This window comes from Salvia miltiorrhiza, chromosome 7 (genome assembly GCF_028751815.1).
Source record: "Salvia miltiorrhiza cultivar Shanhuang (shh) chromosome 7, IMPLAD_Smil_shh, whole genome shotgun sequence".
Lineage (NCBI taxonomy): Eukaryota > Viridiplantae > Streptophyta > Magnoliopsida > Lamiales > Lamiaceae > Salvia > Salvia miltiorrhiza.
Window position 1 is genome coordinate 6,038,513 of NC_080393.1, and position 128,716 is coordinate 6,167,228.

The window sequence follows — 128,716 nt, forward strand, 5'->3', positions numbered from 1 at the left end:
AAAGAGATTAATATGTGTGTGTAAGTCATTATGTATTGCCCCTATAAAAAAACGAGTCATTATGTATTTTTAAGTACGTTTATAGTCTTGTTAAAATATCATATGTAAATTAAAAATAACCCCTAACTAAGTCGACGACAATTATATGTATTTGTATTTTTCTCTTGATGTTTCATTTTCTTTTTTGCATTGAAGTATTTCAACTTCACAATTTGAATTACTCAGAATCTGATTTATAAGAAAATGTTGCTACAATATCTAAGTATCTAACGGGTATATATAGTAGCGACTTCTGAAAATCGATGTAAAAATTAAAATGATGAGTTTTTTTAAAAAACTATTTATTAATATCGTTCAAGAATATGCTCGAAATATTTGACTTGAGAAAAAAAATAATCGATCAGTTTGAAGGAGATGGAGAGATAGTAGGAGAGATGATTAACGTGGCATAAAAATATATCGTCGCATGATGAAAATTCAACGAATGTGTTATAAGTACTTTGATTTGTGCGATATATATTAGTATAATATGGAGGATATAGTAAGGTTCTACTGAAATTGCTATTTTTCGTGAGAAGTTAGATTAATGAATAAGTCATTATATAATATTGAATAATGATATTACAAAAATTAGCAAAATTCCCTCCGATATTAAGATATACTTTATTTTGTATGATTGAGTATTTAATTTGAATTGAATAGTTAACAAAAGAATTTTAAATAAATAAAAATTTTAAATTATCCCGTACATATATTTTATTCAAACATATTTTGTCCAAATAGGATTATCCATAGTATAGTAAGAAAGAGTAATGCTATATGGACAATCCGAACAAAAAAGATCAAATTAATTTATTTAAAATTTTTTGTTGAAATTTGAAAGCTTAGTGAGTTTTATTGTTTTATTCACATTATATTTTTTTGTAGTTTATAATATATTTTAAATTTTTTATTATGTTTTTATAATTTTTGTATTTAAAAAAATATTAAAAAGATATAAGAAAAACTTCAATGTGGAGAAACAATAAAATTAACTAAATTATTTTTCATTTTGAATAAAAAAATTTAAATTAATTAATTTTTTAAAATACTCAACTATTTTTTGTTCGAACATATTTTATTTAAATAACATTACTGATTAAAAAAAAGTATGAAAATACCGATACGACAAATTAGTAGCGGTAGCGCATGGGCACCACCAGTTGTATATGTAACCAACTGTGACCAAAGGGGGTTGAAAAAAGAACGGAGGAGAATTTGCCGTTGGCACAGCCAATCATAATTTATAATACAACTTTCGAAAACGATGGTAAAATTGATTGTGACCGGACTACTACATTATAGTTTAAATACAAAATTTGTGACATTTTTATGGTATGTTTCTTTTTTGTCCAAAAAAGTTACTGAGATTATTACTTACAATAAAAATCTGGTTTTGTGCAACAGTTCGAAAATATTTAAATAGCGAATTCTCCATGTATAAAAGATGTTGAAATTATTATTATTATTGTTGTTGTTGCTGTTCTGGGATCCCGTATTTACTATTTACAGGGAGTTTTATTTTGAAAAATTAGCTTTGGGAGATAAAAATGATGAGATTAATCCCATATTTATTTACGGTGTGTTCTATTTAATTGATAAATTTATTATGAAAGAAATTAGAATAACAAAAAATTCATCCTTTTAAATGCCTCATTTCTTTTCACACAGTTCCTATAAAAAAGAATTTCACCATTTCCTATTCATCCTTTTTTTAAGGGTGTGTTCTCTTTGATTGTAAATTTATCATGGGAAGATGGGCGATAATCAAAATTTCACCCTTTAAATCATTCACTTCTTTTTCCTCATTTCCTACTTGACCCTTACTTATTACTCATTTTCACTACAAAAGATGGATAATATTATCACACCATTTTTGGAGGGATAGTATTATTCCTCCTTTATAGTGAAAATGAGGAATGAGTAAGAGTTAAGTAGAAAATGAGGGAAAATAAAGAAATGATTTAAAGGGTGAAATTTTGTTTATCCCTCATTTTCCCATGATAAATTTACAACCAAAGAGAACTCACCCTAAGAAGTGATAATATTATCACACCCAAAATGGAGGGATAATATTATCCATCTTTGAAGTGAATTGAATGAATGAGAAATATGAAATTATCTTTTGTAGGAAAGGAAAGAAAGAAAAGGAGGTATTTAAATGAATATTTTTTTTGTTATCCCTTATTTTTCATGATGAATTTATCCACCAAAGAGAACACACCCCTAGATAAATTGAAACTTGAGGATATCTCAAGGTCCTTGATTGTTTATATCATTTAAATTAATTTTATTTTATTCATAAATATCTCATTGAAAACATGAGATTGAAAAAAATCTTAATCTTAAATATAAAAATACTTAATCATAATAAATCTTATCAATCATGTAAAGTAAACGCTCCCTCAGTTTAAGTTGGATAACCACTCATCCAATGCAATACCTTGCAAATCGGAAAAAAATAAGAATGGTTCTATAACATTATAATTTACACATGTTAGTGTATATTTTTATGAAATGAGATTCAATGTACCACACTTAATGTTCTATTTTTAATTTTATTTATTTTAATATTTTTTCTTCAGTTTCAACTTCTTATATTTTAGTTTAATTCTGTGATTATTAACTAGAGTTTATTCCATCAAATTAGGATATATAATTTTTTTTTATCATTTATAACTAATAATAGGTTAGTAAATTCAAAGTTATGATATATAATTCATAGTATTATAATAAAATTATTTTTATAAAAAATATTTTTAAAATAATAAATATAATAATGAGAAATAGTGACACACATAAAATTATGAAACACCGAAGCTCATCCACTGTGATTTTGTTGATACCAATGTTCGTTGAATTTTTAGATCGAAATCAAAATATTGATGAAATTGGGGGGAAATGATCTATAGGTTTTAGCCTACAAATGCAAACGTATAAAAAGTATAAAGTCAAATACTTTTTTTCTGAGAATTGGTATATGTCAAATACTTAATTAGCATCTTGCGAAATACTAGCTAAATTTTGATATGCATGTTAATGAAAATGATTTATCATTTTTTTCGTCAAAAAAAAATGTATTGTTTTTTAATATAGAACTAGGCGGATGTTTCCAGTAAAACACGTTGCTTTTAGTAACCCCCCCCCCCCCCCCCAAAAAAAATCACGATTATTGTCTTTTCAAATTCTAAAATGGCCTAATTAAACAATTATTAAATTCTTAACAACCACGACACTCTATTTACTTGATAATAACTTGATAATTGATCTTTTCACTCCAAATATTGCATAGGATTATTTGGAACTTATATCGAATTATAGTCGTCCGGGGCAAAATTGATTAAACCAATAACCATTTCGAGAAATATAAATCATGATGTGAGTATTTGTAGGAAAATTATGCGCCCTTATTGCCATAATTGAAAATTTACGTCAACGGTGCAAAAAGTGTGGAAGAGTTCATGAATTTATTTTCTATCACTTCAGAACTGTTATCGTCTCAAATTGGACCTTGAGATATCCTCAAGTTTCAAAACTATGACTTCTGAACTGTTATCATCTCAAATTGTATATCATCATTTGTAGAAGAGTTCATGAATTTATTTTATATCACTTATGAACATTATATTTTTATAAAGCCTAAAAAAAATACTAAATGGAGTAGTTTATGAGGCATATTCATGTGTATTTGAATGTATGGCGAGTTCATTGAAATTTAATTTTAATAATTATTAATTTTTAATTGTGAAATAATGAATTTTAATTATTAACTAATACTCCCTCCGTCCACCAATTCAAGGCCTAGGGCAAGTGTAATTTACACTTGCCCTAGGCCTTGAATTGGTGGACGGAGGGAGTACATTTCAATGGAAGTTAAATAAAATATAATGAAAATTAATAAATACTAATAAAAACTTCAGTTAACTTCTAAATCACCATTAATTAACGTGTGGGTTGAACCAAACTTTTTTTCAAGAATATGGTGATAGAAAAACTACACATTTGAATTCTTGCATTAATTAAATTTTGTATTGAAGTTATTTAAGGGATATTTTTTTATTAGGTAAGATTATATGAATAAATAAACGGCTAGGAGAGTAAGAATATCCCGCGAGCCACAAGTCAATGAGGAGACCCACCCGATAATTTTTTATTTTTATGAGGCATACAATACTCATGTAGTCATGTGTATTTCGATGTATGACAAGTTCATTCAAATTAAATTTTAATAATTATTAATTTTTATTGTGTAGACTAAATTTTAATTATCAACTAATAAATTTCAATGGAAGTTTAATAAAATATAATGAAAATTAATAAATACTACTAATAAAAACATTAGTTAACTTTTTTAATTCACCATTAATTAGCGTGTGGGTCGAATCGAACTTTTTTTTCAAGAATATGGTTATAGAAAAACTACACATTTGAATTCTTGCATTAATTAAATTTTGTATTGAAGTTATTTAAGGGAGATTTTTGATTAAGTATGATTATATGAATAAATAAACGGCTACGAGACTAAGAATATCATGCGAGCTGCGAATCAATGAGGAGACACGATAAATTTTATTTTTTATGAGGCATACTCATGTGTATTTGGATATATGGCAAGCTCATTCTAATTTATAAATTTTAATTGTGAAATAAATTTTTTTAATTATGAACTAATAAGTTTCAATGGAAGTTTAATAAAATATAATGAACATTAATAAATACTAATTAAAACTTTAGTTAACTTTTAATTCACCATTGATTAGCGTGTGGGTTCAGCCAAACTTTTTTTCAAGAATATGGTTATATAAAAACTACACATTTGAATTCTTGCAATGATTAATTTTTGTATTGAAGTTATTTATGGAGATTTTTTTTATTAAGTATGATTACATGAATAAATAAATGGTTACGAGATTAAGAATATATCGCGAGCCGCAAGTCAATAATGAGACACGATAAATTTTTTTTTTTTTTTGTGAGGCATACTCATGTCTATTTGGATGTATGACGAGTTAATTCGAATTAAATTTTAATAATTGTTAATCTTTAAATGTGAAATAATACATTTTAATTGTGAACCAATAAATTTCAATGGAAGTTTAATAAATTCTAATGAAAATTAATAAATACTAATAAAAGCTTTAGTTAACTTCTAATTCACCATTAATTAGCTTAGGTCGAACCAACTTTTTTTTCAAGAATATGATTATTGAAAAACTACATATTTGAACTCTTGCACCTGTATTGAAATTATTTAAGGGAGATTTTTTATGATTATATGAATAAATAAATAAATGGCTAGGAGACTAAGAATATCCACGAGTCGCGAGTCAATGAGTAGACACAATATTTTTTTTATTTTTTATGAGACATACTCATATGTATTCAGATGTATAGCGAGTTCATTCGAATTAAATTTTAATAATTATTAGTAACTTTTAATTGTGAACTAATGAATTTCAATGGAAGTTTAATAAAATCTAATGAAAATTAATAAATACTAATAAAAACTTTAGTTAACTTATAATTCAACATTAATTAGCGTGAGGGTCAAACCGAACTTTTTTTCAAGAATATGGTTATAGAAAAACTACATATTTGAACTATTGTGTTAATTAAATTTTGTATTGAAGTTATTTAAGGGATATTTTTGATTAAGTATGATTATATGAATAAATAAACGGTTAGGAGACTAAGAATATCCACGAGCCACGAGTTAATGAGAAGATACAATATTTTTCTTATTGTGTATGAGACATACTCATGTATATTTGGATGTAGGGCGAGTTCATTCGAATTAAATTATTAATTTTTAATCGTAAAATAATAAATTTTGATTACGAAGTATAATAAATTTCAATGGAAGTTTAATAAAATCTAATGAAAATTAATAAAAACTATAGTTAACTTCTAATTCACCATTGGCAATGAAACTTAACTCACGTGGCATGAGTTGAGATACTCAAAGACTCTCATTTGTGAAAGGTCATGGGTTCAATCTCTCCTGCGTGCGAGTAATTTTCTCACTTTTATGTGGATATTGATTCCGCTTGCGTGTCGGTAATTTTCTCATCGTTATGTGGTATAGCGCTATCTGTATGCGAGTTGCTTATTTAATTATATTAATAGATATTTATTATAATTTTTTTAAAAAAACTTCTAATTCACTATTAATTAGCGCGTGATTTCAACCTAACTTTTTTTTTCCAGGAATATGGTTATAGAAAAAATATACATCTGAACTCTTGCATTAATTAATTTTATTATTGAAGTTATTTAAGTGAGTATTTTTTAGTATTAAGTATGATTTTATGAATGATCCAACGATTATGAGACTAAGAATATCTTGCGAGGTGTGCGTGTGTTGATCAAGCGGTAAATGGTTAATGTCTGAGCCCAAAGGTCTCGGGTTCGAGTCTCTTGTGGTGCGGTCTTTAAATTTATTTATTTAATACTGTTAATTTGTTAAAAAAAGAGAGAATATCTTGCTAAGTGTGCATGAGTTAGTTTAGTGGTAGAAGGTTAATACCCATGATCTGAGATTTTAGGTTCGAATCCTTTAATTAATTATGAAATTTATGGATATATATATATATATAAGTCAATAAAGAGAAATAATAATATTTTAATAAAAGGAGACCCGACAATTATTTTTTAATTACCAACAATAATTTACTCTTTCGACTCATTTAATCCAATTAAAGATTAAAAAATAATCATGTATGCTTACAAGTCATTTAATCCAATTAAAGATTAAAAATTATCATGTCAAATATTGATTGTTGATTCCTAAAAAGAAAATAGATAAATATTAAATTAACCATTTTGCTTATTGATTATGAACACAAAAATAAAAATATAATAATTTTAGCCATTATTATTATTTAAAATTCCCTTTCATAAATATATCTATATATGTATATATATTTAATATTAATAAAAAAATCTAAAAGTTTGAAAGATTTTAAAAATCTAAAATTAGTCTTTAACAAAAGTTTAAAATTTGTTAAACCAATGAAAACCCTAAAAAACCTCCCCGACCTTAAACTTTCGTCAATGTTATTGTACTGCTTCTCGCTCTCATCACCGCAGCCTCTTCAAGTTGAGTCACCGTCTTGGGCTATCACACCTGATCGCGATTCGCCGCTGCATAGCTCCTCACTCATGCCATAATCACCCTAGATTTGTTGTTTGCAATATGATTATTTTTGGGGTTCTTGGTGTTTGTGTTCATTTTCTTTTTTAGTTTTGGAGAAGAATAAAAATAAAAAGGAGCACGAAAAATTAAACAAACAAGAAGAAACTGATAGTAGAAGAAGAAGAAGAAGAAACGGATGGAATATTTTCACTGAACCAAGTATTACTTTTAGATTTATGCGATTCTCTCCAGATTCACATATCCAATAATTCGATAATTATATTGGATTACAAATAAACATATTTAACTTAAAAATCCAATCAACTTTTTAGCAATCAAATCGTCAAACTTCATGTAACACAAAGCTCTTCCGAATAAAGGGGAAAAAACTTTAGAATTTCTTCAGCCTTTTTATTTGGTAGAAACAGATGGGGGAAGAAGAAGAAGAAGAAACTGAACATGAAGAAAGAAAGAAGGGAAAAAATCGAACAAAAGCAAAAAAGAAATGAAAAAAAATTGAACATAAAAAAAATATGAATAGGATATAGTATTTTTTATATTTTAATTATGTTTTGCAATTTTATATATATAATTCGAAAATCAATAAAAATTGGAAAATTAATTGGAAGGGTAGAATTGTCTCTTTTCAATAAAATTAAGTATAATTGGTATATTTTTATTCTTATGGCTAAACTTAACTTTTTGCTAAGTAAAATGGTTATTTAGAGGTATTAACATAAAAAGAATGCGAGTTACTTAAAATTATGTATTAATCATATACTTCTATTAATTTTATTTCTTATTATATTATAGTTAATTTTATTTATTATAACTATGGTTTATTTCATAATAATAATAATAATAATAATATGAATTGCATACATTAAATTAAATTAAAAGGTTTTTTGTGTGCTAAGATGTAATTTAAAAAATATATAAAGATAATTGAAAAAATATGAAAGTTGTATAATAAGGAATATAGTGAGTATTTTTTAAAATGATGGATTATAATTGCAAATAAAATATACAAATTCCTTTATTAGTGAAGGTACAGATACCTATTAATAATATGTGGTTTGAGAAAGTAGTTTTGTTTTGTTTTTATTTTTATTTTTTATTTTTTTAGAGGGTTTTAAAAAAGTAGTAATGTAAATCAAAATTCATTTACTTAATCAATATATCAATTATTTTTGTACAAGATATCTGATGATTCATCTTCACTTACTTATAATAATATTAGTAAAATAAACAATTACAAAGATATAAACCATAGAAAAAAAAATGATTTGATTCAAAAAAGCAAACTATAAAATTTGAATTAAATAAAAAGGGTGCATGAATGATAATTTTTTTTATAGTTTTACAACTTAATTATTTATTAGTTAAAAAGGATTGGATTCCAATTTTAGAAATAAACAAACAATTCATGAGTTAACTAAATAATTTAATGAAAAAAATAATTCATGGTTTCAAATATTTAGAGAAACATGAGAGACGATTATAGAAAATTTAGGGTGTTTAATAATGTGGTGGGTGTCCTTTCAAAAAAAAATATGGTGGGTGTTGCTGCAGAAAAATATGATTTTCTTCTAAAAATAAAGAGTTTTGTATTTGTTGTGTATAACTATTAGGCTGCGTTCTCTATGATTGTAAATTTATCATGAGAAAATGAGGGATAAACAAAATTTTACCCTTTAAATTCTTCTTTTCTTTTCCCTCATTTCCTACAAAATAGAATTTGACTCTTACTTATTCCTCATTTTCACTTCAAATGAGGGATAATATTATCATATCAAAAATGGAAGAATAATATTATCCCTCATTTGTAGTGAAAAGAAGGATTAAGTAATGGTCAAATTCTATTTTGTAGAGATGAGGAAAAAGAAAGGAAGACTTTAAATAGTGAAATTTTGTTTATCCCTCATTTTACCATGATAAATTTACAACCAAAGAGAACGCAGCCTTAGAGCATAACTCCTATCAAGCCTCTATCACCATGCGAACCGTGGCTTGGGGCGTCACCTTGATTTGACCCACCTTTGCCTTGCCCCGCTCCGTCCATTGCCTTGCCCCGCTCCGTCCAATTCATTTATATAATATAAATCACACTTAAACTAACAAAAAATAATGTTTTCATCAACAACAAATTATATTTTTATCAATAAAAGATGGCACTATGGATGGCAATCGGGTACGACAGGTACGGATAGTGACTATCCATACCCATACCCACAAACTAAATGGATAGTGATTTTTAACCACGAAACTATCCATGGATATCAAATGGTATCCAAACCCGCTACCCGTAGATACCCGCTATCTGTCGGGTATCCGCGAACCCACTATCCGGCGGGTATCCATCACCCGCTATCCGCCGAATACCTACTATCCGCCGGATACCCACAAAACAAAATTTAAATATAAATTTACAACAAATTTAATAGAAAAAAATCAACACAAATAACATAGTTCAAATCCACAAAGAACAATGTTTAAATTCAAATTCATCAACTAAAATATAAAATTCAACAAAATTCTATAATTGCTCAACAAAATTCGAATTTAAATTAGACTATTAGAGTTTTGGCTTTAGTTCAGTTTCTGTCTGAGCCTATTTTAAGATATAAAATGCTAGCCCACAATCTCAAAATATATATTCAAAGCCTATATTTTATGAAATTTTTTGTGGATATTTGACGGGTAAGTCACGGGTAATTGATGGATAATTGGCGGGTATTTTTCGTGGGTAAATGGGTTTCGCGGGTATGGATATTAAGTATCCAAACTCATACCCACGAACTAAATGGATAGTGAATTACAAGTTACAACCACGAAACTATTCGTGGATATCAAATGGTATCCAAACCCACCCTAATAGGTTCGGATTTTCGCGGATATAGATTGCCATCCCTAGATGGCACCATATATTTAAAGCATAATGCAAAACGATACTTTTTTTTTCTTTTAGACAAAAATTACTACTTTTCTTAAATACAAACTATACTTTTTATAATAGCAAATGACACATTTTATAAAGTATAATTTGATGTTATTTATAAAAATATCGTTTGTTGTTAGTAAAAGTGTCATTTACGTAATAATATAACACTATATATGGAACATAGTGGGGCGGGACGACAGCGGATTGACGAGTGGAGCTCTGGTCTACACGGTGAGGGAGGTTCAACAAGAGAGTTTGTGTAACTATTTTTTAAATGTATTTTTGGTGGTTTATTGATTTATTTAATTTTCAAATGTTAAAAATTACATGTTTTATTTTTTTAGAAGTTGATGGTGTTTAATAAATTTTATTAGGTTGGGTCAGCTTTGATTTTGGCTTTGTATGATGTGTTATTAAAATACCAAGAGATTTTGCTCAATTGTTCTGGAGATTCGTTATTTGAAATAGTGTCTAACACTTATCCACTATATACTGATGATGGTTCATACTTACATGATAAAGCTATACTTGCTACTATGTTGGATGTAGCTGATATGATGAATCAATACTCTATCAATTTCAATAAATTAATATGATATTCAAAATTATTTAAGTTCATATAGTGCATGTAAATTTGATTAAAGTAACACATTGTTGGATGAAATTTATCTAGCTGAGTTTTTAAATGAAATTAGGTCTTCAGATACACCTAATCATCAATTATTTTACAAAATTGAAACTTCTGTTATGTTATTAAAAAACTTATATCGTTGTAATGGAATCAAATGGATTATTATTGGTCTACAAGTTCTCACTGAAATATTGTTGAGCAGACATAATGTTGGGTATAGAATTTTAATACATCAATTATCGTTAACGCCATCAGATCTAATATTACCATTCAAGTTCCAATGCTGATCCAATTTTCATTAGTTATGTCTTATGTAATGATGATTAATAAAAGTTTTGGTCAATATGTATCATGGGTTACTAATTGTCGAGGTTTGAAAATTCTAATATATAGAGACGAGGATTAAAATTGTACGTATACTAAGAATGTTTTTCATAGCGAAGTCTTCCAACATGTTAGATGTAAGTATTTTAGATAAATTACAAAAAAAAAAAAAAAAATCCAACCATTTAAAACAACAATTTTGATGGGTCCTTTTAGGACTGGTAAACCGGTTCCGATTATTTGGTTAAATTCGTAACCGAACCGAAAAAACCGGTTATCGGTTAACCGGTTTTTACCGGTTCGGTTATCGATTATCGGTTATAGTTTTTTCCGTTAACCGTTTAATCGGTTTAACCGGTTAAACCGAATTAACCGGTTTACTATTTAATTAATTGATTAATTAATATTTTGTTAGGTTAAAATTTAGAAAATAGCAGATATTATATTTTTCATTTTTCTACGCATCTCTCTCTCTGCATTCTCTCTCATTTTCTGCCCTCTACCGTCTCTCTCTCTCTCCCCATCCTTATCCGGCGGACGTCGCCGCTTCTTGCCGCCTCTGGCGCGGCGAGGCCGGCGCCTCTCCTTCCCCCTCCTTTCTATCTTCTATCTTTTCCCAATTCCTCAAATTAAAGCTACCTAGGGTTCTCTCTAAATTTCCCCCTTCAATGCCACTTCTCCGGTGAACTCTGCCGCCACCGCCGCCACTGCTACTGCAGCCGCCTGAACGTCTCCCTGTCATCCTCCCTGCCTCAGGTAAGGCCCTACCTCTATCTCTCTTTTTTCCATCTCTGTATGTCGATCTCTCTCTACCTCTCAACATTTCTCTGTCTATGTCTCTCTTTCTCTCTCTCTCATCTCCCTCTATTGGCAGCCACCGCGGACCACCGGCGGTCACTGCCGTCGAACGGGCTGACGGGAAAGGCAGCGGCTGCTGCTGCTAAATGAAACAGTTGGAATTTTACCTTCTGCTACTTGTATCTATAATCATTTTACCTTATTGTTGGATAAAAGTTTTGATTTTGAATGTGGTGTTGATATGTGAATTTAAATTAATAGTTACGTAATTTGATTTTGAATGTGGTTTATGCAAGAGTTTTTTGAAAGCTTGAGGCATGTACTGCTATTCGTGCCTTTGGCCCTTTGTCTTCAATTTCTTTAGTTGATGAAGTTTGATCTTTATTTTCGTGGATTAATTTGATGAATTTTTCTACTCCACCCGAATTCTTCTGCCATGTTAAACGAATTGAAAACCGGATCGGTGTTCGGTTAGTATTTTTGGTGTTAATCGGTTCCGGTTAATCGGCAAACCGGTTCGGTTATAACCGAACCGGACCGATTCCCACCCCTAGGTCCTTTATCCGCTAAAATTATTAATTATTAAAACACATGCTTTCAAATTGCACTGTAATTTTCATGAATACAAAGAGTATTTTATTATTATATATATAATATGTTTTTTTACATCATTATATATATATATACATATATTTATATATTGATTATTTGTGTATACAAGATTTTATATATTTACAGATTGTGCATCGCACGAGTACAATAAAATCTCGAGAGGTGTCGACAATCAAGAACGCACGTCCCACCAATTGGGGATGAACGAGACCACCAAGTCTCCCGCAAAACCAGTGAACCCAAACGAACTTAGAAGGCTCGAGGTGGAGAAACACAGCAAACGAATGCACGGGTGCTCAAGAACTCATCAGAAAGGCGAGCACCAAGAATAAGAAAATGGGTCGATATCCAACAAACATAGGCAGCATGAGAACAGGTCGGAAAAGGGGTCGATATCCAATAAAATGGATGTTTTATTCCATTCACTGTCAATATTCACAACAAAACACTACTATTTAACACATCAATTTTGTTTTGTCTCCTTTTCCATTCAATTTTAGAGGATCTCTCTCTCTCTCTCTCTCTCTCTCTCTCTCTCTTTTCCCCCTTTATATATATCTCGCAATAATTTATTAAAACTTATGTCTCAAACTACACTGTAATTTTTGTGAATGAAAAGATTATTTTATTATGTATGTATATATATATACATATATATTGTATTTATCTTTTCATATTATTTATATGTTTATGTATTAATTATTCATATATGCAAAGTTTTATATATTTACATACCGTGCGAAGCACGGGTATAACACTAGTGAGACATCAAAACTCAAAAGGCCGCAGTCATAATTAGTTTCTTTTTTAATTTGAAGATTTGAAGATATAACTCTAACGCACTTATCATTCAATGTACAAAATATTAATTTTATAGTTCGCATTTATTGCATATAATTTGTGTAGTAATATTTTTAATGATTTAGGGTGCATTTACTTTTGATTAATAAATTTATTTATTTTTTTTCATGATAAATTTATTAATCAAAATAAACGTAACTTGTAAACATTACGAGTTAGATTTAGTTAGAGCATGGTAAAAAAGACAAAAAAAACATAACTGCGAATTTTTCAATTATCAACCGAAAGTATCTATTAATGGTAAAATGTTTTTCAGTTCCATAATTATTAATTTAAATAAGCTATACCCAACCTAAACATTTAAAATTTTAAAGATAATTTTCCCCATATAAATGTCGAGGTTGTCTCAACGAACGCACTCGCTAAATTCGACATTTGTTGATGTACATAAAGATTGCGTTTACTTTGAAGGATAACAAAAATTTATGTCTTGAAATATCTTTTTTATTTTCCAACATTTAACACACAAAAGAGATGTTCATCATTTTTCCTTCCTTATTTTCACTTCAATGATGGATAATATTATCAATTCATTTTTATGAGTGGATAATATTATTCATCCTTAAAGTGAAATTAAGGAAGTAAAAATGGTAAACATCTCTTTTGTGTCAAATATTAAAAAATAAAGGAGACATTTTAAGGCATAAATTTTTGTTATCCATCATTTTCCATTGATAAATTTATCCATCAAAGTAAATGCAGCCAAAGAGTAATATATCATTGATGATACAATTGCATTATTCAATATCTATATACACATGATTGTGTATATAGATATTCTTGATTCTGCACTTAATTGTGTATCTATGTGACTAGAACCATGAAAGGATTCGTAAAGGAATACATACATCCTTCGTCCACGAAAAATTTATTACAAATTTCTTTTGGTTCGTTCACAAAAAAATGTACCACTTTCATTTATAATAATAGTACGATCCACATAACTCTATTCGTATTTAAAATGTGATTCATACTCATATAATAATTTCACTTATATTTTATTAAAATCCGTGTCTTTCATAAGATGACAAAATTTTTGTGGATAGAAAGAGAAAATATTAGCGTGCGTATTTCAAAATCTTATCGGAGTATATCCAATAGTATATTTGTAAATTTTAAGTATATTATTTGACGATAAAACACTAAAAAAATGACTCACGCATTTGGAAAACTCCAGCAACCAACCTACCCCAAACCTAATCGTTATAAAACAAACTATCAATGTCATATATACGATAAGAGTAACAAAAAACAAATAACGCATTAAACTAAATTTCACCAAATTATTAGTATTACTATTATTAAAAAATAAAAAATAAAAAAACACCAAATGTAATTGCTTCCAATATTCTGAGTGTAAAGGACACATGATGAAATAAACATGTTGTATAATTAATTACAGAATACTTATATACGTACTTGTCTCCTTTAATAGAGCAGTAGATGTAGAAAGGAAAGTTGGAATTTCACGTTTGGTATGTTGATAGATGAATTGACGGTCGAAAACGCAGCTCCATTAATGGCGGATGGTGGTGCCCATTAACACATGGCGTGTACCCATTTGGTGGTGGACTCCCGTGAACTCAGCCGCGTCGGACTCATCTTTCCGCCCTCAAATTCGCACGTGACTCCCACACCCACCCCTCTATCTCCACATAAATCAACCGAAATTCTTCTCACCACCAAAAACATCATCTTATATTCTAATTTTAATATTTTTTTTATAATATACATGTAATTATTGATGTGAATAATTACATCTTACTAATTAAAAGGACGAGTTTACTGTCAGTTTTCTTTTGTTGGTCAATTTTGGACACATGATCATGGTCACTAAAATTGAGATCTTGATCAAAATTCTCTAGACTTGAGCTATAAAAATTTTAAATTAATTTTTCCAACTAATATCAATTTTTGACATTGAAATTCCACCTCAAACCGTCAGGAAGTTCTAACATAGCAGCGTGGAAATCGGTGTTTAATTGAGAAGTTACTTGGTTTAAGAGGTTTGTAGTTAAAATTAGGGAAAAGATTTTTGGACACCAGGTGTCTTAGACACCTTCATAAAAAATCGATTTTTGCTTTATATTTAATTTAACCGATTTTTTTGCTATTTAGTGATTTGTCTAAAATATCATTTTCTAAAATATATTCAACCGATTTTGTTATTATTTTCGATTTTTATATTTTTTTCCAAGTTCACTAATTTTTTTATATAAAAACCAAAATAATAACAAAATCGGTTGAATATATTTTTAAAAATTATGTTTTAGACAAATCATTAAATAACAAAAAATCGGTCAAATTAAATATTAAATAAAAATCGATTTTTTATGAAGGTATCTAAAACACCGTGTCCAAAAATCACCCCCCTTAAAATTAAGGGGATTTGGTTGTGGTTTCAATTTTAGCGAGTAATGATTGGATCATTTGGAATTGAAATCGTAAAAAAAAAATGATTTTGTCTTTACTAATTTAGTAGAATTGTAAGCAACAATGTATTATAGATGTTTTAATTTATAATTTCATATACATTAATGAGGTGATATTTTAAAAAAATAAATTATTTTCTCATTGATGGAAAATAGTAGCAACTATATACATTTTTACCATTTTTAACTCTTTATTATGCCATGTGGGGTGATTTTTTTTCTGCATATAATGAAAAAAAAAAAGAAAAAGAATTCACTTACATTCATTATAATATATCATTGGGATCATTGTTTAATATTTTCTTATTTGAAATGTGTGGGAAAAAGAGAATATGAGATTAAAAAAAAAATGAAAACCACTCAATTGTGATAAACTTTTATTATTTCTTTTAAATGATAAATTGTCATCTAAAGTTTAAAGAGACTCATTCTAAAATACTGTATCCGTCCATAAAAAATTTGTCACAATTTTTTTTTTCAATCCAATCATGAAAAATTGTCATAATTTTCTTTCATCCATAAAAAATTTGACATAAGTTTCTTTTCGATCCATTTATGAAAAATTTGACACATTCATTTATAATAATAGTGTTAGAAGTAATTCATGTAATTACCACAGAATCTATGATGATAAACTGAAAAGAATTAAACCGGAATCACTAACCTGAAGCCATTATGAATTATGTATGAAGATTTGATCTTCCAGGAATACAATATATTCTTTTAGCGTATTTCTTTTGATGGGAAAAAAGAATACAGAACGGTACAGTTTCCCGGGGACCAGACCCCATATTTATAACTTCTCAAGTTATCCATATTTATTATTTGGTCCCTCAACAAATAATAAATACAATATTTAATATATACATAATATGATAGTATTTATTTACATTAATTATATATATATTTGTCCACTAATTGGATTAATTAAGAATTTAATCCAAAAAATAGCAGAGCACATACAACTCATTATATTTTTTATTTTTCTTGATAAACAACTCACCATATTATTAGTTTTCTATTTCCCCATTATTATATAACGGACCTTTAACTCTACCCACAAAATTATTAAATTTTCGTGTTATTTCTAATGTAGCATTTTTTTATTTATTTTTGGAGAGATTCTTAAAAAAAATATCGAGGAAGAAAATCAGAAGTACGGACCCACTGTGTAGCTGTAGTATTTTTACAAGTATACGGTTCGATTATTGTGAACGTACCTTCAGTCACCTCTATTTTTCTTGGACTGTTCCGAGATTTTTCTTAGCGTGTTTTTTGTGTTTGTTTTTTCATTTTCTAATATTTTTTCGGGTATATTTAAAGGCCTTCACTCCCCTTCTCTTCATTTTGATAATTACAGCAACGGTGCTTGCTCGTGCTTCGTTCAAAGGCTGGTGCGCCGCCTCCTCTCGTACCGGGTGCTTTTTCCGGTGATTTTTTCTGGATTCTGGTTTATGTGTGTCACTAAATCTTAGTAGTAGCAATAGCATCATGAAAATTGGTTTATGCGCCCGTCTAGATTCATCTCGGAATGTGTTGTCTTGATCCGATTTTAGTGGGTGTGTGCGTGAAATGATTAAAAGAAGTGGGTTGCTTTTGTTTCGTGTAGTGTATATTTATTTTCTTGTTTATTAGCATGTGCTTTAACTTCAATTGATCGTTTTTCATTCCCTTTTCTTTTGCAGGTATTCGTGTTTGAGTTGAGCGCAAGTAAAATTGGGGCTGTGCGTGCCCTTTTCCCTGATTCGAATCAATAAGAATTTGCAGAAAAATTGAAATGTTTTAAAAGGGTGGAAAAAGGATTGATTCTGCCTTTTCCCTCTCCATTTTTCATCCCACCTTTTTCTCGGTTCTTTGTTTATTTTCATTGAATTATGGTATTGAAAGTAGCTCCAGCGTCACTGCACTGGTCTCAGCCATCAGTTCCCCAATCGCCGCCGTCTTCCTCCCAGACATTGGCCTCCGCAATCTCCTCGCCGTCGTCGCGGCGACGGAGCTTCTCCAGCGGCGACGGATCCCTCTTCTGCCGCTTCGTGGAGAAGTCGGGCTTATTCCTGGGCGCAAATCCGCCCTCCAATCTCCACCGCTCTCGATCGTGCGGTAGCAACAAAAGATCTCGCGCTCGGACAATCCGAAAGGCCTTGTCCGCTAGCTTGGATTCATTCTCCGACGAAGAATTCTCGAAGCAGATTCAGGAATTGGCGCTCAGATTCCAGCTGAGTGAGGACGATGATGTTGATGCCAATACAAAAATGGATAAAACTTTCGAGACTAGATTGGATAATGCCGGTGCAGGTGAGGCGAAGTTCTCGGAGGGTTTAAGGCCGTTTGATTCCTTGGTTGTGCCCGATTTTCCCGACAGGGGCGAGATAATTCCGGCCAATATTGAGAGGAGAGCAAACAGCGTTGATATCCCATTGTCACTTAGGATGATCAAGAGGAAGAAGGAGCAGTGGCAGGGGGGGCTTGTGGGGGCAGGGGAATCAGCTTATTGCTCGATGAAGAAGGCGTTTTCGTCTATGGTGTTTATAATCCGAGAGCTCCATAGCTATACCTTGCAGATGAGGTCTTTTTTGTACTACGAGGATATGCAAGGGATTGTAGCCAATGTGCAGAGGGAAATGCACGCCTCGTTTGTATGGTTGTTTCAGAAAGTTTTCTCCGAAACCCCGACTTTGATGGTATATGTGATGATACTCCTAGCAAACTACAGCGTTTTCTCAATGTCGACTAATGCAGCCATAGCAGCTACACCACCGATGTATGGTGCTGCTGCAGCAGCCACCACGGAGGAGGTCTCCATGGTGGATGAGCAGGGCTTGTCCCGACAGAAGTTTGATGCATCCATTGTTAAGACACTGAAGTTGTCTTCCTCGACTGGGAAGGCATCTTCAGTTGGAGGGAGCAACGGTGGTGGTGGTGGGAAGTTCCGGTCTGTTGGTAGTGGTACTGATGGAGATGGGAGATTTGAGGAGTCGAATTATTATAGTAGCATTGCACCTGATAGCGTTTCCTCGTTTGTGAATCCGTCTAGGACTAGTGGGGAGGAGTCTGTCTCGAGGCAAGCTTCTGTGGAGGAGGAAGCAACCTTGTGGGATTCGATTGTGGAGGAGGCTGCCAAGATGCAGGCTGCACCGGGGGATGAGGTTTTGGATCAAGAAACGATGAAAGGATTTGTTTCTCCAGTTGATGCAAAGATTGAAGCGGATGATAGTTCGGATTATTTTAGAATGGAGTTGCTATACCAAACAGAATTGGCTCAAGAGCCCAACAATCCACTTTTGCTAGCAAATTATGCTCAGTTTCTCTACCTCGTGGTTAGGGATCTTGACAGGTATAAATCTCTTTTCAATCTTGTGTTTGGATTTTAGTTTCTTGTTTTCGACTATTTAGAATTGTTTGCAGCTGTGTGATGAATAATGTCTGATTAGATTTTGGTTTAGGATATTGTTGTTGGAGCCTTGCAATAATCTTGATCTTGTTCATGGCTGATTGAAGAATTTGGTTGTTGTGGCGTGTAAGTTGTGTGATCTTTGTTGGGGGAGTTGTTGTCCGAAATCGGGTTGAGATTCGTAGGGTGATAGCAAAATGTGTGGTACAGTTTGTGTGTTTCTTTTGAATGAAAAAGATTATATTAGTGAATGAACACAAAACATCTCATCTTAGAGTCAGAGCCCACCAAATGAAAATATCATCAAAACTTGGCATTTCATTTCTAGGCTGTACTTTGTTGTCTTGACTTAAGAGTTTGAAAAATCTAAGGGTAAGGCCATAGTCTTGATTCCGACAACCTAGACGCAGCCAAACGAGTGTGGTCACCCGTAGCCCATCCATAGCCGGCCCTCTGATAGGAACCTTACATTCTGCCAGTGATTCTGCAATAGTCCTAATCAATCATTGTGTAAACTATCAAGAATCTAGAAAATATGTTTGTAACATGTTTTTAACATTCTTCCATTGATTCTATGATTGCCCCTAATTCAATTCTTGTGTAAATGATAAAGAATCTTGAAACTATACCATTGATTCTATAATAGCTCTTATTCAATCATTTTGCAAATTAATAAGAATCTGGGAAGTATGTTGTGAAATGTTCTTACATAGCCAGTTTCGGGTTTGATCTAACTGAGTTTGGTTGAAATAGGGCGGAGGACTACTTCAAGAGAGCCACGAAGGTGGAGCCGAAGGATGCGGAGGCACTGAACAAATATGCCAACTTCCTGTGGGTGGTGAGGAACGATCTGTGGGCAGCCGAGGAGACCTACTTGGAAGCCATTGCTGCAGAGCCGAGCAACTCATACTACGCGGCTAACTACGCCCATTTCCTATGGAACACAGGCGGTGAGGACACTTGCTTCCCTCTGAGCTCGCCCGATGCAGAATCAGATGGTCTGTAAACTCTTCAATGGTGCCATCAAGAACAGGAGGCCGAGGCTCCCCATCGAATGGTCTTTGTTGATGATCAAACTCTTTGGAAAAGAAAAGGGAACATAAAAAAGAGGAAATAAATACTTCATCAGATGGTCTTTGTTGATGATCAAACTCTTTGGGGAAAAAAAATAGAACAAAAAAAAGAGAGGAAAGATATCAATCATTTATTATGATAAATATCCAGTGAGAGAGGTGAAGAGAGGTTTCCTTCTCCATGAGGTAGGTTGACTTTTCAATGGTTTCTATAAATAGTTAATAATATATATTGCTGTCATAGGTGGGCCTGGGGTAGGGTCCTTTTTTTTTTTTTTCTTTGTTTTGATTTTGGTGGGGTGCAAAGAGAGATGCTCTTTGTTTTTGATCTTGTACTCTACTTACACACATGCAATTGGCATAATTGTAATTAAACTCTTTTGTTAATAATTAAGTGCCATTTTTTCCTCTTTGAAAGTTAAATTTCTTTTCATGTGTTTAATAGTTGTGTTATGTTAGCTTGCATTTAATTTTACGTGTGATCCACATAAAAGGATGAATTTAAATAATCTAAATGTACAAAATAAATAAATATTATTATAATTATAATGAGTATACACAATAAAAATTTTATTTGATATAAAGATAAATAAAAACTGTATAATACACACTTAAATTACTAAACTGATCTTAAGAATGACAATAAGTGAAGCTATAATGTGATAGTAAATACTATTCCCTCCGTCCCGGTCCAATAGCCCCATTTTATTTGGACACAGAGATTAATAAACTTGTTTTTTGAGTGTAAAAGTGAGTAAAGATGTGTAAGACAACATTGTTTGTAGTGTAAAATCATTACCAAAAATAGAAATGTGACTATTAGAGTGGGATGTCCCGAAAATGAAAATGAGATTATTGGAGTGGAACGGAGGAAGTACTAGATAGATTTACATGTGATTGGCACTCTTAATGTAATGTAAGCTAGATTCAAATTAGGTCTTAGCCATGTTCTATTGGATTTATTGGGCAAACAACTTCTTATAATAGAATTCTAATCATACAATTGTGATAAGTTAGTTCTATCATTGGATCCAGAAAAGGTAATATTAAACACAAAAAATGATGTATCTTACTAACTTAGGCAGGGACATTAAATAAGATTGGACTTTCATGGTTATCATTAATAATTTCATTACTAAGACGATGGAGATTCAGACACATTAGCTCAAACAGCTGACCAATTTAAAAATGATAACTAATTAACTAGATCAAATATTGACTAGTTAAAGTTGTAACTAGAACATACTTTGAATAATTGGACATATTACAGTAGTTTCTCTATCATTTTATACCCGTGGCTCATTAAATATAATGCATATAATATATTATATTATACTATATATATTTAAAGTAGATGGTCGATAATGTTTTTTCGTTTTTCCTCGTGATGACTCGAACCCTTAACGTAATGGTTAAAAGAAAATCGTCTTACCAACTATTCTGCATTTCATCGTTGAAGTAGTTTGAAAGGCAAATTTTGTCAAGTTAGTTGCACGGAGCCAAAAATTAAAGAAACAATTAGAGAAAATAATGAGACAGTTTTAACCTAAGCGTTCATTATTTTGTATATGCATGTAGATCCATGTTAAATACTTACTATCAACCTATGATGGCATTGTTGTATATAAAGTTGAGTAGTTTTGAATGATAAAATACTAAATTCAAGTTGAGTTCCCAATTAATGAAAAAAAACAAGATCAACTAATTGACAAAGAGATGGTCCAACTTTTGACAGTCGTGCTCGTGCACATATTGACATTGCGAAATTGACAAATTTGCCACTAGTTTGTTATCTTTGTCAAAGAATTAAAAATGATGACTCTCACTTTGGGCCCAGATCTTGACATGAGATGAACGTTTACTGGACTTATTGGCCCATCAAGACGAAATTAAATTATATTTATGGACAGAAAATGTCGACAAAACAGCCCTAAAATTCTTTTGTTATAGTCTAAATTTAGACAAGTATAAGTCTTTCTCAATATTCTATACAATTTCAATTCCCCAAGTGCACACGCTAGTGCCACTGCCACAAACGAAAATCAAGGTTTTTCAAGAACGCTATTCACAATTTGAAAAATTTGTCATATTATATACCAACATTAATATTTTGAGGATTGTGCTCTATCGTATACCATATTTTAAAGGGTCATTAGCATTTAAATATATTAATTTTGAGAATAATTTGATTCAGCACATAAATTTTAATTGGAATAAAAAATACATAAATTTTAATGTTATACTCCCTCCGTCCCGCTCCAAACGTCTCATTTCTTTTGGGCACGGAGATGAAGAAATGTGTATAAAGTAGATAAAGTGAGTATAAAGTAGATAAAGTGGATTATTGGAAATTATTTAAATATTAAGTATAGAGAGAGAGTGTATTGCCAAAAAAGGAATGAGACATTTGAAGTGAGACAACCCAAAATAGAAAATGGGACATTTGGAGTGGGACGGAGGGAGTGCTATTAATTTTGCCACAAATACAATTTTCGCTCAAATTAAAGTTAATATGGTAAGTTGAAATATCGATGTGTACTCATCAGACGTTTTATCATATAAGATCTTTCTAAAAGATATCCTATAAGACATCTCTAAACCTGAAAATTCGTAGGATTTTTATAGAGTTCGAATTTTTAGAAATTGAATTTGTGGTAAAATTGCTACAATATTAAAATTCATGATTTTTTTTTTACTCATTTCAAAGTTTATGTGCAAAATCAAACTACTCCCAAAAGTTGTGTATTTAAATGCTAATAACTCAATTTTAAATTAATCAATAAGAACTAATTCAAGTGGTTAGTTGAAGCACCTAAAGACTTTTCTCTCCGAGAGGTCTTAGGTTACATCAATGTATTTGCAATTTAGTTTAATAGTGTGAACGTTAACTGATATTTAAAATAGGGGTAATTGCCCCTTAATGCATAAACTTTCACACAAATTTCTGGAATTGCACATCACTTTTAAATTCAGCCCCACAATACATAAACTTTGATATCTTTCTGTTTTTTCCCATGGCACCGGAAATCCCCAAATGTAGAGATGACATGGACGTCGGATTATCTACGTGGACTCGTCGGACGCCACGTGGAAATGAAAATTAAAAAACGACGTCGTTCCTAGTAATCTCCCAAAAATCAAGTCTGAAATTCCCTCTTCCCTTTAGAAGTTCAAGCCCTAATCTGAAGAAATTGAGAGTGTAGCGTCTGTCGTCTTCCCTGTCTTCTCTGAGTGCGAGCTTCTGAAATCGTCAACCATGGAGATTCAAGAACCAGATTCGCGAACTTGCGAGCCCTAATTGCTCCTCTGTGCTCCATCACCAAATTCGTCTTCCATGTCTCCATCACCAAATTCGCAAGCCCTAATTGCTCCTCTGTGCTCCATTCTATCTTGAAAAAGAAGACAAGGGGAATTGATTAACAACAGCTTCAGAAGACGATTTCAATGGACGAATTTCAGATTCCTGCTCCCTTCAAATCGAGCTACCTTCTACCTTCTACTTCGAAGATGAAGACCACGTTCGACGCTGAAAGACAGACGCTCAAATTCAGACGCTCTTTTGTATTCCCAATTTCGGCTCGCGACGCTCAAAGACTGACGCGATTCTAGAAGCTCGTGAATTTGGTGTCTTCTTCGAATTAGGGCTCTGCTCGAGTCCTTCAACTCTGGTTCGATTATGCCTGCGAGTTCGCGACAGGCGTGGCTCTTCACGGACGTAATTAGGGCGTCTTCACAGACGCGGCTCTCTCAAGCTCGCGACAGACGCAACGCTCTGGTTCGCAATGTGGTGAAGCTCGCGAATTTGGTTCTTGAATCTCCCTGGTCGAGGACTTCGAAAGGGAAAGGGAAGAGGGAATTTCAGACTTTTGTTTTTGGAGTCGAGGGAGAGAATTTCAGACTTCTAAAGGGAACGACGTCGTTTTTTAATTTTCATTTCCACGTGGCGTCCGGCGAGTCCACGTAGATAATCCGACGTCCACGTCATCTCTTCATTTGGGGATTTCCAGTGCCATGGAAAAAAACAGAAAGATATCAAAATTTATGTATTGTGGGGCTGAATTTAAAGGTGATGTGCAATTCCAAAAATTTATGAAAGTTTATGTATTTAGGGACAATTATCCCTTTAAAATATTTATCATTCATATTTTAAACGATCGTAAAACACACTCGGAGATAACAAACCCAAAAGGGTATTAATATGACAAAAAGTAAAGGTTTTTGTTTGCCTCTTTTTTATTTAGGTTCTGTAAACTATTCCTATAATATTTCTAACTTCGAAAAAAAAATGATTTTGGTTGTGGAGTGAAATCTCCAATAACTATTCAAGTTTTCAATCCAAATAAATTATTATTTATATGTAATAAAGAGCAAATCACTACTCTTTTTTAGTTATGGGCAAACCACATTAAAAATCTCGTGCACGACGAAACTATTTATAACATTCGAAAGATTTCCCTCATTAATGTTATGCACTGTAACAATATTGTCTGCATTTTATACTTTTAGATAATTGGAAATTTAATGTACCAAACTTTCCAACTTATTTTAAGGAAAACCTCTCTGCGTTGCGAAACTGCTTCTTTGTCTTCGTCTAGAAACTACATACTCTGTTCGAAGAAGGAAAAAATCAATTTTACATCTCAAATTCTTGATTGTTCTGTAAATGGAAACCCTAGGTTTTCGCTGTAACAATCCGCTTCTAGCTCCTCGTCGCACCACCACCGCCCCCGCCGCCGTTCCCTTAATAGCCACCTTCAGGACTCGTTGGGCCGTTAAATGCGGCATTTCACTTCCATCGTTGGGTCAGTTCAGTCTCTCTTCAATCATCTCAGTTCTGGCATTTTTTTTTCTAGAATGATTTGCTGCTCCTTATTCCATATTGTCTGCGTCGTGTGAATACAAGAGAGAAGGGACTCGAATTTCCGATTAATTGAGGTTATGTTTGTTGCTAATTGCTATTAAATTTAACAAAATAGATTGGAAAATGGAAGGAAGAACGTTTGGATTATTTTTATTCTTTCTTCAATATCATGAGTTTAATGAGCTTGTTGGCTGCAGTGGACCACTCTGTCAAGTTCAAGGAAGCTGCAAACGATGGGAATTTGATCCCTCTATACAGGCCCATATTTTCTGATCACTTGACTCCGGTGCTTGCATATAGGTGCTTGGTGAAGGAGGATGAGAGAGATGCCCCCAGTTTTCTTTTCGAATCCGTGGAGCCGGGTTTAAAAGCTTCCAATGTCGTAAGATATCATTTCATCGCATTTGCAGATTATTTTTCAAACGAAGCTCATTTGTATTGGTTAGAGAGTACAACATTCTGGAGATTTCATGGCTAGTGAACTTCAAATGGAATTGATTGCCTCTGTCATTGTTGTCATAGGTTTCATTAGGAACATAAATGAATTTGAGAACATTGATCTTTTAATTTAAAATAGGCCCCTTGCTTGCTCTAACTCATGGTGAATAAATTTTCCTAGGGGCGATATAGTGTTATTGGAGCTCAACCAACAATGGAAATTGTGGCGAAGGAGAACATGGTAACCATAGTCGATCATTTTAAGGGAGAGAGGATAGAGAAGTTTGTGGAGGATCCTATGAATGTTCCACGCACATATATGGAGAAGTGGAAACCCCAGCGAATTGATGAGCTACCCGAAGCATTTTGTGGTAATTTGTGAAAAAGTTGGGCACTGCAATTGTTAAGTTAAACCTAGTTGATAAAATTCATGATATTAACTCTAACTAAGACAAGATTATTACATTTAACCTAAGGTTCAGGGAAAGCAAATAGCTAGAATGTTAGATATTTAGCCAATGACTTCTTGATATCATATTTCCTGCATGTCACTATGACATTGGTGTTCTAGATTATTGACTGCAAGGAAAGATATTTATATTCTGTTCTGTTATAAACTATGATAAGTCTTTAACAATGTATTCTCTTCAAACAGGTGGTTGGGTTGGTTATTTCTCATACGACACAGTTCGTTATGTAGAAACCAAAAAGCTTCCTTTCACAAAAGCTCCTATGGATGACAGAAACCTTCCTGATGTTCACCTTGGCCTTTATGATGATGTAATTGTGTTTGATCATGTGGAAAAGGTTCATTCTTACTCCCTTGAAATGTTAATACACATGCAACCAAAAAAGAAGTCCAAAATTTAATAATTTTGAGTTTAGCTAGTTGTTTTACTGTGTCATGATGGACTGATCTGTTTTTTCATGTTATTGCATGTGTTTGATAGACTTTCTTGTTCAAACTCTCTGGCTTGGTTTAATGGTAAAACTACTAGCTCAGAGGCAACTTGTTTTTGCGTATAGTTCTCTCTGTGGTAAATCGTCCGTTTAGACAAATAATGTTCAAACTATTTGCATTAAATTTATATAAAAGTTTACTATCCCTATTATATTCAAAATAACTCATTTCATGTCCAGTTTTCTGTTGCAACTTGAAGTTTATTATCCTGTTTACTTAGTATTGGTACTTCTCTCCAGAAAGCATATGTGATACACTGGGTCAGGTTGGAACAGTATAAAAACGTTGAGGAGGCCTATGATGGTGGGATGAATAGATTAGAAGCTTTAGTTTCAAGAGTGCATGATATACAAACGTAAGCAATTCATTTTCCGATTTAAATTTTAAAGTTATATGACTAGTTTCTGTTGTTATAATTATCTTGTTCTGTTTGTTACTTGTAGTCCTAGGCTTGCTGCAGGTTCAATAAAGTTGCACACTAGCCTTTTTGGTCCCTCTTTGAGCAAGTCCACCATGACCGGTGAAGAATACCAGAATGCAGTAATAAAAGCTAAGGAGCATATCCTAGCAGGTGATATATTCCAAATTGTCCTCAGCCAGCGTTTTGAACGTCGAACTTTTGCAGATCCTTTTGAAGTGTATAGAGCATTAAGAATTGTCAATCCAAGTCCATATATGACATACTTACAAGTATGTCTACTGTTCTTTAAAACTTGCTCTTCTATGTCGATCTCTCTTTTTTTGTTTGTTTCTTACAATCTATAACCATGCCATGGTGATCAGGCAAGAGGCTGTATCCTGGTTGCTTCAAGTCCTGAAATTCTTACTCGAGTTAAGAAGGCAAGTAATATCTGCTGTTCGAATGTTACAGCTCTTTCTTAACTATCCTGCTAACACTTGATTTTTCACATATATTTCCCTCTCAGCCTCTAGTCCTTTTTTCAAAACTCTTGAGAGGCTTGTACTAAAAATGATATCAAAAAACTGTGTTCTTTTACATTCCAGTACTCTGTTTTTGTTCTCAAAAATTATTTTAGGTATCCACTAGGCCTTGAAATCTAATTTTGTATAAGTGTGCAAAGCTAGAATAAGTAAATGTTTTTCTTGGTGTAATAGTATTCTCTCTCATGCAGAATCATGCAGTTTCTGTTCTGGAAGACACTATTTCTACATTACTCTTTTTATATAGTGATTCTGTTTGGTTTTGCTGTTCTTTGAGAAGAAATACTAAATTTTTCTGAAATCAAATTGCTTCATATACATATATGTTTCTGTATGCGTGTACAGATATCAGTAATATGAAAAATTGATAAAATGCCATAAAAAATCAGCAAAATGAGCAAATATTTCATAAGCAGAATGTTGTCCATCCACATGTTGGATATCTTTTTGCACTGTTGTCTACTAAATTTTGTCAAGAGTTGATGAATGTTAATTGCCGATTAGCTTCACTTGTATAGAAACAACCAACAAGACTTTATATGCCTTTGGGAGGGGTCCCTTAGTAATATAATCCTTAAGGTGGGCTCATCAGTTACTCATGGACAGGAAACGATGTCAGGTGTAGTGTGTCTTTAAGATGAAAAGTTCAGTCTCTAATGTTTCACTAGAGTAACAAAGATTTAAAAGCCCAAAGGGCTATGATGCAGCACATTCTAAGTTGTAACCTGTCACATCTTATAGTCCATAGCTTCCCCAAGAACATTTTATACGCCTGAATTTTAATTGTTTGGTTATCGTCTTATGAGACTTTTTTTACATGATTCTGTTTCTTTTTCTGCTTATTTTTCTTCATAACAGGGTGTAGTCACTAACCGACCACTGGCTGGAACTATACGGAGAGGCAAGACAGTAAAGGAAGATTATATGCTACAAAATCAGCTTTTGCATGACGAAAAACAGTGTGCAGAACACATTATGCTTGTTGACTTGGGAAGGAATGATGTTGGAAAGGTTGATCTCATCTATGTCTACTATTATTGTTTGGTTTATTACTCTATACACGGATTGGGCATTGGGAAAATGCACTATTTGCAGTATATATTTGAAACTCTGTATACTATATTGCTTGAAAGGTTGTTCTCATAGGCGAGAGATATATTTTTAGAACATGTACCCACTTGTATGGTCTGATAAAAGATTTTCAATCAGATCATATTTCTTCTTGAGTAATGCATTTTCAAGGGTAGTTGGGAATGGACATTGAAAGAATACTAGTACAGCGGACTAATTATTTGATAAATCAAAGAATGGGAATGATTAATGAAGACACTCGTTTTCTGGTTCCAGATGTGCTTATTTTATTTCATTCTTGATTGTTTCTGGCATTGCAGGTGTCAAAACCTGGCTCCGTCAAGGTCAACAAACTGATGAACATTGAACGCTATTCCCATGTTATGCACATTAGTTCCACTGTATGTATTCTCTACTAGAGGTTATCCTTCCCATCGAATAGCTTCTTCATTAATTTATAAAAAGAAAAAGGAGAGTGCCTTGCAATATTCAACTTTACGTAAACAATAGCTTCTTCATTAATTTATGCTTGGAAGGTAGAAATAGTATTTAAAATGACCCAAACTGATGGTCTTGCATATTCATTTCTGAGATTCGGAGACATATTGTTGCTTTATATCCCAGTTTTCAGAAAATTAGCCACTTTTCCTCTGTGAAATAATATGTATTGCTACTGCTTTTTCGTCTTTTCTTCTATTGATTCATATTGATTTTGAAGGTTACTGGTGAGCTGCTACCTAATTTGACCAGCTGGGATGCTCTCCGTGCAGCATTGCCCGTTGGAACAGTCAGTGGAGCCCCTAAGGTTGTACATACGATTTTCTTCTACCAACACCTCTTCCCTCTCTCTCTCATGTGGCTACTGACGATTTTCCAGCTCTTTAATATCTGTGCGTCAATTGGATTAACTTATATTATACTGCTCATAGTTCATAACGGCTGTCTGTCTAGTAGATTCATTAGATTGGAGGCACTTTCAAATTTTCATCCAATAAAGAACCATATCATTTTCTCTACTTACACAGTTTAGTAACTTCTGATGTGTAGGTGAAAGCTATGGAATTGATTGATGAACTTGAAGTGACAAGACGGGGGCCTTACAGTGGTGGTTTCGGTGGCATTTCTTTCTCTGGAGATATGGATATCGCATTAGCTCTGAGAACCATCGTATTCCCGACCAACATGCGGTATGACACTATGTACTCGTACAAGGACAGTGCAAAGCGTCGGGATTGGGTCGCCTATCTCCAAGCCGGGGCTGGCATCGTTGCAGACAGTGATCCTGCCGATGAGCAGAGGGAGTGTGAAAACAAGGCCGCCGCTCTTGCTCGTGCCATCGATCTTGCCGAGTCATCATTCGTCGAAAAGTAACGATCTTCGCTTCCCCTGTCTATCCCCATAATCCCAGAGGAAATTTTGGCAAACCTAGTTGTAGAAAGAAATGTTCATTTCACTATAGGGCTTGGGATGGTTTCTGTTTTTGTATTTTATACTTCAAGTTTGTAGATGGAGAAGATAGCTTGGGATGGTTTCTTGCTCCAAATTTGTTGATTAATGATATAGGGAAATTGCTTTTAGCTGTTTCTTTGTCGTTGCATTTTGCAAATCTTGTGTTTATGTTGCTTATTTGCTTGCAGTATGCTTTTTATTTATTGAGTCAAAATATGATAAAGAGTGAGCAAAATTCACTCTACTCCGGATTTTGACGCGACTTACGTTAGCCCGTATCTTTTTCTTCTCCCAGATCAGGTCAAATAATGAGTTTCAATTCGCTTAAGTGTCACGTTTGATTAGTGTAAAGCTTCCATTTAATTTCTTAATCAGTGCCCACAATTACCCATCCTTGGCAGATAAAAAAACCACTAGTATCTTTTTATGTAATTCAAATGCTATTTGTTGAAATTATATAAAGATTATTCGAACTTATAATTTTCACATGATTTTTTTTAACCATTACACCTTGTTTAAATTTTTACATTTTGTTTGATACTACCAGTCTACCACTAAAACTGACATCTTTTTTTTTTTAATTATTATATAGAGGAAGGTTAGGTTACCAATATACATCTTTTTTTTTAATTATGAAGCTTGAATAATATATTAGTAAGATATCGGATTAAAGCTGTCACTGAACTAATTCATAAGATTAAACGATTGTAATTTATATTAATTTAATGAGAAGTCTACATATTAGCACATGGTGTAGACTGTAGTGTTCTACTATATATTAAGACAACAAAATACGAGGCAAATCTTATCTTAAAAAACAACTAAATTATCCACATCCACCCAACAGCGATATAGTGGCACCTGTCTTAAGAAAAATGAGGGAATATTTGAGCAGACAAAACAATAGCAGAATTTGGCACCTATGTACTTTCTCTATTTTGCCTTCTGATCAACTTTGTTGCGTTCCTCGTCTTCTTCCCGTGCAATAATATCAACATCATAAAATACTATGCAAACCACAGATATCAATATATTCGTTTCTTATTTCAAAAAGGGTATTCCAAAACCTTGTTTCTTGAATTAGTGCTATTTTATTCAGGTTTCCCTTTTTTTTTTATCACGTTCTGTTTCAGTAATAAGAATCATCAAGTCCCATCTCTCTCTCTCTCTCTAAATTTTGATTCTGGTGTGATCTCAGGTTTCCAGATTGGGTTTTCTTTGACTTCAAGAGGTAGATAATGCCAGTTACTAAGGTTTATATTGTGTAAGTACAAGACAAAATCATGTTTATCTTGATCTTGTTAAGGATGGTAAAAAATAAATGAATGTTTGATGTCGATCATTTAATTTCAATGATGGATAAAGAGTTTTAATTAACTCTTATATTTTAGGTATTACTCTCTGTATGGACATGTTGAGACCATGGCAAGAGAAATACAGAGGGGTGCTAATTCGGTTCCTGATGTTGAAGCTACGCTTTGGAGGGTTATTTTCTTGATTTCTCTTCTTTAATTTGGAGCTTAAATTGTTAGAAAATGATTCTAGAATTTGGTTCTGTTTGTGGGATTTCAATTGATGACGAATATTAAGTATATTTGATTCTTGATTCTAATTGCTTTTTCTCGAAATCCCAAAGTTCTTTGCACTGTTTGATCATGGATTGTGCAAATATGCAGCATATTTTTATGGTGGTTTGGTTAGTTGATTGCTGACTGTTATTAGCGATATCAATATTCTTGATGTAATCTTTTCATCATTCTAGAAGTTCCTAGTGAGTAGAGAGAGTGAATCCATCAGTTTTTGTAGGTTGAACAAAAAGCTCTGATCTTGGGAGTTTACTAAGCTTAATAGGATTGATTAGATTAATCTAATGTTAACTTAGAGGGAGTGATTGATTTTGAACTTGTTGGATCATCTAATCACCTCAAATACTCAATCATATGTGTTATCTTGGAGTTAATTAGGTGCCGGAAACGCTGCCTAGCAAGGTTTTAGAGAAGATGAAAGCTCCAGCACAAGCAGATGATGTGCCTGAGATTAGGCCTCAGCAGCTGGTGGAGGCTGATGGTTTCCTCTTCGGTTTCCCTTCTCGTTTCGGGGTAATGGCGGCGCAGTGCAAAGCCTTTTTCGATGCCACCAGCGACATATGGGCGTCCCAACTTCTGGCTGGGAAGCCGGCCGGGATCTTCTGGAGCACGGGTTTCCATGGAGGCGGCCAGGAACTTACCGCGTAAATTAAATTCTCTCTACTTATTTCATTTCACCATGTTTTGATGCTTGATGGCTGAATGTCACAAACTGTGGATTCTAATACACATTAACAAAATCATCTGAATTTTGTAGTTTGATGCTTCATTGATCTAGTAACATTACTAATTATTGATCACTGAGATAAACTAGTTATAAGTTAGATGTGAAAATCTTGCTGTTGGGAAACTGAAGCCTATAACATATTGGTAGAAGCTGCAGCCATTCCCTTGAAAAACTACCTTGTGTCATCTATCAATCTATAGAATCATGCAGCCTCTAAGTAGACTAAAGCTAGGATGAATGTTGATCATTTTGTTTTTGAGAAGCTATGATGATGAACAATCAAAATGCAGATTGACAGCCATAACACAACTGGCACATCACGGCATGTTGTTCGTACCCCCCGGCTACACATTCGGTGGTGGGATGTTCGAGATGGAGCAAGTGCGCGGTGGGTCTCCCTACGGTGCAGGGACTTATGCAGCGGACGGGTCACGCCAGCCTACGGAGCTCGAGCTTCAGCAAGCCTTTCATCAAGGTTGGTACGTTGCTCAAATCACCAGAAAGCTCAACACCTGAACAAGCTTGAAAACCTTGCTTGCCTCTCACAATCTTATAGTAATCTGTTTTTGGTGCCTCATCAATAAGGTATTTTTACGGATCCGAGTGGTCTACTTCATGTATTGAATTCTTACCAAGTAAGATCTTGTTTGGCTCATTATTAATAACCATTAATTAAGTTTAATTACGAAAGAGAAGTCAGACTGCAAAATGGTTGAACAAATGCTACCCACACAATCGTTTTCCACAATTAAATGTATATTAATGAATGATGTCAATTAGCCGTTGATCATAAATTAGAACTGGCGATTACAATTATTGCAACAATTAAGGAAAACTACATTTTTCGTTGAATGCAACAACTATAGTATAACTCTAACTTACGCCTTCTCGTATGAACCGATGCATGAGTTAAAATATACTTCTATGCTTCACTAGAATAAGTTTGTTTTTTTATTTTGGGAGATTAATAAGGTGGACCACACAATTTTTCTCCTCAAAAGTAAGTTTCTTAATTTAAGTGTTCAAAAGAATTGAATATATTCTAACGGGACGGAGGAAGTATTTTATAATTTTAAAAAAATTAGATATACATTAATTATTCATTTTCAAATTTATATTAAAATAATACATATTCTAATTCAAAAATATTTGTTCTTAAAATTAAAGAGTTCTAAAACAAACGAATATAATTGTATTTTTTTGAAGCAATAATTATATTCTTTTTAGTTGCATTAATAATTAATCATATAGTAGAAAAAGAATACGTAAATAAAAACATAAAAATTGATATCTAATAAAAATATAAAAATTTAAATAAAACTAATATTGTAAAGGAATGTAAACAAAAAATAATCGTAATTTTTTTTTTGAGGAATTAAAAAGAGAGGTGAGAGAAAAAAGTTTATTGTGAAAGTTTTCATATAAATTTTAAATCGACCGTAATACAATATTTTTAGCATCTTTTAAAGAAATTATTGTTTGAGTGTTTTTCATTCTACGTATCGATATTCTTCGCCCTTGCAGTAGTAATCGACATTCAATCCTCGAATCTCCTCGCCACCTAAAACATGTCACTTCATTAATGCAGTTTATAGTAATGCTGTTAATATTACGTTACTACAAACACTTTGTATAAATGAAACACACACCAATTATGATTACTAACGCCAAAATAAAAACTTAACTCAAACTACTAAGTTTTATGATTAATTAATCAAAAAATAAATCTCAAAAAGGCAATAAAATTCAATATCGAAAGCAACTACCAAACCAGAAAAATAAAATCGATTTAAGTCAAACAAGTTTCAAGCAACTGTAATAGATGTAAAAATCTTCCTCTTTAATTTCCCTATATATTCGCATATTCTTCACTAAAATCCTCCACCGCAAAAATGGGGTTTCTCCGGTTACTCCACCTCCGCGCCGCCGCCGTCTTCCTCACCTACCTCCTCCTCTCCGCCTCCGTCCCTCTCTCATCCCCCAAAAAAACCAAGCACAAAATCAACGGCCCCATCAAAACCTTCGTAGTAGTGGTGATGGAAAACCGCTCCTTCGACCACATGCTCGGCTGGCTCAGGAGAACCCGGCCCGACATCGACGGGCTCACCGGCTCCGAATCTAACCGGGTCAACGCATCCGACCCGAGCTCCCCGTCCGTCGCCGTGACCGATGGTGCCGTCTTCGTCGAATCGGATCCCGGCCACTCGATCCAGGCGATCCGGGAGCAGATATTCGGGCGCAACGACACGTCGGCGAAGCCGGCCCCCATGGATGGGTTCGTGCAGCAGGCCGAGAGCATGGGGGTGGCGGGGATGGCCGCCACCGTCATGAGCGGCTTCAAACCGGAGCTCGTCCCGGTCTACACCGAGCTCGCGAACCAGTTCGCGGTGATGGACCGGTGGTTCGCATCCGTCCCCGCCTCGACGCAGCCGAACCGGTTCTACGTCCACTCCGCTACCTCCCACGGCGCCTCCAGCAACGTCCGGAAGGATCTCATCCGTGGCTTCCCGCAGAAGACCATTTTCGACTCCTTGGACGAGAATGACCTCGATTTCGGGATATATTACCAGAATATCCCCGCCACTCTGTTTTTCAAGTCTCTGCGGAAATTGAAGAACATAGTGAAGTTCCATAGCTACGCTTTGAAATTCAAGCTCGATGCTCTGTTGGGGAAGCTGCCGAACTACGTGGTGATCGAGCAGCGCTACTTTGACTTGTCGCTCTTCCCGGCCAACGACGATCACCCCTCGCACGACGTGGCGGAGGGGCAGAGGTTTGTGAAGGAGGTGTACGAGACGCTGCGGAAGAGCCCGCAGTGGGAGGAGATGGCCATCTTGATCACCTATGATGAACATGGAGGATTCTATGATCACGTGCCCACGCCTGTTGATGGAGTCCCCAATCCGGATGGGATCATTGGACCCGACCCATATTACTTCCAGTTTAATAGGCTTGGTGTGCGCGTTCCTACCTTGTTGATTTCGCCGTGGATCGACAAAGGCTCCGGTATGGCGTTGTGAATTTGAATTTGATGGACTAACTGTCCTTTTTTGATGAATGTTCGTATGGATTATATGCTATAAACACGTCTGTATCAATTGTGAAGTCCATCTTGGTGAAATTGCTCTGTTTTGAACCTTGGTTGATTAGACAAAAACACTTTGAAAATACATGTTTGTCTTGTCCAGCAGTTGAACGAGAAATAGAATACTGTCAAAATTTATCACAGGTGGAAAGATGAAGAACCATTTTTAAAAAAAGATGCTTTTAATTTTGTCCAAGTTTGCTTATGATATGATTTTTTGGGTGTGTTAGATGAATGAACCTTCATGAAAAGAATGATAAGTTACCTTTTTTTGGGGGTAATTTTGAGTCTTGAGTGTGCATGTTCTTGATAATATGCAGAATTAATTCATATCTGAACTGAGCAAATTCTTATTTAAGTGGTGTTGTAGCCTCTATTTCTGTTTGAACATTGCCTGATGGCGTAGTCTCGATTATGTTGCAGTGATTCATGAGCCGAGTGGCCCGACCCCAACTTCACAATATGAGCACTCGTCGATACCTGCTACCGTGAAGAAACTTTTCAATCTTAAGAACTCGAACTTTTTGACTAAACGGGATGCGTGGGCTGGAACTTTTGAGAAGTACTTTTACATGCGTGATACTCCTCGCAACGACTGTCCAGGTGCACCCTTATCTCATCGTCTTCTTCGATTAGCCTATTATAATCAAGATAAGCCTCTATGTATTTCAACTATGCTTTGTGGTTTCTGAAAAGCTTCTAGGATTAGATTGGGTACGTACGATTGGTTATATGTGTTGTTTGCGGTTAATTTTAACACCGAATATAGTAGAGAATAGAGCAAGTTTCGATGATGACACCGTTTGAAGGCTTCAGCGATTAAGTTCCCTATTGAAAGCTATAACAAGAAAATAAACCAACTAAAATGATGATTCTTGCCTTGCCACTAGTATTATTGATTCATAAGTTTTAGTTTTCTGGTTATTGTCAATATGTGATATTGAGAAAAACCATTTTATTAAAGCACCTGGTTCCCATAGTAACGAAGCGTGTTATCTCGACTCAATCACTGCATCTGTGCTTCAACTTCGAACGACATGAAGTCAGAAATCCGATCACAAAAGAAAGAAGGAAATGTAGTATGGTAGTAGTTAGAGGCATTGCATTTTGGCTCTGATTTAGGTATAACCATGTTATAGAAACCGGCCTGCAGTATTTATACGACGGCATCTGCTTAAAATCGAACTTCTACTTGCCTACATCTGATCTACATTGTGTTGATCTTGTTCTGGTCCACCATTTTATCATGGTTGTGATTCAATCTTGAAATTTCTATCATTCTGTAGAGAAACTCCCAGAAGTGATGGTGGCACTGAGGCCAAGGGGGCCAAAGGAAGACGAGAAACTCTCGGAATTCCAAATCGAGCTGATTCAGCTTGCATCACAGCTCAATGGCGACTACATGCTCAATTCGTATCCCGACATAGGAAGAGAAATGAACGTGGAAACGGGTAACAGGTACGCTGAGGATGCAGTCAGGAGGTTCTTGGAAGCTGGGAGGGCTGCTCTAAGAGCTGGTGCGAACGATTCGGCTCTCGTCACCATGAGGCCCTCTCTAACCAGTAGAACTGCAGAAGCACAATCCAAAAGCCGCCATGAATCCTTGTGATTGTTTAGGTATTCCCCTTTTTCTGTGTTGTAGATTTAGAAATATATGAAGTGGAATGGAGATGTTCATGGATCCTTCTTGTATATATAAGTTTAGGATGAGGGATGAGAATGTGCTTGTAACAGATATATAGTGCTTCATTGTTATACCTATATATTTGATTTGAAGTATAAATCCCACTTGAATAAATTGTGTCGTCTGTTACATAAATTTCGTTGGCCTATGATTAATATGTTTATGGAATGCGTAATAGAATGAAATATTAATTTATATTTTTATCTTATTAATTGAATAATTATTTTATATGACTAAATTTTCATATAGTTGAATAAAGTGTACGTAAACATATGAAGTATACACAAATTCTTATGTTTAATCAATGCCACCTTTTTACGACAACATTTTATCTTGGGATATTTATCGTAAAATACACGAATTTTCAATAAATTCAGATTTTTCTCATAACTTTTAAAATTACGAAAAAAATACGCCATCTTTCTTTTCTTTTTTTTTTTCCTGATTTTTCCCATGGGTATGAAATACCCCAAATAGAAGTTGATTTTAGGACTTTTGACTTAGATTCGTTGATACCTACGCATCGGCTTTATTATGTCACCTTTATTATCCGTCAAACTTAAGTATCAAAAAATTTAAATCAAAAGTCCTAAAATCAGATTCTATTTAGGGGTATTTCATATTCTTGGGAAAAATCATAAAGAAATCAAAAGGTGATGTATTTTTTTTCTTCTAATTTTAAAGATTATCAGAAAAATCAGAATTTGCTGAAAGTTAAAGTATTTTACAACAAATATTCCTTTTCTCTTATGTTATATGTCACTCAATAAAATTTCAATATCGACATAGAATTAGATATATTTGAAATTTTAATTGAGCCGAATTTTAAAAAGTTCAAAGTTTATATATGAATTGATTAAAAATATTAGTATCAATTAAAAGTTAAAATAAAAATATAATTAATGTATTTATAGACAATTAATTTTAATAAAAATTACTCCCTCTGTCCCACTCCAATAGACTCACTTCTTTTGGGCATGGTGATTAAGAAAACTTACTTTTTAGTAGTAAAGTGATGTGGTTCTCTCTAATTAAGCATAATTTTTTTACCCAAAAAAAATAAGTCTATTAGAATGAGACATTTCAAAAAAAAAAAATGATCCTATTGAAGTGAGACGGAGAGAGTAAAATAATGGTGAAGCAAAATTAAAATATAGTAATCACTTCAAACATGAACCGCGAGGGACAACGACCAGCGATCGGTTAAGAAACTGCCACGTAAGTCCCGCCATGTCACATAACCAAAATACCAATAATACCCTCGGCTTTCACATGCTTCGGTAAAAAAACATTGAATAATTTATTATTCTACGTACTATACTTTTTTTTTTTCTCTCGATCAACGGAATAAGATTTATAATAAATTATCACTTTAATTATTTAATACTAAATGAAATCGCAAGGACATCCAAAGTTATCTAAGGATATATACGTAACTACAGCCTGAAAGTGCATTTTTTTGTGGTTCTAACAACAAAAAAAAAGTGCCTTTTTGTCTCCAAAGTCGGTCAATTAAAGAGTTATAAATTCATTAAAACTTCGCCCTTTGTTTGTTCTTTATTTTTCTTCCACATTCTGTAATTTCACTGAGAGTTTTGAAAATGGCGCCGCAGACGAGGGGCTCTTCGTTCCCGAAAATCGTGATTGAGAGAGACTCCGACACCGAAGAAAGTTCAGAAGAAGAGCTAGAACAAGACGAAGACGAAGAAGATGTTGACGATGAAGTCCAGAACCACGCCGGAGAGGGGTCGGATGAAGATCAAGTAGAGGAGAAGGATGAGGCGTCGACGTCGACGAAGAGGAAAAAAGACCTCATCACTCTCAAGAGAGTCTGCAAAGTAAATCGTTTTTTTTCCCTCCTGATGGAATGTGCGGTTTAGAATGTATACAACGTGTGTTTGTGCGTGATTGTGTTTATGGATAGTGGAACATGCGGTTATTGGATATGTGTGTATGTGTGTGCAGTATTTGGTTTTTCGCTGTGTGTGTCTGCGAAATGTATGAGAAATTGTTTGTTGTGTTATTGTTTAGGTGTGTAAGAAGCCGGGTCATGTAGCCGGGTTTCAGGGCGCCACTTACATTGACTGCCCTATGAAGCCATGTTTCCTTTGCAAAATGCCTGGTAATTGATGTTGGTGTGTTTGCTGTTTTGAAATTGTTTTCGTTTTCATACCATGGTGCCATGAGATAAAATAAGGGGCATTCTCCCCATTGGTTTTTGAATTGAAGGGCATACCACGATGACATGCCCGCACAGAGTGGCTACTGAGTTTGGGGTTTCGCCTGCACCCTTGAAGACCTCTCATAGTTCGTTGAAGTATCTTTTCGAGCGCCAACTTAGGTGTCGTGTGCCTGCGGTAATGTCTCTCAGCATGTTCTTTGAATATTTAGAATTGGCTTGTCTTTGTGACCATTATTTCTTCTTCTGATTTATCGCTAGGGCTACATTGTTATATAGATTCTTAACAATATCTTGAGGTTTGAACATCCATTACTTGTTGTTTTGTTATCAATGTCTGGAGGTTTGAAAGTTTCCGATTTGGTTGGACTTTTGAGTTTTGAATGTACAAGGGTGTTGTTGGTGATAGTTTACACCATGGTTCGATTGTACTCATCTTTGTATTGTGAAATAGTAGAATTGTTATTATGACCGGTCTAGCTGGATCTTATTGGCTGGTTTGTGGTAGACGCGTGGATGGTCCCAAGGCATTTTCTTATTGCATGCAAGAATTTATGAGAGAATTCTTGTGAAACATATAGAAATCTAAGATCACATATTTTTCATATGTTTTGTAGGTCTAGTAGAGCCTAGAAATTTGTGTGATATAGTACTATTTAGTTTTTCTCATAGTACTATTCATTTGAAGCACCTAATGTGTTTGGTTGCTCTCTTCTAATTATGAAGGTTGTTTCACATGACAATTTATGGCTTGCATGTTCTCAAATATTATTTATTACTTTGCTCTGAACAGATGAAGCCAGCATTTGTGATTCCAAATAAAGTGAACTGTGCAGTAATTAGATATCATAGCAGGCGTGTTACATGTTTGGAGTTCCACCCGTCAAAAAACAACGTTCTTATATCTGGTGACAAGGTTAGCCCTTCTTCTCTCAACTCTATGGCTCTCAATTTTAAGTACATTTATTTGAATAACTGAGTAATATAGTTATTCTTTCTGTGGTTGTGGTATAGAAAGGACAGCTTGGAGTTTGGGATTATGGGAAGGTGCACGAGAGGATAGTATATGGAAACATACATAGCTGCATATTGAATAACATGAAGTGAGTTATGCTGGTTTCATTTGATTTTCGTAATTGGCCAATGACATTTGTGCATGAACAATATCATGACTAGATGGTTGACTATCACATTGTACAGGTTTAATCCGTTAAATGATGGAACAGTTTATGGTGCCTCTTCAGATGGAACAGTCAGCAGCACTGATTTAGAAACTGGAATTTCGTTGTCATTGGTCAACCTCAATCCTAGTGGGTGGCAGGTATCTCCAGATCGTGTGTTAAAACAAATAAAATTGACATCTAGTGTCTGGTGTTAAAATGTTATCTTGTATATAACTCCCTTGTCATCTTTACTGATGGTCTTTCTAGTTCGCCTACATTCATCTCATCCTAATTATCCTCCTTGCTACCCCTATTGGTGTCAAGTTTCTCCTTCTTTGAGTTACAAAGGTTTGGTTGTATTTAAATGGTTAGTGATTTCAGTATGTTGTCCACATCTGTGCCATCTAGAATTGGTTTTAACTTCATATTCAACTTACCTCCTATCTCAGCTGAAGGCAATTTTGATTGCTCTGGGGCCTTTATATTTTAATATTTTATACAGAGAATGCTGTCCAACAGCTGGAAATGTTTTTAAAGAAGATAAACACCAATTTTACACCAGAAACCTATACAAGAAAAGAAACTAGCTAAAGTGATGATTCTTGTGTTGCTCTTTGCTTTATTGATTCGTGAGGTTTAGTTCTTTGGCTACTGTCATTATATACATGACATGCTTATGGGATCTAATTAAATTGGTTGTTGTGATTTTCCTTTAGGGACCTAGCAGTTGGAGGATGCTCTATGGTCTTGATATGAACTCTGACAAAGGAATTTTGCTTGCTGCAGATAATTTTGGGCTTCTCTATATGTGCGTATTTCCTGTACATTGAGCTCTTTGCGGATGTATTTTGTGAAATTTTTGGCTAAAAAAATGAGAAAAGAAAAAATATGCTAACTCACTCCCAATGTTACATTGTAACTAGCATCACTTCTATAGTTCTATTGCAACATTCTCACATATAGTTTCATTCTTGCTGGTGAATATTAAAGTTTCTTAATACGGTCATAAACATGCCATCTTTTTCTTATCTTTTTTAAGTTATCTGTTGTTTGATTTTAGCTTTATCTGCAAACTTTTCATTTTGATATATATGTAACATCATCCAGCTGTCCTACCCCAGCCATAAGCATGCCCAAAACCATGGACGATTTGATAATTCGCATGAATGTGTGTAATATTTCTTTGGCAAGTTGCGAATTACTGTGGATTTACTGTTTTAAATGCATATACAGGATCAATGGACAATTTGATAGAATGCATGAATGTGTGCAATATTTCTTTGGCAAGTTATGAATTACTGTGGATTTACTGTTTTAAATGCATATACAGGATTGATGCGCGCTCTAACAAAGTGACAGGAAAGCCTATATTGATTCACAAGAAAAAAAGCAAAGTTACTGGTTTACACTGTCATCCTCTCCAACCAGATCTCCTTTTAAGTTGTGGCAACGATCACTTCGTAAGCTTCTCTAGCAAAGTTTTTGTTTGTTTTATCCACTCTTTGTATTTCTATGACAAACAAATAGACCGATTTTCCTCCTTGACGAGTGATGACTACATTTGCTTGATTTGATGTTAATGTCATTTTTTTTGTACAAAATGTCCGTGCAATATCCTTTTTAAGTAGGGTGAAAATGGTATCTACCTATTTTGAAAGACAAAACATAATTAAAAAATACTCACTTTTTACAAAATATATAAACTATACATATTCAGACTTTTTTTCACTTATGTCGAGCATGAGCACATTTTCCATTAATGCTCGACTATTGATGCTCTATTGTTCGACTTGTAATGATTGAGGATTAGTGCTGTTACCATGAATACTCGTGCTTGACTTGCACTGATTGAGCATATCGAGTAAAGTTTGTGATTCAAGTAATATAGAACAACAGCGAGATGAGTCTTCGAATATATTAAGTAAGGGCAACTTTGTCATTTCACACTAAAATAGGTAGTTTTTATAATTGTCTTTTATAGTGGATATTTTTGTCTTCTGGTTTTGAAAGTGGGTGAAAACTACCATTAACCCTAATATTACTATATCTAATTTCTTCATGTGGACTCTTACATAGTCTATATTTACTTCAGGCTCGCATATGGGACATTCGACGACTTGAAGATGGTTCTTCTATTTATAATCTTCAACACAAGCGTGTTGTGAATTCAGCCTATTTTTCCCCGCAAAGTGGTAGCAAAATACTTACCACGTCACAGGACAACAGGATTCGTGTATGGGATTCCATCTTCGGAGATTTGGACTCTCCAAGCCGAGAGATTGTGCACAGTCAAGATTTCAACCGACACTTGACTCCGTTCCGAGCTGAATGGGATCCAAAGGTGACAAATACATTCCCTACAGCTTGATAGTCTAAATATTCCCTGACTATCGTGTAATCCAATTATATATGATCAAATGCGAAAACTGTTCTTTTACACAGGATTTCTCAGAGTCCCTCGTTGTTGTTGGGCGTTACATAAGTGAAAACTTCAATGGAGTAGCCTTACATCCCATAGATTTCATAGACATCACTAATGGTCAGTTAGTCGCTGAGGTGATGGATCCTAATATAACGACAATCACTCCTGTAAATAAGCTACATCCACGCGACGATGTCTTGGCATCTGGTAGTTCCAGGTTTGTATGTCTGTTCCATCTTTGCTACAGTACTTCTATGCCCAGTATCATTTGTTTCGTCTCTGCTCCTTGGCTGATCATGCTGCATTCTGATTTTGGTCGCGCCAGGTCCATCTTCATCTGGAAGCCACAAGAAAATGCTGAGCAAGAGCGTGGATGGGATGTTAATCGTCGGATCATTTTATGCGGAAAGGGTGAAAAATCACGGAAAGGGAAGCTCGATGATGACAGTGGAGATGACGATATGTTCGACTCCAAGAGCTCGAAGAGCAAGAAAATTCACGTAAAATATAAGTTACATGGTGGTAAGAGGAAATGTTGATTTTTGGGTAGGGTCTGGGGGAAGTGGCAATACAAATATTTTGTGTACAAAATAGGGTAACGTAGTGATTAGAGGAGTTAAATGGACAGGACCAGCCCGGTTAATGTGAGAAATTGGCAGGTCTGATGCATCGAGCTCATATTTTTGCGCCTATAAAAACATTGTCCAAGTCCCTCTAAAAACCCAGTTGCGCCATGTTTAACAGTTCTAGTAATATTTGTGTTTCTACTTATATCATGCATATAAAACTTTTTTATTTTCGTTTGTTCTGTAAGAAAATATCATGTCTATTTTAAAATATGATTACGTTATCTCACTTTATTAGAACTTATGTTGTTCTTTAAGTGATATATTTTTATGGGGCAGATAGAGTAATACTTTAGTTTTAGTCTTTCTTATGTGAAATGGTTGGAGTTGGAGTAATTTGATACTTTGTGCTCTACTTTTAAAATCACATTTTCAATTTGAAAGCGGGTGAAAGGAGAATACTGAAGGAGAAAATTAAATGAAGTTTAATTGGGTCGGTTCGTGTAGTGCCATGCTTGCTCAAAAAATTAACTTTTCGTGAACCCAACCCATCCAAAATTTGAGTTGGGTCGGGTCGGGATGGCCTGTTAGAGCGGGTCATACAAATATTAGTGGCGGTCTCAAGTTTATTAAAGGGTAAATATCACTTTAAACCTCAAACTATTTCCGCACTATCAATTATACCCTGAACTATTGAAAATAATTTTTTTAACCTTCAACTATTAAGTTTGTATCACTTATACCCCGTGTCCATTTTCCGGCGCCGAAAAACTGACGTGGCTCGCCGGATCGCCAGAGTGTATTTTAATAATTTAACTATTCTCAAAAAAAAAAAACATCAATAAATGTGTATATCACCAGGCGAAGAGGACAATTGAGTCTTCTCATCATTTCAAAATTCGCGGTCTGTTAGCCTTCTACACCTATGTCTACGTGTAACTTTTCTCCGTCCTTTCCTAGTAACGTTGTAAAAAATCAGTTGAGATTCAATGTACCACACTTTATATCTCACTTTGTATCCTATTTTTAATTTTATTTATTTTTTTATATATTTTTTCTTCAATTTCAACTTTGTATGCTTTAGTTTAATTTTGTGATTATTAATTAGGATTTATTCCATCAATTTAGAGTATATAATTATTTTTTATCATTAATTTCACTTTTATTAGCTAATAATAGGTTGATAAATTCAAAGTCATGGTATATACTTTTTTAAAAAATTAATTTTTTGCTATAAAAATTAAATATAATTCATAGTATTATAATAAATCTCATTTTTATAAAAAATGTTTTTAAAATAATGGATATAAACTCACACACCCACACATGCACTTTCACACTCACAAGATCTGCGTAATTCAGTCGTCGTGATGCAGAAGATTTTCCGGATCGACCGAACAACCAATTCACTTCTCGATCATCGCTAGCTTCATGCGTTCTGAACTCTTCTTCAACTCATGATATATACGCGTGTATACATCGTATTGTAATCTACAATAATTCTCAGCTTAATTACGAATGCTTTGATTCGAGAATGGCGGCGTCGAATGGAAGCGAGTATTTCGAGCTCGATATCGAGTTTGAGGCGGACAGCTCGTTTCCTCGGCCATCTAATGCTGAGTCGGTGGCCGGGGACGAGGCGGAGCTGCGACGGGCGGCGATCGAGCGGCTTCCGTCACAGAGACGTTCGAGTTTAGCTTCACTGACGCGGACACCGGAGGAGCCCGACGGCGTCGGAGAGAGCACCGACACCTTCGATGTTCGGAAGCTCGATCGGTCCAATCGCGAACTTCTTGTTAGGAGAGCGCTCGACACCACCGATCAGGACAATTTCAAACTACTTTATGGCATCAAAGAGCGCCTCGATAGGTGACGAATTATCTACAACATCGACATGCACAAAATTAATTACGTAGTGATTTGATTGGTTTTTAGTTTTTGATGAACTGCTGTGAGCTTGTGACTGAGAAAAGTAATCAACTTACTCTTTGTGATGGGTGCTTAATTTATTCTATTTGATTCATTTTTTTTTTAGATGCTATTTGATTCAACTTACTTTTTTAATTTAGAGTCGGTTTGGAAATTCCGAAAATTGAAGTCCGATTTGAGAACCTACAGATCTCTGCCAATGTACAAATAGGTTCCAGAGCCCTTCCTACTTTGGTGAATTATACTCGCGATAAGCTTGAGGTTAGAAATTTCAATCAATTCGGTCTTCTTCGTCTAATTGTTATATTTAGTGAAATATTTACGATTTGAATTTTTCATTGAACTCTCTCTGTGTGGAGTTGTTTGCATTTTGCTCGCAGAAGAACATCTATCCAACTTGTACATGTGTATGCTTGTGTTTGCATTGTTATGGATGGAATGTTTAAATAATAGTAAAACATTACACGAGAAGCTATGTTCCATTAGTGATATGTATGGAATAATGTCATCAATTTTTTTGTGGTATGTACTTAGTATTGGAATACAAGATGAAATATCTTCTACAATTCAGTGACATTTTTGTTTAGTGCAGCATCTACTCACTAAACTGCGAATATGCAAACCAGAGAGACATAAACTTACCATCCTGAAGAACATCAGCGGTGTTATACAACCAGGAAGGTGAGCATTACCAGTTCTCTTGCACAATTTGGCCATTTTAATCTATGAGAGAATAGATCTACTTCAAATTTTACTCTGAAAAATAATATCCGTGTATCTCATTTGTTATTTCATTATATTGTCTATTTATTGAAAAGGGATTTATGAGTTTCATTGTAAAAGATGTTTTAAATGTCTTTTTCTCCATCAGATGTATGAAAATTCAGCCTGCCCTATGTTTTTTCACCTCAGTGATGACTTGATGTAGGGTTCACTTGATTGGAGGAATGCAATGTGTATGCTTACATTTCAGGCTATATTTTATATGAGTTTTTATTAATTATAAACAAAAAACAAAAACATGACTATAATATATCGGCGCAACCTAGTAAAATAGGAAATTGGCAATGTATACTTTTTGGTATATAGCATTAACAGCTGCTTATGCTTCTTGTCTTTTTTTTAGGATGACACTGCTTTTGGGCCCTCCAGGTTCTGGAAAATCTACCTTACTTATGGCTCTAGCTGGGAAACTTCAGGGTGGCCTTAAGGTAAGTATAAGCCGGTGTATTTATCTTTTAACTAGTCTCATGAAAGCAGCCGGACTCAACAAAAGTGGCGGTTAGGCACAAATATACTCTACTTGTGTTGTTGCATGTGTAGTCGTTCATGTATTTGTCTTAGTAAAGCTTTCAATTAAGTTATTTTCAATTGTGGAATAATAGAACTCATGAGAGCCTAGATAAAACTGATGTGACAATGCCTCAAAGTATACACATCCTGCTTTTTTCCTCCTAGACACGACTATACGACTGCCTTGCCTAACTTAATATACTCTGTAATTGTATCTGAAAGCCATTGAAGGGATTCACCTATAACACTTTATTTAGATTCTTTTTGTATTTTCTTTTGAATAGAAAATTGAACTTGTATAAGAATTTTGAAGCAAGTCTTTTGGTTACAGAAAAGTGGCACTATCACATACAATGGTCATAAGTTCGATGATTTCTTTGTTCAAAGGGCTTCCGCTTATATAAGCCAGACAGATAGTCACATTGCGGAACTAACTGTAAGAGAAACACTAGACTTTGCTGCTAGTTGCCAAGGTTCAAGTGAAGGTTTTTCAGGTGTGATTCAGTTAGTTTTTTCAACTTTTTCTAGTGCAATTTTCTTTTTCCATGTCTACGCTGAACATCTAGACTTTTCATCAAGTGGGATTGAGTGGAATTGGTTAGAATGTTCCATTCGTACATTTCTAAATTCCATTGCTCGACAGGATATATGAAGGATCTCACGCTGCTCGAGGAGGAAAAAAATATTCGTCCCCGCCCAGAGATAGATGCTTATATGAAGGTGACTTTTCAAAATGCTCGATAGTAGAAACTGTTACTCTCTCCCATGTTATTTATTCTTTAAGATAGCTGATTAACAAATTACTCAGGCATCATCCCTTGGTGGTGAAAAACACAGTGTGTCAACTGATTACATCCTCAAAATTCTTGGCTTAGATGTATGTTCGGATATTCTTGTTGGTAATGACATGCTCAGGGGTGTTTCTGGTGGACAAAAAAAGAGAGTTACGACCGGTGAGATCTCTCTCATGTGCATGACAGTATGTTGAGAGATATTGTTATAGCCAAAACAAACCATATCTCAACAACAATGAATCAAGCTTGCATTTCCCATTCTCATCAATACATTAATCTCTGCCTGCTTTACACAGGAGAGATGGTGGTTGGGCCACGGAAAACACTTTTTATGGATGAAATATCAACAGGACTAGATAGCTCTACAACATTCCAAATTGTCAAATGTACAAGGAATTTTGTTCATTTTATGGAAGGAACAGTACTGATGGCTCTTCTTCAGCCAGCGCCAGAGACTTTCGAGCTTTTTGATGATCTCATACTACTCTCTGAAGGATACCTTGTATATCAGGGACCACGTGAAGAAGTTATAGACTTTTTTCAGTCACTTGGTTTTCTGTTACCTCCTCGTAAGAGTATTGCTGATTTTTTGCAAGAGGTAAACTCTTCCGATTGTCTCTGGTAACTGATTTTTATAGAGATTTCACGTTTACCATATTTATCCAGGTAACATCAACAAAGGATCAGGCCCAGTACTGGGGTGATCGTTCTAAACCATATGAGTTTATTCCGGTTTCAAAAATTGCTGAAGAGTTTAGGAATTCGAAATATGGCCAAAACGTGGCGTCTTTCCTCTCCCATCCATATGACATATCTAAAAATCACCCTTCAACTCTGCCCAAAGCAAAGTATGCCGTACCAAGAATGGAGCTCTTTAAAGCATGTTTTTTCAGAGAGTTACTTCTGATAAACAGACATCGTGCCCTATACATCTTCAGAACATGCCAGGTATTTCTTAATTAGTTTTCTTCAAGTTTTCTGATTTCTGGATTGGTAATTTATTTAACGAATCTTTACAGGTTGCTTTTGTAGGACTCGTGACATGTACAATGTTTCTTCGAACGAGACTACATCCTACTGACGTGAAAAATGGCGAGCTTTATCTTTCATGCCTATTCTTCGGCCTAGTGCATATAATGTTCAATGGATTTTCTGAGCTGCCACTTATGATTTTTAGACTTCCAGTGTTCTACAAGCAGAGAGATAATCTTTTCCATCCTGCATGGGCATGGTCTCTACCGAGCTTCATACTTCGCCTGCCTTACTCTGTGATTGAAGCTACAGTATGGTCTTGCATAGTATATTATGCTGTAGGATTTACTCCTGAAGCTGGAAGGTTTGTCATGTAGACTTTTTGTATTTCATATGACTATAAATTCAATTTCCAAAGCTCATCGTGTCATCTTATTTGTTTCAGGTTTTTGCGTTATATGTTTGTACTCTTTTCTGTGCACCAAATGGCATTGGGACTCTTCAGGACAATGGCTGTGCTGGCAAGAGATATCATCATTGCTAATACTTTTGGGTCAGCTGCATTATTGATATTCTTTTTGTTAGGTGGATTTATTCTACCAAAGGGTAAGCATTGTTTGTCATCATAAACATTTACCTGGTTGTTTTATACTTGGTAACGTCCTTCTATCTCAGGGATGATTAAACCATGGTGGTTGTGGGCATTCTGGGTGTCTCCACTGTCCTACGGGCAGCAAGCAATTTCAGTTAACGAGTTTATTGCTAAAAGATGGATGGAGGTAAGATCTTGCAATGATTTGATCAGTGGCAGAGTCCAAATAGATAATGATGTTAATTTTTCTTGCTTGATGATAATTCTTTTGTTTGTATTTATTGAACTTGATATCACAGAGGTCAGCTGGAAACACCACTCTTGGAAATATGATTCTGCAGATTCATAGTTTACCCAGTAATGGTTATTGGTATTGGCTTGGAGTAGCTGCTTTACTAGGATATACTTTGTTTTTCAACATTACAGTGACAGCAGCACTTTCCTTTCTCAATCGTAAGTTACCCGACACTTCTGATATCCATTGAGGTTCTAAACTAGGCAAGTGTAGGACAAGTAAACTAAGTTTGAGTTGTCAAAAAATATGCAGAGTTGCATCTATGATTTCCTCAAGGCACATCATTGGCTAACTTTCAGGAGAGTTGGTCCAATTGAAAGAGAGATCTAGACAGAGTCCATCTTTTTCTCATACATGTTTTTGAAACAAAAGTTCAGCCATTTGAATTTAACATCTCTTCTTGGTTCTTACAGCTATTCAAAAATCACAGACAATTATCCCCCCGGAAGAACATTCATCTACCCGTGGTACATTAGTAAAGCTCATTTGATCTACTAAGCTATGCATTAACCTTAAAAAGTGTGCTAACTTATCATTAAAACTGTCTTTTGGTATGTCAAGCTGAAAAGGGCAGACCTAATACGACATCAGGCATTGATGGAATAGAAAAGAAAGGAATGATTCTACCATTTAAACCATTAACCTTAACGTTCCATAATGTCAACTACTTTGTTGATATGCCCAAGGTACTTCTTTAAGAAACCTCATCCAATAGCCACTACACTTCTACTTGCAAATCATGATTAAACTAAATTTGCATCTGAGTTTCTAGGAGATGAGTTCACAAGGTGTAACGGAGACAAGATTGCAACTCTTGTCGAATGTCAGTGGAGTATTCTCACCTGGAGTTCTGGCAGCATTAATGGGATCAAGTGGAGCAGGGAAGACAACGTTAATGGATGTTCTTGCTGGTAGGAAGACTGGCGGGTATATAGAAGGAGATGTTAGAATCTCTGGTTACCTCAAGGAACAAAGCACTTTTGCCAGAATATCAGGATATGTTGAACAAAGCGATATACATTCACCTCAGGTCACAGTTATGGAGTCTCTATGGTTTTCTTCAGTTCTTCGGCTTCCAAAGGAAGTGAATAAAAGACAAAGAGAAGTGAGATGCTGCTTAAGATTCTTGTACATTTTTATCCCCTTTCTTTTTTTATATTGTAATGTAAGTCTTCTTTCAGGATTTTGTTGAAGAGGTAATGCAGTTAGTGGAGCTGGACTCCCTAAGGCATGCTTTGGTAGGATTGCCGGGGAGTACAGGTTTATCCACGGAACAAAGAAAACGTCTGACAATTGCAGTGGAGCTTGTTTCTAATCCGTCGATAATCTTTATGGACGAACCTACATCTGGCCTTGATGCAAGAGCAGCAGCTATTGTCATGCGGACAGTTCGAAATACTGTTGATACTGGGAGAACTGTGGTTTGCACGATACATCAACCGAGTATTGAGATATTTGAAGCATTCGATGAGGTTTCTAGTTCAAGTAATTAATAAATCTAAACTCACTTTATCACATGCTAAACTGACTGATGGTAATGAATACTGCAGCTGCTTCTTATGAAGCGAGGGGGGAGAATGATATACGGTGGCAAGCTTGGTGAGAAATCACAAACCATGATAAACTATTTTCAGGTAAAAAAAACTTTGTCTATTATCATGAGAACTTGATCTTGAGTATTTCTTTTTGTGTCTGCCAAGTATTTCTGAGAGCCAATTGTATCCTAAGGATTCTGTTTTCTGATAGTGGTGGCTCCATTTTTGGAAATTCATCCTAGCTAGTATTTCAGTTACAGCAGTCTTATCATTTGCACGGAACTTTTAAGACAGGATATGCGTTCCGTGTAACCGGGCAAGCCTAGCATCAAACTAATAAATCAACAGAAAAATCATAGATTTTAACAAATGGATAGATTGTATCCATCATGAACTGGAGTCTTATTATAGAAACTTCCTAATTCATTTTTCTGTTGGTATTGTGCATCGTTATAACTTCTTTCTTTTACTTCTCAGGGAATAAGTGGAGTTCCTTCGATACCTGATGGTTGCAACCCGGCAACTTGGATGCTTGAGATAAGCTCACCTACTGTTGAAGAGAGGATTCATCAAGACTTTGCTGTCATTTATCAAAACTCACAGCAGTATCGGTAGTGTTTTTCTCTGGATATATTGTCGTGCCACATTTATGCTTTCCATTAGCTTCAATTTTTGTTTCAACTCTCTGGATTTAACAAAAGTTCTCATGACTTTTGATATAGGGATGTTGAAGCTTCGATCCAGAGTCTCAGTCTTCCACCTGAAAACTCGGAACCTCTGAAATTTAATTCAACATATTCCAAAGACGTATTTTCTCAATTCAGAATATGCCTCTCGAAGCAAAACCTTGTCTACTGGAGGAGTCCTGCATATAATGCAGTGCGAATGTTCTTTACAACACTAAGTGCTATTATTATCGGCACTGTATTCTGGGATGTCGGTTCAAAAAGGTGAACATAGTGAAATGCAGTGCGGCAGACTGTTAATCAATGTGAAAAATGTTAAAGAATCGCATGCATGCTTATTTCCTAGGCATAAGAGCAAAGAGGGTGTCCATCTCTTTTACTATGTGCTAGGTCAGTCTAAGAATCATAGAAATCGTACAAGACTCCATTCTATTCTAATAGTTCTGTAAATGTTTTGCAGAGACTCAAGTCAAAACTTGATGGTTGTGATGGGCGCTCTTTATGCTTCTGTTATGTTTCTTGGGATTAACAATTCATCTTCCGTACAACCAGTAGTCTCTATTGAGAGGACAGTTTTTTACAGAGAGAGAGCTGCTGGAATGTACTCTCCATTTCCTTTCGCATTTGCCCAGGTTCAATTCTCTCATAAGTCATACCTAGTTTTACTCGGCAATAATGCGATTCAGCTTCTCAATAAATTATCATGTTTAGGAAATCTTTTATCAGTAGATAAAACTTTGAGGGACTACTTTTGGCCAAATTTCAGGTGTAGAATCACATTCAAAATGATAGAATTCGATCACCCTCGTAACTTTGTAGGGGGACATTGATTAGGAATATGTTAAACTAGCTTTCTTAGGTATACTGTGAGAATAATGTGAAAAAAAAAAACTTTTCCAATTATGTTAAGTTTATGGTAATTTGTACTTACAATCTATCTCAAATGCAGGGCATTGTGGAGATTCCATACATTCTAGCACAAACTATAGTCTATGGAATCATTACATACTTCATGATAAACTTCGAGAGGACAGCAGGTAAAAAACCTTTTCTATATACTTCTGTCTGTAATACTAGGAAAAAAAAAAGAAAAAAAACTGGTATTCTTCCAATACTTATATTCATGTGGCGCAGGCAAATTTTTCATGTACCTCCTTTTCATGTTCCTAACCTTCACATACTTCACCTTCTACGGTATGATGGTTGTTGGACTTACTCCCAACCAGAGCTTTGCTTCAGTCGTCGCCTCCTTGTTTTACTCACTGTGGAATCTCCTCTCCGGCTTCCTCGTCCCAAAACCAGTAAGGGGACGTTTACCTTATATGATAGATTAGATTGACGATACATTTCCATTCATGCCATATTAGCAAATACACAGCTCCAGTAGCATGCAAAAATCACTTCATTTAAGCTCTCTCTCTCCTAATATTATTGATGTCAGAACATTCCTGGGTGGTGGATATGGTTCTACTACATCTGCCCTATAGCGTGGACGTTACGTGGCATAATCACATCCCAACTAGGCGACGTAGAGACAACAATCAGAGGGCAGGATTTTGAAGGCAGTGTGAAAGACTTCATCAATGTGCATTATGGTTATGATTCAGGGATGCTTGGAGTATCAGTTGCTGTGCTTGTTGCATTCAGCCTCCTATTTTTCGGAGTTTTCGCCATTTCTGTTAAAGTTCTCAACTTCCAGAGAAGATGATTCAAGGGTGGCTGCTGCTGACTCTACTACTATATATTACAGGGATCCCTTCATCAAAACTGGTGAACTACTGCTAGCTCCTTTACTACTGCTCATACAAATATGCAATATTGTCTCTCTATGTCTGATTTTGTCAAATATATAACCTTTGATATGCTTGTGAGCGAAATTGAAATGCTAGAGGTTAGTATCACTATAAGAAGATCAGATGAAATGCCAACCTCTTGTTCCATTATCATTATAGCACTGCACTTATGTGATAAACTTATTATTATTTTTTATTGGTTTTTTTTAGTGTTAGTGTGTGTGGATAATTGTGATGTTTGGTTGTGTGAAGAATATGTTTTTAAATATATAACATGCTACATGATTGTGTAGGTTTTAAGAGGGTGTAGAATTAAATAATTACGAATTCTTTTGTAATCTATAACTTATCTATATAAATACTACTATAAAAAGTGACATGTTTATAAAATATAGACAGCCTATTATATCTCTATTATATATTTAATTTTAAGGACAATTGTGTAAAATAATGTATATCTGATAAAAGAAGAATTAGATTCAAAAAAAATTACAAAGAATAAATTAATTCATTATATATATATAGATATATACTAAAAACCTATTGATTTCTATCTTTCTATATTAAAAATCTATACTAACCAGGAAAATAATAGTTTTTCAAATTTTCCAACAATAATTCTTCTATACTATAGTGATATTTTTTTTACAATTATTCAATTCTAATAGTAGTTGATTAATGTGAAGATCATGGATCGTGCACAACGCAACATGATCATAGAGAAAGCATTGGTATAATCTAATGAGGTATTTACTTTTGAGTCTTGATAAATAAAAATAGTGGAGTTAATCTCTTATTTATTTAAATGAATTAGAATTTTGGGATACCCCAAGAACCTTGATTATTTCTATCGTTTGAGTTGGTTTTGCTTGATTTATATTGAAAGTGTGCGATTGAAAAAATCATAATCTTAAGAATAAAAATATTCAATCATGCATTTTATCAATCATATAAAGTAAACGTCACATATCTAATTATGTCTTTTGTTTGATATCCGAAAATTTTGTTGCTAATTACCACTATTGTTATCACTTATCAACCTCGACTTTTATACTAATCCGCCTAGTGACTTTTACGTGCATTTTACTCGTTTACAGTGGGTTTCCCAATTTTCGCTTGCACAGGAAAATAAATGAGAGTAAACAAAAGCGATATAGTCTAATCTCCTATTTAAAGTGCACAAATGATACCCTATCTAAATTCAATTTCTATGCTAGGAATAATATATATATATAATTAATAAAGTACAGACCAACACCAAATACATGTTTCTGCCATTAGTAAACGTATCTATATGCTGCTAGAAAATGTAATTATTGGGTCAATTTTTTTTAATGATTTTGTTGCGGGATTACATGTCTCGATACTTCTGTTGGTACTATTAACAATTATAATTAATTAATCGTAATTGACTACCTAGACAAGATTAGCGAAAAATGGGAACCACCATCCCAAAGCACGAGGCTTTAGTCTAAACTTACATCAACGAGCCTCAGTCTCGTATAGGGGTGGGAAGATAGGGTTCGGGTATAGGGTACCCGATTACCCGACCTGAAAAAATCGGGTATCGGGTACCCTATACCCGAAAAATTAGGGACCGGGTTCGGGATCGGGTATTTAGGGTGGGGAAAAATCGGGTATCGGGTATACCCGAAATATCCGATTTTTTATTAAATATATATTAAATTATTTAATTAGGGTTACATTTTCAAATTTTTTTTAAAAAAATCGGGTATTAGGGTACCCTAATACCCGATTAAGGAAAATCGGGTACCCTAATACCCGAAATACCCGATTTTCACAGTTTGACCTGAAACATGCAATTTTGACCGGGTAATTTAGGGTACCCGAATACCCGACTCGGGTACCCGAGTCGGGTATTAGGGTACCCGATTTTTTTTCGGGTTCGGGACCGGGTATCGGTTTTCCACCTTAATCGGGACCGAGTACCCGATTTTTTCGGGTAGGGTACCCGATCATATTCGAATATGAATTTTAATGTAGATAAATTAAATTTCTCGTGAATTTTGATTTCGGAGGCAGTTTGATCATACAAACTTTATAGTATATTATGTATATTCATACATATGTGTATGGAATTTCTGATGAGTATTAGAGTATATGCCATTGTTACATGCTAGTTTATGTGGCACATTAACTATACGTTCTGATTCATTGGATGGATTTGTAGATCAATAGACACTTATATATACATTCACTTTTCATACCTCTTAATCTTATTCCCATGATCCTCAAATTTTGTAATATATGTATTATTATACCCCGAAGACGTACTTACGATTTTCCAAATAACCAAATACCAAAGTTTTAAAATCTAACTGAAACGAATATTTGAGGATATAAATTAACCAATAAAAAACTTGGAAGTTCAAAAATCTATTTATATATTAAAAAATATATGTATACTCGTCCTTGTTAATTAGGAATTAATTTAATTCATATATTTCGATTGATGAATGATTAGAATTATTTTTAATTAAAAGTAATAATGTATTTTTGTGCATGATGATTCTTTTGATGATAATGATTTTTTACGTATACAGGACTACTTTATAATCATTTTCACATATTACAAATGATTGGTTCATGGTTAATTGAATAAGAATTTTATTTTAGTTTATATATATATTTCTCGTTCATTACTAAAATATAAACATTAAAAACAGGCAGATACAACACATACTATTTAAATCCCATATAAATATACATGTTTATGCCCTATCATTTATAACAAATGTCAAGAAGCCCAAATCAAATTAGTGGTGTAGCACAAATCTATGTGGAATCAGTCGTGACACCTCTAGCTAATTTGATTGACTCATTGATCTATCATGGGATTATTTTATCATCCCTCATCATATCAATCCAATAAACCATCGAATCCAAAACATGATACCTGCTTTTGAATCCAATCAAATCAATCTTGCTGCGGCTGCACAACATCTTGAATGGGCATCGAAACATCTGATCCAAGAAATCCCAGTTTGCCAAATCATTCATCTCAGTGTCCACAAGCCCCTCTTTTGCAACAATTTCATTCCAAACTCCCTCCTTACCCTCCATAGCTAGGGAATACACGAAATCACCCGAAAATGTGCATTTTTCGGGCATTTCTATCCCTAGCTTGGCCCCGATAGAGGGCCAGATTTCCTTCCAAGTAAAATATTCACCGTTTATTGCATTATAAGCTCGGCCCTCCACGGCCTGCTCGTGGCGGGTAGCAGCGAAGACGTGCTGATCCGCCACGAGGCGGGCGTCGGAGGCGTCAATGTACATCTCCTCCCAACACCTCTTGGTGCCTCCAAACACAAATGGAAGGTTCAAATACTTACATATAGTCCCATAAACACATATAGTACCCATCAAGTTATAGTAAGCTCGTCTAGAGCTACCAATGATGAATCCTGGCCTATGAATAGACCAAGCCACTTTATACAATGGCAACATTTCTTGCAACAAATCTTCAAGGCCATAATAAAAATTATGGCCTATATTCACCCTCGGCGACTCCTCATTGTAGCAACCAACTTCTCCGCCCAGCAACCCTTGTAGTGAGATGTAATGTTTCGCCCCCGTCTGGAGCGAAACGTGCCTAAGGCGCCCCGCCTTTGGGAGGATGGCGATGAGGGCATTAGCCATCATCGCCCTATTCTGCTCGTAGCACTCAGGGCTATCCAGTGAGAACTGGCTAGCCCACGTGACCCAGAAAACGTGGGTCACGTCATTTATTCGAGACAACTTGTCTCGAGCCTCGCAAGAGTCTAGGAGGTCACACGACACGAAGTGGTACCTGCGATGGCCACCACCGCCGATGGTGGCCATCGAGGTGTCCGGCCGACGGGCTACTCCGTACACCTTCCAGCCACGCGAAAGCAGTCTTCTGGCTAGCTCCTTCCCCACAAGTCCTGTCGCCCCAAAGATGGCTGCTACATTTGCATCTTTGGAAGCCATTATTATTTTTTCTTTTGTTTTGGGCTCAATGCAGCTAATTACCTTAATAAGTGAAGGTGATTATATATACTAGTTGTGTAACATGAAGCATTAATGGCAGCTTCAAAAAGGAGTAAGTAGACTGCCTTGATTATATAAAGATATTCAACAATCAGCTCCTTGTTTATAGGAAAGATTTGTGGCTTTGGCCTTAAGAAATTGGAAAAAGACTAGTTGTAGATGGGTAGGACTACTAATTGATATACATTTAGTAGAGCTATATATTACGAATCACGAAATGAAATATGAAGTAAAATGTGAGTGGACTTAATAAAGAATGGAAGCTAAGTGGAATAGTTAAATCAAGTTGGCGACTGGGAAGCAACTACTTGCGGCGTCAAAGTGGAATATTAGCCGTCATCTTGTTGGCATTTCAGTTGCAACAAATTCTTCCTCCACTTTTTTATGCCAATTGCCTCTTCTTGACTCCTCTCTCTCTCTCTCTCTCTACATATATGTATGTGTGTATATATATAAATGCCACATGCTGAGTATATAAGGACAGCCTGACGATCATGTTAGCTGATTAATTCAATTCCACTAGTCCTAAAAATATGAGTCTTGAATATTTTTTTAATTGTTAATTGGTGTTTTGTATCGTCTATTACCTGCAAAGAGCTCATTTCAAATTTCAAGTGTGTGCAATTAAATTCACTACATCTAAATTCAATTATGTAAATTAATTAGCAATTTTTTCATTTTACGTAAGTGAAATGCATGTCAGCAATACATTTTACTCCCTTCAGAAAACCTATCTATCTAGTGCCAGCACCATTAATTAATCTAAAAACATAGTGCCACTAATTCTGTACCTAAATGTTAGATGTGTTGAGTTATTTTGAAAAGAAAAATATGGTGAAATGATGAGAAATAAAGTACTAACAAATTTCTCTTAATAAAATAGACAGCAATAACGATATATATATAGTGGTGTAGGCACATAGGAACATCTAAAAAGATTAAATAGTTATCACCAGAATATCTTTATAATTTGGTGACAATTATTCGATTTTTTAATGATGTTGCTAAATACCTCCGTCCCACTGTATCTGAGACTCTTTCTATTTTGGGCGTCCCACTGTAAGTGAGACTATTTTCTTTTTGGATAAAAGTTTTTTCTTTTAAACACCTTTTCACTTACACACAAAATACATATTTCTTAATTTTCGTGCCCCAAAAAAAGGTCACACTTACAGTGGGACGAAGAGAGTAAATTTTTGTTATCCCTGGAGTAGTAAAGTTTTTTTGTTTTTTTCTTTCTTTCTGATGTGAAACAATTGTTTTTGATTGATGTTTTTGCAGACGGGCTAGATGTACGAGGCCCACATTTTAAAGCCCTTGATCTGAGGTGATAAGAAGCCCAATTCGTCAAGGCCTGTGTTTCCATGTTGAATGTAATATTCTCTCTATTTTCATGAAAAGTGGGGTTTTGTAACCTTAATATATAGTAGTTGAAAACAGAGCTCTGAAGCATACGGAGAGTATAATTCTTTCGTCTCAACTTTTAGTATTCAACTATTCTTTTTTGATCGTTCCATGTTTTAATGTTTTTTTTTTATTTTTAATAAAAACAGGTGTTATCTTTGCTCCATTTTAATTATTTTAACATTGACATAAAAAATAAATCTTTATTCTACTCACAACACATCCAATCACTTTATTAAAATTTGTGTCACTCTCATATTATGGATACTAAAAGTTGGGACATAGGGAGTATTTTTTACTAACTAAATAGATGGAGGTTTAGAATGATTTAAAACATTTAAACCACATTTATTTTGAGCCATGCATCCATTTTAATTATGATTAATTACTCTACCGATTTTAGAATCAAAATCAAATACTACTACTACTTAAGTAGTTAAGTTGAAACACGAGACAGGATAGCGGTGACAGTATAGGCAGGGAAAGGGGACACGTGGGGAACCGCTAGATTTATGGAAAATGAGGGAAATTATTAAATTACTTGAGTTTGTCTTGGACCACCTCAGGAAATGACTACAGAATTTTAATATTAAAACACCATTTTTAATAATATCATAATACAGTTTAACTTACATTATAATTATAAATGTCAATACAACCCAAAACTCATGTGTTGATCCAACTAAATTCAAAAATCAAAACTCATGAGTTGACCTTAAGTAAGTGGGTGTTTGACTGAACTTATAAGTTTTTCATAAACTTTTTAAAACAGCTTATAAATTCTTTCACAGTGTTTAGCAAAATAAGTTTTCCAAAAAATAAGTTTATTTATTTCAACTTATTTTCTTATTATTTTATAAGCAACACTCATTTTCTCTCTCTATTTTTTTTTTCTCTCGCTAACTAAAAATTATTTCTTTAACTTATAAGTTTAATTATCCAAATATTTTGACAACTTATATGCTGTTGAAAAATTACATCTTATAAGTTCTTGAAACATCTTATAAGTTCCAAGAACTTATAAGCTATTTAAAAAGGGAGTTCTCAATTCCAAATTGATTTTAATGGCAATTTTGAAAATGTTTTTAATATGAAGGTTATGAATTAAATGATTCATTCACAACCCCATCTCTCACTCACATTCTCACATATCTAATTAAAATATTTAAGCACACTAAATCATGAAAGGTTTATTTAAAATTCTATAATCTATAAAAATGTTTATTTTCTTTTTCTTTAATTTTTTATTTCTTTCTAAAATTATGGAATTCGCTTAATAATAATATATTTAATATGCATATCAAATTAAAGATCACGATAAGAGCTTTGATTTGATATATTTCATGTAAATATTTTATTTGAAATATAAAAGTTATATTTATTTAAAGATTAAAATTTTAAAAAATTCTCTCTCTTCTCTCGTTTTTTTTTTGAATAAATCTATTTTTAATTATTTTTTATTTTTAGCTTATTTTATTTGTCTTTGCATAATATTAATTTTTTCATTTTTCAATATTCAAATAAAATATATCTAATTAATTAAAGTTAATTTTTATTATATTTACAAATATGATATTGAGTTGATATCAATTTTATATATAAATTTAGAAATATAAAAATATTTCTCGTGCATTGCACGGGGTGCAAATGCTAGTTCAGTTTAATATGGCAATACATTGTAATATTAATTTCTTAAATTTGATTGAAACTAACTAATAGTGCTTGTTAATAAAAAAAAATAAGTTTAGAGCTTGTAAATAAATTCATCTCCCTCATGCGTCTCATTATTCATATTTTAAATAATTAAATGTTCAATTATAAAGAATCTAATTCATAGTATATTGCAAAATGTAATATTTTAATTCACTCATAACTCATTAAACAAACAATCTATAATAATTACAAAAAATAAAATAATTCAACGTATAAATTAAATTATAAATGCTTGTGCAATTGAGTATTAAATCAAGTACTTAAATTCATGTTTTAACTCAATTTGGTGAGCGACTTCATAAGTTGGTAAAAAAGGAGTACCAGATTTAGAAAATCAGGAGCTTCAAATTTATCCCTTATTAGTTATTAGTAGAAAATTTCGAGATCAATTTCCCTTCAATTTCGTTGAACAAATCCCGCCAACAAAAAACAGAATCAAAGATTTTCAAAGGTTCGCACATCAATGCAATTGACGGCCATAGCTTGAAAGCATCAAATTCCCCAAATTCCCCAAACCCCACCACGACTGCTCTATTCCTCCACGCGTCGCCACCAATCGCCCAACCCTTTTTTGTCCGCTTTCGTAACTCTGCATTTCAATGGCGTTTCGCCGGTTTCCCCTTCATTGACGCCTCTGATTCCCCCCTCCCCCAACAATGATCGAAAATCGAGGTCCCACTTCCTGCCTCGTTGTCGGCAACTACTGCCACGACGTCCTCATGAAGGACGGCGTCGTTCTCGCCGAGTCCCTCGGCGGCGCTGCCGCCTTCATCTCCGCCGTCCTCGACGGCGTCGCCATCCCCTCCACCTTCGTGTCCAAAGTTGGCCCGGATTTCGCCTACTCCGTCGCACGATCCCCCTCCGTTTTCGAGTCCTCCAAAACGACGGTGTTCCACGCCCATTTCTCATCGCAGGTCCAGCGGCACGATCGGGTCCTCAAACGGGTCGAATCGTGCGCCCCGATCACCCCCTCGGACCTTCCCGCCTCGCGGCGGTTCGAGTTCGGGATGGCCGTCGGCGTCGCCGGGGAAATGCTGCCGGAGACGCTCGAGAGGATGCTCGACATCTGCGACACCGTGTTCGTCGACGTCCAAGCCCTAATTCGCGCGTTCGATCCCGCCGACGGAACGGTGAGCCTCGTTCATCTGAGGGATTCCGGATTCGATCATCTGGTGCCGCGGATTGGGTTCCTGAAGGCGTCGTCGGACGAGGCGCCGTACGTGGGCGTCGAGGCGGCAAGGAAGGAGTGCTGCGTGGTGGTGACGAATGGGGAGGAGGGGTGCACGGTTTATTACCAGAATGTGGAGCAGCGGATTGCCCCCTTCCCCACCGTGCAGGTCGATCCGACGGGGGCCGGAGATAGCTTCCTCGGCGGGTTGGTGGTGGGACTCATCGAGGGGATGCCTGTGCCCGATGCCGCCTTGTTGGGGAACTTCTTCGGGTCCCTCACCGTCGGGCAACTCGGGCTGCCCAAGTTTGATTTTCGGGTTTTGCAGGTTGGTCTGTGAAATTAATCTCTCTCTCTCCGTGTGCAATTGTTGTTGATATGAATTTGGTATAGTTTTTCCTCTTTATCAGCTATTGAATTGGTTGCATACTTGCATGCATTCATAATTGTGTGATTTGAGATTATGAGAGCTGATAATTCTGGCCTATCCACTGTTTGAGAAAATGATCAAGTGAAACTAAGCTTGCTCCTCGTTGCATTAATTGTACGTTGACTTGTAATAAGCTGGCAAGATATGGGTGAATTCGTCGCTTTAATCGTCTTTTTAGGACCCTCTGCCCACCATTACTGGGCGTACAAACGTGCCATTTTCGGCCTTCTTTTCCATCAATTCTTCGGCTTGCTGCTATAGCCACACCAGCAGTTGTATTTGCGCATGCAGAGACAGAGCTTTTTCCTATCCATTGAGGAATCTATCCGAAGATGAATAAGACCCGGAATGCCCTTTCAGCGAATGGCTTTCTTCCTTCTGTTTTAGGAAGAGAAGATATATGAACCACTTTCTTAAAACATTAGGTGGCTCAGTGGATTATCGAAGATTGCCATAATAGCATATATAGAAGTATAGAACAGATCCGCACACGACCTGGCTAATCCGATTTAGCTGAATTTGTTTTAAATTTTATAAGTATAATGGGACTTTTGTGTATAGCAATTGTTGCTTCTCCAAAAATAAGCACATGTTTACCTCACTGCCATTTTTTTTAATTTAGACCTTCGGTAATTGGTAGTTGAATTCTGAGCATTTCTGCTTCCCAAATCATATGGATTTTAGTAATTAGTTTGTATAATTCCAGGCCCTTTAGCTCTCTGTTGATGTACATCTATTTCTTGGTCTGCTTCCTGTGATGATATTTGCAATTTTCATTTACTCGTACGCAAATGCACAAACAAATTTATAATCGTTTCCATGTGTGTGTGTTTCGTCTCATGTCTTCAATTTCGTGTTCTTGTCATCTTTTACACCTGGATTTGGATGTTTGTTACTTCATCTACTTGGTTTGGTATTGAAATTGTTCAGAGTTCAATGGCCTAAAAATTCACCCAAAATAGGGCATCCTTTGATGACATTAGGCATCTTGTGTATGTTGCATTATGCTTGTATTGCTACTTGACATTTTCTTTTGCTGATGGTTGTACTTTACAATTTCCTTCTAGGCAGTTAAGGATGAGCTCCAACGAAGGAGGTTGAAAATGTTCGGCCACGAGAGGCTTAACGGAGAACTAGTGTTTGTGAAGCCTATAGATCACGAGGACTTCCGTTCGGCGCTTGTTAGAGCCAAGATACTACCCACGCTTTCAGTCCGAGAATGCCAACAAGATTTGCCAAGTTCCCCTAGACTTATTGAGAATCATAACCACATCTCCTCCAACGGTTAGCCAAAGCTTTTGTCAAGCAATGCTTGTGAGGAACCGATTACATCAGGTAATCGATGAACCTCTGTAGCATCTGCCCACCACGACCAACCAACCGGGCAAATGATAAAAAGGAGGGAGGAAACAATAAACAGAAAATGCAAAAAGACTCGAAAAATAAAGAGGCGAGGAGACTGGCCAAGATCGTTCGACTCCAGGCATGTATCCTGGTAAAACTCTTTGATCTCATCATCATATATGTTTCTTGAGTTAGTAGAGGGGTAGTATCTTCATGATCGACGCGAACAAAGCAGGAAGAAACATGCAAGAATGTGATGGTTTTAGTAAGAGAGGAAAAGATGGTAGGCATGTACAGGCAAAGATAACAGTCCACCTGTGAAGCAAAAATGATGGGAGGATTGATTGTGGGAAATGCTCTTTGATGGCGCAGATGGTGCAAAAAATGGATTAATTGTAACCTTTTGCCATTTTGAAACATAAGAAACAAGTTTGGTCTTTATTTATGATTCTAGTATTAGTGTTGTTTTTTTCTCTCCTCTGTATTTTCGAGCTAGGTATTTCGAAATATACTCTCTCTCTCTCATATTTCCAAGTGCCACAAAATATGTTTGTGCATAGCTTGTAAATCATGGAGTATAAAAGAACTCATTCCACCAATATGGACAGATGATCCTATATGTCAAGCAAATTTAAATGTGTATCAAGTTATTTATGATCATTCGCGAAAAATAGTGAAATTTAACATGTGCAGAAAATAATTAAAAAAATTTATAAGCAAAATTTAGTTATTGATAATGTAATTGGAGATGTCGCACAGTGTGATCAAAGATTGGGAGGTGTTTGGTATAAAAAGAGGAGTGATTGGTGTAGAAGCTTATAATTAATAAGAAGGGAATTGTGATGTCTCGAGTAAATATTCTCGTTGATTTGCTATATCTTTGTGAATATCAAATTAAATTACAATGCAATTATACACAATTATAAGTAAGTAAATAAGTAAGCACTTCACATGCAGACAAGATCTGCACACCACATGAAGGTGGAAAATCTACACCATAGGCAGACGAAATTAAACTGAAGACGTCTCACAAATAAAAATCTTTGTGTACCTGAACTTTGCAACGTGACATCTAACAAATAAAAATCTTTGTGTACCTCAATTTTGCCACGTGACCTAAGCCTGATTAGCTAGACAATTACAATCTTTAGTCCGACCGATTGTAGGCTACAATTCATCTGTGGATGATTCTTAATTTGTTTATTAAAATTTGTTCGACAATAATTACTATCAATCAATTTTATAAACTGTCTAGGAATTGGAGATTTGATAGGAAACCAATTTGAGTGGAAAACTGTCAAAACAAAATCTATAAAAAGAGGCCAAAACCAGTCGCTTCACATACAAATTTGATCTCAAATAACATTCCAGTAACTTCCTAACGCGTAGTAGAAATACTTTGGCCCTTTTCAGAAAGTTCCTATCGACGATTGAAAGCACGACAAAATCAAACGTTAAATCTGGATCTCCACAAATTCCATACAAAGGTTAGTTGCTAACAAAAAATTGGCAGAAGATTTATCAATAGAGATATCAACTCTTTAGCTTATGTTATTGCACGTTCGGCTAGAAGTTTTGTTATTTCTTATGTGTGGATTGAGTTATTGGGTGCTGATTTTACTTTTTATGGGTGTATTTGCATTATTTTTCAATAATACGTTCTAGTTTTTATTTTAATACATCTCAGACTTTGCTCATTAACCACGTATAATTAGGTAATAGTAATACGTTAATATTAAAAGTACATGTCATTTATGTAAAACGTTAATATTTTAAAATTTTACTTGATACTAATTTTTAAAAATTCCTTCGTGGTATGGGTAAAATTGGAATTGTGAAGTATAATTTTTAGTCCAATTTGAGTCCACACACCGCATCTCCCCCTAACTTTTAGGCGAATTTTTGGGCCACAACCTTTTATGATTCTCTTCCGCGTTAAGAAAATATTTTCAAAATCGCCCCCTTTTGAGCCCTAATTTTTTTCGAATTAGGGGTTCATCATCGATCATTTTCGGAATTTTCGTGTTTATCTTCCTTTGTCTCGTCGAGATTCTTTGTTTCCTCAAATATAGCTCGCTATTTATTGTCAAATAATTGGATCAAACGTCCCAATTTCTGCGTTTCTCTTTTTGGGATGTTGACCTAATCCTATTTTCTACTTCTGCTATCAATGGGATTTTCACTGGCTTTGCCGTTGCCTTTTGTGATTGTACCGTGAAATGTGAGGTGAAATCTCTCTTGTTATGGGATGATGTATTTGTAGATAGTTGTATGTATATGTAGGGTTATATATATCTGGAAGATGACAAGTAGGAAGAAGAAATCAAGAGTCGCTAGGAAGGGAAATGCTGAAACTCTTGCTAAAAGGGCTGGCGAAAATGGACAGAAAGCTATGAGAAATGCGGCGGAAGCGTTTGCTTCGATGTCGCTGGGGGAAGCTCCGACTAGGTCTTCAGAGATCCCTGAAAAAAGTGCAGTGATGGAGGATCAGAGCACGACGTGTTCGAGCTCTAATGGGAGTTATGAAATGGGTTCGAGCTCGAGCTCAAGCTCGAATGCTTCGGATATATTCGGTTTGGGGAATGGTTTCCTTCAAGATGAGTTTAAGCAGAAAAGTAGGGCCAAGATGAAGAGAGTTGTTGCTACTGCCGGAACTGTGTCGACTATGCTGGGGAAGGACTATGTGAGGTCCCTGCCGAAGAAGGGCGCTTCGAAAACCAACGGTTTTTTCGAGCAGAATTGGAGCAAGGAGGAGGCTGAACAGTTCCTGTGCTCGATGCTTGGAGATGACTGTGAATTAAGCCTGGCTGTAGTTAGTGATGTATTGTGTGAGTTGCTTGTGATCATGTGTCAAAAATTTCCTTTGCTATTCTTTGGTTTTTGTTCCTATCTTGGAGGATTTGTTATGGGTTAGCTTTGCGTAATACTTATCTGATATAAAGTATCTTAGATTTTAAGATGAGGATGTGATCCCTGCATATACTGGGAATGTTAATAGTGGGTGAGGTTTATTGGTTAAATACCAAACTGTGGAAGAGGTGACACTTTTGTTTGAATGGAAATAGGTGCTTTCTGGGGGGATAGGGATTGTAGCTTGTGCTTAAGTGTGTGTTTTGGATAGATCTAGATTGTTTGTATCCTAAAATCATCTATACTTTTGCAGGTCAGTGCGGATATAACCTAGATAAGGTGAGCGGCACTAGTCCTCTTTTTCTTTGCCTAATATTTTGTTTTTAAAAGTAAATCTGCTATGTGTCTCTCTCTTCCCCTCTCTACTCTGTGATACGATTTTTACATGATAAATCAACTACTTCTGTACTGCCTTTTCCTTTTGATGTATAGGCTGTAGCTAAAATCTAAGTTTCAATTATATATGGGTTTTTTGTATGCCGTTACTATTTTCAGGCTTTGGACACGTTGCTTGAATTATCAGCTTCCTCAAATGAGCAACCCAGTGGCTATTATGAGTCTACTAGCAGTGAAGATACGCAGTATCTTCTTGAATCAAGTGAAAATGTATGCTAAATCTGATTGTCTTTTATTTTTGCCAGTCTTTGTTAGGATGCACCAATCTTCGTAATTGTCATATGTTATTCTCAATGGCTCGTACGGTACTGGTCTGGTGAGCATGCTCAAATACTTTGCTTGTAGCATAATAGGGCATCCTACAGTAGGTTAAATTGTTTTAGAATTTAGAAGTGGATGAAGTGATAAATATCATAATTTAGTGCTGTGTTGCAGGTAGTTGATGGAACATCTGACTCAACTTATCGTTCATCATTTGTTGAACCTGACAATGTGTGGTTTTCAGGAGATCTATTCTGGTAATGGAGTTGTTCTGTTTGTTTATGATCAATATCTTGTTTTTGTACCCCCAAGTTAAGTGCTTTATCTGTTCCATTTGTTGGATCATAAACTCTGAGTACAAAATTCATAGACTAAAATAGAAAAGTGCCGGTAGTTCTCTATAAGAACAATGAATATAAAACCAATCTACTTCCTGAATGTATGATGGGGCAAATTTGACTTTAGAGTAATTTCTATTCGCAGTATTAATTCTCTTGAATAAAGTATTCCTTATTTAAACTACTTTATTCTGGCTCTTACATGGATTCAAAATGAATGAATAAGTTCATTGTGCTTTCTTTTACCATCTTATTCTGAAACACATTTTCCCTTGGATTACCCATAGACCAATTTACTAGGAAACATATGATCTTTTCAGAGGGTGGGCTTTTAACGAAATAGGAAACTTCTGCATTGGAGATAATTGAAGCATTAAATATTGTGAAAACGGAAAAGAGGCAAAATTTGTATGTTCCCCAAGTGATGGAAAAGCATTATACTAGGATAATTACTAGTTTCAGCATGTGGAAGTTTATCTCCTTACTTAATGGATGCATTTAAGCATGGTTAGAAGCTTAACTGGATTGCTCATTTTTATTGCCTCAGGGATAATTCAAAAATTTCTCAATCCAGTGGGTCCTGCCACTCATCAGAGAAAGTAGTTTCGGAGTCGGAACTTCCTCAGAAGGTGTTGCAATCCTTGTTTAATATGCCCACTCCTAAGGCAGCCGAACAAGAACCTAACAAAATGAACTGGAGAAACATAGTTAAGAAAATGGTTTCCCTTGGTCAAGGATTTACAGATGATGAAATTGAACAGAAACAGCAGCATATCCATGGTACTTACAAAAAGTCTGATAAATATGTTTGCTGGTTGGCTATATTCTCTCTTAATTTTTTTATTTTTTTGGTTATTGCTGATGCATATTGATTTTTGTTCTCTGCTGCTGCATCAGTTCCCCTTTTCTGTGTGTTCTCTTGTCACTCACTCCTTATTGATAAGCTCTGCCAAAATTATGTGTTATGTCTGGCTCAAACTTAATTTAACTTCTCTTAAACTTGTAGCTAAAGGAGACGATTATCATGTGCTCAGGGAAGCTGCACACGAGCACTGGGATTCAATGAAATCGTACTATCAAAAGGTCGTGACTGCTGTATCCTTACACGACTCTATAATTTCTTTTCTGTTGTGGATCTGTTAAATCTAAGAAGGTTTATTTTGCTGCAGGCTGTTACAGCATTTTCAAGTGGGGAGAGAGCATATGCATCTTATCTTTCTGAGCAGGTATTTTACCTTAAGATTAGCCCCTATGCTCTCTCCGAGTGGTCTTCTCATTCTATTGGTGTGTGTATAGTGTATATTTTCTTAGAAGAAGGCTAGTGTCTGGGGTTGCTATTGTTTTATAATTCTATCTTGGAAGCAAACCTACAGTGTATTCCTTTCTCCACATTTGATGTTACCATATCCTTTAAGCAATTCCTTTAAATAATGCTTTACCTTCTAAAAGTTTTGGATTTAGTTGCTACATGCTTTGGTTCTTGTTTAGATGCCTCACTGCACATGTATTTAAGTGTGTATCATATTCCATTAGTTAAAATTACTTGTTATAAAGTTGTCTTCTGAAAATCCTTACTTTATGTGTGTACCACGACGTGTTTGGTTAAATCTTATGTTGCATAGTAATGTTTACGAGATCTCTCTGGATGATTGCAGGGGAAGTTGCAAAATAAGAAGGCTCGAGAGGCAGATGTGAAGGCTAGCCAGGATATATTTGCTGCAAGGTGGGGTTATTGACAGTTGAACACAGACCGACGTTGTTAGTAGATTGTTGCGCCTCACCTATTTCTAGAATTTCAGGAACAGGAGCATAGAAAACATGATAACAATTGATCTGCACGGACAACATATTAAGCAAGCAATGAAGGTTTTGAAGCTCCACCTTCTGTTTGGAGCATATGTACGATGTAAGATTCCACACCACCTCTTCTTACTAGTCAATCACCAGTTTGGAATTGGTTTACTTAAAATCCAACACTCTATTTTTTTATCTCGCATCTCCAGCTGTGAAGTTATTCAGGGTTATCACTGGATGTGGGAGCCATGGTGTTGGCAAGTCGAAGCTGAAAACCTCGGTAAGCTTGACATGTTCACTGGTTATTGAACGGTTATGCCGTAAGCGACCAACGAACATTTACAGTTACGATTGAACCGCTTCCACTGATTGATTTTCTCAATATCTGAGTGCAATTATTCCTCAAATGTCATCTATAAGGAGTCTTTCTGACCTCACTCAAACTTTCTCGACTGTGTGCAGGTCATCGGTCTTCTGCAGAAAGAAGGTATTAGATGGTCTGAGGAGAACCGTGGAACGCTACTCGTTAGGCTTGAGGGGCAGACGGATTTCAGCTTCCTCGATTCTGGTTCGGGCAGCGACTGTGATTAAACTAGGCATGTTTTTAGCACCATTTCTATATTTAACATTCCTTCCTAGTATTTATCTCTAGGAAAAGAAGTCCTTGAAGATTTAGTTGTACAATGTTAGAGAAGCAGAACTAACTCTGGTTCCAGATTAGGTTTCTAGTTTGGTTTTATATGGGCTGCAGATAAACTAATTGTAGCTGGCCATGCTACCATTGTGCCATTATTTGTATTTTGTACAAATTTGTGATTTGAGGAAATATTATTATGTAAACTCTGATTGTTGATTCGAGTATTATCCCAATTCCCAAGGGGGTTGTGATATTTGTGTTATGCGTTGCCAATTATTCTTTCAGTCCCTGAACAAGTGTCTTTCTTTCAAAAAAAATCTTAAATTTATTCTTTTATCCGTCATGAATGCATGGAAATCTGAATAATTAAAGAATTAACATCACTTTATATATATATATATATAGAATTGTGAAACATGAACACAAAAAACTCTCTTAATTATGAAGAATATCACATGTATTTATAATTCGTAGGATAAACTGAAACACTTCTATAATAGCAATAAATAGTAATTTAAGTGACAAAGTTGAGGCACCCACTTTTGTGTGGGTAGTGTTCCCATATTTGTATAAGTAGCGTATGGATAGTGTTTCCACTTTTATGTGAGTAGTGGTTCCGTCTGTGTGCGGTTATTTTTCCATCTTTATGTGGTGTAGAGGTCTCATATGTTTGTTTTACGTGCGGGTAATTTTCCCACTTTTGTGTGGATAGTAGTTTGTGTGGCTAGTGTTTCTATTTTTATGTGGATAATGATTTGGTCTGTGTGTGATTGTTTTGTGTAGGTAGTGTTCCCACCTTTATGTAGGTAGTGGTTTCGGCTACATGTTGTTTTCCTATCTTTGTGTGGTGTAGAGGTTTCGTGCGATTGTTTTCCTACTTTTATGTATAGAGATATCGCGTGCGTGTGAATTGATTATTTGATTATATATTATATGTACATTAATTTCAAAACAAAAATTGCAATAAACAGTGTGGTATTTTTTGCGTTCTTTGTCGTAACAAAGATCATATTTTTAGAAAACCTATTACTCCCTCCGTCCCATTAAAGTTGGCCACATTTCTATTTTGGGTGTCCCACTAAAGTTGGCCACTTTCTAAAAATAGCAAAAGTTTACTTTAATTAAGTCAACAATTACTCACTAATTTGGTCAACAATTGTAGGCCACTTTCTAAAAATGTCAAAATTACTTTAATTAAGTCAACAATTATTCACTAATTTGATCAACAATTGTAGGCCACACTATATTAAAACATATAACACTCAATTTCTTAATCTCCGTGCCGAAACGAATGTGGCCAACTTTAATGGGACGGAGGGAGTATTACCTTTTATAATCCTGTCGCGAAAAAAGAAAATTATTATAAAATAATTTTACAACCGCCATGGCTGTTCAGTGTTCACCGCCTAATTCAACGGATCCCTTTCAATTTTTTCTCACACAATGAAACCTCAAAATACCACCAAAAGCTCACTCCCTTGATCCTCCTTCGCCATGGACGACGCCTCCAATACCCTGATCTCCGCCGCGAACCACAGCTTCTCCGACTTCGTCTACGGCGAGGAAGCAGCTGCGGAAGACGAAGAAGAAGAAGACGACGACTTCTGCGACGTAGAGACATGGGAAACCCTAAGCAAGAGCTTCAGAGATGTTCAATCGGTGCTTGATCGCAACCGCCGCCTAATTCAGCAGGTAAACGACAATCACCGCTCCAAAATGCCCCACAATCTGGCCAAAAACGTGGCTCTGATCTGCGAGATCAACGCGAACATGTCGAAAGTCGTCGCTCTCTACTCCAGTCTCTCTGCGAACTTATCCGCCATTGTTCGTCAGCGCCGCGCCGCCCCAAAGGAAATCGAATCGTGAAGTAATCTCTAGTCTGCTCTTTTTTTCCCCTGTCCGATTGCTGTGTCTGGATATAATTTTGGTTTCCTATTGTTAGTTGCTGTGTTAGAGATCATTGATTAACTTAGTATGCTTTTTGGTTGAATCTATGATGGTGGTGGACGTTTGATAGTGATGGATGATGATAACTGTTTTGTTTAATTTTTTCTCGTTTCTGTTTTCATGGAGGACTGGGGATGATTGATGATCTGCGGGCTGCGGGGACTTCTTTGTGGCCTACATTGTGGAATCTTGGCCGCATAAGAGATTTGAGGTAACAAGGCTTTATCGAGCTCGTCTTGTGTTTCATTTCATCATAGCATCGTCAATATACACGTGGCATACATTGGTAAAAGAAAATCATGAGATGAAACACCATTTTACAGTGAGGGGTGATCCAGCTTTGGTTTGTTTTGAGATTGTGTTTGTTTTTCGCAACTTTAGTTTTGAGCGAAAAGGGAAGGAGATGAAGATTGTATGAACTTGAAAGTGGTAGTTTTTTTTTTTTTTTGGGGGGGGGGGGGGGGGGGGGGGGAGGAAAAGGGAGTTGTTAGTACATAGATTTTTTATCCAAGTTTAGAGTTTTTTAGAGTTTATGCTAATGTTATGAAAAGAGTTGTATGAATGGTTTTGAGGTTATAGTTGTCTTGCTTTTCCTTTTGTATGTTTCTAAATCTTTGATTAAGTTGGATGTGATTAACATATATCAGAATATCCAACTTTAGTGTCATACTATTATTTTACTACTGTTCTTTAACACAATATATGAGCTCTCCAGGCTAAGTTGATATCTAGATGTGGACGTTATCATTGAAAACTGATGGAAAAGGAAAGCATGCATGGACCTCTCTCTCTCTCTCGTGTGGCTAACTTCGTTTGCTGGGGTGGGGATAGGGCTTCAACTAGTCAAGTCATTTTGATGAGTATGGTTTAATTGAAATAGCATTTCATGCAAGTGCATATATAGATATGAAAACTACAAAACATAACTGTTTATCTGGTACAACCAAGGCTTTTGCTTGCTTATGAGTAAGCAGAGGCTATACTCTACTACTCAAAGGGTTGTTATCTCGGTTATATTAGTAGCGTTTCGTCTCTATAGTTCTTGGTTGATCTTGTGCACTGATGGAGCGAGCTCAAGTGTTGGGAATCACCACGGTCCATCATAAATCGAGAAAGCCAAATTTGATGTAACAAGCTATCATTATGTTAATTGTGCATAACCGAGAGATTGTATCTATTCTTGTTATGGTAGCAGATACTAGCTATCTTTATGTTAATTGTGCATAACCGAGAGATTGTATCTATTCTTGTTATGGTAGCAGATACTGACACATGCTCATAACTTGGTTACTAAACGTACATTATGCAGACCTCATATTGCTAAAGAAGATGATTGTAGGTTTGTACCATCTGAGGAGGAGTTCCAGTTATTGTATGTAAACTTATTTGATGTTGATGATGAGATTAGATTTCATGCAAACAAGTAGCGTATTTCCTTACACCTTGTGCGATGAAATGACCAAAAATATATATGGGCTTGCATCAAAAGTGATTATTCAAGAGAATGAGAATGAAGTAGTCACACTTTTACAATTATTGCAATGCATAAAAGAGAGGAATAATTCACGTTGAGCTTGAATTTACCACGTCAAATTTTCCTATCACGGGTCATCAAATTCGGGAAATTTTGTACTACTTTATAAATGTTCTGACAGTTTTAGACTTTGTAGTCGTGCATCTCTCGTTACTACGAAAAAAAAAATCATGTAATTTTATATCATTTTAAAAATGAAAACTATTTTAAAAATAAGGAAAACGTGTTATTTTGAGCAAATAAAATCGATAATACTTTTTTAAAAATGGCTGGATAAAAAAGAAAGAACATTTACATTTATGTTATGCTATTATACGAGATAAATTTTGTATATTTGATCTCATACAATTTCAACCTTAAAATATTGCATTGTATATTATGACGTACTGCCTCCATCCCTCCAACTTCTTCATTTTTTTCTATTTTGATCCGTTCTTACATCTTCTTAACCTATTTTTAGAAACAATTCCACTAACTATTCCAATGGGTGACTACGTTGCTCTCCAATGCCTAATGTATGTAGTTACGCTGTTTTCTAGTAAAAGCAACGGAAATCTAAATAAACAAAGAAAAATAAATTTATGTTCAAAATTAGAAGGTTTGCCAGAAAATTTCAGCGTCCAAGCTCAAAAAATTTCTAAGTTGATAGAAGCGAATGTTACTTTGTGTCTCGGTGCAGCTAATATGCATAAAAGGTGATTACAATGGGAGTTCACCACTATCTACAATCACAACTTTGCTTTTAGGTGTGCCGCTCTGGTTGCCTTCAGCTTCAATCTTGTACACCACATCCATTCCAGACAGCACCTTCCCAAATACGACATGGCGACCATCCAACCTGTTGATCGAACCAAAATTTAGACACGACGACAGTATGCTAGCTCAAAGTATAAACCATTTCTATAAAAATGTCTCATACTTCAGTGATGACGGATTAATACCCAAATGAATTGGCTTTGTTTTCAAAATCTGATGGTTGTACCGTTTTCAGTACCAAAATATTCTCCTTGGCAACCGGAAATCTGGGTGGAAATTATATTCTATAAAAGCCAATTGTCATTATTGCGGATATCCAATTGCCAACACAACTTTTCAATACCAGAAAGGTGGACCGATCTTAGATTTGAAAACAAACTCAATTTATTGGGTACTCATATATCAATATTGAAAGTATGAGACGTTTCTAAGAAAACACGCATTATATTGGGGTAAGTAATATTTACCCTACTAGATATGTATAACTTACCAGCTGGTGGTCACAGTAGTGATGAAGAACTGGGAACCATTAGTGTCGGAGCCAGCGTTTGCCATCGACAGGAGTCCTATAAAGTTCATAGATGATGAAAGTTATTAAGAGAATGTTGAGTTCAAACTTTCATCATCAATTAGACAAGCAAAAGAGTAGCCGTGTATACCAGGTCCTGTGTGTTTGATCTTGAAATTTTCATCAGCAAACTTCTCCCCATAGATTGATTCTCCACCTCTTCCATCGCCTAGAGTAAAGTCACCTCCTTGAAGCATGAAGCTGGGTATAATCCTGTGGAATGTACTCCCCTTGTAATGCAGAGGCTTCCCGTGTTTTCCAACACCTTTCTCACCTGAATTTGCAAAAAATAAGATTCCCTCATATGGATTATTCAGCGCCTCATTCCAAAATGGCTTAAAGATTATTCTTTAAGTGAAATCGAGCATAGTCAATAACTTCCATGCCTAGCCTAAGATAATGAACAGAATTATGAAGCTATCCAACGAAAAAGTAAATCAACAGGATTCTAAAGATGTTGTACCTGTGCACAGAGCTCTAAAATTTTCTGCAAGAGAAACATAACCAAAAGTCAGTTATATAAGTAGTTGAAAATAGCTCAGGAAGCATTAATCTCAGAAAGCTAATCATACCTGCTGTCTTGGGAACAGTTTTCCCGAAGAGACCCATAGTGATGCGTCCTAAGAACATATGCATCTCGTATTAGTCGAGAAACAGTAAACAGGAAAACGCAAACATTTTTCATGTGTACACATAAATGGGTGTGTGAATCTGGATATAAGCTACTTAATATCTACTAGCACACATCATGTATGGGTGTGCAATGATGAATTGAACTTTTAGGGCACGTGGCAGTTTGGTGTGAATGAAAATAAATCAGGATATGATGAATAAGGACATGATGAATGTGGTCATGGGGGAATGATCCCCATACAACAAACAACAAACTTTCTTATTTCCCTTCTCATTCTTACAAACTACAATTGTTTACTAGTTTCTTTATCACCGTGTCACAGACAGACTTCACTATCAACCTGGAACAAAATCCTAATACAGTCAAAACTCAATCGTCTTTCTTGGACTATTGCGCTGTTCTTCCTTTCTATGTTCTTCCATTTAATATCCTTGTTACCCGTGTTGTTTTACAGAGTGTCAGATTAAAGTCTAAATATGGCTGCAAAGACACTAGATGCACAAACAACTCCAGTGCGATGCAGACCACTTCAACTATTCTTTATGCATTCCCTACTTTATGCTGCCTGGTAGTAATTCACAAGTACATAATATAGTCACAATGTTCATGTGGCATGATGGCTTGCAAAACTATGAGACGAAACACTACTTTACAAAATAGATTCCAACATCCAATGTACACAAATACATAAATATCACAGAACTGGAGCAAACCAGTGCATAAATACTATAGAATAAAGTATGAGAACAAACACTACTTCGCAAAATAGATTCGGATATCCAATATGTATAAATATTAGAAATAGAGCATACCAGCTGGTTTGCCATCAATCTCGACATCAAAGTAAACCTTATGAGTTACTTCTTTCAGACTTTCCTTCGATTTCTTAGCCTGCAGGAGAAAGCAATAACAATGCCCTTCAAACGCAGCAAATTAACAGAACGATATAGAAGAAGACACTACCAAAGATATCACATTAACAAAATACATACGAAACTCAAGATCTCCAGCGGCAAGATCAGAAACTATATACACAATTATTTCAAAGAAAAAAAGTTTTCTTCTTTCCCCAAATTCAAAGTCATGCTCATAGCAGCACAGACCCACAAAAAAAGGTAAAAATCGACGATTTCTAAATCAAATCAGTCACAGACTGGTACCAAGAGGGAGAATAACAACAAACTAAGGTCACAAGGAATCAAATTGAAAAAGAAAAGAAAAAAAAAAGACAATAATGAAAAGGAAAAAGAAAAGATTGAAGAATAACCTGTGCAAGAGCGAAGCTGAGACAGATCAGCACAGTGAAGAGGAGATATAATCTCTGATTTGTCGCCATTTCCGCTCTGACGGAGGATCTATATTGTTCAGCTTCAGTTACAGAGCTGAGAAGTGATGATTAAGAAGTGATCGTTTTTTTTTTTTTTGGTCAATTTCTCTATTCGCGTCATATGATGGGGTTTCTACCAATAGCTTAACGACACGTAGCTTATTAAGGTGTGTGTTGTTGATTTAGTTTTATTTATTTATTGCCAAAACTTGGGAGGAGATTAATAGGAAATTTGCAAGTGTTAAAGACTGTTAATGATATTAGAGATATTAATCTTAAATATTAGTAATATTTTCTAATATCTTCTTATATTTTCAAGTTTTAATCCACACATGGTGACTTTTGCTATTTTTTTTATTTCAATATTTTCATTTGATCATCTTTTTATAGTTTTCTTCTTATAAAAAGTTTTTGTTAGATAAGTAAAAATATAAGTTCGTCTTGACCTTTTAGTTTAATTCATTTACTTTTTAACAGACATCATTAAACAAGCTCAAACACATATTTTCTCAATCCAATTTCATATCATTCGGACTTATTTACAACCCCATAAACTTAAAATCTATACACGATCTGAAACCACAGCAAAAGCATTTGGATTCGAAACCAACATGGTTTGATCCAGAAACAAAATAAAAATAAGATGAAATTGGATCTCACTTTACTCTTACTCAGAAACATACCAACAAGGACCAAATTTGAGATGCAGGCCTCCCTTGCAAACAGAAGAAAAACTAACACATAACAGCTCAGGATCTCACAAATCGAGCCACGCCCCGCGGTTTACTTCCTCCGCCAAGCTCTAGAAACGGGTGCACCGCGGGGCCGTCAACGACGGGTGGTGCGTCTTTTTTCTTATAACGGGATAAGGAAGCTTGCTAGAACAAATGAACAACTACAAAACCTTTTCACAAGAAGCATGACTCCTAAGGTGGTCTGCATCATGATGATCATGGATGTCGAAACGCATCAGAAGGCGAACGGATTTCAGCTTCTCACGCTCGCCTCTCCGGTCACAGAGAGGCACAGATCTTATGCCGGGCCTCAGCTCTGCAACCGGAAGACATGTTTGGCCGGCAAAGTCATCCTTCTCGGACATATCATGCTCATGCACTTCTATTCTTAGCAGGGCTAGCTCAGGAACAGTGAGTGGGAATGTGAATTCCTCTTCCCAAACAGGACTCCAATTGTCCTCTATCGTCTTCGTCTTCTTCATCGTCTCATCAGCCGGTGCACCAGCTATGCCAACCTGTGTCGTACGAAGACAAAAAACATCAAGATATAACCATACCTAGACGACAGCAGAATGGGCATATGTTGGCATTCATGTTTCGTGTTTCATGTTTCATGTTTCATGTTTTACACGAAGTTTTCAAGGACGAAGATGATGAAGCAGCGAAGCAATCCAATAGGGCGGGATCAGTTGGCTTACCCTCACGTAAAAGTCGGGTGGCGAATACGAATCGAAGTGAGTTTGTTTGAAATCCATATGCCAGCCATCCCCCATGTACACTTTCACCTGTCATGAAGCATTGTTAGGAGAGAATAGTGCAAAGAAGCATATGGTGCATGAGTTGAAGCGTGCCTTTAAGGTTTTCTTGACGGGGGCCTTCGCTTTAGGATCAAAAATCACGTTAGCATTCATCAAAATATCAGGCTTTTTCACAAACCCACAGCCTCCATTGGCCCTGAACATTCCTTGCATCAACCAAAGTGATCTTCCATATCCCTGTATCATTGCACCAACAATTAGAAGTATGTGAAGAGCAAATACGAGCATTTCTTGAACTCGTAATAATGATTCATAACAATTTCTGATTATGATTGACCATCAAGGACCAAACAAGAACCCGAATATAACTAAAGGTGTAGAAGTTTCAAGATAAAATTGTGGTCGAACCTGCATATTGAATGCAATCATTTGAGCTCCATGCAACCAACCAACTTGTGGCTTGTAATTCGACGAGTTAAATCTAGTTCCCTTAGGATAGACTCGCAGAATATTCTTCTGTGTGAACCTAATGAAAGAAACATTAAAACTACGAAGAGCTACCACACTGTTGGGGCATAGTGTCATATTCAGATAGGTAAACACCTGACAATGTCTGTTCCAAGAGATTCAGCGGCCTTTTCAAGAGCTTGCTCACTAACACTTAAGCGCCTCACTTTGTCACCCTCTACTTTTAGTGATTCCTTCATCCCTCCTCTCGGTTTCCCAGCATGGATAGCTATAAGGCGTTTATATTCCGGTGCTTCACGACTTCCAGGATCGCACTCATCATCATCCTCATTGTTAGGATTCAGGTCCGTCATTTCATTATCTATCTGCATCAAAGATAAATTAAACATCATTCCATGTGAATTTGAGGTTTTTTGTTCGTAAAGAAAAAAGAAAAAGAAAATGAAAAACATCTGTTTCCAACCTACCTTAACTTCATCTTCTTGGCCGGCCGTGAGGCAGGAAGGCTCTGTTCCCCATACATCGTCCTCAGAATCTTTTCTCCTAAGAGAATCACTGCCCTTAGTGTTCTGAGCTTCAAGATACTCCTTGGGAGGCTTTGTGGAAATAATCACGCGATGTTTCAACTCTTCGGGTGATGGAAATTCTTTTAAGCAATCTGTCTCTGGGTAGAAAAGCATCGTGCCAAATACTTGAGAGAGCATCTAAAGAGAATTCACATAGAAACATACAAGTCAAGATCAAGATACCCTTAAATGAATGTATATGAATAAAATCTCTTTACAAATTTGATTATTTACTTGAGCTACTTTAGCTTGCAGGTCACGTTCATGCGTAAGGTGATCTTCCAATGTTATTATGACAGGGTATGGAGAAGCAGAGAAAGCGTGCTCCTTAATCGACTTTAGACACTTCAAGAGATCCACAGGTGCTGTCACAGTTCTATATTGATGATAAAGAAAAACCATATCAGTGGAACATGAAGGAAACAGTTAAAAATAGGCAGCAAGGCAATTATTTTCTCCTAACTCATCTCATATTGCTCTTGGCTTCGACTATTGTTCATGTATCATGTTTCAACCTTTTTATTGGTGTTGGAAGTAAACTCACGGTTATTGAGACGTATATGATGGAACTCATACTCTTTCCTATTCTATATTGACACGTGCATCCTTTCAAAGCTTTGCTCACCTGTAGGCCTAAAACACATTTACATTGAGCGACAAAAACATTCTGAAGCTCGACTTGTTGATCCTCAAAAACCCAGATGGAGCCTCAGTCTCTGTTTTTAAACTACCCAACTTCTCAAAGAGCTCCATAAGTTAATAATCAAGTACATGTGAAATATCACACTGGTCGAGCTCAGCTATCTATGCTCATATTTCATTTATTTAAGCTTGAATTTCTTCTTTAACTCGTCATGCTCAAACACAATTTCAAGCATAATAATGAATTTAAAACAATTTCAAGAAAAGTGAATATTTTGTGAATTCAATATGAACCCTTTCCCACCAAGTGGGCCACTTTTTGGTGATGATATTACGAAGTGGGTGACATTCCACTTCCTTGGGTTTTTTTTGTTTTCATGTTCTCTTCCAGTTAGGAGGGTTATAATTCACAAAATGAGTCTCCAAGGAATTACAATTGAGTTATCCATTTGATATAATGAACTCATCAATTAACAATAAAGCATCAGGAATGACACTAGAAAATCAAACGAACAGAATCTTCATAAGGTCATACCTTCCATGAAGAACATGCACATCATCCTTTGAAGAATTTGGCCATATATCAAGCTCTATTACCCTCACTCCCTTCTGCAGTGCCTTTATAATTGGCACGTCGCTGCAGTCACTCGTGAGCTGGTTTCCAGTAAGGTAAGAGTTATGCCCCGTGAATATGAAAAAATGAGACAGTGGGGCTGTCATGTCTTGGTGGACCTGCAGCCGAAAATTCAATTTAATTGTGAAATGTACTCAAAATAAACATAGGGAATAACTCATATGACCTGTGTTCTCAAACTTAACCGAATATGATACAAGAAGCAAGAAACCAAAACAGGTTAAGAATTCAACTATTCATATCCACAAGAGTGGCCCCTCATCACATGTCCTAGCATGATTGTGAAAGCCATTAGACATCAGGTCAACAAAAACACGACAAATTCTTCAAATCATATCATTAATATATTACCCCTCAAGCATCAAAATAAAATCTGTTCAATCCACAAAACTATTTCGGTCTCAAGATCCAAAGCCTTGTAGTTTATGCATCAAAAATTTCAAGAAATCATCTCCACTAGGCAGATTTCATCTCAATGTTACTATAATGGGTCAAAATCGAAATACAGCCATTGTTAGTAAGCAATGGGATGGATCATTGAGCTCTTATGTTCTAAATTCCAGCAAAATACACACACGTATGTGAATACGCATACAAACAGTCGCATAATGTTACCATTTCACACACTTGCAGCAACTCCTCATCTAATAATCAAAGATTCTAACTAATTAGGCACAAAAATTCCACAAATTATATAAAAACGAACCAAAATTGAAGAAGTCAAAACAACTAAATCGGAAAATCAAATCAAATCAAATGAATACCTTGTTGTTCATCGGGGGATTGAGGTCGGCGGAGAAGAGGTAGTGGTGGAAATCCTCGAGGGTGAGCGCGTGGCGCGTGAACTTGGCAATGTGGTGGCGCTTCTGGAGGATCTGCTGCACGATGTTCTCCGCGGCGGCGGCGGTGGCGGCGTCGTCCTCCGCCTCGCCCTGGACCTCCACCATGAACCTCCGCAGCTGGTCAACCGACATCTGGGCCCCGCCGTCGGCGTACTTGAGGAACGCCGCCTTGGCGTCGGCCGGCGGCTCCGCCTCCGTCACCCTGAACTTCCGCGTGAAGCACATGCACACCCTGTAACTCCCCATACCAAAAATCAACCCTCTCTCTCCCTACAGATTGTGGTAGAAAGAGAAGAAGACTATAAAGAAGTTGAAGTTGTCTGGCGTCAATGGCATTATAGTGACACAGACAATAATGATATTGTACTATCCATTTCACACCTGTCACCATTACTTTATAATCATCGAGACTCATCACTTTCTCGTTTCTCCACTTCATTAAAATACATCTACCATAAAAGGGAGCTTTAATGGTTGTGTAACGGTATTTGTTGACAAGAAATTCAATATATGTGTAGACTTTTCTCCATGAACGAGGCATATGGAGAATGTTAGAGCTTAGAGCTCGAACGTTTATTGATGATCGTAATTCCAGTTTTTTTTAGTTGATTTATTTAGTAATTAAATACTCCTTTTGTAGGAACCATATTTTGATATACGGTTCGTGTGCCCACGATCCATTTCGGATATCTAACAAGTACATACAAAAACCATAATCCTACAAGGTAGTAAAAGAAGTATACCTGCGAAACGAGAAGTGATCGACTCCAGAGTTGATCTTCCGAATTGTTCCCACGGCAAGATTCGACGTTGGATGGCAACGATCTTCGAATCCTATCTCAACTCCAATGAACAAACACTCTCAATCTCTTTCTTTCTCAATTTCTCTCTTTCTCAAAATTATGTGTGATTGTTCATTCTTAAGAATGATATCACATATTATTCTTATCTTTTACTTTTGATTAAAAATAGCAAAAGATAAGAATAATAGCAATTATTATGTTTGTCATTTTACTTTTGATTAAAATAGCAAAAGATAAGAATAATAGCAATTATTATGTTTGCCATTTTACGTGGACAAACAATTCATTATCTCTAGATTCTTTCTCATTAATAATTGCTATTATTATTATCTTTTGCTATTTTAATCAAAAATTAAAATAGCAAAAGATAATAATAATAGCAATTATTATGTTTGCCATTTTACTTTTGATTAAAATAGCAAAAGATAATAATAATAGCAATTATTAATGAGAAAGAATCTAGAGATAATGAATTGTTTGTCCACTTGAGATTTAAGCCTTAATTTGGGCCAATCGGGGATCTACTAGCTCGAATAAAGTTTGGCCTCCCAGTGCTCGATTTTTCTTATTCAGCCCAGAATATAAATCGAGACACTAGTATTAATTTATTCCACTAGAAAATTAATACTGAATTACCTCTTTATTCTTTAGGTGAGTCGGGGCTAGTATTAGACTTAATTAATCTCCGTGTTTAAGATATCGAATATCCATTAATTAATTAATTCCTCTGACGATCAATTAATTAATTAATTAATTAGTCGTTTAATTATAAACGACATCTCGAGTGCTACCACTTAAACTTATTATCGTATCGGAACTAATTCCACCTGCAGGGTTTAATACGATAAACTTATTAAGTTCCTCAAGAGGATATTATCATCCTGTTATCAGCAGGACACGGATCCTTATTGCAATATAATCGCATATCAAATAATAATTGTTATCACCCAAAGTATCGAGTATCTTGAACTTCAACAGAGTTCTCACCCTTGATAAATCAAAGTAATAATCAATTAATTATTTACACCGATTAATTCAATTAAGGTTAAATTATTTAAGTCACCGAGATCTTGATTCTTAATTAGTCAGAATATAAGAATACATCTCACTGTGATCCTGTTCAATACACGAAGGTACTAGCATAAATAAATAGTCAAGACAAACTATTTATCCATTTATGCTACAATCTAAACCAGCAACTCGTCCATAGTTGCCTCGATTGTGAACTCAATTTATATCTCAACTTTTTTCAATTATATGATCTTCTGTGATCTACAACACACCATATAATCTATAGTATGAGATAAATTGGACTATAATAGGATTATGCAATAACAATAATTCAGATAGGAAAATAGTAGTGAATAAGGTATCAATATATACAAGCATAAAAGTGTTGCTTTAAGTATATAACCCTTCAATTCTCCCACTTATACTAAAGCAAACTTTTAGTATACAACGTGACTAATAAACTGATAATATCCTAGCTATCCACTCACTTGTAAATCTCTATTACAAATTCTCCCACTTATACTAAAGTTTAGTTTAGTATCGGGAGGTCACGAACTCCAAGGTCTTCAACATGCTTGTTGAACACCGCACCAGGAAGACTCTTCGTGAAAGGATCAGCAAGATTATCAACTCCCGCAATATGTAGTAATGCAACATCACCATGCTTGACCACTGACCGAATGTAATGATACTTGCCATCAATGTGTTTCATGGATTGATGACATCTTGAATCCTTGGTATTCATAATAGCAGCCTCATTATCACAATAAATTGTAATACATTTAGGCAAGCTAGGAATCACATCAATCTCAGCTAGAAAGTTCCTGAGCCATACAACCTCTTTAGCAGCTTCACAAGCAGCTACATACTCAGCTTCCATGGTGGATAGTGAATTGCATTTCTGCTTTACACTTCTCCACACAATGGCTCCACCTCCAAACATAAACACATAGCCAGTAGTAGACCGCATCTTGTCCTTATCACCTTGATAATCGGCGTCTACATACCCTACTGGTGTCAGATCATGAGACTGGTAAACTAGCGCATACTCCTTAGTCCGTTTAAGATACTTGAGTATGTGCTTTACAGCAGTCCAATGAGCTTGACCTGGATTCGCTTGATATCTAGCCACAATGCCAACGGCAAAACAGATATCAGGCCTGGTACACTGCATCGCATACATGAGACTTCCTACAGCCGAAGCATAAGGAACTGTCTTCATGCTCGCTATTTGCTCAGGTGTTGTGGGACACAAAGCTTTAGATAGCGGAACACCATGTCTGAAAGGTAGAAAACCTTTCTTAGCATTCTGCATGCTGAACCGTGCCAAAACAGTGTCAATGTAGGATGCTTGAGACAAACTCAACATTCTCTTAGATCGGTCACGACCAATCTTTATTCCGAGAATATATGCTGCCTCTCCCAGATCCTTCATTTCAAACTGTTGGGATAACCAATCTTTAATGCCAGACAATACATTCACATTATCACTAATGAGAAGTATGTCATCCACATAGAGTATAAGGAAAACCAAACTCCCATCGATACAGACCCTATAAACGCAGCTATCGTTGACACACTGCTCAAAACCATAAGTTTTGACCACGTCATCAAAACGTTTATTCCAAGATCGTGAAGCTTGCTTAAGTCCATAAATAGACTTCTTAAGCTTCCAAACTAGATGCTCTTCACCTTTCTTGATGAACCCTTCTGGTTGTAGCATATAGATATCTCTATCTTCTTCAAGATACCCATTCAAGAATGCGGTCTTGACATCCATTTGCAATACCTCAAGGTTCATATGGGCTGCCATGGACAAGAGAAATCGGATAGACTTAAGCATGGCTACTGGCGAAAAAGTTTCCTCAAAATCGATACCAGGTCGTTGAGTATAACCTTTCGCCATCAGTCTCGCTTTGAAGGCCGTAACCTTCCCATCCGGTCCTCTCTTGCGTTTGTATACCCATTTGCTACCAATGGCCTTTCGACCCTCAGGTAGCAAACATTTCTCGTATACATCCATGGCAGTTATGGATTCAAATTCTGAAACCATACATGCCTCCCACTCAAGAGCATCCGGATCTGCTAGTGCTTCGGAGTAAGTCCAGGGATCTTCTTCGATAAGCCCATCGTCAATTGAATCTTTAGATTTATTGACAAATGCATATCGACTGGGCAGTTTGCCCTTTGATTCCCTCTCACTTCGACGTGGCACTATTTCAGATTCGGTATCGACATTCTGTGCTTTTTCTGATGAGACCTGCGGTACTACATCTTGCACAATTGGCTGAATTGGCTGACTTGTCGTGCCAATTTCTTTGACCTCTCCGAATATAATTTTACTCTTACTTTTATGGTTATTTATGTAGTCCTCTTCCAAGAATCTTGTGTTAGTGCTAATAACGACTTTTTGATCTTTAGGACAATAAAAATAACCCCCTTTCGTTCCTCTAGGATATCCTATAAACAACTTTACTTCAGTTCTAGAGCTCAACTTATCGGCATCCTTGTTCAGCACGTGTGCTGGACTACCCCAAACCCGGATGTGGTTAAGAGAAGGCTTGCGCCCTGACCACAGCTCGGACGGGGTCTTAGCAACCGACTTAGAAGGCACTAAGTTTAGAATGTAACCAGCTGTTTCTAAGGCATATCCCCAAAACGAAATGGGTAAAGTAGCAAAACTCATCATCGATCTAACCATCTCAAGAAGAGTTCTATTTCTTCTCTCTGCCACACCATTCTGTTGGGGTGTACCCGGTGTAGTCAACTGAGATGTAATCCCAGATTCTAACAAGTATGCTCTAAACTCGTTACTGAGGTATTCGCCACCGCGGTCAGATCGCAATGACTTGATACTTTTACCTTGTCGCTTTTCTACTTCCGCCTTGAATATTTGAAACTTGTCAAAGCATTCAGACTTGTAGCGCAACAAGTAAATGTACCCGTACCTTGAGTAATCGTCAATGAAAGTGACAAAATACTCGTACCCTCCACGAGCTTGAGTGGACATAGGTCCGCACAAGTCAGAATGAACCAGTTCCAACACTTCTTTGGCCCTATACCCCTTGGCCTTGAAAGGCCGAGTCGTCATCTTTCCTTCTAGACAGGATTCGCAGACTGGGATTGGTTCTACTTGAAGAGACTCCAAGATACCATCGGAAACCAGTCTTTGGATCCTCCTTAGATTGATGTGACCCAATCGTAGGTGCCAAAGAAGAGTTTGGTTCTCTATAGAAGAAGCTTTTCTCTTCTTTTGGTTTGTAGTCAAAGTAAAAGCAGATGAAGAATAATCAAATGGACATGTAAAAGTATAAAGAGAATCAGCCGCACTTCTAAATAAAACTTGACCATCTTTAATGAATACTGCACTGTCTTCTAAAAGAACAGAATATCCATACTTTCGTAATTGAATGGTAGAAATCAAGTTTTTCCGAAAACCCGGAACATAGAGTACATCTCTTAAAACCAAAACATGTTCATCAATTAATAAATTCACATCTCCAATTGAAACAACGGGTAAGCTTGCTTCATTTCCCATGGAGAGTGCTAGCTCGCCTTTACTAAGCTCCCTTGTCCGCAGGAACCCCTGCAAGGTGTAACAAACATGGTCAGTTGCACCCGAGTCAACAACCCATTGATGGGAAGATCTTGAAACTGAATATGTTTCCGTTACTAGAGCAATAGAAATACCTTGAGCTTTCTTCATCAAGGGACAGTCGGATTTCCAATGTCCTACTTGTTGACACTTGAAGCATTTCCCTTTCCCCTTTGGCTTGCCAACGCCTCCGGTCGGGCCTAGCTTCTTCTTGCTCCCACCTTTTTCTTGGCCTTTCTTGCCATGGGGCCCTTTCTTCTTCCTACCTTTCGGTGGAAAACTGGGTCCTGTGGCAGTGGCCAAAGCCTGTGGACTCTTTCCCATGACCCCCTCGGCAGCTACCAACTCATTAAGCAGTTCATTTAGAGTGAACTTTTTCTTGCCCATTACGGCATTGAGTCGGAAGTTTTCGTAGGATTTGGGCAGAGTGTGGAGAACCGTGTCTACCTTAATGGCATCCTCGATTCCTCCACCGAGCACGTCCAGCTCATTGAAATGATTAATCATTCCAAGCACGTGCTCGCGCACAGACGAACCTTCCGTCATCTTTGAAGACATGAGTTTCCTCATGAGTTCAAAACGGACTGATCGGTCTGATTCCCCAAAGAGCTCCTCGAGGTTCCTTATAATTGCAGCCGCAGTCTCCAACGACTGATGTTGCAGCTGCAACGCAGAAGACATAGTGGTCATAATATAAGCTTTCGTCATATTATTCGCCCTATGCCACTGCTTATGGGCCTCCCTTTGCTCTTCGGAAGACCGAGTAGTAAGGTTCGCGGGAGCGGGAGTAGTAAGCACAAACTTATACTCCTCCGCGTCTAGGACAAATCCCAGATTGCGCTTCCATTCCGAAAAATTCGGACCAGTAAGCGGCTTAGCAGATAAAACATTCAAAAGCGGGGTAATAGTCATATCTGAAATATTAAACAAACAAATGCAAATAAGAAACACGTTATTGCATAAAGATTCGTAGCAATAATATTGTAACCTTTTGATAAAACAATATTATTGAAACCTCCGTTAGCCCAATCGAATTACACGCAAGCCACGTTCGTGTGGACGTTTACGCGCTCTTCGTTTGACCAGACACCCAGTCTTTGGTCTCATTCCATTTTCAACTTATCCTTATGAAAAAATGGGACCAATAAACGGACCTTGTCTAGACCACGCAATTTCAAGAAGGGACTCCGTTGGGGAGTTGTACTTGAAATAAACGCCTAAGCTATGACCACAGTTTAGTCAACTTTATGACTATCTTTTATTTTAACCCCTTCTAGAATAATCCATGAAAGACTAACCCGTGCAAGCCACGTTCGTGTGGACGTTTACACGAGAAGCTCCCACTATTCTCAAGGTTAAAATAATTAATTTTAATCATTTCTAGAATAATTCGCAGAAATTAATACATGCAAGTCACGATAGTGTGAACGTTTACATGCAAAAACTCCCACTTATTCACAAGATTAAAATATTTTTTTAATTTAGAAGTTTAACCGACAAAAGCTGCAAATTAATAACGAGTGCAAGCCACGTTCGTGTGGACGTTTACACCAATTATCAATTTACTTTGTCTTAAACCTACTGTGGAGGTCTATATCAATTTTATTTAAAAAATTGAATTATCCGCTTAGTCTTTTACTTCAAAAGGTTTACAGGTTAAATCACGTTGACACGGAAAACCTAAGCATGCATTTCTATAACACATGTAATAAAACATGCTCGCTTGAAATTCTAAAACATGCTTAGAGAAAACGTGATAACACCTAGCATGATATACTATGCGCATTTAAAACCACATAAAAAATATCATGCTATTAAAACACCTTAACGGTGATTAAATTCACGACATAAAAGAAACCCGACAAAAAAAAATTATCGTCTTATCGTGGAAACCTGGAACCTGTTCTTCCCTGCCTATTTTATTACAAATGAATAAAATAAGGGAAATTAAATTCTAATCTATTACATAATAGATTTCTTCGTCTTTTGGCAAGTCTCGTCGTCCGCGAAACACTCCAGCCATTAAGTAGCCCAAATTAAATAAAAGATCCCAAATTAATTAAATCAAAGAGGCTCAAATTAATTAAATAAAAGAGCCCAAATTATTAAGCTCAAATTAATTTAATTAAATAGGCCCAACTTAATTTAATTAAATAGGTCCAATATATTTAATTTAAGAGGCCCAAAAGAGAGCCCAATGGAATTAAATCATAGAAGTCCAAAAGATAGGCCCAATTCGTCAAACTGTCGCTGAACAGGTCAGCCAACTTCAACGCTCCGTTTGACCCCTCAAACGACCTCTAATCGTATTTTATGCAGAAATACGACTTCTTCGTCTTTGAAAGAGCTTTCCGTGGCCACCTGTTTCATCTCAATCGGACTTCTGTAGAGGAAGTTATAGCTGTTCTTCGGAGACTGCCAGAACTTGATTTCCTGCGAGAGGCACGGCGGCGCCGGCTGAATTCCGGCACCGGGCGACCAGCGGGAGCCCGGAATTTCTGTGCTTCTCCATTTTGCATTCTATCATCCTCTGTTCTTGATTTCTATTGTTCTCCAATAGATAAACCAACAAAAAAAAAAAAATACAAATGGAAATCCTAATCTAATCACGCATAGCTTGTCGTGATTTTAAGATTACAGGCCAAGATCGACAAATCAAATAAATGATCCACGATAAGACGACGAACAATATACAAAACCTGCATATTGATATAGCAAAGTTCTACCAAGATCTAATGGTTTTACTACTCATTAGTCCGATAGAGCCGAAATGTCCGGACCTTGGCTCTGATACCAATTGAAGGAACCATATTTTGATATACGGTTCGTGTGCCCACGATCCATTTCGGATATCTAACAAGTACATACAAAAACCATAATCCTACAAGGTAGTAAAAGAAGTATACCTGCGAAACGAGAAGTGATCGACTCCAGAGTTGATCTTCCGAATTGTTCCCACGGCAAGATTCGACGTTGGATGGCAACGATCTTCGAATCCTATCTCAACTCCAATGAACAAACACTCTCAATCTCTTTCTTTCTCAATTTCTCTCTTTCTCAAAATTATGTCTTATTGCTACGTGATTGTTCATTCTTAAGAATGATACTCCCTCCGTCCACGAAATGAGTACTCATATTTCCTTTTTCGTCCGTCCACGAAATGAGTACTCATTTCCCTTTTTGGCAAGTGTGCCCCACACATCTCTTTAATTAATACACTCAAAAAGTGGGACCCTTAAACTATTCACACTACACTCCATACATTTCTTAAAACCCGTGCCGTCCACAAATGGGTACTCATTTCGTGGACGGAGGGAGTATCACATATTATTCTTATCTTTTACTTTTGATTAAAAATAGCAAAAGATAATAATAATAGCAATTATTATGTTTGTCATTTTACTTTTGATTAAAATAGCAAAAGATAAGAATAATAGCAATTATTATGTTTGCCATTTTACTTTTGATTAAAATAGCAAAAGATAATAATAATAGCAATTATTATGTTTGCCATTTTACTTTTGATTAAAATAGCAAAAGATAATAATAATAGCAATTATTAATGAGAAAGAATCTAGAGATAATGAATTGTTTGTCCACTTGAGATTTAAGCCTTAATTTGGGCCAATCGGGGATCTACTAGCTCGAATAAAGTTTGGCATCCCAGTGCTCGATTTTTCTTATTCAGCCCAGAATATAAATCGAGACACTAGTATTAATTTATTCCACTAGAAAATTAATACTGAATTACCTCTTTATTCTTTAGGTGAGTCGGGGCTAGTATTAGACTTAATTAATCTCCGTGTTTAAGATATCGAATATCCATTAATTAATTAATTCCTCTGACGATCAATTAATTAATTAATTAGTCGTTTAATTATAAACGACATCTCGAGTGCTACCACTTAAACTTATTATCGTATCGGAACTAATTCCACCTGCAGGGTTTAATACGATAAACTTATTAAGTTCCTCAAGAGGATATTATCATCCTGTTATCAGCAGGACACGGATCCTTATTGCAATATAATCGCATATCAAATAATAATTGTTATCACCCAAAGTATCGAGTATCTTGAACTTCAACAGAGTTCTCACCCTTGATAAATCAAAGTAATAATCAATTAATTATTTACACCGATTAATTCAATTAAGGTTAAATTATTTAAGTCACCGAGATCTTGATTCTTAATTAGTCAGAATATAAGAATACATCTCACTGTGATCCTGTTCAATACACGAAGGTACTAGCATAAATAAATAGTCAAGACAAACTATTTATCCATTTATGCTACAATCTAAACCAGCAACTCGTCCATAGTTGCCTCGATTGTGAACTCAATTTATATCTCAACTTTTTCCAATTATATGATCTTCTGTGATCTACAACACACCATATAATCTATAGTATGAGATAAATTGGACTATAATAGGATTATGCAATAACAATAATTCAGATAGGAAAATAGTAGTGAATAAGGTATCAATATATACAAGCATAAAAGTGTTGCTTTAAGTATATAACCCTTCACCTTTCTTAAGGTTAAGGTAGACTAACGGAATAGTGGTCTATAATAATTTTTTTTTTGATCAGTAAAGTAAAATTTTTATTGAAAGAAAAGGGATCAAGGCATCAGGAATGCCAATCAAAACAATAAAACAAGTTTGAAGTCTTTGGAACACCAAGAAGTAAAAGGAATTCCTAACTCCACTATTTTGTAGGCCTCGTTCCAACTCCAAAGTCTCCCCTTAATCTGTAATACAAGTCTATCAATATCCCAAGCCTTGTCCTGAAAACGACTACCATTCCTGCTTTCCCAGAGCAACCACACTGTTCCAACCCACAAAGCTTTAAGCAGTCTTCTTTCTCTCTTCTTTTTTCCAGCCGCAATGAAAGAAATGAAGTGTTGAAAGATACCTCTCGGATTTGCCGTTTTGATGTCGAGCCATTGAAAGATCTGGTCCCACACCGCCGCTGCTTTCGGACAATGGAGGAACAGGTGTTCCGTCGTTTCCTCACTAGAAACACATGCATTGCACCATCTCTCCTCCACGCTGATCTGGATATTTCTTCTACTCAAATTATCACATGTTGCCAATCTGTTTCTAAGACATCTCCATGCCGTCACCTTGGCTTTATTTGGTCTTGGGGCCTTCCAAACCTTTGCCATCTCCAAAGGTAAAACTTGTTGCTCCAAACCTTCTACTCAAATTATTTGGTGTTGGTGTTGGGGCCTTCCAAACCTTCTACTCAAATTATTTGGTGTTGGCTTTATTTTAGTGGTCTATAATAATAATAATAATAACACGACAACATAAAAGTTCAAATTGTAAAAAGCGTCATTTTCACTAATAGATCAGGAGCAGTTTACAATGAGTTTTATAATATTGTATACGTTCTAGCAATTTATATGTGAAGAAAGAAAGAGTTTATTTTGCAATTTATTTATTTATTTTCAAGTGTCTATTTATTATACAAAGCGTCACATATCTTATCCTGAGTTTATTTTGCAATTTATTTATTTATTTTCAAGTGTATTTATTATACAAAGCGTCACATATCTTATCCTTAACCTTTTGTATTTACTCCATAATCATCAAATTTATCGGTACCCCGATATTTAATCAACATTTTAAGAAAATGCTGATGTAGCATCATGTTTGATGAGTTTCGTCAAGTAATGCGCCCACGTGAATTTCATTGTAAGATATTTTTGCTCGAAATTTTGCTTGGAAGGTATTCTGAAAATATATTTCGAATATTCTGTTTTAATACGTGTTAATTGCATTAAAAATATAATAAATTTCTGTTATAAGTTTTTTAGGGGTTCTTTTATAATACTGTAGTACAATAGAATCGCAACAAAACGTAGCTCCTCATATACTCCCTCCGTCCCACGAAGCATGACACAGTTTCCTTTTTGGTCTGTCCCACGAAGCATGACACGTTTCTAAAAATGACAAAAAATTTACCCTTTATTCACATTTTCACTTTTTCACCTACCACACTTAACACACAAAATGTCAATTTCTTAATTCTCGTGCCTAAAATAAGTGTGTCATGCTTCATGGGACGGAGGGAGTAGTAAAATATGTACTACTTCCTCCGTCTCACGAATCTTGACACGTACTCCGTATTCCTTTTTGCATCGTCCCACGAATCTTGACACGATTCTAAACACTAAATTATCTTCTCTCTCGTACTTTATTATCTTCTCTCTCTCCTACATTCTCTCTCCTACTTTATTACATTCACTCTCCTAATTTATCACTTTTATACTTTATTACCTACACACTTAAAATACTATATATAATTCCTTAATTTTCGTGCTGAAACCAAACGTATCAAGATTTATGGGACGAAGGGAGTATATTTTATATCTTATAAATTGGAGGTTAAAGTCACATAAAGGTGCTAACGTATGTGTGGAGTACAATTTTGATCTCTGTCGTCTTAAAGAAAAAAGAAAAAAAGATTTTGATCTTTATGAACAAGTACAAGAGAGCCTCCACTACTAGGATATTCGTTATGAAAGAGTCTTCTATACTATTATGGCAATATATGGCATCTTCATGGAGTTTTTTTTTTAAGAGAAGAGATAACGAGATTTGAACCCTAAATCTAATTATTTACAAATGGAGTCTATATCTCTTGGGGACATGGAGCCATTCTTGTGACATTTTAATTATGACCATTAACAAATTAAATTATTTGTGGGCTATTTATATATTTGTAATTTTGTAGGATAGTAAATTTGATGCATATCTTTATAATTTGTTTACTTTTTTATTTTATGTAATTCAAAATTAGATGAAATAGTTAATTAATAAATACTCCCTCCGTCCCACGAATCTTGACACGTTTTCCTTTTTGGGCCGTCCCACGAATCTTGACACGTTTACTTTTTTGGCAATAATTATTACCTTCTCTCTCCTACTTTATCAATTTTATACTTTATTAATTACACACTTAAAACACTAATCTACAACTCCTTAATTCTCGTGCCGAACCCAAACGTGTCAAGACTCGCGGGACGAAGGGAGTATATCTCTAATGATAAATATCAAAATCAATTATTTTGACAATAAATTAAGTATTGATATTAATATATAGTCCATTTTAGATCGATTAGATTCGAATAAGCTCGTATGACTCTAAATATTCGATAAATCAAATTCGATTCAATAAAAAATGAACGAAAGTAAAACGCGACAATATTCAGTCCTTGATTTTAACCATAAATTAAAACAAAATTTAAATAACCGATGACAAAAATATATCTTTGAGATATGAAGTTTATTTAATTCTTCCCACGAAGATAGTTTCCTCCACAAGTAAAATGAAATTATTCATATGGGATATGGCGAGATGGATGTTTAAGGATTAAATACACTATTTTACTTATAGCAAACTATATAAAATTTTAAAGATGACAAAATATTTTAGCCTATAGCAATGACAAAATATATTTGGAATTGAATCTAAGGAAACTTTCCAAATAAAAGTTGATGTGGATTAAATATTTATTCCCTTTTGGGATGGATAAATAAGATTCGTTTAAATCCAAGCTTTTAAGTTAAGGCAGGTAGAGCAAGAAGCCTATATATCCGTCGTCTTTCCCATTCCATTCCATTCTTATCGCCATTTTCATCCACTTCATTGCTCTTCATAGCTCACTCTCCCTCAACAACCCAAATGCCCAGCATCTCTTCACTCTTCTAGAATATGGGCACCGCCGCATCCATGAACGCCGACACCAGCTCCCATGGCACCGAAGACCACGCCGGCGGCCAGCTCTACGTCTCCCTCAAGATGGAGAACTACAGGCTCAAAGGGGAGCTCGTACCCCATGTTTACGGCTCCGCCCCGCTCGTCGGCTCATGGGACTCCTCCAAAGCTGTGAGACTTATTATTAGTATTATTTTTTAATCAATTGTGAATTCGCGATTGTTCGCGTTTTTGCGCTCGTGATTGCCTGAAGAAGTATTTGCAGTTATGGTTTCTGTGAGGTTGGATGAGATAGGTTCGCATTGTTGCACCTCTTTTCACTTACTGATTGACTCGTGGGTTTTTGAATATTCTCTGTTTGATTGCGGATATTTTCCTCAATTGTGATTTTGTTGAATTCCGATTAAATGGGGTTGCATTGGTGCCCCTGTCAGCTTTTACTGATTAATCGGTTGCCCTGTATTCTACAGCTGTCTATGGAGCGAGAATCGACTTTTATGTGGGAATTAAGCTTCGTTGTACCACCTAATCACGGTAATTAGCTCCTAATATGTGCAGGCAATTTAATATGTTGCATCTCCAGTTTTGTGTATCAGAACTTTAAAGTCTCATGATTCTTATATTGTAATAGAGACGCTGGATTTTAAGTTCTTGTTGAAGCCCAAGCACGGTAATGTGCCGTGTGTTGTGGAGGAGGGTCCGAATAGGCAATTGATAGGAGGTACATTGCAAGGGGACCGGAACTCTGCCATGTTTAAGTTGGTCGGCGATGAGGTTCTTGAGTATAAGGTGTTCATTAAAGCAGATAGGGTTTCACCATTCGATCTTGCTGCAAGTTGGAGGGCGTATCAGGAGAACTTCCAGCGATCAGCTGTTCGTGGGATACCAGATGTCAGTATAGCTTCTGCTACTGAAGCTGGTAATGAGGTAGGTATAGAATGTCTCGTACTAAGGAGAGTGTTCTCAAGTTGTAGTTTTGTTATGCCATATTGAGGTTCTGAAATTGTATTGTTTCTAAGTTTCTAACTGATAAGATGTTAGATAGCTGCTTGTGAAATATTTTTCTTTCCCTATATGCCTGGGTTTCCAAGAAGATAGAATTGAAGTATGAATAATTCAGATATATAAGGGATGGAATCATGGAAATGTAGTTCTAGCCCTAATGTATTGAAGCCAAACAGATGTTCGACAGTATGCAACTTTGCCTCTCTCTTTTTTTTTTTTGATGGTGGATTCAGGGATCCTCACAGAGATGGAAGCTTTGTTGAAGCATCTTATTTGTTGAAGCTTTGTTGGCTTGCTGACTCATTGAATATATGAATGCCTTTCACATAAATTATTTTATCAAGTTGTCATTAGTAGCTTAGGTTAGTTGGGTTTCTGAAAGTTCGAATTGCTTTCAAGTTCTGGCAGAAAATTCTAGTTAGCAGCTTTTCGAGTTGATAAAAACAACATCAAAGCATCCAGGCTAAATACTAATCTGAAAATTCTGTATGCAGTCAATTGTCACTGTTTCATCAATATTTTACCTGCTTTCCTTAGAAATCGTTCTTTGCTTTGGGATTTTGTGCGGAAATTAGTTCCCACCCCCCTTCTGTGACATCTATAATTTTGTGTACTTGAATTAATTTCCATAAGTGAAATATCACTTCCTTCATTGGACACTTTGTTATACAGAATGGATCCCCAGCAAGTCTGGAGCTTGATATTGAGCATTATGTTGTTCCAGCTCCATCTGCAAATTCAGGTCCAGTTTATGCAGCAAATATGACAGAAACTCCTAGATCACTCACTCGTACAGGAATACTTTCCAGGAACGACAGCTCTAGTGGTTCATCACATTCTCAAAAAGATCTCGGTGCCTCAGTTGACCGACCTGGTGTATGGTGTTAATTTGTTCCTCCTTTTTCCATTTCTGAGTTGTGTGTCATTCTAATGTGATAATGATGAGAATTTTGTCGAGTGTACTTCAGGCAACTCAACACATGATAACCAAACCTTCATAACCTCATTTAAGACAGTGCTTTTCATGCATAATAAACTCCTAGACATTGTTATCTTACTACTTGGCATAAAGGTATTGATACTTTTTTATAATGGAAGATAACTGGAACTTTTCGCATGCCATTTGTTATCAGATTATGACTTGTGTTTGTGAATGTGAATCAATTAATGAAATTGAATGTTATTCCTTTGCCAAGGCAAAAGGAAGAGACCATCCTCCTAATTTAGTCGCTGAAGTAAATGATGGAAGTTGTCTGCTCTTGACATGAAAAGAGAACTTAAATACATATCTGATGTGTTTACATACCATTTCATGGCGCTGAGGACAAACTCCTTTGACATTCACAGCTTGCTTTTCATATATTTACTTTTTCTGTACAAGGGTTCCTTCTTATGTTGATTTGTGGTGATAACTTTCTATCAGGGGATGGAAGTCATTGTCCCAGAAACAGCAAAGTTGTCTTTAGGATCTGGCATGGTCGAGTCAAAGTCCGTTGGAACTTTTTCTAACATGCAGAAACAGGAAGTGCACAGAGGACTCTTTGTGGATAGGGGGGTAGGATCTCCTAGACTAGCAAAATCAGCAAGTGCATCAACTTTTGCTGTTGATGTCAAACTTGATTCAGAACCTAAGGTTTGTGAGAAATCTATGATGCATGGTATAACATTGCTGAGAATGTATATCTTTCATTCCGAAGTACCCTCTGTGACATCACTCATTGCGCTTTTCTAGAACTCTATGCCAGCTGCTGCAGGAGCTGTTGCAGCTGGAGCTGTAGCAGATCAGATGCTTGGGCCCAAGGAGGATAGACATCTGGCAATTGTCCTGGTATGTTCCTCGTATTCTAGCTAACACTTGATAGAAGTTTCATTTTACCTCTTTGAGGCCTGGACCCTGGTAGATCTTTTTGTGAAGACTGGTTTTGTTTACAATTAACTATGGCCATTCTCCAGTTACTTTTCCCATTTAAGTAATAGAAAATCAGGATTTGACAATTGTTGGAAAAAGTTGGCAAACATTTTCTTTTCCATTTTGTTTTTGAGGTATTACCGTCTGAAAACTAAGTCCTAAGCAATTATATGTCCACATTTCTTATATTATGTGTTTTCTTTTGATGTCTATTTCCTTATATGGTACATATTCATGTAAATATGTGATGCGACTTTACATATACAATTTCAGCAATGTGCACCTTAAATAATATTTAGCACGACTTAATTCAAAATGACAAATTAGTTGCTCTGCATTTTCTCCGATTCTTCACATGGAGGCTTGGGGACCTTTCTCCAGAGAGCTCATATCTAAAATCTTAAATAAATAGGAAAACCTTTGATCAGGTTTTAAATTTTTAATGTTTTATTCTACAGATGAATATCATAGTTGTGATATCTGATAGAAAAATCCTTTCAACAATGCCCAAGATACAAGGAATGTCATCTTGTATTCCATTTTTGGATTTTATGATTGGATATCCAACTTTCATGTTTCAAATTGAGCTTTCTTACAGGTTGGGTTGCCTGCTAGGGGGAAAACTTTCACAGCAGCAAAACTTACTCGATATCTTCGTTGGTTAGGTCATGATACCAAACACTTCAATGTTGGGAAGGTCATTGATTTTATAATTTCATTTCTCTTTTGTTATTTTCCTGCTAGTATGTCGAGAGTAAGTGGTATTATTGTGTATTCTTTTTGCAGTATCGAAGGCTCAAGCATGGAGTTAACCAGGTACTTTCAGTTGGCCACATCTCTTCTTCCTCTTCTTTGTTTGCTTGTCTCACGAAGCAATTCTTATTTTCTGTATTTTCTGTTTAATAACGCATGAATCAAATTATTTATAACACTATCTTAGCAGTCCAAATCTCCTCTCCTCAAGGATTGGATTTGTGATTGAATAAAGAATGTGCTTGCTTTATCCTGTTTTTTCGTTTTTTGGATTTTTTAGCTATTATAATGATTGTTATTACTAAAGAGTTTCAGCCCATCTTTTCTGTATTTCTGAATCAATACAGACGTAGTTGTTATATGCAACAAATGTGTTCAGTACAACAATACCTTGTTGCTTCACGGTATTTTCATGTGCATTTCTTTGGAAACAAAAAAGAGAATACTGAGCTGACTGAAAAAGTTTATCACCTTTGAGCCTAATTTTATTTTTTAATAATAGCTCCAGAGGTGTCAATTCCATTTCTCCTGGAATTGATATGGATCTCCCTGTATTACAAATTTCTTTGATGCATGCAGACAGCTGATTTTTTCAGAGGCGACAATCCAGAAGGCATAGAAGCACGCAATGAGGTATTCGTAATTGGAAATTTTCTTTTAAATCTAATTTTTCAATGAATGAGTTAAACAATAAGAAGGTGCATAGTTTTTTATAAAAGTTTTATTATTAATGTTTTTGTTATATAAAAACTTATAATCTGCATTGACCTTTTTTCGTGGGCATAGTTTTAATTCATGACGTGCTACTAGGTAGCAGCGCTTGCAATGGAGGATATGATATCTTGGATGCAAGAGGGTGGCCAGGTAGGTATATTTCATTTTATCAGCATGCACATTTATTGGAACCTTTGGTAATGTATTTTTTAATTATGCTTAGGTTGGGATATTTGATGCTACAAACAGTACCAGGAAAAGACGGAACATGCTTATGAAAATGGCTGAGGGCGAATGCAAGGTGGAGTACAGAACTTTGGTTGCTTTATCAATTGGATAAGTTTTATTTTAAGTCATTTTCAATTGTTTCAGTTGTATGTATTAAGTGTCAGTGACCGTTAATGTGTTAGCATGCGTGAAAAATGGTTTCTTAATGAATTTTCTTTTAGCGTGAATTAAAAGCATGGAGAAGCTGAATAACTTCAAAATGAGAATTGTGCCTACCCATTGAGAATGTCTGTCACTTTATCAATAACACTGCAGTTCAAATTAATACTTTTGGTTTCTATTATGTACTCAAATTTTGTTGTCAATTAACATAATCTTTGCTTATTATGAGTATGTTGTAGTAAAGTACTCTATGCTGTATTTACTTAGATGTGTATTTCTGGAGTATCAGAGCCATCATAATCTAGTGTGATATAGGTGTTTCTTTTCTACTAGATGTCTGATTATGATGTTTTTTACTCACAGATTATCTTTCTAGAGACATTATGCAATGATAGGAATATAATTGAAAGGAATATACGTCTCAAAGTTCAACAGAGCCCGGACTATGCTGAAGAGTATGTAGACGGTTTCCTTGTTATTTGTGCACCACACATTATCACATAGTGATTCGTGGTATATTTCAGGCCAGATTTTGAAGCAGGGTATCATGACTTCAAGGTCCGACTGGAAAATTACGAAAAGGTAGATGTTATGATTTTGAAGCAGGGTGTCATGACTTTTTTGTGATGTATATTCTGTGGAGAAAAATAATGGTTTATGAGTAGTTTTCCTTTTTGTTCAGGTCTATGAGCCAGTTGAAGAAGGGTCTTATATAAAAATGATTGATATGGTCTCTGGAAATGGTGGACAAATACAAGTAAATCCTCTCTACTTTTTTGCTTATTTTATCTATTCATTGTACTAGATATCTACTTATTTGAGCAAGACTACCTTTCTTCTAAAAAGTTCATAATGCTATGCTAGTGTGTGAGGATGCTTCTACGGGATCTAATTTCCTTGAGACTAGAGGAAAGAACCATATTATGTATTGGGAAAAAGTCATAGTTAGGTCTATACATTTTGATAATGCTACAATGGATTGAATCTAGTGGATGAAAAATTATAATCAGCTTTCAATCACCTTATCATACTGCCACTGTCTGATGGTATGAGTTAGAACCACGATCTTGGATCTTTTTGACGAAAAACTTGGGAGCATCTAAAATCATTATAGAACTTTCAAAGCTGTCATGTTGGAATGCAACGGTCTATGAAGGTATTGTGAAAAGCAATATATAGAGATACCGTCATACCGGGGTGCTTCTTTTGCTTAAATTAGTACACTTTAAACATCATTGCCTTTTTTATGAGTCTCTTTCACATCATCGTATAAATGTTATGGCATTTTACGGAAGGGCAAATGGTCTCTTACCTTTTCTTCATCATTTTACTTCAAACTGAGATATTATGTGATCATCTACTCCCTCCGTCCACGAAAATTGTAGTGTGGTTTGGAGGACACAAGTTTTAATAAATGGTTGGGAGATGTGTATAAAGTGTAGAAGGGGACCCACCAAAATTAAGTGGAGAAAGGAACCCACCAAAATTGATGTGTTAAATGGTTGGATATTTTGTAAATAGTGAGTGTGAGTGTAGTTTAAAATATAAAGGGTAGTTTCAAAAAAAGGAAATACTACAATTTTCGTGGACGGACCAAAGTAGTAATAAGACTACAATTTTCGTGGACGGAGGGAGTAATAAATATCTGTGTTTTGTTGAAACAGGTGAACAACATTAGTGGCTACCTTCCAGGGCGAATAGTATTCTTCCTGGTACGTTGTAAAACATCTTTTATAGGGACTGGCTTGTGTTTTCTGTTACGAGTTATGACATAATGAAGATACGTGCTTTGCCTCCAAAAATGTGCTGATTAATTCTTTTTCTAAATGTTGCATAGATTTGGGTACATGCACTGGGAGGTGTGATTTATTTATCACTAAAATTGACAATGTGCATGACCTAATATGAGATGTGGCTGATGGTGTTGCATATCATTTGCAGGTGAATACACATCTAACTCCCCGTCCAATTTTGCTTACCAGGCATGGAGAGAGCCGAGACAATGTCAGAGGTCGAATTGGTGGTGACAGTGCCATAAGGTTCTCTGATTTGTGGAATGTGAATACACTTCTACTTTGCTTTCGCTCCTTCCAAATTCTCTTTAAACTTGATTTGTTCTTTGGGACAAAATTATGTTAGTTTCCTTTGCTTGCATTTTAAACCCTTCATATTTATACTTTCTTTTGATAGTAACTACTATTTCCAAGGAAAGTGCTATATTTTTGAAAAATTAATACCATTCTCACTAGCAAAAAGTTCTTCTTACAATTATAGGCCTTATTTGCATCTAGCTTTGTTAGATATAGAGGTTGTTTGGCTAAGCTTATTTTAAGCAGCTTATAAGATGTTTGATAGAGAAAATTAACGAGAGATGATAAAGGAAGGGTACATATTGGAAATAACAAACTATAGGAGAGAGGGAATGCAGCCTAAACCTGCAACCATGTTTTATTAAGAGAAGTTAGTTTCATTGAAAAATTACAAGTTAACATTTCTTCAAGTTCTCAGGTTTGCACTAGCGTAAATCTGAAGTACTTTCCGTTCATCGGAAACGGGCAATGTCTTTCTACCTTGTTTCAGTTATCAGCATAAGGGTAACCTGGATGCTAATTTTCCTTGTGCAGTGATTCTGGTGAGCTTTATGCTAAGAAACTGGCAAATTTTGTTGAGAGGCGCCTGAAAAATGAAAAGGCTGCTTCCGTAAGATTCTCCAATTTCATAAATTTTGGGATATTGAGTTCCAGTCTCTATGCCTTATTTGAACTCAGGCTGATTTCTGGAATATAACGAGGAAGTTATCATTATAATTTCTGTTTCTACCGTGACCAGATATGGACTAGCACGTTACAGAGAACAATTTTGACAGCAACTCCAATTGGAGGATTTCCCAAGGTTATAAAAATTCCCTTCTACACTGCACTTGATAAAAATTTATAGTTGTCTGTTGTCTGTTGTCTGTTGCTTGGATTTGACATCTAATATTACTCATTCTATTGTGTTATCTTGTAGATACAATGGCGTGCACTTGATGAAATTAATGCTGGTGTATGTGATGGGATGTCATATGAAGAAATTAAGAAAAATATGCCAGAAGAATATGAGTGCGTTTCACTTCTTATGCGTTACTTCCATCATTATATTTTATTTTGGCCTGAAAGCAGTACAATTGAAGATATATCATATATGTATAAGGAGATCTATCCATTTGATGATGTTACATGAAACTTTCCATTTTCACACCTTCTCCTTTTGAAATATAACTCTAAGTATTGAGGCCTCAACCAGCTTGTGTTATCCTGCGAGCTTCGTGGAGTTCAGACCGAGAAGAGGGATAAGAGTATTTCGAAATTTTACTGAACAATGAATTTGCATTAGGACATTTTCTTATCAAGACTTGAATTCCACGAAGCATATTCCTAGAGAAACCAGTTAGGTGACATGTATGAACTGTCTTGTTCCCTGTCTTTTGCTATAACAGGTACTTTGTACCATTAAGAATCTGTTAACCCAACTAAATTATTAAACTTTTTTAGGAAGATGTTATTTCCTGTCATTTGTTTATTGCAACTTCTCCCTTCCTTTCTTCTCATTGTCATTAGTTAACTTCTTCTGAAATAAATTTCATCCTACAAACTACAGATCGCGTAAAAAGGACAAATTGAGGTACAGATATCCACGTGGAGAATCTTATCTTGATGTTATACAAAGGTCCGTCTTCTGCAGTTCAAATGTGCCTTTTGCTTTGGGTCAAGTTCAAACTTCATGATGCATAGTGTGTTGCATTTGTTTCTTCTCTTTCCAGGCTGGAGCCTGTGATTATTGAGCTCGAACGGCAAAGAGCTCCAGTTGTGGTCATATCTCACCAGGTTATACATCTATCATATAATTTAGTTTTCTCCATGAAACGCAGAATATTCTTTGAGATGCAAAATGACTTCTTCGAAATTTTCAGGCAGTTTTGAGGGCTTTGTATGCTTATTTTGCTGATAGGCCATTGAAAGAGATTCCCCACATCGAGGTAATACATTCACGGTTATGCACATTTCCACCATCATACAAATTTGAAATATATTCTGTATATTTGATTAATTTGAGATAACATTTATATCATAGGAAGAGGCTGCCAAACTATATAAAAACAGAAGCTTCTTCCATTTTTATTTTGTTGTTCTATTATGGAGGCTGAGCTGCATCACTTGTGAAAATTAAACATTCTCTTTCACAATATGCAGATGCCACTTCACACAATAATAGAAATACAGATGGGAGTTACCGGTGTCCAGGAGAAACGATACAAGCTCATGTGAGAGCTCACGAAACTTGACATGATTGCATAGTAAGCTTCCATTCCTTAATTACTAGTGTCACTCAGCTGTAAAAAACCGATACAAGGGAGAAAAATAATGTTAGGTCAGGTGAAAATTATTCATCACGAACAGAATTTTATGGCTACTGGTACCTCACCTCAATGTCCGAATTTCGTTCTCGATCCGAAGGGGTCAAAAATAATGACCAATCACCTGCTGTTTTTCGTCTCCGTCTCCTATTTGTTTGTGCACTGTGTGTAAGAGTCCGGTGGTGTTGTAGGAGTGGTGATTTGAGGTCTGCTCCTCATACATCTATCATCTGCGCAGCTCAAATGGTAATGGGACATTAGTATATAACTAAAATTTGAATTTTCTGGATTTGGTTTTTGTTCTTGGCTGGTTGTGATGGAACTTAGAGGAAATTAAGGAGAGATGAAATTAGAATGATATATGATGAAAATCAAAAAAATTATAGTTAAGTTATTTTTGTAAAATGCGTGTTATTTATAAGATAATGATAAAATAAGGTGGGCAGATGAACTTAATTTTTGGGAGCTATAAGGTCTTGGTGCTTATTTTTACAGTTTATAAGCTATTTGGAAACTTATTTTGTCAAACACTTTAAAGGAGCTTATAAGTTTTTAAACAATTTATAAATTGTTTTAAAGAGTTTATAAGCTCAGCCAAACACCTTGCGTCTGCATCTATTTTAGTGGTCTCAAATGTCTTGCTCGATGCACATTCATTGGCAGACTTGTATTAAGTCTAATCTAGCTTATATCTATATTATCAAGCTTTATGCGTCTAAACCTTTTGGGGCACATAATATGACAAAATTAAATTACTTGACTTCAAAATTTTACGGTTTTTACCCCATCTTTTCTAATAATAATAATTGTTTGTTTCCCTTCACGACAATTATAAATTTATAGAGGTGAATTGCTGTAGAAAGCGGAAAAAATACACACAATATAAATTTGTGTGTATTTATATAGAGTTTACGTACTTTTTTAACGTGAACCGAAGAGAATCCCAAGATAGCAGCACAACAACCCATTTCTGCCGTCGCCTTCACGAAAATCTTCTTCCCAATTTCCACAAAGAATTTCATATTTCCCCTCCTATATTTTCGACACACATACGTCTCTTCTCTTGTCGTCTTTATTTATGATAATCATTGAATACACGTAATTGCTCATATTGCCTTCCTAGTCCTATTTGGACGACTGCTTTACATTCACTTCACGTAATATTCGAACACTCGATTTGCAATTCCTCACCAATATATTGATGAATCTATCGCTCCAAATCATCATCTCACGCGGCGGCAACATGGCCGGAATCATGTCCGTGGCGATCCTGTCGTTGTTGGTGGTGTTCTTCTTCGTGGCCATGCTTCATTGCTATGCTAGATGGTGCATGGCGCCGCCGGCCGCCGTGGTGGGGTCCCACCGTTTACTCATCCTACGGCACCTGTTGAATATGGAGGGTGTCGTGGAGTGGGCCCCAGAGGCGCAGGGGCTCGACCCTCACGTTTTATCTTCTATTCCCGTATTTATTTGTGAGGGCGAATATTGTAGCGGGTTGGAATGTGTGATTTGTTTGAGCTCGTTCGAGAATGGGGAGGAGGGCAAGAGGCTTCCGTTGTGCGGCCACGCATTCCACGTCGGATGCATCAACATGTGGCTCCACTCCCACGCCACATGTCCCGTCTGTCGGGCTCCCGCCCTCCTCGTCGTCGAAGATGAGTCGAATGTTGAAGCGGTTAGTCTCGATGTAACGAGAGTGAGTGACGAGTTGGAAATTGTGGTTCAGGTTCCGGGTTCGGAGGGCGGGTCCGGGTCCAATGCTACACATAAAGCTGCTTTCGTCGTCTAATCACGTCTACTGATTTCACATTTCAACAAATTCCCATCGTCTAAAAAAATATCTCAATCTTCTTTTGGATTCGTTCACAGAAAAAATATCACTTTTAACATATAATAATAGGGTTCACACAATTTTATTTACATTTAAAGTGAGATTCTTATTCTAATAACAATTTCATTCACATTTTATTAAAATATCGTTCACAATATGACAATTTTTTGTGAATGAATGAAGTACAAATTTTGTTTTTTGTTCAATGTATATAATGGTTTTTTCGAATGAAAACTTCTTGACTTTCAATCTTCTAACGTAATCATCGTCGGTCCCATTTTGGTATGAACTACAAATTTTATGTATAACAATTATAACTGTCAATTTCGATTCAAGACTATTTTATTAAATGATTTTTATTTTGCATGATTGATAAGATATATGATAGAGTATTTTTTATCTTTAAGAATTTCAATTCCACCTTTTCAATGGAATAAAAGTAAAACAAAATTAGCTCAAATGATTAAAATAATCAAAAACTTTGGAATATTTCAAAGTTTCAATCCATTTAAATAACGGAGGAATTAATCTTACTATTTTAAAGTTAATTCTCTAAAATAGACGTCCCCTTAAGATGTTAATCAGATTGATTTTTCAGATCAGGCATCCGATATGCCAAGTTGGTCTGTGGGCCTGAATCTGGTCCAAAAAATCAAATTAATTTTATGGGCCGGATCAAGTTATTAAAATTTAGACCTATTTTCAATCAGATCTTGTAATAGTAATAATATTGTTTCAGTTTATGGTATATCAACCTGTTATGCAGCAACATACTTACTCGTTATATATCTTTGAGGAATACTAGCCAAATGTGTGCCATACGTAAAAGACTCTAATAATATCAAATATATTTGGTCATGTATTTATTATATTTTATTTTTTTAGATTTTTTTTAATAATACAATACTATTAAGATGCTTATTAAAATATTCATTCATAAATCCAAATAAATTACTAAGTTTATGTATATACATTAATATATTATATGAGATTACACGTATTCAAAAGTAATAAATGGTCCAAACCAATTTCATAAAACATAAAGTTCTGTGACAGAATAATATGCCAAATACTCCAATATTTGAATATTCAATCCAACAGAAGTTCAAACATGAATGAGCCCATTTTCATGAAATAAATATATAAGGGAGAGAAAGTTAAGAAGAGAGTCTCAGTTAGAGCTAATTAATCAGAACCGATCACCTACCCACCGTGGGCAAGTATAACGTGCCCATCACTAACGTGGCAATTTTAATTAGGAAAGAGAATTATTAAATCTTACTCTAATTAAAATTATCTTACTATAATTGCAATTGCCACATCATGGTGGGCACGTTATGCATGTCCACAGTGGGTAGGTGATTGGTTTTCGCTAATTAATATCCTCTCGACTCTGGCCCATTTATACTATTGTATTTCTTCTTCTCCTTTTTTCAGCAATTGACATAAAAAAATTCATATACACCTTTTTTCAATAATTGACATTGCATTTTTTCATATACAACTAGGCAAATAATATTGCTATATACACACCCAAATGAAATTGTACATATATATGATATCAGAATTTTCAATAGTTTAAGCGTTGTTCCATGAGTTTTTTTGTCCTTGCCTTCCATGATATACTTGATACTCGATTTTCCCTTCACCCTAATACCTAATAGCTAATACCCTAATTTTTCAGGTATCGAATACCCTATACTCGATCGGGTTCGAATCGGTATCGGTACTACCCGATACGCTACCCCTATCTTCCCACCCCCACTTCCATCTTTGCCTTTTACTAGAATGTTTTTTATTTAATAAAATCCAAAAGTTTTTATTAGGTAAATGAATCTCAAATTGAAAGAATCTAATCAAATGTGAAAATTCAATTCAATGATTAATATAGGAGCTAGTATATATTTGCGCCAACGAATAATCCACCGTCCAATCGGTTATGAATTTATGAGATATGATGGATAAAGTACATAGTCTTGTAGTAATAACTTCTCGACTTTTTAATGGTACTTTTCTTACTTGCAATTAATATAATTACGTTAAATGACAAAAAAGTTTGAGCAGAAAATTTGTTTATTGAGAACATCATCTATCAAAGTCGAGAAATCAAATTATAAAGTCGAAAATTATTCGTCGGGTCATTTTAAAAAAATTATTTCCGTACATGGTTAAATTTGTAATAAATGTTAAGTAGTGATACACAAACAATGTCAAATAGAACCAAGACAAATGATTTTGGCCATCCGAAAAAAAAAAGTCCAGAAAAAAACCCTGGTGATGGAACCAAATAAAATAAAAAATTAGAGGAAAAAGATAATTATATATTAATGTCGGAATGAATAATATCGAGAAGTCATAACGAAAAATCATTTTTTCAAATCATTACATGCTGAATATTAATACAGTAATACCAAATCTAGCCAGCTCATGTGCAATCGTACTAGTCTCGCACCGCATATTACAGAAATCGATCGCAATGTACTTCCTAACATGTTCAAAGACCTCACGTGACAAACTTCAATTAATATATTGTTGGATGCCTCAAAAATTTATGACTTGGCTGCCAACTGATTTTCCGAATACGGAAATTGGTAGCGGATTAAAATTGCCACTAACAAATTTCTAAGGCAATAATGCATTAATTGATGTTCGAACTATAACCGCAATTTAATCAATTTTGGGGAGTCAATGAATGTATTTTTCCAAAATATATTAGAATTAAATTCCTTTTCAACAGCTCTTAAATGAATTATAAAAAACTTTCGATCAATTTGGGGATACTTCAACCTACCCAAACCTTCCTGCATTTGTCATTGCACCTAACTACTATAAGTTTCACGAGTGCTCCTCTATTAATTACTAAGGCCTAAGCTTGCGAAGCTTCAATTACGTAGAAGCAATATAATCATGAATATAGTTTAATTATACTACTATATGTCTATATGATATTCTTCATGTTAAAACTATATACATAAACATAAGTTACTTTTGAATGTCACTGACCATGAGCCACATGCATCATGCACGTCACTATTATGAAGAAAATGAAATAAAATTGTAAGTTACAATCCTAGATAATTGTTACATTGCAACAACCTCTATAAATTAATGCTCAATATTTTATACTATATTAAAAAGTCGAGATTTCAATTTAAAATTAATTTCCTATTGATTTTAAAATTGAGCGGTTATTTTGTAGTTATAATATGAAGGTTTATTTGTAAATTATATATTTTTTTATTTGTCTTTATCTTCTTATTTGTTTTATTTTATTTCTTTCTAAAATTATGAAATTTGACTAATTATAATATACTATATTTAATATGCATATCAAATTAAAGATCACGATTTAGGTGTAGGGTTTTTTTTAATTTGCTCTGAAAATCTGAATTATTGAACTCTCTCAAAAAAAAGAAATATCTTTTCTTCTCATGTTATAGTGCAGAAACTGATTTAGGTGTGTAGGATTTTTTTTTGCTCTGAAAATCTGAAGTTGAGAGTTGTAATGAGAGAATGAATAGCTTGTTGCTCTTTTATAAACCCTGTGTATGTCTAAAATTTGGTTTTTTTCAGTGCATGTCTAAAATTCCTTTAATTATCTGTCTAAAATTTGGTTTTTTTCAGTGCATGTGTATGTGAATAACAGCAAAAGTGGCGCCATAATTTTGTTTCAGTTTCAATTGATTTAATTATCTGCTTTAAGTGTATGTGAATAAAAAAAAATAAAAAATTGTTAATTTTAATTATATTTTTTATTTTCAATAATTAATTAATTCAAAAATAAAATTAAAATGTAAAGTGGAGGAAAATTTAAGAACAATAAATAATTAAACACAACACTAAACATGTGGAACACACACACCTTTATCTTAATTTTGTCTCCTTAATCTCCGACCGTACCTCCGAAAAGGCACGTGTCATGATTAATGGCACATGCCACAAGGAGTATATATTTAAAGATTACAATTAAAAAAAAATCTCTCTCCAATATTTTCTCATCTTTTTTTGAATAATTTTTTAATTTTTTTTTGCCGTTTCATAATATCGATTTTAATTATTGAGAATTCTTTTTTATTTTTTATTTTTTTCAATATTTAGTTCAAATATATTTAGTTAAAAAATAATTTTTTATTATATTTATAAATATAATAATTGAGTTGGTATTAATTTTATATAAATATAAAAATATTTCTCATATATTTTGCAAATTTATTTTTAAGGGTAAATTGAAAATACCTCAAAAAATGAGTAATGAAAGCGACAAATATCTATTTCATCGGTGCGACATGAGTAGTAATAAAACCTTGGTAAATGTAGGCCACGCAAATTTTGGCATGCACTTTCAATAAAATTTAAGTTTACACAAATTTTGGCATGCACTTTCAATAAATTTTGGCATGCACCTTTAAATATCTATTAAAACTGTTTAATTATAATTTTTTTTTTTTTGCATACTCACCTATTTTTTATCGTGATGATATAACATAAAGAGTAAAATTTTGGAATAGCCAAAATGGATCATAAAACACAAATTATGGTCACTCATTGAAAAAACATAAATTTTGGCCATTTTTATAGCTTTGGGACGTTTTTGCCCTTAATTGGGCGGACTGGGTAGGGTCAGGAGCGCGGGTCGCGTGACGGGTAGGATCAGGCACGCGGGTCGGGTTAGGCACTTATGGCACTAATAGTGCCATAAGTGCCAACGATTTTTTTTTTTTACTCCCCCTGCCCTGTCTACCCCCTCAGACCCCGACCCCACCCACCCCCAAGCCAAAAACAAAAAAAAAATTACTCTCCCTAGATAAAAATAAATCAAATTTTACTTTTGTTATTTTATTTTATGGCACTAATAGTGCCATAAGTGCCAACGAAAATCCAAAATAAAATAAAGTAAAATGGTCTTTTTAGCACTTATGGCACTATTAGTGCCATAAGTGCCAAACATGCAGAACAAATATAGAAACAACAGCATCATCTAAACCCTAAATAGGACATTTAAACCCTAAATGGATAATCTAAACCCTAAATGGAATATCTAAACCCTAGGGGAAGTGTTTAAAAAGTTCCTTTTGGCTTGGGAGTGGGTGGGGTCGGGGGTCTGGGGGGTAGACAGGGCAGGGGGAGTAAAAAAATTTTTTCGTTGGCACTTATGGCACTAATAGTGCCATAAGTGCCTAACCCGACCCGCGTGCCTGATCCTACCCGGCACGCGACCCGCGCTTCTGACCCTACCCAGTCCGCCCAATTAGGGGTATATTAGGCATATTGCCTAATTAATGGCCATAATTTGTGTTTTTTCAATTAGTGGCCAAATATTGTGTTTGCATGTTCAATGTGGCCATTTGACACCATTGTTTCTATTGTATAATTGGAAGAAAACAATGTCATTTCAGGTCTAAAGTTTAAGGACAAGTGAGTGAATATGAAAAATGAGAAAAAATTACAAAATAAAAATTTATTAAAAATTCAATACTAATTTATATGAAATTAACCTTTTTATAAAATAAAGAACATTAAGCTATAATGTTCGTGGTGATTTCAAAGCTATGATTGATCTATCTGCTAAAGATATGATGAATGTTCGTGGTGATTTCAGAACTATGATTGATCTATCTGCTAAAGATACGATGTGATTCCTTAGCTATTTATATTCATAGCGATTAGCGATAAATATATATGTAGGGAATTTTAGAAAATGAATTATTAGAAGATTGGTTATAACTGGAATAAAATCAGCCATAGGTTTCACATTTTGCCTTTTAAAATATATATTTAGTTTTGGTTTAGTCAGTTTAATATTGCCTAGCCAAAAATGTACATACATATGTTACGTACAAATTGCAATAAACATTACGGTTGCTGTGTAACATTTAATAGAATTATATGCTATATTTGTACTATACTAAACCTAATTTCACGGTTAGTTAAGAGCATCCGCATCGGGGCTCGCAGAACGGGCCCGAGCCCCCTACCACGGTCGAGCCCGGCTGGTTCGAGAAGCCCATATAAATACTTTTTGGACGCGCGAGGAGAGAGGGAGGGGGCCTATTCCTCTTCACAGTCCAATCAAATTTTGGATCCAATTAAAAAAAAATCATCAAAATTCTAAGCAACGAAGACAGATGGAGCTCGCTGTGAGATGGGGCTTGTTGCTGTTGAGCCAATGGCTTGGACGGATGGGGCTCACAAAAGCTTGGCTCGCAGTTATGGATGTTCTAACATTTGAGGAAAATATGAGCCATGTTTTTATTATTTATTTGTTTTGAATGTGATATACATGTGATATACATGATAGCTATAGTATTTGTTTGGCCATTTTCCGCAGCCTTCACCTTTGGCTTTTCATATGTATGGAAACTCATGACTAGTCATATTATCATACCTTATCTCATGCCGCGTATCAAATTACGACATATACTAAAAGATATCCAGTCAAATATATCATTCACATACCGCGTATCAAACGAGTCCTAAAGATATTCGAATCATGAAAATATAAGAAAATCAAAATCCAAAGTTTATATATTACTATATAACTAAGTTTGCACACGTATAATACCCATAAACAAATTTATATAATTACATTTATACGATGGCGTTCCCCAAAATTAACATCATTTTCGTCTTGTTAAAAAAACATTTTCCATTCTTTTGAAAATGACAACTGCACGAGTTTTATTTGCGTCCATATATATATTGATAGTACAACGTTTGACAAAAATATAATGGATAAACCACCTAAAAAATATATATCAAATTAATAAGTAAAGTTAATTTTTTTTCATGTGGACTTAATTTTTTTTCCACTTAGTATCAAAATTAGTAGTATAACTTAAGTCTCGAATTTTAGTGTTTTTTTTAAAGGTCCTCGTTTTTTTTTTTTTTTTTTTCTAAATCCAAAAATTTAAAAATTGTAAACTATACTCACATTGATGCTTAGGTGAAAAAATATATATATATATATGTCAAGTCTGCATTGTCATTTGATGAGGTGACTCATTATTCTGCAAATAGATTAACGATTGCAAGATATTTTCATAATATCATAAAAAATTGAAGGTTAAAAAAAAAGTAAGCGGAGGTTGGAAACTTTTTTGAAGTATCACGAAAGTTAGGAACACAAACTACTTATCCCATACTATGAAGGCCAAGGAGAAGAGGAAAAAAGGTGGAGTATTTAATTTAATTTGGCAATGCACTGTGTGGAAGATCTGAAATGCATATTAAAATATTATTTTATGAATCAATTTGATTATTTTTTAAATATATTCAAAACAGAAAAATAAAAAGAGAGAGAAAGAGATTTTTGTAAAAAAAAGGTTATCGTTAAAACTTTCATTTTATATTATATAGAGATAGGATTAAAATTTTTGGGTGTTTATAAAGTTCAGAATTAATTGAGGACTATAAAATGAATTTAATTTGTTGCTTTTCTCAATTTTACCCTGATTTTGAGCCAGAACAACTAGTTTTAGACATATTTTTATTCAAGCCAATTGGGCTAAACCTTTTTTAAGTTAAAATTTTCCGGCCTTAATCCTCCTATTTTTTCCTGTTTATTACAAATTGAATTGGCATCCTTAGATTATGGTATGATTTTATATTTATATCAATAAACATACAGAACATATGTAGAGGCAAGTATGATTTTAAATTTATTGTTTAAAGGAAACAATGTCCTCCATCTGTGCCAATTATATAAGTTGATTAATTTTTTACAAGGATTAAACAAGTTATTAATATATATATATATATATATATATATATATATATATATATATATATATATATATATATATGGGTGGGCTACCGTGAGAGCACATCTCAAAATAAGAAATAAGAGCAATTTTTAATGTATGAATTTTATATAGAACACATATGAATTCGCTGTATAAAGATATGAATTGTGAAAAATAAATTTTTACGGATTCGAACTCATGACCATAAATCCATCCCACAGGATTATGAATCAACTGTAGATCTTGATGATCTAAGGGCTGAAAATGATTCTTATTTTATATCTTAAGAAATGCTCTTATTTTAGCTCATCCCTATATATATATATATATATGTAACTTTCTGATATACTCATATTTATTTTGACAATTCATTAATGCTCAATTTAATCAAAAAATTAAATAGAAATATGTTAATAAATGAGTTAAATTCATATCACCTTTTATAAAAATTCGTCTATATCATTGGGACATCTGAAACAAATAAATAAACAAACAAACAAACATATATAATTGGGAGAGATGGTACCGTGTATTGAATTTTGAACAAATATTAGTTCATTTCACGGAAAGTGATCAAATAAAAAATTTCGCAAATTATTGGTTACACTCGGTCGCAAATATAACTATGCGATCGGTTTGAAAAATTACAATTCTTCACAATAATGTTTACTTTTATTCATAAGAACTTTTACTTTTAGTTATTTTCACTCATTAATACTTATATTCTTAACTATTTGGTCAAGTAATCATTGTCGTAACAAAAATATAATTATTGTTACAATGAGATATAGTATTTATAAAATACTTATATTTATTCACGATAAGTGTTACTTTTATTCATGAGAATCTGTATTATTACATAAGTATATATTTGTGCGAATAAATGTATATTTTATGCTATTAAAAGTAATCGATCGCATACTATGCGACCAGGTACATGAAACACCAACCCAAAAAATTTGGATACTCTATCATCTTTCTTTCATATGATTAAGATACAAACCTAATTGTAGCGTACCTGGACATTATTTTGAATAAATGCAAGCTGTATTTTTCGAGCGTGAGCGAATATAAGCTCTCACTTTTCAGTTTTCACATCCGAAAAAGTTTCCTACAAAATTGAATATAATAAATCTACGCACACGTTATGCTGCCCATAAATTAATTAAATTTTTAAAAAAATATTAAATAAAAGATATTTAGTTATTTTACCGTAATATACATTATAGTTATTTTCAAACTTTTTGATAATTTTTTATATTTATTTAATCTTTTGATAATTTTTTATTTTTATTCTGTATTCGTCTACGCATGCTCATAAATTCCTTGTGAAACTGAGCCTATCACAAGTCACAGTCAAACTAGAAAGCTAAATTAAACTACTATACGTAGACTTTCGAATTTATACGCATTTATTTCATTTTAAAAAGAGTGATGCTAAACGATGACATTAACAACTCACAAATTATTTAAATAAAAAAAATTAATTTATTTAAATTATTTTTAAAAATTAGATTTAGTTATTTTTTTCAATTTATTTAACTTATTTTTAAATAAAAAATTACAAAATAAAAATAGAAAAATAAGTACAATGTAGAGAATATAATAAAATAACTAAATCTTATTTCATTTAAAAAAATTAAATAAATAAATAAAAATTCCTATAAACTAATTTGTGGGTGACCAGAATGTGGCTACATAGATTTATTGTTTAAAAAATGAGTTCCACCCTATACTCTAGATATTCAAATACTTACATTTTTAAAACGAGTTCCACCCTATACTCTAGATATTCAAGTTGTTTGCTTCGATTAATTCATGATTAATGTGCAGTAACTAATTACTACTATTTTAGGTACTGTATTAATTAGTTAAATAAACGTGTTAATGAATAAAATACCCACTTTTAATAATCTATTTTAATTATTTTTATTTCATTTTCATTTTAATTTTGACTTTTGCTTTTAACTTATTTTATTTTCATTTTTTCTATAAAAAAATTATAATATCAATTTGTTATTATTGTGAATAAAATTAGACGATGTATCCGGAAGTTGTTGTGCAATTTACGTGATTTCTCATTATTTTAAATTAGATATATATGATAAATAAAAAATACAACGAAAAATAGGATATTAAAATAAGGAGTGAATTTTGAAAATAGCCTATTTGTTTTAATAAAATTAAAAATTATCCACTAAGATAAAAAAAATTAAAAAATGGTCTTTGTTACCATTTTACTCTTTAAACATCACCCTTTAAAAATTCACGAATTTTACAATCAGTCGAATTCACAATCAAAATATTTCTTTTGGCGAAATAATTCATCTTTTTGTCACCGAATTTTGTATAGCGGGACATTTTATGGTAAAGGCTAAAATTTTGGAATTTTTTAAGGGAAAATGAAAGTTCGGGACATTTTGTGAAAAACACTGGAAGTTCAGGACATAAATCAGTGTTAACCCTAAAATAATTAAAGAAAAAGTGATAGGTAATTAAAGGCACCGCCCCGTCCCCGAGTTGCAGCAGCCGCGTGCCACCCCATTCCTCCATTTGGAGCACCTAAACCACCGCCCTTCCCCACCCATTTTGCCGCCTCTCCACGTCGCGCCTCGCGGAGCCACCTCCGACGTGCAGACAAAACGCAGCCCTTCACCTTGTGCATCGCCTTTCTCCTCCTCGACGCGTCACCGACCTCTCTGTCTGCTGCGGTCCATTCTCCTCACACTCATGTTGCTGCGCCCAAATATTTATTTCACCTCTCATTTATTTTTACACCAAATACGAATAATGCACATTTACACGATTGATTATGCTAAGGTGTAAGTGTACACTAGTTAAAATTGATTTAATTAGTATATGCTTGCACTTTAGTCTTTTAGGTGATGTGTCGTGTCAGCCTACACCATTAAAATTAGCCTCATGTATTTATACGTGAAAGATTGAAATGGTTAAAAAGTTTAATTTATATAATATTATAATAGTCGATATAATTTAGTATTTATATTCAAAATGAGTTTATATTATCTTTCCTTAAGTGATTATCATTTTTTTTTAAAAATTCTTACACCGGATATGTTATTAATTGACGAGATATTTACAATTTTGTTCGCGTCATACTACAAAATAGAGTGAGTTTTACATTATTTTAGAGTACGATTTGAAATGCCTTTTGTAATAGCACCAAGAAGATGACCGATGAGGTTTAGTTTAAGTGATAAAGTTGAGACATTTAAAAGTTCTTTTTGTAAAAATTCTTGTTCAATCCCATCTACGTGCGATGTAGTTTTTTCATCTTTGTGTGCGTAGTGATTTCGCCTGCGTGTAATTATTTTTTCATTTTTGTATGGTATAAAGATTTCACCTACATACGAATAACTAAATTTGATTATATAATAGATATCTATTGTAGTTTTGTGACGCCCGGGGACCAAGTGCGGAGTGATCGCCGGTGCAAAAAAGGCATGGACAAGGAGCGGCTCCGATTAAGACTTCCAAGCAAAGGGGCGCATGGATGAACCGGAGCACACCCGAATGAGAGGAATTCCGAGAATATACAGGTATGGGACTGCATATTCGAGGAGAGCTTAAATGATATGATAGGTGCTACTCATATCAACAAGATGCATCTTCTTTACTGGTGCTCACGTGAAAGAAACTCCAAGGTTAAGCGTGCTTAGCTTGGAGCAATTTCGGGATGAGTGACCCCCTGGGAAGTTTCTCAGGGAGCGTGAGAGCGAGGACAAAATACGCTAAAAAATACTCGTGTTGGTCTGTGGAGATAGCCGTCAAGTCAAAACACGCTAGAAAAGACTCGTAAATACTCGTGTTGGTCTGTGGAGATAGCCGTCAAGTCAAAACACGCTAGAAAAGACTCGTGTTGGTCTGTGGGGATAACCATCAAGTCTGGAGCCGGGCTGTTATAAGTTTGAAAAAAAAATAATAATAACGCCAAGAAGAATGATGGCCTTCTGGAACAATATTCAATATAAATGCCTTGGAATTGTTTTCCATTCATAGGTACAAAATTAGTATATTTTTCTAAACATGAAAAATTATTGATATACAAAAATACATTTTTTTTGGAAAAGGGAGAACAGTGAAATTAATACTTAAAAATTAAAGTGTGTACGATTTGAGTGTTGCTTTTGGGGACACTAGAGATAGAAAGTTAGAAATGCGTTTTAAAACTTTAAAATATGTAGAATATCAATGCGTTAACTACATGAACATGAATGATAATTTATAAGCCTTTTGAGAGGAGAGAATTCATAAGCTTCATTAAGGACAAAACTACAAATTGTCGTATACGATATAAATATAATAACGATATTGATGTCTAGCATAATTCAAGTATATGCTCTCTCTCTCTCTCTCCATACAATATCAAAATTAACTTTTTGGCCTGTTTTGTCAAGTTAAAAATAATACTGAATGAGGAGGATTATTAATCAACAAAATTAATAAATCACTAAAATACTTCTATATAATTATATATGAGCTTATTTCCTGCCATATTAATTCACTTCAAAAAAGTACACAATATTTTAGCCTTTCTGTTAAAATAATTAGATCTAATAGTTGGCATAGAGCATTAAATATTAGTACAAGACTGATTACCAATAAAAACTCCTCAACTACAAGTTAAATTACCTACATCAAAAGGCAAATAAATATAAGTGCGTCTTAACCCATAAACTAGCACGACCATCCGTGCAATACAAGACGAAATTGAAATTAAATGATATGTTTAAATAAATAAATATAAATATTAAATTCCTAATTTAAAAACGTAATTTTCAATTATGTATAAAGTGTAATGATAATTAAAATTATTAAATTATTTTAAATTATTTGATAATGAAAATTACACATTATTACTATAGAGTATTTCTCATAATAATAATAAATAAATAAATATTTTCATACACAAACATAAATAAAAAGTTGTAAAATTTTAACAAATAGAAAGAAAATGAAATATTTTAAAATTTTAATAATCTATTCATTTTAAATTCATTTTTTATAATTTTTTATATCATATTAAAGATCTTCTGACGAACTTGAACTTAAGATGCACAATGAATAATTTTTTATAAATTAAAATTGACAATGTTTAGAATAGAATTAAAATTATAAAAAGAAAAGAGAAAAAAATTGTAAAAAAATTGACAGAAGAAGAGAGAGAAAAAATAGAGGGAAAAAATGAAGCGAGAAAACTCCTCTTTCATATATTATAAAATAAAAACTCGAAAGAAAAGAGTAATAAAAATAATTGCAGTCTTGCATGATAAAATGTACATAATTTTCATTATTTCACAAAATAATATATGCAAATAACAAAAAAATGATAAACGAACCTCCTTTATAAAATAAGAGAGAGAAGACGATTAATTTTAAAAATTTTAATTTGAATATTTTTTATTTTAAATTTATTTTTATATATTATAAATTAAATTAAAGCTATTGTCATGATATTTAATTTGATACGCGTATTGAATTTTTTAATTAATCAAAGTGTATAAATTTTAGAAAAAATAAAAATTCTAAAAGCAAAAAAAAATTAAAGAAAAGAAAAGAAAATAAAACAAAAATTGAAAACACGCAAAGAAAAAAAAAAGAAAAATAGAGAAGGAGAGAGAATGGCGGTTAAGTAGTTAAATAGGGAGAGAATAATGGGCTAAATAGATAGAATAATGGGAGAGAGAAAATTTAGCGGTAAAAAATAACCGTTGTAATGATCTTTTATATAATATATAGATATCCAAATCCTACCTTTCATATATATATAACACGTAAGAATTTGTTATGTAACTATATGGATTGCAAAAATAATTTTTTTCTGCTAACTATGGGATTCGAACACGAAACCATGAATTTATCCAATAAAGTGATGAATCAACCGTAGATCTTGATGATCTAAGGATTGAAAATGGTTCATATTTTATACTCTAAGAGGTGTTTTTATTTTAGCCCGCCCACAGAAAAATAAAAACAAATAAAAACCTGAAATACTATAAAGTCCTATCGGAAATATTAAAGTAACTTCTAATCAGTCCCCGACAACGGCGCCAAAAAGTTCAACGGCGCCAAAAAGTTCTAATTAGAATTTCATTGCTTTCTAATTTTCAAGGCTTGGATCAAGATTTAAGATTCAAGCCGCTACAGTCATTCTTATTCGGTTTTTATACAATTTAGTTTTTATTATTGCTTTCTTTTTAATTATGTTTATGCTTTCTTTTGCTATGTCTGGCTAGTTTCGTTTAGCTGATTCTAGGGTTTGTAAATAGTTGATTGAATTATGTGATTTATTTGTTAATACCTTTTTGCCTTCCAGTTTATGATTCATAATTCCTGGTGCTTAATTTCTTGTGAATTATCTGATCAATAGTTTGCATGTGTAGCTATTCGGTTTGAGACCTAGCGGAGATAACTGTTTAGCGGATTCAGGAATGTATGATATGATTTTAACCTTGAGACCGAGCAGAGATAGGTGGATCATAGGGAGCTATTCTTAGGAGCTATTGGGAGTTAGTAGATTTTCTTGAGACCTAACGGAGATAAATAATTTACTAATCTACGATCGTTTGCTGCTCTAGCGAGAGTTATTGATTAATTAAGTGATCTCTCATCATAACTGGATTAAACTGGTACATAGGATTAATAGATTAATTGCGTAGATTTAATTAATGAATATGTATTACGTTTTTGTATAAAAAGAATTCTTCAGTTATAATTTAATTTTAGAGTTATTGGCTTGTAAATACACGAGCTATACGTAATTTCGAAATGATACATTGTAATTAAAGTCATATTTAATTTGAGAGAACTTCGATATCATGATAAATCTAAACACATTGAAAGTTCATGTATTATGTTACAAATTTCAATAGTCATTTATAATTTTGAAAATTACATAAAGTTTGTGTATTTATACGCCAATAACTTTAATTTAATACTTCATGCGTCCTGCTCCCGTGCGATGCACGGTAATAGTTATTTAACTAAATTATTTAAAAGTATAAGTAATCTATACTTTTTAATGTTGAATGTCTTTTTATATTATAACAATATTTATAATATCAACTAATTATCATATTTAATGCTTTAATTAATTGTTAATTACCAAATTTAAGATAGGACTAAATAGTGATTGGTATAGAAATTACACTCTAGTTTTGGGCGGGAAAAAAATTGTGAAGTTGGATGAGCTTTTATATAGATATAGATGCGTCCCATAAGAGTGTGCATGATTGTTGGTGACACAAATTTTAATAAATGTTATGTGAATGTGTTATTAGTGGAAGAAGAGTCCAAAAAAAGAAAGTACACACTCTCGTGGGACGTCCCTAATGAGTTCATTCGTAACACATCTAAATAATCGGTAAATGAAGAAGGAAATGAACTTAGACCCGAGTATCAAACGCAAAGAAAATACTGAGAACCCTTAGTTTTTGTATTGATTTTCAACTTGAAACTTTACAATGACGATGAATTTCCTATTTATACTAGTAGGTTACAAAAGGGTGGTATAAATGTAAAATCTATCCTTCACGTACTCTGCGTGTACTCTCTAACTTCCCCGCAATAATCTGGTCTTTTTATCCCCGTTGTAACTAATTCTGTAGCTTTTGTCAGGGTTTGAAAATCTGAGTTATGATTCTCGCGTGGTATTTGGCATGCTCAACTCTGGCTTTGGACTTTGCGAGTTCAACTCTGGTACCTAGCCTCACACGTTCAACTCTGGCTTGAGAGCTTCATGAACTCAACTTCGGCGTACGATGAGCTCAACTCTGGCGCTAGGCTTCGCGAATCAACTTTGACATCGGCTTTAAGAGCTCACCTCCAGCCTTGATGTTCACGACTCAACTTTGGCTTTGGTGCCCCCGGCTCAACCCTAGCTTTGGTCCCCATGGCTTGATCCCGCCTTTCACCTCTCGGGCCTTAGCTTTATCCTAGGTTCTCCAGCTTCACCTCCAGCCTTGGTATCCCCGGCTCAACATTGGTGTCGGTGGGCACGGCTTAACTCTAGCCTTGGTCTTTTTCACCTTTATTTGCTTTGGTTTAATTAAAGCGTTTTCTACCTCGGTCCATCTCTAAGGCTCTTTTTTCTCACTCAACTTTGACACCTCCTCACGAGCTCAACTCTGGCTTTCTTCTCGCCAGTTCAACTCCGACGCTCTAGGGATAATTATCCCTGCAATATCTCATTTGCCTCATTAGTGTCGAGTAATATTTTGGAACCAGATCTTCTCTATTTAAATTCGAGTAAAGAGATTGAGTTGAGAAATCAGAGTTGATTGGCTGATGCGGATTTTACTCCTCATCAGTCCCAAAATGGCTAAAAGTGCACATTCTTATGAGACGGAATGAGTATTAATTGGTAAGTAGGATGTTATAGCCGATCAGAATATATAATTATTTTAAGTGTTTAAATTTCAATTTTTAATTTAATAATTGATTTTTTAGCATCATTTTAAAAAAATCTTTAAACTTTTTTTGTAATAAATAAATATTAACTAGAGTTTATTATATCATGATAGTTTTTATTTTTATAATAAATATGATTAAAATAATAAATTAACATATCAAAATATTCGGAAATTATAATTTAGAAGCCTTCCAAACAAATAATGTTATAAATATTATTAAAATAGTAAATTAACACATCAAAAAGAATCCTTACATGTTTAGAGGTGTAAACACACACAAAAAAACAAAGTTTATTTAGTTTACACCCACTTACATATTTAATGAGGAATAAAAAATGAAAAATAAAAAAAGATCGTACGAGTCGGATCTGCGCTAACCTAATATAGAAGCACTCCTTTGCTAAAATAAGCTCACTCCCTCGCCTCCCCTCTCTCCTCCACAAATCTCAACACGTATATACGTATTCACCCCCCTCTCTCTCTATATATATATACCCCACCCACGCCTATTCCATTCCTTCTAACTCAAAACTCGAGTTCCTCGATTCAAACCCCCTCCCCCCTAAAATGGCCGTTTCTTCTGGTGCCAGCCTCTCCAAGAGTGGCGCTGAAGGAGAGGTTTACGACGGCCACTACGAGCAGTTCGAAGGAATCGGAAAGCGCGCCGCCGACAAGTTCGACCCCGCCGCGCCGCCGCCGTTCAAAATCGCCGACATCCGCGCCGCCATCCCGCCGCATTGCTGGATCAAGGACCCCTGGCGCTCGCTCAGCTATGTCGCCTGGGACCTCGCCGCCGTCGCCGGACTCCTCGCCGCCGCCGCCTACCTCAACAGCTGGGCCTTCTGGCCGATCTATTGGGTAGCGCAGGGCACCATGTTTTGGGCCTTGTTCGTCCTCGGCCACGATTGGTAATTTCTTTTTAGTATCGAATCGCATTTTACTTTTTTTTTTTTTTTTTAATAATAAATCAAATGTAGTACTCCTATCTATCGTCTATTTGTATATGTTCAATATAGAATTAGTGATTTCATGCTCGCTATACCGCGTTATTTAACCTGCATTGATAAATGTAGTGCTTATTTATGCTATATAAGTTTGTGGCTGTTATTATTGTACGAAGATAGCTAGTGTTGTATAGTATGTATGATGATATTTCATAGTATTATTTAATTTTTTGGGTCGAAACTTTGGAAATTATTTTGGTATTTAATTTAGTACTTATGATGATTAATTGCAGTGGGCACGGGAGTTTTTCAGACAATACCACGCTGAATAACGTGGTGGGACATGTACTACATTCCTCAATCCTTGTACCTTATCATGGATGGTTAGTCTTCGAGATCTAATAATACTACTATGTGTTATTTTTACAGTATTACTACTACTTATCATAAATATCCTGACTTATATATGTATAAATACGACTGATATAGATCTGCATATTTGTAATTTAATCTTACGTAGGCGAATCAGCCACAGAACACACCACCAGAATCATGGTCACGTGGAGAAGGACGAGTCATGGGTGCCGGTAACGTTTTTGAAATATTCTCTAATAATTTATTCCATAGTTGTTGACTCTTTGATTTTAGAGATGATTCATTAATTAATTAGTTGCCTTTATTTTGTCCCCAAATATTGCTGCAGCTGCCTGAGAATTTATACAAGCAGCTCGATTTCTCAACCAAATTCTTGAGATACAAAATCCCATTCCCCATGTTTGCCTACCCTCTCTACTTGGTATACTCTCTCTCTCTCTCTTTCTCACACATTAATGTATAATGAATGGATTCACATTCCAACATAGGAAATAGCTCTTGATTTTGAAATATATTTTGTTTCAGTGGTATAGAAGTCCCGGAAAAACTGGATCTCACTTCAACCCATATAGCAGTTTGTTCAAACCTAATGAGAGAGATTTGGTGATCACTTCCACCATTTGTTGGGCCGCAATGGTTGCTTCTCTCCTCTATGCTTCCACCATTGTTGGCCCCAGCTCGTTGTTCAAGCTTTACGGTGTGCCTTATTTGGTGAGACACCACTCGAAACAGAGAATATTAAATTATCACGTCGAATGTACATTCCGAATCATGAATTTGGATAAAATATTATATCGATTTACCGACTGATTAGACTTGTTATTACTTTTTTTTTTGTGGGGCAGATATTCGTTGTGTGGTTGGACACGGTTACATATTTGCACCACCATGGTTACGACAAGAAACTCCCTTGGTACCGCAGTAAGGTATTATTTTAATTCTATTTTTATTTTAATTTTACTTATGTCACTACCATATGTTCGCCAAAGTTAATGCCAGATTTTTTAACACAAATATCTATGCTCAGTCGACTATGATAGTATTTGTTTATTTAAAAATCGCACCTACCCATCCATGTATGTGAGTTACTTTAGGCCTCGGGCCCCTCTGATTTCTTTTTAATATTTTAATATTGTTTGTTTCTCTAAAAAATATTAAGTATTGTGCCATCCGTCTCATTTTTAAGTTATTTCATTTGACTTGATACTAAATTGTGCCGAAATTATTCGAGATTATTTTTATTATAAGGGGTAGACTAAGACTCATAAGTTGTGATTAATTCTACGTATCATAGTCTCGAGATTAAGTATTGAGCCCTACCTACTCACCCGAACATAATAATATTACATGACCAATCCTATCTTATAGTACTATAAATCGAACACCCCTAAGATTCTTTTTCAAAATTGTAGGAGTATAAAAAAATTAGACCATGTGAAATAAATATTTCACAAAATATCTATATTTTAGATCTCTTTTTTTCTTTTCTATTATTAGTACATAGTATATTCCAAAGTCCAAACATTACACAAGAATATTCATATGTATTTTACTTTTATTTTAGATCTATCTTTTTATTTCTAATAACATAGTACTTCAAAATCTTCACCTACACTTAAAAACTCAACTTTTCTAATTCTTTTAATGGTTTGGTTATGTCTCCTAGTTATAATTAGGAAGATAATCTGGGCCTCGTCTCTTTCTCTCTTTATATATGTATAGGAGTATTACATTAGTATATGTTTATGCAATTGGAGTGGTCTCGAAATATCATGAATTAAAATCTCAACAACTTCTTCTAAATCGAGATCGTTGGTTCCGAGTCATGTGCGGGGGCATCTCCAAAAGTAGTAGTCATTTCTGTTTTTTTGTCTTATAAATAATTGCAGGAATGGAGTTATTTACGAGGAGGATTGACGACAGTAGATCAAGACTATGGAATATTCAATAAAATTCACCACGATATTGGCACCCATGTTATACACCATCTCTTCCCTCAGATCCCACATTACCATTTAGTGGAGGCGGTGAGATCTCTAATCATACATTATTTTATTTAATTTAACCCTAATCACGTGATCATCTTACTCCAACAACACTTATAATCCTAATTAATTGTTGCATTTCCGTTATTCTGTCGTATTAGCATAAACTTTTGGCCTCAAAATTCAAAATTTTAAAATGTGATTTATAAAAAAATATATTAATGAAATAAAATACGAGACTAATCACGTTTCATCGCCGACCTTTGCAGACGAGGGAGGCGAAAAGGGTGCTGGGGAATTACTACAGAGAGCCCAGAAAATCTGGACCAGTTCCGTTTCACCTAATTCCTACGTTGTTGAAAAGTCTAAGTAGGGATCATTACGTCAGTGATAATGGAGACATAGTTTACTATCAAACAGATGGTCAACTATTTTCATCTAAAGAGATTTAGTGATGGGCTCTAAATTTACCCAAATCATATTAGATTTATTTTATAGTAGCTTTTTGGGGTCACATTATTTTTATTAGAGAAATAATGTGCAACAAGAAGAATTTTAAATAACTGTAGTGAGTTTTTTATGATGCAATTTTGCTCTCCCTTTTCTCTTTTTTCCCCCTTTTCATTTATGATCATGTAAGGTTGCTTTAAATAAAGTTTTTTTTAGCTAATTGCCGGTCAATTTTGTGGACTTTGAAGTTTATTTGTTGTATTATAAAAAAAAAATTGTGGTTTATTTAATTACTGCCTTTCGACGTTTAATTATTTGAGGATTTGTAGAGTAGTGATATTGATTAATCGATGTGAATGTTGTAATAGTAATTAGAAAATTATCAGGGGATGCAACAATGGTGTAGATACATTTTGTAATTTACACATTTTCGTAGCATTATATTTAGCAAAATATGTACCAATTATTATAGAACTATTCATTTCGTAATTGTTTGCTAGAAGAAATAGAATTTAGTGGGTTAATTAAGTTTTCATACATATAGAAGAAAATCCATTCCTACTTGATGTTTGGTGTGATGTATTTATGAAATCGATATCCATTTTGTTGGGTTTTGTCGGTCAGTTAATTATGTACGATAGTATTAAAAGTTAAATAAGGGTGAAATGGGGGTAAAACTTCAATTAAACCTTCAACTACTCCTTTATAATAGGCCTTGGTTTCAATTCCGCTTGCGTGCGTTGTCATTTTTTCATTTTTGCATCGATAGTAATTTCATCTGCGTGTTGTTATTTTTTCACTTTTATATAGTGTAAAGGTTTCGCTTACATGCATATTGTTTATTTAATTAGATAATAGATACCTTTTGTGATTCGAGAGAGAGAGAGAGAGAGAGAGTGAAAGTGAGTCCTTTACTAGGAACATGGCGTTTGTGATTGTGCGTAAAATGAATGGTAGATATTAAACATCTCATGGTTCAACCGTTACGGCTTTCATTGGTGCATGTAAAGTAATCTTTTGTGAGACACTCAAACCGTGGACCACCAAATCTATAATCTATAAATCATATAAAATCCAAATCATCATATATATACATTTCCTCTCTTTAATTTCAAATAAAGTAAATATAACTTTAACATCCAAATTATACATGTTTTATTAAAAATATTATGAATTATAAACGTATTTATTTTAAATAACAAACTATCAATTTTTATCAAAAATTTCTTGCGTCTATTTTCTGATGCCTAGAATTTTGACGTGGCTCGTCAAATGCGATTGTATAATTTTGTCTTTTATTTTTTAAATGATATTACCATATATACGATCCCAAATGAGTTTAGAATTTGAGATATATCGTCGATTTTTCTTAGTTTATGTCCCATGAGTTTTTCAAATGACATGGCACATAAAAATAAAAATTACACAATGACATCCGATGAGCTACGTCAAGATTTTGGGAATAGAAAAGTGGACGAGAAACATTTATGACATATTAACAATTTCAAATGACAAAATAGACTTTGACAAGTATAAGTGAGTTGGTCTAGCGTTAGAGTGGTTAATGCCTAAGGCCGAAGGTTTTGAGTTCGAGTCTACCATGGCGTGATTTTTATTTTTTATTTATTTAGTTGTTAATTTATAAAAAAGAAAAAGAAAAATAGGCTTTGACTAACGTATGTGTAAGGCTGTAAATTCGGGTACCTGCGGGTACCCTACCCGCAAAATGCGGGTACCCGTGGGACAAAATCCGCCGAAATTCCCACCCTCACCCGACCCTCCTGCATACTGCGGGTACCCTCATACCCGCAGCGGTACCCTCACAGTCCCGCAATTTTTTTATTATTGTAATTTTGCTGGTTTTTGGTCCCGTTGGAGGGTATTTTGTCCCGCGAGAGGGTATTTTGTCCCGCATTTCACAAAAAAAAAAATTTGAAAATATCATTTCTATTTCATCGATTATCCATAAAAACCTGTGATGAATAAATAATAAATAAACAGCTAACAAATAAGCACAACAATCAAAATTATTCCTAAAATTCCTAAACAAAATTAGATGAGAGAGAGAGACGAACGAAAACGATTAGGGCTTGGAGGTTTTGGGAATTTTAATTCCTAAAATTTCTAAATAAAATTATTTAATTTTAATTTTTAAATATTATATTGCGGGTATGCGCGTACCCTCGGGTATACCTGCGAGTATCCTCTACCCTCGATTTTTGAGAATATGCTACCCGCACCCGACCCTCCTCTTTAAATTTGCAGGTATCGGGTACCCGATACCCGCGCGGGTATCGTGGCGGGTGAGGGTATACCCGATACCCGCAACCCGAGTTTACAGCCCTACGTGTGTATTGTCTACATTAGCATTTTTCTTTACATTTTATTTTTTCTTTTAGACCTTGTAGTCATAGATTGTTACTATATATGGTCATCAAATTTACTAATGACATAAAAATAAAAATTTGATCATTCTTTTCCCCTCAACTTGAAATAAATGAATAAATTAAAATTGTGAGTATTGTTTCGTAGGTCCTTGTTGTAGAGAGCATGTCCTGTTGTTGTGTTTGGAGTGTTTGTCGTAGAGAGCATGTTACACAGCTTCGAATCTTGTTGTTGGGCATGTTACACAGGTGCTTGCGTTTTACACGTTCAGTTTCGAGGTACAGTCACTTTCGGCCACTGCTTCTTGTGAGACAGGTTGAGAGTCCGCCTAACTCCGCTCTCTTAGGGATGTTTAAATTAAATTTAAAATCAAACTTTAAATAAATAAATAACCTCTTAATTTTATGTAATTTGTAATTTGATGATCTTGATTATAATTTATGAGGTTACGGGGGGAGAGAGAGATTATGCGAAAAGGCTAATATATATATATATATATATATATATATATATATATATATATATATAATCAATGCTCATAAATGATGTGCGACATATCGATCTTTTATGTATATATATTTATCTATGTGTATATAAAAAATTCTAAACCTTCAACAATACAAGGGGAAATAGGACATTTTTTTTGTAACCATGTAGATTGTAACTTAATGATATTCACCTCTAAGATTATGGATTTATTTATTAAAATGATGAATTCATAGTAAATATTTACGATCTAAGGACTAAAAATAATCACTCCCTATATATATAGTATATACGTTGTACTACATCAATATCCCAACTCCAAAAAAACATTGTTGTACTACACATCCGTATTTTGAAAGACTTTCGTGAAAGGTTATTGTTATTGTTATAAGCTTTAGTATAATGATTCACGAAGTTTAATTAGTTCGTGTGCTTTGCAATTATTGTGTTAATAATTCAATAATTATAAGGAAACGGTTAAATTACTTGGTAGTTTCATAAGTACTATGTGACAATTATAAGGTGTAGTTGCATCCTAGCAAGTATACTGATTGGCTGCGGTAATAAATGATAATTATATGAACAAATTAAAGTAACTACACCTACAAAAATAAATCATGATTTACTCGATCCGTCCACACCCTAATTACTTTCAGATAATTCAAGAATCATTAAGAGATATAT

At 34.8% G+C, this 128,716-nt stretch overlaps 15 protein-coding genes and 1 long non-coding RNA gene across 26 annotated transcripts; 13 read left to right on the forward strand and 3 right to left on the reverse strand.

Annotated features, from left to right (window-relative positions):
- Window positions 1-11,528: 11,528 nt before the first annotated feature.
- LOC130992021 (uncharacterized) lies at window positions 11,529-12,163 on the forward strand. Its single transcript, XR_009091229.1, has 2 exons — window positions 11,529-11,826; window positions 11,945-12,163. It is a non-coding gene; the product is annotated as an uncharacterized LOC130992021 (long non-coding RNA).
- A 4,825-nt stretch (window positions 12,164-16,988) lies between these two features.
- LOC130992022 (uncharacterized) lies at window positions 16,989-20,654 on the forward strand. Of its 3 annotated transcripts, none has more exons than XM_057916480.1 (3): window positions 16,989-17,167; window positions 17,459-19,107; window positions 19,918-20,654. In XM_057916480.1, exons 2-3 carry the CDS (start codon window positions 17,648-17,650, stop codon window positions 20,168-20,170), a joined length of 1,713 nt encoding a protein of 570 aa, XP_057772463.1. In that variant the 5' UTR covers window positions 16,989-17,167; window positions 17,459-17,647; the 3' UTR covers window positions 20,171-20,654. The 3 variants fall into 3 exon arrangements, with proteins under 3 accessions (XP_057772463.1, XP_057772461.1, XP_057772462.1); XM_057916478.1 differs by having other exon boundaries at window positions 17,011-17,203; XM_057916479.1 differs by having other exon boundaries at window positions 17,062-17,191.
- Window positions 20,655-24,658: 4,004 nt separating this feature from the next.
- LOC130992024 (anthranilate synthase alpha subunit 2, chloroplastic-like) lies at window positions 24,659-30,087 on the forward strand. Of its 2 annotated transcripts, XM_057916481.1 has the most exons (11): window positions 24,659-25,039; window positions 25,296-25,480; window positions 25,718-25,907; window positions 26,192-26,343; window positions 26,737-26,852; window positions 26,941-27,187; window positions 27,281-27,337; window positions 28,298-28,450; window positions 28,831-28,911; window positions 29,229-29,315; window positions 29,558-30,087. In XM_057916481.1, exons 1-11 carry the CDS (start codon window positions 24,901-24,903, stop codon window positions 29,879-29,881), a joined length of 1,731 nt encoding a protein of 576 aa, XP_057772464.1. In that variant the 5' UTR covers window positions 24,659-24,900; the 3' UTR covers window positions 29,882-30,087. The 2 variants fall into 2 exon arrangements, with proteins under 2 accessions (XP_057772464.1, XP_057772465.1); XM_057916482.1 differs by lacking the exon at window positions 24,659-25,039 and having other exon boundaries at window positions 25,729-25,907.
- An 854-nt stretch (window positions 30,088-30,941) lies between these two features.
- Window positions 30,942-32,962, forward strand: LOC130992026 (probable NAD(P)H dehydrogenase (quinone) FQR1-like 3). 2 transcript variants are annotated; one of them, XM_057916485.1, is made up of 5 exons: window positions 30,942-31,014; window positions 31,158-31,223; window positions 31,351-31,444; window positions 31,924-32,189; window positions 32,563-32,962. In XM_057916485.1, exons 2-5 carry the CDS (start codon window positions 31,198-31,200, stop codon window positions 32,786-32,788), a joined length of 612 nt encoding a protein of 203 aa, XP_057772468.1. In that variant the 5' UTR covers window positions 30,942-31,014; window positions 31,158-31,197; the 3' UTR covers window positions 32,789-32,962. The 2 variants fall into 2 exon arrangements, with proteins under 2 accessions (XP_057772468.1, XP_057772467.1); XM_057916484.1 differs by having other exon boundaries at window positions 30,986-31,058.
- Window positions 32,963-33,112: 150 nt separating this feature from the next.
- Window positions 33,113-37,155, forward strand: LOC130992025 (non-specific phospholipase C1). Its single transcript, XM_057916483.1, has 3 exons — window positions 33,113-35,278; window positions 35,781-35,960; window positions 36,644-37,155. Exons 1-3 carry the CDS (start codon window positions 34,165-34,167, stop codon window positions 36,964-36,966), a joined length of 1,617 nt encoding a protein of 538 aa, XP_057772466.1. The 5' UTR covers window positions 33,113-34,164; the 3' UTR covers window positions 36,967-37,155.
- Window positions 37,156-38,517: 1,362 nt separating this feature from the next.
- LOC130992028 (protein DAMAGED DNA-BINDING 2) lies at window positions 38,518-43,642 on the forward strand. Its single transcript, XM_057916487.1, has 11 exons — window positions 38,518-38,879; window positions 39,073-39,163; window positions 39,271-39,398; window positions 40,014-40,136; window positions 40,235-40,323; window positions 40,421-40,541; window positions 41,100-41,191; window positions 41,714-41,843; window positions 42,476-42,724; window positions 42,826-43,022; window positions 43,131-43,642. The coding sequence occupies exons 1-11, from the start codon at window positions 38,643-38,645 to the stop codon at window positions 43,342-43,344; spliced, it is 1,671 nt and encodes a 556-aa protein (XP_057772470.1). The 5' UTR covers window positions 38,518-38,642; the 3' UTR covers window positions 43,345-43,642.
- A 1,052-nt stretch (window positions 43,643-44,694) lies between these two features.
- On the forward strand, window positions 44,695-53,410 carry LOC130992027 (ABC transporter G family member 31). The gene is made up of 24 exons (XM_057916486.1): window positions 44,695-45,240; window positions 45,441-45,561; window positions 45,893-45,981; window positions 46,427-46,511; window positions 46,925-47,087; window positions 47,237-47,313; window positions 47,402-47,546; window positions 47,684-47,985; window positions 48,054-48,335; window positions 48,407-48,723; window positions 48,805-48,965; window positions 49,035-49,138; window positions 49,251-49,404; window positions 49,660-49,713; window positions 49,808-49,932; window positions 50,019-50,351; window positions 50,428-50,718; window positions 50,797-50,880; window positions 51,259-51,392; window positions 51,504-51,731; window positions 51,928-52,099; window positions 52,417-52,504; window positions 52,602-52,768; window positions 52,909-53,410. The coding sequence occupies exons 1-24, from the start codon at window positions 44,906-44,908 to the stop codon at window positions 53,173-53,175; spliced, it is 4,278 nt and encodes a 1,425-aa protein (XP_057772469.1). The 5' UTR covers window positions 44,695-44,905; the 3' UTR covers window positions 53,176-53,410.
- A 2,536-nt stretch (window positions 53,411-55,946) lies between these two features.
- On the reverse strand, window positions 55,947-57,504 carry LOC130992030 ((S)-8-oxocitronellyl enol synthase CYC2). The gene has a single exon (XM_057916488.1). It carries the CDS (start codon window positions 57,230-57,232, stop codon window positions 56,111-56,113), a length of 1,122 nt encoding a protein of 373 aa, XP_057772471.1. The 5' UTR covers window positions 57,233-57,504; the 3' UTR covers window positions 55,947-56,110.
- A 3,185-nt stretch (window positions 57,505-60,689) lies between these two features.
- LOC130992033 (inositol 3-kinase) lies at window positions 60,690-64,011 on the forward strand. 2 transcript variants are annotated; one of them, XM_057916494.1, is made up of 2 exons: window positions 60,690-61,905; window positions 63,075-64,011. In XM_057916494.1, exons 1-2 carry the CDS (start codon window positions 61,066-61,068, stop codon window positions 63,294-63,296), a joined length of 1,062 nt encoding a protein of 353 aa, XP_057772477.1. In that variant the 5' UTR covers window positions 60,690-61,065; the 3' UTR covers window positions 63,297-64,011. The 2 variants fall into 2 exon arrangements, with proteins under 2 accessions (XP_057772477.1, XP_057772478.1); XM_057916495.1 differs by having other exon boundaries at window positions 63,079-64,011.
- A 1,218-nt stretch (window positions 64,012-65,229) lies between these two features.
- LOC130992032 (SMR domain-containing protein At5g58720) lies at window positions 65,230-69,890 on the forward strand. 5 transcript variants are annotated; one of them, XR_009091231.1, is made up of 12 exons: window positions 65,234-66,179; window positions 66,515-66,540; window positions 66,757-66,867; window positions 67,093-67,175; window positions 67,804-68,036; window positions 68,263-68,339; window positions 68,426-68,482; window positions 68,912-68,979; window positions 69,056-69,162; window positions 69,260-69,330; window positions 69,513-69,752; window positions 69,805-69,890. XR_009091231.1 is itself a non-coding variant. In XM_057916492.1 (11 exons), exons 1-11 carry the CDS (start codon window positions 65,654-65,656, stop codon window positions 69,542-69,544), a joined length of 1,455 nt encoding a protein of 484 aa, XP_057772475.1. In that variant the 5' UTR covers window positions 65,231-65,653; the 3' UTR covers window positions 69,545-69,890. The 5 variants fall into 5 exon arrangements, 4 of the variants coding, with proteins under 4 accessions (XP_057772476.1, XP_057772475.1, XP_057772474.1 ...); XM_057916492.1 differs by having other exon boundaries at window positions 65,231-66,179; window positions 69,260-69,394; window positions 69,513-69,890; XM_057916491.1 differs by lacking the exon at window positions 66,757-66,867 and adding an exon at window positions 66,903-66,973 and having other exon boundaries at window positions 65,231-66,179; window positions 67,080-67,175; window positions 69,513-69,890.
- A 1,145-nt stretch (window positions 69,891-71,035) lies between these two features.
- On the forward strand, window positions 71,036-72,275 carry LOC130992036 (protein EARLY FLOWERING 4-like). Its single transcript, XM_057916497.1, has 2 exons — window positions 71,036-71,554; window positions 71,761-72,275. The coding sequence occupies exon 1, from the start codon at window positions 71,182-71,184 to the stop codon at window positions 71,551-71,553; it is 372 nt and encodes a 123-aa protein (XP_057772480.1). The 5' UTR covers window positions 71,036-71,181; the 3' UTR covers window position 71,554; window positions 71,761-72,275.
- A 1,453-nt stretch (window positions 72,276-73,728) lies between these two features.
- LOC130992035 (peptidyl-prolyl cis-trans isomerase CYP20-1) lies at window positions 73,729-76,698 on the reverse strand. The gene is made up of 7 exons (XM_057916496.1): window positions 76,394-76,698; window positions 75,939-76,017; window positions 75,065-75,112; window positions 74,956-74,979; window positions 74,584-74,766; window positions 74,415-74,490; window positions 73,729-74,006 (listed from the first exon to the last, which is right to left on the reverse strand). The coding sequence occupies exons 1-7, from the start codon at window positions 76,460-76,462 to the stop codon at window positions 73,868-73,870; spliced, it is 618 nt and encodes a 205-aa protein (XP_057772479.1). The 5' UTR covers window positions 76,463-76,698; the 3' UTR covers window positions 73,729-73,867.
- Window positions 76,699-76,936: 238 nt separating this feature from the next.
- On the reverse strand, window positions 76,937-81,678 carry LOC130992031 (phosphoinositide phospholipase C 4-like). Its single transcript, XM_057916489.1, has 9 exons — window positions 81,020-81,678; window positions 80,157-80,353; window positions 79,214-79,355; window positions 78,881-79,117; window positions 78,549-78,778; window positions 78,354-78,471; window positions 78,039-78,182; window positions 77,886-77,972; window positions 76,937-77,702 (listed from the first exon to the last, which is right to left on the reverse strand). The coding sequence occupies exons 1-9, from the start codon at window positions 81,341-81,343 to the stop codon at window positions 77,349-77,351; spliced, it is 1,833 nt and encodes a 610-aa protein (XP_057772472.1). The 5' UTR covers window positions 81,344-81,678; the 3' UTR covers window positions 76,937-77,348.
- A 12,365-nt stretch (window positions 81,679-94,043) lies between these two features.
- On the forward strand, window positions 94,044-103,543 carry LOC130992037 (6-phosphofructo-2-kinase/fructose-2,6-bisphosphatase). Of its 2 annotated transcripts, none has more exons than XM_057916498.1 (23): window positions 94,044-94,406; window positions 94,706-94,769; window positions 94,867-95,162; window positions 95,913-96,116; window positions 96,664-96,873; window positions 96,973-97,068; window positions 97,748-97,846; window positions 97,936-97,965; window positions 98,482-98,535; window positions 98,713-98,766; window positions 98,840-98,917; window positions 99,370-99,461; window positions 99,531-99,588; window positions 99,689-99,763; window positions 100,671-100,718; window positions 100,948-101,045; window positions 101,631-101,706; window positions 101,836-101,898; window positions 102,016-102,107; window positions 102,646-102,714; window positions 102,809-102,872; window positions 102,959-103,024; window positions 103,239-103,543. In XM_057916498.1, the coding sequence occupies exons 1-23, from the start codon at window positions 94,233-94,235 to the stop codon at window positions 103,311-103,313; spliced, it is 2,235 nt and encodes a 744-aa protein (XP_057772481.1). In that variant the 5' UTR covers window positions 94,044-94,232; the 3' UTR covers window positions 103,314-103,543. The 2 variants fall into 2 exon arrangements, with proteins under 2 accessions (XP_057772481.1, XP_057772482.1); XM_057916499.1 differs by lacking the exon at window positions 94,044-94,406 and adding an exon at window positions 94,408-94,530.
- A 312-nt stretch (window positions 103,544-103,855) lies between these two features.
- On the forward strand, window positions 103,856-105,480 carry LOC130992038 (RING-H2 finger protein ATL63-like). The gene has a single exon (XM_057916500.1). It carries the CDS (start codon window positions 104,604-104,606, stop codon window positions 105,189-105,191), a length of 588 nt encoding a protein of 195 aa, XP_057772483.1. The 5' UTR covers window positions 103,856-104,603; the 3' UTR covers window positions 105,192-105,480.
- Window positions 105,481-121,787: 16,307 nt separating this feature from the next.
- On the forward strand, window positions 121,788-125,381 carry LOC130992039 (acyl-lipid omega-3 desaturase (cytochrome b5), endoplasmic reticulum-like). Its single transcript, XM_057916501.1, has 8 exons — window positions 121,788-122,315; window positions 122,645-122,734; window positions 122,872-122,938; window positions 123,055-123,147; window positions 123,252-123,437; window positions 123,572-123,652; window positions 124,616-124,753; window positions 124,981-125,381. Exons 1-8 carry the CDS (start codon window positions 121,975-121,977, stop codon window positions 125,161-125,163), a joined length of 1,179 nt encoding a protein of 392 aa, XP_057772484.1. The 5' UTR covers window positions 121,788-121,974; the 3' UTR covers window positions 125,164-125,381.
- Window positions 125,382-128,716: the final 3,335 nt, after the last annotated feature.

Bases quoted from the DNA above. Each gene is read 5' to 3' on its own strand.
- LOC130992022 (XM_057916480.1), top strand. From the start codon at position 17,648: ATGGTATTGAAAGTAGCTCCAGCGTCACTGCACTGGTCTCAGCCATCA. The intron at 19,108-19,917 runs GTATAAATCTCT...TGGTTGAAATAG, and splicing joins GTGGTTAGGGATCTTGACAG to GGCGGAGGACTACTTCAAGA.
- LOC130992024 (XM_057916481.1), top strand. From the start codon at position 24,901: ATGGAAACCCTAGGTTTTCGCTGTAACAATCCGCTTCTAGCTCCTCGT. The intron at 25,908-26,191 runs GTAATTTGTGAA...CTCTTCAAACAG, and splicing joins GCTACCCGAAGCATTTTGTG to GTGGTTGGGTTGGTTATTTC. The intron at 29,316-29,557 runs GTTGTACATACG...TCTGATGTGTAG, and splicing joins CAGTCAGTGGAGCCCCTAAG to GTGAAAGCTATGGAATTGAT.
- LOC130992026 (XM_057916485.1), top strand. From the start codon at position 31,198: ATGCCAGTTACTAAGGTTTATATTGT. The intron at 31,445-31,923 runs GTTATTTTCTTG...GGAGTTAATTAG, and splicing joins TTGAAGCTACGCTTTGGAGG to GTGCCGGAAACGCTGCCTAG. The intron at 32,190-32,562 runs GTAAATTAAATT...ATCAAAATGCAG, and splicing joins GGCGGCCAGGAACTTACCGC to ATTGACAGCCATAACACAAC.
- LOC130992025 (XM_057916483.1), top strand. From the start codon at position 34,165: ATGGGGTTTCTCCGGTTACTCCACCTCCGCGCCGCCGCCGTCTTCCTC. The intron at 35,279-35,780 runs GTATGGCGTTGT...ATTATGTTGCAG, and splicing joins GTGGATCGACAAAGGCTCCG to TGATTCATGAGCCGAGTGGC. The intron at 35,961-36,643 runs GTGCACCCTTAT...ATCATTCTGTAG, and splicing joins TCCTCGCAACGACTGTCCAG to AGAAACTCCCAGAAGTGATG.
- LOC130992028 (XM_057916487.1), top strand. From the start codon at position 38,643: ATGGCGCCGCAGACGAGGGGCTCTTCGTTCCCGAAAATCGTGATTGAG. The intron at 39,164-39,270 runs GTAATTGATGTT...TTTGAATTGAAG, and splicing joins TTTCCTTTGCAAAATGCCTG to GGCATACCACGATGACATGC. The intron at 43,023-43,130 runs GTTTGTATGTCT...TGGTCGCGCCAG, and splicing joins TTGGCATCTGGTAGTTCCAG to GTCCATCTTCATCTGGAAGC.
- LOC130992027 (XM_057916486.1), top strand. From the start codon at position 44,906: ATGGCGGCGTCGAATGGAAGCGAGTATTTCGAGCTCGATATCGAGTTT. The intron at 50,352-50,427 runs GTGAGATGCTGC...GTCTTCTTTCAG, and splicing joins TGAATAAAAGACAAAGAGAA to GATTTTGTTGAAGAGGTAAT. The intron at 50,719-50,796 runs GTTTCTAGTTCA...TGAATACTGCAG, and splicing joins TATTTGAAGCATTCGATGAG to CTGCTTCTTATGAAGCGAGG.
- LOC130992030 (XM_057916488.1), bottom strand. From the start codon at position 57,232: ATGGCTTCCAAAGATGCAAATGTAGCAGCCATCTTTGGGGCGACAGGA.
- LOC130992033 (XM_057916494.1), top strand. From the start codon at position 61,066: ATGATCGAAAATCGAGGTCCCACTTCCTGCCTCGTTGTCGGCAACTAC. The intron at 61,906-63,074 runs GTTGGTCTGTGA...ATTTCCTTCTAG, and splicing joins TTGATTTTCGGGTTTTGCAG to GCAGTTAAGGATGAGCTCCA.
- LOC130992032 (XM_057916490.1), top strand. From the start codon at position 65,654: ATGACAAGTAGGAAGAAGAAATCAAGAGTCGCTAGGAAGGGAAATGCT. The intron at 69,163-69,259 runs GTAAGATTCCAC...TCGCATCTCCAG, and splicing joins GTTTGGAGCATATGTACGAT to CTGTGAAGTTATTCAGGGTT. The intron at 69,331-69,512 runs GTAAGCTTGACA...GACTGTGTGCAG, and splicing joins AGTCGAAGCTGAAAACCTCG to GTCATCGGTCTTCTGCAGAA.
- LOC130992036 (XM_057916497.1), top strand. From the start codon at position 71,182: ATGGACGACGCCTCCAATACCCTGATCTCCGCCGCGAACCACAGCTTC.
- LOC130992035 (XM_057916496.1), bottom strand. From the start codon at position 76,462: ATGGCGACAAATCAGAGATTATATCTCCTCTTCACTGTGCTGATCTGT. The intron at 75,113-75,938 runs GTATGCTCTATT...ATATGTTCTTAG, and splicing joins GATTGATGGCAAACCAGCTG to GACGCATCACTATGGGTCTC. The intron at 74,767-74,955 runs GTACAACATCTT...TTGCAAATTCAG, and splicing joins TTTTAGAGCTCTGTGCACAG to GTGAGAAAGGTGTTGGAAAA.
- LOC130992031 (XM_057916489.1), bottom strand. From the start codon at position 81,343: ATGGGGAGTTACAGGGTGTGCATGTGCTTCACGCGGAAGTTCAGGGTG. The intron at 78,472-78,548 runs GTGTTTACCTAT...TTCTTTCATTAG, and splicing joins CTTGGAACAGACATTGTCAG to GTTCACACAGAAGAATATTC. The intron at 77,973-78,038 runs GCACGCTTCAAC...GCTTCATGACAG, and splicing joins CCGTCAAGAAAACCTTAAAG to GTGAAAGTGTACATGGGGGA.
- LOC130992037 (XM_057916498.1), top strand. From the start codon at position 94,233: ATGGGCACCGCCGCATCCATGAACGCCGACACCAGCTCCCATGGCACC. The intron at 94,770-94,866 runs GTAATTAGCTCC...ATATTGTAATAG, and splicing joins CGTTGTACCACCTAATCACG to AGACGCTGGATTTTAAGTTC. The intron at 100,719-100,947 runs GTACGTTGTAAA...TATCATTTGCAG, and splicing joins GGCGAATAGTATTCTTCCTG to GTGAATACACATCTAACTCC.
- LOC130992038 (XM_057916500.1), top strand. From the start codon at position 104,604: ATGAATCTATCGCTCCAAATCATCATCTCACGCGGCGGCAACATGGCC.
- LOC130992039 (XM_057916501.1), top strand. From the start codon at position 121,975: ATGGCCGTTTCTTCTGGTGCCAGCCTCTCCAAGAGTGGCGCTGAAGGA. The intron at 122,735-122,871 runs GTTAGTCTTCGA...AATCTTACGTAG, and splicing joins CTTGTACCTTATCATGGATG to GCGAATCAGCCACAGAACAC. The intron at 124,754-124,980 runs GTGAGATCTCTA...CGACCTTTGCAG, and splicing joins ATTACCATTTAGTGGAGGCG to ACGAGGGAGGCGAAAAGGGT.